At 36.8% G+C, this 137968-nt stretch overlaps 18 protein-coding genes, 3 long non-coding RNA genes, 1 other non-coding gene and 2 pseudogenes across 32 annotated transcripts in view; 14 read left to right on the top strand and 10 right to left on the bottom strand.

The window, feature by feature from the left end:
* LOC103414261 (uncharacterized) overlaps nucleotides 1–1805 on the bottom strand; it is a 2722-nt gene extending 917 nt beyond the window's left edge. Inside the window, exons 1-2 of the mRNA XM_008352658.4 lie at nucleotides 1227–1805; nucleotides 8–65 (exon numbers count right to left, since the gene is read on the bottom strand). Of these exons, the coding sequence (XP_008350880.2) occupies nucleotides 8–65; nucleotides 1227–1605 (437 nt within the window). The 5' untranslated portion in view covers nucleotides 1606–1805. The remainder of the gene's footprint in view (nucleotides 1–7; nucleotides 66–1226) is intronic.
* A 3408-nt stretch (nucleotides 1806–5213) lies between these two features.
* On the top strand, nucleotides 5214–9889 carry LOC103452305 (putative pentatricopeptide repeat-containing protein At1g13630; annotated as a pseudogene).
* A 949-nt stretch (nucleotides 9890–10838) lies between these two features.
* On the bottom strand, nucleotides 10839–11750 carry LOC108172070 (uncharacterized). Its single transcript, XM_017329130.3, has 3 exons — nucleotides 11582–11750; nucleotides 11413–11453; nucleotides 10839–11250 (listed from the first exon to the last, which is right to left on the bottom strand). Exons 1-3 carry the CDS (start codon nucleotides 11664–11666, stop codon nucleotides 10927–10929), a joined length of 450 nt encoding a protein of 149 aa, XP_017184619.2. The 5' UTR covers nucleotides 11667–11750; the 3' UTR covers nucleotides 10839–10926.
* A 3656-nt stretch (nucleotides 11751–15406) lies between these two features.
* On the top strand, nucleotides 15407–18122 carry LOC103451727 (uncharacterized). Of its 2 annotated transcripts, XM_070810507.1 has the most exons (6): nucleotides 15407–15901; nucleotides 16091–16127; nucleotides 16518–16754; nucleotides 16856–16903; nucleotides 17236–17681; nucleotides 17770–18122. In XM_070810507.1, the coding sequence occupies exons 1-6, from the start codon at nucleotides 15600–15602 to the stop codon at nucleotides 17840–17842; spliced, it is 1143 nt and encodes a 380-aa protein (XP_070666608.1). In that variant the 5' UTR covers nucleotides 15407–15599; the 3' UTR covers nucleotides 17843–18122. The 2 variants fall into 2 exon arrangements, with proteins under 2 accessions (XP_070666608.1, XP_070666609.1); XM_070810508.1 differs by lacking the exon at nucleotides 17770–18122 and having other exon boundaries at nucleotides 17246–17591.
* A 697-nt stretch (nucleotides 18123–18819) lies between these two features.
* LOC103423775 (heat shock protein 90-5, chloroplastic-like) lies at nucleotides 18820–23012 on the top strand (annotated as a pseudogene).
* A 129-nt stretch (nucleotides 23013–23141) lies between these two features.
* On the bottom strand, nucleotides 23142–29716 carry LOC103423777 (DNA-directed RNA polymerase 1, mitochondrial). Its single transcript, XM_029091134.2, has 18 exons — nucleotides 28613–29716; nucleotides 27976–28233; nucleotides 27760–27893; nucleotides 27584–27650; nucleotides 27373–27431; nucleotides 27149–27266; nucleotides 26855–26968; nucleotides 26559–26690; nucleotides 26060–26476; nucleotides 25895–25945; nucleotides 25686–25756; nucleotides 25375–25459; nucleotides 24979–25131; nucleotides 24827–24901; nucleotides 24546–24635; nucleotides 24218–24380; nucleotides 24031–24134; nucleotides 23142–23901 (listed from the first exon to the last, which is right to left on the bottom strand). Exons 1-18 carry the CDS (start codon nucleotides 29432–29434, stop codon nucleotides 23791–23793), a joined length of 3024 nt encoding a protein of 1007 aa, XP_028946967.2. The 5' UTR covers nucleotides 29435–29716; the 3' UTR covers nucleotides 23142–23790.
* A 2744-nt stretch (nucleotides 29717–32460) lies between these two features.
* On the top strand, nucleotides 32461–36463 carry LOC103452303 (putative U-box domain-containing protein 42). Its single transcript, XM_029091474.2, has 4 exons — nucleotides 32461–32599; nucleotides 32933–34090; nucleotides 34191–34500; nucleotides 34602–36463. The coding sequence occupies exons 1-4, from the start codon at nucleotides 32594–32596 to the stop codon at nucleotides 36185–36187; spliced, it is 3060 nt and encodes a 1019-aa protein (XP_028947307.1). The 5' UTR covers nucleotides 32461–32593; the 3' UTR covers nucleotides 36188–36463.
* A 534-nt stretch (nucleotides 36464–36997) lies between these two features.
* On the bottom strand, nucleotides 36998–42434 carry LOC103451721 (putative pentatricopeptide repeat-containing protein At1g68930). Of its 3 annotated transcripts, XM_029091477.2 has the most exons (5): nucleotides 39891–42434; nucleotides 39139–39477; nucleotides 38856–38976; nucleotides 37701–38379; nucleotides 36998–37471 (listed from the first exon to the last, which is right to left on the bottom strand). In XM_029091477.2, exon 1 carries the CDS (start codon nucleotides 42366–42368, stop codon nucleotides 40137–40139), a length of 2232 nt encoding a protein of 743 aa, XP_028947310.1. In that variant the 5' UTR covers nucleotides 42369–42434; the 3' UTR covers nucleotides 36998–37471; nucleotides 37701–38379; nucleotides 38856–38976; nucleotides 39139–39477; nucleotides 39891–40136. The 3 variants fall into 3 exon arrangements, with proteins under 3 accessions (XP_028947310.1, XP_070667012.1, XP_028947312.1); XM_070810911.1 differs by having other exon boundaries at nucleotides 36998–38379; XM_029091479.2 differs by lacking the exon at nucleotides 36998–37471 and having other exon boundaries at nucleotides 37976–38345.
* Nucleotides 37360–39696, top strand: LOC103451722 (uncharacterized). The gene is made up of 5 exons (XM_008391139.4): nucleotides 37360–37512; nucleotides 37677–38299; nucleotides 38717–38825; nucleotides 38890–39210; nucleotides 39452–39696. The coding sequence occupies exons 1-5, from the start codon at nucleotides 37360–37362 to the stop codon at nucleotides 39503–39505; spliced, it is 1260 nt and encodes a 419-aa protein (XP_008389361.2). The 3' UTR covers nucleotides 39506–39696.
* Nucleotides 42435–42839: 405 nt separating the features above from the next.
* On the bottom strand, nucleotides 42840–46772 carry LOC103451720 (transcription factor bHLH49-like). The gene is made up of 8 exons (XM_008391138.4): nucleotides 44968–46772; nucleotides 44665–44889; nucleotides 44531–44596; nucleotides 44357–44425; nucleotides 44025–44096; nucleotides 43727–43927; nucleotides 43477–43564; nucleotides 42840–43393 (listed from the first exon to the last, which is right to left on the bottom strand). Exons 1-8 carry the CDS (start codon nucleotides 45847–45849, stop codon nucleotides 43356–43358), a joined length of 1641 nt encoding a protein of 546 aa, XP_008389360.3. The 5' UTR covers nucleotides 45850–46772; the 3' UTR covers nucleotides 42840–43355.
* Nucleotides 46773–57186: 10414 nt separating this feature from the next.
* Nucleotides 57187–61299, top strand: LOC103451719 (WPP domain-interacting tail-anchored protein 2). 2 transcript variants are annotated; one of them, XM_008391137.4, is made up of 5 exons: nucleotides 57187–57515; nucleotides 58409–58947; nucleotides 59051–60186; nucleotides 60379–60574; nucleotides 60837–61299. In XM_008391137.4, the coding sequence occupies exons 2-5, from the start codon at nucleotides 58452–58454 to the stop codon at nucleotides 60842–60844; spliced, it is 1836 nt and encodes a 611-aa protein (XP_008389359.2). In that variant the 5' UTR covers nucleotides 57187–57515; nucleotides 58409–58451; the 3' UTR covers nucleotides 60845–61299. The 2 variants fall into 2 exon arrangements, with proteins under 2 accessions (XP_008389359.2, XP_008389358.2); XM_008391136.4 differs by having other exon boundaries at nucleotides 57190–57515; nucleotides 60379–60570.
* A 153-nt stretch (nucleotides 61300–61452) lies between these two features.
* On the bottom strand, nucleotides 61453–64241 carry LOC139190496 (uncharacterized). Its single transcript, XR_011574737.1, has 4 exons — nucleotides 63572–64241; nucleotides 63328–63394; nucleotides 61871–62014; nucleotides 61453–61780 (listed from the first exon to the last, which is right to left on the bottom strand). It is a non-coding gene; the product is annotated as an uncharacterized lncRNA (long non-coding RNA).
* An 8872-nt stretch (nucleotides 64242–73113) lies between these two features.
* Nucleotides 73114–78994, top strand: LOC103423774 (serine/threonine-protein phosphatase 7 long form homolog). 2 transcript variants are annotated; one of them, XM_008361852.4, is made up of 8 exons: nucleotides 73114–73296; nucleotides 74071–74902; nucleotides 74993–75284; nucleotides 75391–75468; nucleotides 75583–76763; nucleotides 77649–77801; nucleotides 78433–78540; nucleotides 78646–78994. In XM_008361852.4, the coding sequence occupies exons 2-8, from the start codon at nucleotides 74072–74074 to the stop codon at nucleotides 78724–78726; spliced, it is 2724 nt and encodes a 907-aa protein (XP_008360074.2). In that variant the 5' UTR covers nucleotides 73114–73296; nucleotide 74071; the 3' UTR covers nucleotides 78727–78994. The 2 variants fall into 2 exon arrangements, with proteins under 2 accessions (XP_008360074.2, XP_008360075.2); XM_008361853.4 differs by lacking the exon at nucleotides 75391–75468.
* Nucleotides 78995–80617: 1623 nt separating this feature from the next.
* On the bottom strand, nucleotides 80618–82723 carry LOC103452302 (uncharacterized). Of its 3 annotated transcripts, none has more exons than XR_011574606.1 (5): nucleotides 82200–82723; nucleotides 81935–82119; nucleotides 81560–81694; nucleotides 81234–81353; nucleotides 80618–81106 (listed from the first exon to the last, which is right to left on the bottom strand). It is a non-coding gene; the product is annotated as an uncharacterized protein (transcript). The 3 variants fall into 3 exon arrangements; XR_011574608.1 differs by having other exon boundaries at nucleotides 82207–82680; XR_011574607.1 differs by having other exon boundaries at nucleotides 81560–81863; nucleotides 82200–82672.
* Nucleotides 82724–83929: 1206 nt separating this feature from the next.
* Nucleotides 83930–85775, top strand: LOC103452301 (fe(2+) transport protein 1-like). The gene is made up of 3 exons (XM_008391808.3): nucleotides 83930–84533; nucleotides 84703–84852; nucleotides 85367–85775. Exons 1-3 carry the CDS (start codon nucleotides 83934–83936, stop codon nucleotides 85670–85672), a joined length of 1056 nt encoding a protein of 351 aa, XP_008390030.2. The 5' UTR covers nucleotides 83930–83933; the 3' UTR covers nucleotides 85673–85775.
* A 13264-nt stretch (nucleotides 85776–99039) lies between these two features.
* Nucleotides 99040–100098, top strand: LOC103451718 (basic leucine zipper 43-like). The gene is given in 1 exon segment (NM_001329018.1): nucleotides 99040–100098. A coding segment is annotated over 1 exon segment (615 nt). The 5' UTR covers nucleotides 99040–99144; the 3' UTR covers nucleotides 99760–100098.
* Nucleotides 100099–107596: 7498 nt separating this feature from the next.
* Nucleotides 107597–112395, top strand: LOC103451716 (chaperonin 60 subunit beta 4, chloroplastic). 3 transcript variants are annotated; one of them, XR_003768103.2, is made up of 14 exons: nucleotides 107597–108035; nucleotides 108285–108410; nucleotides 109183–109320; nucleotides 109576–109671; nucleotides 109853–110095; nucleotides 110173–110407; nucleotides 110482–110651; nucleotides 110764–110841; nucleotides 110943–111014; nucleotides 111096–111200; nucleotides 111311–111438; nucleotides 111526–111618; nucleotides 111737–111956; nucleotides 112071–112395. XR_003768103.2 is itself a non-coding variant. In XM_008391132.4 (14 exons), exons 1-14 carry the CDS (start codon nucleotides 107883–107885, stop codon nucleotides 112091–112093), a joined length of 1845 nt encoding a protein of 614 aa, XP_008389354.2. In that variant the 5' UTR covers nucleotides 107597–107882; the 3' UTR covers nucleotides 112094–112395. The 3 variants fall into 3 exon arrangements, 2 of the variants coding, with proteins under 2 accessions (XP_008389354.2, XP_070667110.1); XM_008391132.4 differs by having other exon boundaries at nucleotides 111311–111403; XM_070811009.1 differs by having other exon boundaries at nucleotides 107790–108199; nucleotides 111311–111403.
* Nucleotides 112396–113925: 1530 nt separating this feature from the next.
* Nucleotides 113926–114473, bottom strand: LOC139190626 (uncharacterized). The gene is made up of 2 exons (XR_011574954.1): nucleotides 114333–114473; nucleotides 113926–114230 (listed from the first exon to the last, which is right to left on the bottom strand). It is a non-coding gene; the product is annotated as an uncharacterized lncRNA (long non-coding RNA).
* Nucleotides 114333–114820, top strand: LOC103451715 (uncharacterized). Its single transcript, XR_531711.4, has 2 exons — nucleotides 114333–114473; nucleotides 114656–114820. It is a non-coding gene; the product is annotated as an uncharacterized lncRNA (long non-coding RNA).
* A 222-nt stretch (nucleotides 114821–115042) lies between these two features.
* On the bottom strand, nucleotides 115043–115900 carry LOC103451714 (GCN5-related N-acetyltransferase 1, chloroplastic). The gene has a single exon (XM_008391131.3). It carries the CDS (start codon nucleotides 115662–115664, stop codon nucleotides 115086–115088), a length of 579 nt encoding a protein of 192 aa, XP_008389353.2. The 5' UTR covers nucleotides 115665–115900; the 3' UTR covers nucleotides 115043–115085.
* Nucleotides 115901–120424: 4524 nt separating this feature from the next.
* LOC103452298 (protein SOB FIVE-LIKE 3-like) lies at nucleotides 120425–120865 on the bottom strand. Its single transcript, XM_008391805.1, has one exon. It carries the CDS (start codon nucleotides 120863–120865, stop codon nucleotides 120425–120427), a length of 441 nt encoding a protein of 146 aa, XP_008390027.1.
* A 3528-nt stretch (nucleotides 120866–124393) lies between these two features.
* LOC103451706 (ceramide synthase 1 LOH3-like) lies at nucleotides 124394–127731 on the top strand. 2 transcript variants are annotated; one of them, XM_008391122.4, is made up of 7 exons: nucleotides 124394–124738; nucleotides 125711–125940; nucleotides 126045–126200; nucleotides 126426–126611; nucleotides 126762–126946; nucleotides 127201–127279; nucleotides 127401–127731. In XM_008391122.4, exons 1-6 carry the CDS (start codon nucleotides 124601–124603, stop codon nucleotides 127233–127235), a joined length of 930 nt encoding a protein of 309 aa, XP_008389344.2. In that variant the 5' UTR covers nucleotides 124394–124600; the 3' UTR covers nucleotides 127236–127279; nucleotides 127401–127731. The 2 variants fall into 2 exon arrangements, with proteins under 2 accessions (XP_008389344.2, XP_008389343.2); XM_008391121.4 differs by having other exon boundaries at nucleotides 124449–124738; nucleotides 127201–127731.
* Nucleotides 127732–128129: 398 nt separating this feature from the next.
* On the top strand, nucleotides 128130–129291 carry LOC103451707 (uncharacterized). The gene has a single exon (XM_008391123.4). The coding sequence runs from the start codon at nucleotides 128364–128366 to the stop codon at nucleotides 129165–129167; it is 804 nt and encodes a 267-aa protein (XP_008389345.2). The 5' UTR covers nucleotides 128130–128363; the 3' UTR covers nucleotides 129168–129291.
* Nucleotides 129292–130760: 1469 nt separating this feature from the next.
* On the top strand, nucleotides 130761–132510 carry LOC103451708 (peroxidase 11-like). Its single transcript, XM_008391124.4, has 4 exons — nucleotides 130761–131045; nucleotides 131131–131322; nucleotides 131588–131753; nucleotides 131931–132510. The coding sequence occupies exons 1-4, from the start codon at nucleotides 130812–130814 to the stop codon at nucleotides 132353–132355; spliced, it is 1017 nt and encodes a 338-aa protein (XP_008389346.2). The 5' UTR covers nucleotides 130761–130811; the 3' UTR covers nucleotides 132356–132510.
* Nucleotides 132511–137968: the final 5458 nt, after the last annotated feature.

Here is a 137968-nt window from a genome sequence, read left to right as displayed (position 1 = left end):
GACTTACTTGTCATCGTATGCTGGAACTCCCCAGCATTCGTCGTGAAACACTAGATAAACTTTATCTGTTGTAATGAAATAATAGGATCAATGCATGTCTTCATTAAAATTCTTTATTTACTCCAGCAAAACAATTTATTTTATTTTATGCGTACATATTTTATGATAGTTTTATCTTGTGGAGAGTGGACAAGTTCAAACATGACACAATTACACAACTTGATACTCACACGAATAAAAGACTCGACGAGTCGACGTGTATATGTTCCGTGTTGCAGGGTGAGCCAAGAAAAAAACGAATATATTTTTATTAAACCTTTTGAACACGATCCATTGCCAAACGCTATGCAGTAGATAATAAAAAACTTAATTGTAGCATGCAAAGAATGATTTTTTAGTCAAAATGGTTCATGAAAGTGACATAATTCCTCATTTTAATCTATGACAATGAAAATTTATAGAAGTGGTTTCTGAATTTGTCCACCGTAAATCATTTTGGTCTTTTCGTTAAAAATCTGTTAATCTTCTTGTTTAATTGGTCACGTGAACGACTATGTGACCACCTTTTCAACAATACTTTTTTCAAACTAACCCTCCAACTTAATGAGGATATTGATAAATTTTTAATGGAATGACCAAAATGATTTACGATGGACAAACTGAGGGACCACTTATATCAATTTTTAATGTCAGAGATCAAAACAAAGTGAATAATTATGTCAATTTCAATGACCATTTTAACTATAAAACCTTAAAAGAATTTTCTAATATGTTCTATAGTCAACAAAATGTTAATTGCCTCATAATCGTTGTCATCTGTATTATTATCTTTCAGAATATACTTGCATATATCATTAGCCATGACTTTTAAGTATTCATATACGTACGACACCTTGTTGTAACGTCAACTACTTTGTAGGGTTATGGAATCCTCGATGACTTTGTTGTTTAATATGTTTACTATCATTTTCTATAGATTCCACGTACCAACTCCCACAACCATTTTCCTTTTCCATTTTTCTCCAGAGCAAGTCATAAAATATTTTTTCGAAGGATGGAATATAGGAAATAGGAGTCCCATCGTGGTCTCCGATGAAATTGAAACGATACGATAAAGGTTAGCATGGCTTATGTGCAAAAATGACACGCATATATACTTCGAGAAAGCATGAAAATATATAGAAAGCAAAGTTTTCTGCATTATTTGATGAAACAATAAAACTCACCACTATTCTTTGTTATCCAATTGCATCTCCTCAACTCCCCATCATTAGCATCCTGAGCCAGACTAATCTGCTGCTGGGCAAGTTTAGCCACTGGAGAATTATACTCTCTTCTTGGAGGTGGTTGTGCAAAGAAGCGGAAAGCCGCGGAAATCTTCTGATCCAGTGGGAAGTTAGAATCAGTGAGAAAAGAATCATACGAGGTCTCCGACAAGGAGAATGACAAAGAAGAGGACAGGGATAGAGATGAAGTGCTCTTATGAAGGCCAATTGGGTAAATTCTCTTGAGGAGTTTAGAGCTACTGTTCGTCTTCTCTCTCTCTTTTACAACTTTGTTCTCCTCCAGAAGTACATGTCTTCTTACAATATTTGCTTCAGACATTGTTAATTACTTGCAGAAGACGTAAGGAGATAAATAGAAACAAATAACTTGAATGGAGTAGCTATGTTGTAATGGGCTTAGATTTTATAAGAGTTTTATGCTTTGAGTTGGTTTGGTGAAATGTGAGTTTCATGCATAAATGTCTATTGCCATTTTTTCTCCTTGGTTTACAAGAAAAATTGGAGAGGCAAAACATTAATTTTTCTTTAAAAGGGCTTCGAAATTATTGATCCCCTGTGATTTATATAGATCACCTGAAATATTGAAATAAGAACAGAAAGAAAGAAAAAAGCACACCTGTGAATGAATGAAACTGTTAACCTAATGGAGCTATTCCCTAATATGTACTTAGAGATATTAATTAATTGGTACTTCTCTCCTTTTTCTCATGGGATTACTTAATGTTTCTAAGGATGTAGGGGCTTTGTTGCTTAGCCAATAAGTAGGGGAATAATAGAACCGACTAAAAATTGGTAATTAAAAATAGAGAGATACTACACGAACAATATACCGTATGTAAACCACAAGTCAAGTCCATTTTTATCGTTTGTTTGGTATCCTCTTGTACCGTTTTCGATTCAAAATTTGCTAAGTGATTCAATTTGTGCACTATTCCTATAATTACAAATGTTCTAAAAATCTCCTTTTGCCACCTAGACCCTGCCTAGAGGCTAGGCAGCTGGCCACTACCTCGATTAATTCCTAAGCATTTGAATATTAAGAAATGATGCCTAGACCCGTTTAAGCGTTCGCCTAGCCCGCCTAGGTCACGACTTCCACTTAGACAGAAAATCGATAACTTTCATTTTGTATTTTATTTTTTTAATAAAATGTAATAGACTTGCTGAATACTTGAATGAACACTCAGTATATGCTTGTTCCCTATGGTTTCACTATATTCTAAAACTTTATAATCTATATGTTATTTTGTGCAATTTATGTACCCAACACAATTATGTGTCTTTTAAGTATAAATAGGTACTTATTGGTACAATATATAATAGATTTACTTAAATCCGCCTAGTCATTGCCTAACCGCTAAGTCCTAACCTACCTCCCAACTAGCACCTAGCATCATTTAGAACATTGTCACTCATTTAGCAAACCATGAACCTATCTTGTCCTCACATTACTTTCTGCAAATAAATCTCTCTTTTTTTTTCTTTTTTTTTTCTGAAAAGGTGAAGATTGAAAAGAGCAGTTTCTAATAAAAGAGGATTGTCTTCATCATCAAAATGCAGTGAAAATGCTTTGTAGTTGTGGTGTGTGTTTCTGGGAGGCAGATTGTCTGCCCTTCTGTTATGGTGCTCTTTTCATCTCCTTATATTTATGCGGTCACCGTTAAGTCATGTCAACATTTTATATTTCTATTACTTTTTGTCTTATTATCTCTATAAAAAAAATTCAATATAAAATGTTTACGTGGCTTAACTGTGACCGCACAAATAAAAGTGGATGGGAACGGGGCAGACAATCTGCCTCCTTGTTTCAGAGAGCAAGCAAGTAATGGGATTAGGGATGGGCAAATAAATACCCATTGGTTATGGGTAACCGCGGTTACCCACCCATTTAAATTAAACGGTTACGGTTATGGGTAACCGTTTAGATAAATAAACGGTTATGGGTATAACCGTTTACCTGTGAAATTTAAATGAGCGGTTATGGGTATTAACCACGGTTATAAATAGGTAACCGTTTACCCATTTATTTTATATATGTAAAACTAACACAAACCATGTTCTCGATCCAATAATACTTAGAACCCAATAAATTAGCAAGGAATTCATCGGTCATTCTCTCAATAATACTATTACAGGAATGATGATTCTCATCATCAAGGAATTGGCCAAATTAATTTAAATTCCTTGCGGATAACCGTGAAATTGACATAAATGTCTTCTAAACAATTTTTGTAACCCAATAATACGTAGCAAATATTATATTTACCTTCATTGTTAATAGTTAAAAATATTGTCTGTAAACTATTATTTCAATTATTGGAATGGTATAAGGACTTAAAAAATTAAAATATGGAAATGTATGATGAATGTACCTATAACGGTATTTAATTGTCAAAAAAAAAAATTATGACAATTTTTTTTTTAATTTTCAAGTTGTTAAAAAACATGTAGACGGGTGAAAAAAGGGTAATGATAAAAAAAAAAAGATAAACGGGTTAAAAAGGATAAATGGGTAAACGGCTATTAAACGGTTACGGTTAAATGAGTATGGTTAACCGTTTATAAACGGTTATGGATATGTGTATAACCGTTTAGGCAATTAACCAATGGGTAAACGGTTATGCGGGTATGAGCATAAACGGTTATGGGTAAATTAACCGCGGTTACTTGCCCGCATAACCATTGCCCATCCCTACATGGATGATGTGATGTAGGACGTCCATGCCATTCTTTACTCCTAAATTCTTTTTAGTTGTGGTGTTTGTTTCAGAAAGCAAGCAAGTCATGGGATGATGGGCCATTCTGTACTAAATTCTTTGTAGTTGTGGTGTTTGTTTCAGAGAGCAAGCACGTCATGGGATGATGCGTCCCTCCCGATCTCTCTCTCTCTCTCTCTCTCTCTCTCTCTCTCTCTCTCTCTCTCTCTCTCTCTCTCTCTCTCTCTCTATGTACCTGTTGTGTTAGCCCTAAAGGACTTGGATTGTCTGCCCTCTAATTTTGGTGCTCTCCCCGTGCCCTTCTGTTTTTGTGGTCACGGTTAAGACACGTCAACATTTTATATTACTATTTCTTTTTGTTTTATTATTTTTATAAAAAAATAATATAAAATATTAAAATGGCTTAACCGTGACCACACAAAACAAGAGGGCACGGGGAGGGCACCGAAATGGGAGGGCAGACAATCCAAGTCCAGCCCTAAAATCTAAATTTTGGGACCAAACAGTAGCTGGAGTTTCAAATAGGGTTTGAGACGTACTTGTTGCCTGCACAGAAAAAAGATATACCATCATCATCCATCAAAAGCTTCCTACTCTCTCTCACTCTCTCCCTTTTTACTTCGTCAAATTTTCTTCATCTTGGGGTTGGGGGTTGCTTGGGACACAGTGGTATCATTATCCATGGAGCAAACTGGGGAAGTGATGGGCCAGCTTGCCATTATTTCTGGAGTCTTGGAGGCATTGGATCATAGACAAAGTTATTCAGGTGGTGGGATTTTGTGATCATTTGTCAATTTTGATATATGTAGTGTTAGATTTTTAATTTTAAGTATTTTTATTCAACGATATATTTATATTAAAAATAAAAATTTAGTTCCAATCACTTCTCATAAAATACTATTTGGTCAGAAGTATATTAATGTCAACAAAAAACTTCTCTAGCTAAAAAATAATAATAAATCAATCTTTGGTCAGCAAAAGCTTACAACCTCGACGACGCCGTTTCGTAGTGTTGGTTACCATCCTTCAAAATTGCCGGGAAGCCAACGGCTTCCTTAAACCCTAGCGCCTCCCTCCGCCGCCGTTCCATCATTAAAGCTTGGATTCTGATCCAACATCGAACCAATCTCTGGTCTCTGTCATTTCTATTAGCTTTCCAATTTTCCCAGGAACCAAACAGGGCTCTTGCCTTTTCATGCTTAAACCCTAATCCCCAATTCATCATCACATCCACAAATGGAAGCCCTCACATTTCCTACAAAAATCTCAAATTCTCGCTCCCCTCTCTTGCCTCATCTTCACTAAACCCTCGGCATCCGCTGCAAAGTTCGACGACGAGCTTGCCGCCGCCGCCGTCCCAAATCCTACAAGCACCGTCTCCGAAGTCATTGCCGGCTTGGGAATCTTTGGTTTGAGAAAATTTTTGGGTAATCGTTATTTTAGAACCTGCATCTCGAAGCTGAATCAGTCAGAGGTGGATTTGATTATTGAAAGTTTGAGTCTTGAGAGCCCGGATTTGGCTTTCGGGTTCTTCAATTTTTTGAGGAATGAGTGTGACTTACGGCATTCGAGGATTGCGGAGTTTATCGTGCTCATGTATTAGCGGCGAATAGGCAGTTTCAGGAGTTGCGTTCGGTTGTAAAGCAAATGGTGGATGAAGAAGGTACGGTTTGTAAGTGCTTCTTCTATCATATAGCTTGCAGCTTGGTAAGATTATGTAAGGCAGATAGATTTTCAGGCCGAAATGAGTTATGAGGTTTTGTTGAAGTTATTGAATAGCTCAATTTTTTTATTTTGTTACTTACTTTCTGTGAGCTAGAAGAAAAATGATGGTAGTTGTTTATGCTTGGATTGGTGTTTTAGGCCACATTACCCTATGCATTTAGTCGGTTTTTTCGGTGGGCAATATTTTTCGCATTTTGGGATTTATATATTTGCTGTGATTTGTGAAAGGCCCTGGTTTTGCACCTTCACTTTGTGAGCTGCTCTTGCGTAGATTCAGGGACTGGGACTCAATTAGTGTGGTGTGGGATACGTTGGCGTTTGCTTATTCGAGATCTGAGATGGTTCATGATGCCCTGTCTGTTCTTGCTAAGATGAGAGATTTGAATTTGAAGGTTTCGACATCTACCTATAACTGCCTGTTGCATAATTTGAGGCATACAGATAACATGTGGAATGTTTATAATGAAATAGAAGATACTGGAACTCTGGAGAGTGACTACACTACTTCCATACTTATAGATGGACTGTGCCAGCAATCCGGTCTGCAAGATGCAGTTTCTTTCCTCATGGATGCTGAAAGAACGGAGACTGGGCCTTCTGTTGTTTCTTTCAATACCATCATGTCTTGGTCCTGTAAATTGGGTTTTGTGGATGTTGCGAAGTCGTTTTTTTTGTATGATGTTCAAGTATGGACTTGTTCCTGATTTGTACAGTTATAATATTCTGATTCATGGGTTATGTGTAGCAGGTTCATTGGAAGAAGCATTGGAGTTCACCAAAGACATGGAGAGGCATGGGGTACAGCCTGACACGGTAACTTACAACATTCTCTGTAAGGGGTTTCATCTACTTGGTTTGATGAGTGGAGCTCGCAAGGTCATTCAGCAAATGTTGGTTAAGGGGTTGAATCCGGATCATGTTACATATACAATTATGATATGTGGCCACTGCCATGTTGGCAACATTGACGAAGCCCTTAAGTTGCGGAAAGAGATGATTTCAAGAGATTTTCAGTTGAGTGTCATTGTTTACAGTGTACCACTCAGCTGTATGTGTAAAAGTGGACGGGTAGAAGAAGCATTGGGATTGTTGTATGAGATGGAAGCTGTTGGCTTGGAACCAGATCTGACAACATATTCAATCCTCATTCATGGTCTATGCAAGCAAGGAGATGTACAAAGGGCTTGGGAAATATATAGAGAAATGTACAGGAAGAGAATCATTCCTAATTACTCTGCACACCGCGCTATTCTGTTAGGTCTGTGTCAGAAAGGGGATATTTATGAGGCAAGGAAGTATTTTGATCATCTGACGACAAGGGCTGTGACAGAGGATATTGTGCTGTATAATATTATGATGGATGGGTATGTAAAACTAGGTAATGTTGCAGAAGCCATACAATTATATAAACAAATAATTGAGAAGGGAATAAATCCTAGTACTGTCACTTTCAATACTCTTATTCATGGTTTCTGCAAAACTGGGAAACTAGTCGAGGCTCGAAGGATGTTGGATAGCATCGAGCTGCATGGATTGCTACCAAGTCCAGTTAGTTATACTACTCTTATGAATGCTAACTGTGAACAGGGAAACATCAAGGTTATGCTTGAATTACTTCGAGAGATGGAAGCAAAAGCTGTAGAACCAACTCATGTATCTTACACGGTAGGTATTAAAGGACTTTGCAAACAGGGGAAGCTGTGGGATGCTGTTCACTTAGTCGAGAAAATGTATGCTCAGGGCCTAACCCCGGATCAAATCACATATAATACTATCGTCAAATGTTTCTGCAAAGCTCAAGACTTCGAGAAAGCTTTTCAGTTGCACAACGAGATGCTGATGCATAATCTTGAGCCAACTCCTGTTACATATAATTTCCTTATCAATGGTCTTTGTGTATATGGTGGCCTAGAGGATGCTGACAGGCTACTGGTTTCTCTCGATGACGGCAATATCAATTTGACAAAGTTTGCTTATAGCACGTTAATAAAAGCACATTGTGCAAAGGGTGATGTATATAGGGCTGTGGGACTCTTTCTTCTAATGATGGAGAAAGGATTTGAGATCTCCATCAGAGATTATAGTGCTGTAATTAATAGATTGTGCAAAAGGTGTAGGATAACTGAAGCAAAGTACTTTTTCTGTATGATGTTATCTGATGGGATTTTTCCTGATCAAGAACTCTGTGAGGTGATGCTTAATGTTTTCGATCAAGGTGGTGATTTTGATTCAGCAGCGGAACTCCTTGCTGAGATGATCAAATTTGGCTTTCATCCTGATTAATTCCTTGGGAAAGTTATATCTTTTAGCATCGGGCGATTTGACCATTGGGAAAAGCTGTTTACTGGCTCATAAAGAAAGTTCCGTTCACAAGGTATAACATTCTATTAATCTCTCTCCAGTTTCTCACAAAAAGAAAGATAAATTATTTCATATCCATCCAGAAACGAAAATTAAGTCAGAAGATCTTAGGACCCCTTTCCTAGTTCTTGTAAGCATAAACTCTAACAGTTCATCAATCTAAAGAACATGGATACAACCAATTAAATCACAACTCCACTAAACCAATAAATGAACAAAAACACGAGAAAAGCTCGAGAACTTACCTGCAGAATTGGAACCAGATGAAGAAGCCATTGCGACTTCACAGCTTACTGCCTTCTCCTCTTTTACAAATCTCAATGGTTCTTCCAGACAATAGGACTTGGAACTCGATATAATCGTATATTGCAAGAGCAGTGGCATAAGCTTTTATAGCACTCCTTTTGTCATTCCCTATTAGAATAGACTTAGGATTCAGACATCACAATTGATACAACATATCAATCCCAAACATGTTCTATTACCGAGTTCTAATCCCACAAGGATTATTCAGAATCTCACAAAACTTATTCCACAAGGAAACCAAATAAGTTAAGGCTTTTGACCAAGACTTTTCCATATCAATCTTAAACAAAGAACTGATTCCTTCCATAACTCATACTCATAAACTTACAGTTCTTTCATATAACACTAGGTTATTGTTGATTAGCCGTACGAGCCCAATTATAATTCTTATTCATTTCATCATTTTTGTGGGTATTCTAATTGTAAATTGCCAACCAAACCAATTTTATTTTTTTCCAGAGGGCAGCTGAGATTCAATTGCTAAAACAATTTGAGGAGCGGGAAAAGCGTCTCAAACCTTTGCTTTCTTCCTCTTAAACGAACACTCATCCGATTTTCAGGTAATGTTATTGTTCACCCTTCCTTGAGTTATATCCATTATTTTCATTTTCTTGGCACAAACAAATGCAAAGTACATTCAAGAACAATACTGATCAATGACGTTCATTAACTAGATTCTTTTCTACATGGTTATGATTTTTATGACTTAAGCAGAAATCTTAAATTAATTGTTTACTCTCGTTGCAGGTTTACAACTTAGGAGCTAGGATGTTCTTGGTGAAGATAAGGCTTACATAGCTGAAAGTTGAAACCAAGAGTTCTTATACAAGAGTGCCGGCTAACCAGGATGCTTCTACGCATGCAGTCCTGCATTTCAGGTGCGCCCAAGAGTTACTTTAAGATCCTTGTGGAGTCTCGGGAAAATGCTGAAAGAAATGATCCCATCGCTGAAACCAAGAGTTGTCCTAAAAGTAGAAAACTATCTACTGGAGGATTTGTGTGACAATCTTCTCGTTAGTATTTGAAAGATGAATGGGAATCATGTTGCCCCGGTGACAATGAGGGCGGTTGCCTTTCTTTGCATGTAGTAACCCATGTGCGTCTCAGTCTTTCGCCTCATTAACAACCAGCAAGGGGAGGCTAGTTCCCTGAGTTCTTATGGAGGTTAGTTTCTTGAAGAGAGTTTCAAAGAATGCACCACTCCATTTGCTTCTGCTTCTCTTTAAGTCTTACTTTCCCATGTTTTCAGGACAATCGAAAGAGACGCGGCTAAGGTGAATTTATCATCGGGCTCTTCTGCCTCATAGGCAAGAACAAAATACCATTCAATGTGATCTGAATAATAATTATTTACTGAAAAGTTAAAGAGTCTCTTGGACTTTGATACGAAATGTATGAAACGGTAATATAAATAATGGTATTCTTTATTGAATAACCATTTTTTATTGGGAACTTTAATGAAAAGCTTCCGGTACTGTTTACTTTAACGAAAAATCACATTTTTACACTAAAAAGTCAATCATGATATTATTCACTTTGCCTTTTATTTTTGTCCTTATCGTTAAAACTCAAAATTTTTAAGTCATTTTCATTAGTTTTTCTTTATTTATTCCCCAAATTCCTATTTATTCTCGAAGCTGCCATTAGCACTCCTCATCGATCTTTTGTGTACTAGTCTATTTTCACCCCATTTTAATTTGGCCTAACTTTTATAATCTTTAAAATTTTTAAATTTTTTAAATTTGACTGCACAATTAATCTCACTTCAGTATTGCTACATCAAAAGTGATTACAAGGAGAATTTATTAATAAAAAAAATACAACATGTTAAGGTGGATATGAAGTCAAACCTTGACCGTTAAAAAGTCATAAAAAAATATGAGATTAATTGTTGTTGTCAACACAGGTTTGATAAACATTTTAATGGAGCAGTCCTGTAAGCCAGATGATTTGGTAAATGTAACAATGCGGTTCATAATGTTGATTACCAATACAACATTGAGTGTGAAACGGGAGAGAGTGTTAGATTATCAATGCCTCCTTTTTTCGAATCTGGTTCTTTTGGGGTTATAGTTGATGGTTGTTTAGCAATTCCATCCATCTCTACTACAGAACCAGACACAAAAGTTTATTCTGTTCCAACTCCTTGCGAATTAAACAATTAAAAAAAATACACAGTTAATAATATGTGGAATCATGGAATTCTTTAAAATTTAATCTAATCGATTATAAATTAGACTTTTTTGTGTTTTAATATATAATTTAACACGTATTCTATTTATAGATAATGTCGTTCCAAACTTTATTTTAGTATTTCTATTAAATAAGGGCATTTTAAGGAATTTTTAACACACATTTATCGTTGTGTTTGGCAACCACGTATACACATTTAAGAAATTTCAAATTTGCAAGAAAGTGAGGTGGGGAAATAAAAAAAAAACAATTAAGAAAGAGTGCAGAGTAGAATTAGAAAGTTGATAATTAATTAGTACATTATTGAAATTAGTATATAATTCTCAATTCATTAATCATCAGTTATTCTTAGGAGGGTGGTGCCTTGGTGAATTGTAGTCCTGACTAAAAGCTACAAAACCTGCATGTTCATGATCATGATCGACTATTTTCTCAGAAAATCGACTTGCAGTAGTACTTTGTCTGCATTCCACATTGCCACATGAAGATTGTCCTTCAAGGTCGGAGCTGTTGGACCTCCGAGTTCCACTTATACCGCCTTCTGCCACTACTTTAACGTCCTTCTCTAACCTCGCTGCTGCCATTTTCCTTCCTCCTATCCTCTTATCCTCCTTAGTTGCAGTAGGAGGACTAACCACTTGATGATGATCAATATCTTCACCCTGTACATATAATATATAAGTTATAATCAATAAATGTATACGACTCTAGGTATTGTTGAGGATAAATTGCAAATCATACAACTAGTATGGCAAATAATACAGTTTGGAGTGCTATTTAATTACATCAAAATGCAAGTCTCAAAAAATACATGTTGTATGTACCTTCAGAATCGAAACATCATTTGGCACAACAGCATTTTCGCCTTCAAATTGTAGAAAATCGAAATGTTATTTCCAATAGTAAGCTAAAACATTCTGTAATGTAATTCAATAATATTACGGAAAAAATGAATGACAATACAGAAGAAGAAGAAGAAAGAAAAGCAGGTACCTAGTTGATGACGGGAATTTGCAGAGATATTCCATATGCTTGCAGCAGAAACAAGCACAAACACCAAGCAATAAGAAAATTCCATAGGACCCAAATCTCAGTCTAAGCAAGAAGAATAAATGGAATGATCTTATGTATTGGCACTTCAGTGAGTCAGTGAATGTGTTAAATCGGCAGGATTTCAAAGAGAGTCAAATGTGTAAACCCAAGTCAAATATATATATAGGTGGCAGCAACACACACACACACACACACATACATACCCTAAGTCAAGTCAAACTAGCTAGAGGACCTAACTTGGGTTTCCAAAAACGTACCTATTTTATGAATATTTTAATTAGTAATGCTGTGGCCAAGAACACCTATTACAAATAGTACATGAAACATCGTGTCAACCCATGTGTATTTTGATCTGGGAACGAAGATATCGAAGCATTTGAGAAGAATTTGATGCGTGTTTTCGAAATTTCAGAAGAAAAAACTAACTGATCGCATATATATATTTTTAATTTCAAGGGGAAATGCATAGTTAGAGGAGAAACGTAGTAACATAACGTGGAACGGAAGCTTCGGACGTTAAAGTGTTTTGTGCTTGTCTGGTGTCTGCCGCCATATACACGTACATCGAAGAACTAGCTTGACCTAATATTTTGCATGCCGAGGTTGGCAAAAGCTAAACCCTAATTCCTCAATTCCATGTCTACATTAATACATGACTTTTGGTAGGCTACTATTCCTAATACCTAGTAACGACTAACAATGAATATATGTTATCAGTTATAATCCAAATCCTTATGTGTTTGGTTGGTGAGAAAATAACTAGGATTGAAAATGATAAATCATTTATTTTCTCATATTTGAAAGTTTAGACTCTAAAATTTGTATGGAAAGGTGTAACAAATGCCAAAACGAAGATGCTTATCAAATTATAACTCTAATTTTCTGCACCAATTTTATCTCTAGTCTCAGTGGTGGAGCTTCATGGAGGGATAGACAAATTTCGGCTCATACTATTTTTTAGTTTTATATTTCTAATATTTCCAATGGGCATTACCTATTTCAATCCCAATGTTAATCAAAACCTCCAGCCTTACATCCAACGTCCTAGCTAGTGGTGTAATAACTGATCACCATGGTCTCACAAAATCATGAGTTTGCATATTCTAAATATTTTAACCATAATTATTGTTTTTTTTTGTTATTTAAATAATGTAACATATGCAGAAAAAAAAAACCCAAAAACACTGCATTGGATCAAATTAAGAGAATAAGAAACATCCATATATATATATATGCGCTGCATTTAGTAGTTTTTTGAATCACTACTCTCTTTGCATATAATTAAGTGCTCGCAAATATGTTCAGAACATATGGACTTGTGTTAGGGTTTAAGAACTAATTAATTAGAATATAATTAAGGTGTTTCATCGATCCAACGAAGTCTTTCACTGGGTGTCCCTCGTCTAAAGTGCAACTCTCATTTGTTTTTAACTTTTACCCTAGGGATAGCAACTCATCAAACAACCTCTAAATATGTAAATTTCTCCAGGGTCGGAATTTGTGCAAAATGTTAAGTGGGTGCATGGTATTTTGCGTATAGCCAGCCACAATCATGTGCTGCATGCCACCAAATTCTATAGCTTTATTCAATGAAACAATATAATTTTTGCATGAATGATATAATTCTCAAACAGTAAAAATTGAAAATTGAAATATAGAATTATAGAACCTTACCGGTTATCAGTTGTTTTTGCTAATGCTATTTACACATCTTTTTTTATCATTTACACATCTTTGTAATTTTTGTCTATTAATCTTCTTCAATTCATTCGATCGGATGACTAGAAATTAAGAGAGATATGTAAAAGTAAAACTGAGTATGCGGATAGAACCACCGTTGCAAGATGCATGGTACAAGCCAGTAGAAAAGGAATTGATGATTTCAACGTTAATTAGGTCTACATTGGTTGAAGAATCATTAAATATTAGATCAAATAATTAGGTACCATGTATCATTGAAATTCATGAATTAAATTTTCGCTTTTCTGTTTATGTGAATCCATGCATTTATGTATTTGCTAATCTTCTAGTCAAGTAAAAAGTTGATTATTGCTAAGGGAGGGAAGAGGGTTCAAAACTATTACAATAATTTAGAGGGTGGAAAGTTTGGAACCCGAGACGCATGAGTGGAAATCCAACACTCTATCTACTAGAATATTGGACCGCATGCAAAATAAAAGTAAATTAAACAAGTGAAAATAGTTTAATTCCTTGCATTTGAAATATTATAACACATATTCTTATGAAGGTGATTTAGTCTTTAAAAGGGTAGGGATTTCACAATTCCGTTTTCTTTTGCACCCTTCTTCTTATTTTTATTTCGTAATTTTCTTTTGATTTATCTAATTTCAAATTTCAAATGCTAGAAAACAGAGAGGTGATTGCATGATGAGAAAAAGAGAATGTAAAAATTACTTTTATTTATCTCGTCAGAAATAAATTATAGCTCAAATAGTTAAAATCATTTACACTTATTCTAATGGGGTGTGCTATCCACACACCCCTTTTTATTTCTCACACACCCCTTTTTAATTTCTATCCATTGATCTCCTTCACTTCATTCGATCCAACGGCCAAAAATTAAAAGGGTGTGTGAGAAGTAAAAAGGAGTGTGTGGATATCACATCCCATTCTAATATCGCTTGTATCGGTGATATCCTCATCTTGTTTGTGTTTGGGCTGATGGGCCTCGTTATGCATAGTAGTATTTGGGCCTTGATAGGTGTAAAAGTGAGTTGTGGTAAAAGTAAATAATAGTCCAATATGCAATCATTTGATGTTCCCTCGGCCATCCCCCACCCAGCCACCCACTCATTTTCTTTTGCTTATTTTTCATCAATTACCCCAGAAATTCATCATTCATTTCACTTTTGCATTTTGGCTCTCTCAAATTTTAAGTCGGCTGGGTTGGTCTGCAATGGAAGTCATAAGTTCATAATTAACTGGAATTCTGTGGATTTTTTTAAGAGCAAACATTCAAAATAAATTTTTATTCAAATTAAATATTTCTACCTAAAACATCTCACTCACAAATAATTTTTTATTTTTTTAAAGAACATATTTGCCAACAATTCATTCATTTCCCATTGCACAATGCTTGATTACTCCAGGATGAGTAGGAACTCCTACTCGAAACTCTACTTGTTTGAATAATAGAGCTTTGTGTTTATAATTAGAACCGTTTATAATATGAATCATTATGTAAAGATCACCACTACAAAAAAATAAATTAAAACTATGGCTGTTTAGTCAATCTATTGTAGCAAATACATAGACGATTCGTAATGCTTTTACTAATTTCGTTATTCTATTTGTATATAGTTCGATGACCAAACGACCTTAGTTTTAATTAATTTTTTGGAGAGACAATCTTTATAAAGTGATTTATAATATGAACGATTATGATTATAAATACGAAATTTTATAAATCGGCAACAAACAATTTTGAGTATAAACTCCTATTCATCCTTTCAGTAGCCAAATATTATTCTTTCCCATTTATTTCAAAGAAATCAACGTATCACAATCCATTTATTAGTTGTAAAATGGCCTCGTTGATTTTAGTTTTACGAAAATAAATTCAATGGATGATTTTGAGGCAATTGATTTGCAAAAGTTTTGCTCTTTCTTTTTTTTTTTTTTTTTTTTCCCTTTGATTTTCTTTTTTTGTTGTCCCGTACGATTATCCGACAAGAATTCCTTGCTCTATATCTCTTTGTCGTGCCCTTAAAAACTTTCTCTCTTAAAACAGGAATTAATTCAAACACTTTTATCTCTAAAAACCCAAATGGAAAACCTTTTTTTCCTTTTCAAGAGAATTCAAACACAAATCTTTTAAAGCTGCATGCTTTAAACTCCTATATGATTCAAATATTCTCATAAACTTTACCATGCACTACAATTCTCTCCAGACCGCTTAAATAACACCCTCTGTCAAAAAAATTCAACGGATCAAAAAATGGGGTCTGCAACATCGTCTATGGCTGCAAAGTTTGCATTTTTCCCACCGGACCCTCCGTCATACGACACGTACGTCGACGAACCAACGGGGAAAATGAGGATCTCCGATGTTCTTCCCCGAGACGACGTTGACGTGCTGAGGCTGAGCACAAAAAAAGGGAATGAGATTGTGGCCATGTATGTCAAAAATCCATGTGCTTCACTCACTGTTCTTTACTCCCATGGAAATGCTGCTGATCTTGGTCAGATGTACCACATTTTCACTGAGCTTAGCCTTCATCTGGGTGTCAATCTCATGGGGTCAGTCTATATATATTATATCAGTTTTCATATATTTTTTTCTTCTAATATTTTCCGGAAGAGATTTATATGCAGAATTATTCATTTTTGACATTTAAATTAAATAAATCAATCGAAAATCATCTCGTTGTTTCTATGTTGCTTATCCAGATTAGTTTTGATTTTTTTTTACTTGTGCTATATTTGCAGGTACGATTATTCTGGCTATGGACAATCTTCTGGAAAGGTATAATCTGCCTATAGCTAGCTAGTTCCTATATAAATTTCTGTAACTAAATCAATTGTGTCAAATCCAGTGTTTAACTGAACACGTGTCACTATTTGACATGACCTAATTTGGCATGTTCTGAATCCCGATTATTTCGTAAAAAACTGTTTGTTTACTTCTTTGTTTTGGATTGGGAAAAACAACAGTACCATTAGCAATTTGATGGTCCCAAGTTTATGGATAGATTACTTCCATATCCCGGGGGTGAATCCCCTCTTTTTTTCGCTCGTCAGTTAGGTAGGACTAGTGAGAAAGTGAAAGAGAAGAGGGCACATATCCGGGACACGAGAGGTTATTTCTCCGATTTTGTACCATGTTGATGATAATGTGCCTTTTACTATCAACTAGCCAAGTGAGCAGGACACATATGCAGACATAGAGGCAGCATACAAATGCCTTGAAGAGAAGTACGGTATAAAGGAGGAAGATGTCATTCTGTACGGACAGTCAGTTGGAAGCGGACCTGCTTTGGATTTGGCCGTTCGTTTGCCTAACTTGAGGGCTGTTGTTCTTCACAGTCCAATATTGTCGGGCCTCCGAGTAATGTACCATGTCAAGAAAACATTCTGGTTTGACATTTATAAGGTTTAAACCTCGTACTTTTCCACTTTCATTGAACAAGACCAGATTTTTCGTGGACTGGATTATTGAATTCTGTTATTGAATGTGCTTTGCTTCTGGTGTAGAATATCGATAAGATCCCACTTGTCAGTTGCCCAGTTTTGGTGATTCATGTAAGTCTTCATCTTTATTTCTATGTGGTGATTTTAAATTACTTACAAAGTTACAATATGCATGGATTCCGACTATGGAACAATCGTCTTTTCAATAAAGAACTAATGGAAACTTTTGCTCTAATCCTACCACATCTTTTAGCACTTGAATAGTTGCAGTTTTGGTAATTCATGCGTGTCTTCATCCACTAATTCCTTATAGAACATGCGTTAATCTTTTAATAAAGAACGGACATCCTGCACAAGAGAATTTATGTTTCGACCTTGGAGTTCTCTAACCTAACACATTTCTTGGAATTGAATCCCAAACTCTTTTTGTTAAAATGTTTTAGGGAACTGAAGATGAAGTTGTGGATTCTTCCCATGGAAAACAGTTGTGGGAGCTTTGCAAAGAGAAGTATGAACCTTTGTGGCTCAAAGGAGGCAACCATTGTAACTTGGAACTCTATCCGGAATACTTGAGGCATCTCAGGAAGTTCATATCTGCCATAGAGAAATTACCCCGTCTTCGAAATTCAACAGAACAAAGTGCAGACCAATCAGAGTCTCCTCTGAAGATTGAAGACATCAGGGACAAGGCAAGATCAAGCACTGACTTAAGGGACAAGTCTAGGTCCAGCACCGGGAAGCGAGACAAGTCTAGGCTAAGCACAGACAGTAGAGAGAGATCAAGTACAAGCACTGAAAAGAGAGAAAAGTCAAGAAAGAGCACCGATCGGTCTGGAAAGTTGAGGAGCAGCACAGATCAGTCGGAGAGAGCTAGAAATAGCTTCGACCGGTGAGTTGATTATCGATGAATCTATGTTTTCTTTTCCATTTCGTTTACAGTTTTTGTTAATGCTGACTATTGAAATCCATGGTGGTAGATTGGGAGATATGGTGAGGTCAGTTGGATTGTGTAACGTTGATTGTCTGAAGCAGGCGGCTTTGGAGGCTTGAGTGCTCTCATCCTTCGGATTGCAACTAGTTTATAGAATGCTACATGTTTGGTTGATGGGATGTTTGGCTCAAGGGAACTTGCAACAGCTAATTGAAGCGCCGCTCCTCGTGGGGTTTATCTTTCTAATCCAATCCGATCCTAAGCACCAAACGTTTGACCCTCGAGACTATCCTTGTCTCTTGTGATTTGTTTTCTTCTGAAACGTTGAATGTTTTAACTGCAGAAGTTAAATTATACATTGACCATGTTGGAATCGTTATGTCACTTCACTTGTAGCTATGTTTCAGATTGTCTTGGTTGAAAGAGTTGAGTTGACAAAAGGTGGGGGAGAGTTGCCACAAGACAGTAGAAGCAAAGCATATAATGATAAGCATTGAACTTTGTGGTCATTGTCTGACCAAAAATTAATTAGACCATAGAGTTTTTACTTCTCAGCTCTTTAACTTAAATTGGTATTTAATTGCTAATACAATCAAACAAGCGACTAATAGCTCAATTTATTAAAAATATTCACTTCCGCATTCCCGTTTGATTCTCCTCTTCCCTAAAATTACTTGTATCAAAAGAACAAAATTGCAAGTACGTATACAAGACAAGGCCGATTGGCGACTATTTTTGGATTTTGGTCATGCTATAGAAATTAGTGGTCCTTGAAAAGGTTTTACTTGGTAAACTCTGGTCTTATATTGGGATTCGACATTGGAATTTTGACCTAGCGCTGGTGAATTGCATGATGACGGCTAAAGAAGGTTGAAATAGCTCTGTGAGTATTTTCCGTCTCTAGAAGAATGGACTGCCGTGGCGAAATCACCATCGAGCCCTTTTTCAAAGTGAAAGAAAAATGGAAAATGCAGAAGATAAAGTTGAAGGTGAAATGGCGGATAATATCTAGGCCTCACAAACTCCACAGAAGAAAACTCGGAGTCCAAACAAAACGTAAAAGTAAAACCTCCAAAGTGTTGTACTTTCTAGAACACTCCACTCTCCCTACTTAAGACCTGATAAACCCTCGCAACTCACAAAAGGGTTTTGCCACTTGAAGACAGTGTTTGGCACAACGGAATTATCGACCCCACCCCCAACCCAACTACTTCCGTGAGGTTTAGGGTTCAATGGCTCCAGTTATGAGCAGAAGCTTGGCCACTGCTTCTCTGGCTTCGCTTCCTTCTTCGTCTCCCTTCGCACTCAGAAACCCCAGCAGGGCCTTGAACCTCAGATTCTCAGAAGCGCTTTTTTGCCGCAGAATGGACTCCGAAAGGCCTTCTCTTGCATCGGATTGAAGTGGAAGGTTGAGAGCAGGAACAGACGAGTGTCCTTCCGCTGCGGCGCGGCGGTTGCCGAGAAGGAGGAGGCCACCGATGCCCCCGGTGAGAAATTTGAGTACCAGGCCGAGGTGGGTTTCTCTTTGTTTCTATAAATTTTCGGTCTTTTTGTGTTGTTTCGCCATTGAGCTCTGCAATTTCCAATTTTTGTAGAATTTTATGTATTTTTCTGTTTATTCACGATGAAAACGGATTCCTGTGCTTTAAATTATGGGTATTTGGCATTGCTTTCGACAGAAAATGAGTATAATGATTGCTTATTGTTTCCATATTCGTTATGGCGAGGTTTCGGTTTTTGGTGTATGAGTTTTGGAATTGAAAGTTGAAGAGTTTGAAATTATTTGCAGGTATCTCGGCTTATGGATTTGATAGTTCATAGTCTATACAGCGACACGGAGGTGTTCCTTAGGGAGCTTGTGAGGTGAGCTTGCATTTCCCTAAACTTCAATCAAACTTCTTTTGGTGACTCATGGCCTATAGGGTATGCTCGTTCTTCTTGTATACTTTGCTCACTAGTTTGTTCTTTGAACTTTTCGATAGCAGAAAAATTAGATTAGGATTTGATTTGATTGAGTAATATGCTCGTTATGATTTGTTTTATATGTACATGTTTATTTGACGAATTTGTTGACCCTATTTTGTTTTCCTGTTCCAGTAATGCTAGTGATGTTTTGGACAAGTTGAGATTTTTGAGTGTGACAGAGCCCTCTCTCTGCTTGGAGATGCTGCTGAGCTACAGATTCGCATCAAACCTGATCCAGACAATGGGACTATCACTATATTGTATGTTGTTTCTAAATCTTTGCTTCATTTCTGTCCCTGGATGGATTAGTTGAGTTATTGAAATCTGATTCTCCGACTTTTAGGGATACTGGTATTGGAATTACAAAAGAGGAACTCATTGACTGCCTTGGAACCATTGCCCAGAGTGGTACTTCAAAGTTTTTGAAGGCTCTGAAGGTTTCTCTCTCTCTCTCTCTTGAATGCAGTAATTTTCATCTTTTTATTTCTATGTGAACATTTTTGAGTTCTTTGATCTTTTTGAATCTTAGTTTTTCAGCCTTGTATTTTTGTAGGAAAACAAGGATCTTGGTGCAGACAATGGCTTGATTGGTCAATTTGGTGTTGGTTTCTATTCTGCTTTTCTTGTTGCTGAGAAGGTGCATTATGATTTAACACTTATTTTATACCTTGTTTCAGCTCTCTGCTTGTAGCTACGCTTTTAATATGGGCTGCTGTGTTGCTAATTTTCTTGTATATATTATGTAAAATCAGGTTGTTGTCTCTACAAAAAGCCCAAGGTCAGATAAGCAGTATGTTTGGGAAGCAGCAGCTGACAGTAGCTCTTATGTTATTAAGGAAGAAACTAATCCGGAAAATCTCATACAGCGGGGAACACAGATAACCCTCTATTTAAGGGTAGGTACCACTTACCCTTCACTTTATTTATCATTTCATGGCATTTGTTTGTTTGCATGGGACTCTCCTCATTTTTCTGGTCATTGAAGTTATTGTAGCTATTGCTGGTGTTGACAGATTATAGTCATTATTATTTGCTACTTGCTAGTTACTTATATTCTGATTTCTTTTTGAGAAGTTAAATAAATTTGGAGAGCTATCTTTATTTCAAATTTCTCCTTGCAGCCGGATGACAAGTATGAATTCTCAGAGCCAGCCCGGATCGAGGGTTTAGTGAAGAATTACTCACAGTTTGTTTCCTTTCCCATCTATACATGGCAAGAAAAATCAAGGACAGTGGAGGTGAGGATTTCATTTTCTGCTTTTACAAACCATTTTCCCTCTAGATGGCTGGTTTTGGAGGGATTGATAGAATTCAATTTCTTCATGTGATTGGTCTTTTCCTTAATGGTTGCACTGTTACTTTTACCAGTCTAAGGTGCACGCGAAGTGGTAACCAGAAAATATCGTTACCATAATGTTACTATCTGAATAAGTAGTCTTCTGTCTATATGCTATTCTAAAGCTTATGGTTCTAAGCTTAAAAGTATCTGTTCTAATAATGATGAAGCAGTTATCACTTTTACCAGTCCTCATTGTGTGGGAACTTTGGCAGGTGGAAGAGGAGGAAGAACCAAAAGAAGGAGGAGAACCAAAACCAGAGGTAACTTCTACATAGGATTCGTAATTCTGTGAAATGTTGTTCATGCTTGTTACCAGGGTGAGAAGAAAAAGAAGACAAAAACTGAGAAGTATTGGGATTGGGAATTAGCCAATGAAACAAAGCCTATATGGGTGAGTACCATGCGTTAAAGCTGTAATGTATTAATGTCATGGTATATGTATTTAGCTTCAGTGCGATCTATTTGTTTAATGTGCATATATTTTCCTGTTATATCCTCTCTTAAAAAAAGAAAATTGTTTCGTTTTTCTGCAGATGCGGTGTGCAAAGGAAGTTCAAAAAGAGGAGTATCAAGAATTTTACAAGAAAACTTTTAATGAGTTCCTGGATCCACTTGGATACACTCACTTCACCACTGAGGTACTGAAATGACTCCCCCTCCGCTGTCTTATTCTAATTTGGTTGAAGTAGAAAATATATCGGTTTTGGAGTTTAACTTGACTCTGAAATCTGCGCAGGATGAGGTGGAGTTCAGGAGTGTTCTTTATATTCCTGGAATGGGGCCTCTTAACAATGAGGATGTTGTAAATCCAAAAACAAAGAATATACGTTTGTGTGTGAAGCGGGTATTTATCTCAGATGATTTTGATGGCGAACTGGTAAGTTCGACATGTTGGAATCCATGGGCTCCATCTGCTCTCGAGGTAAGTACCTTCGACTCATTCAATGGTTACTCGAGCCAGTAGATCTAATCCGAAATATGCTTTTGCTACTACTGTTGATCACGACTTCGTTGAGCCTACATGTTTTAGTCAGGCTAATAAGGTTTCAGAATGGCGCACAGCAATGGCTGACGAGTTCAATGCTCTTCAAAGGAATGGCACGTGGTCTTTGGTGCTGTTACAACCCAATATGAATATTCTTCCCAACAAATGGGTTTACAAAATCAAGCGCCGTTTTGATGTTTAAATAGAGGGTTACAAGGCACGGTTAGTGACTTTGTTGGCTTTGTTCTATTATCTTTCAAACCCTTGATGACGTGCTAGCCAATTTCGACACCAGCCTTGGTATCCCTTACAGCTTTTTGCTCAGTGATATCGTTCGCATCAGCTATGCCCTCCACCTCATGCTTGTTTTTCCCGGTATTTTCCATCCACTGCGACTCAACTTGAATGACCTCCTCTCTCCTTCGTCTAGGCCTCTGGTTTCCCATTTTTGTAGGATTACATTAAGCACCATCGGACTAATTTCTCTCGTCTTCTTGGGCGCAAATTTTATTCCCAGCATCTGTGATGTTTTCCAGTTCTCTGGAGCGACCGCTACAGTCTGCATTGGATTCATCTTTCCTGCTGCCATTGCTCTAAGGTGAGTTATGTGACATTCAATTGTTTTCATTTTCAAGTTCAGCAAGCACGTGTGCGTGCGTGCAAACTAATGTACATTCGATATCAAAATTCTGTGATTCAGGGATGGCATAGCAACGATGAAGGACAAGATCTTATCTGTTTTCATGATCGCTCTTGCTGTGTTTTCGAATTTGATAGAGATATACATCGATGCTACTGCCCTTTTCAAACAGAAGGTGTCCATTAATGCATGGTTTTATATTGTTCAGAGGCTATTGTTAGATGAATATCCTATACTATACCTGTAGAGCATTGTCATTTGAAAACACCAGTAAACACTCAAGTTTTCCGGGGAGATATATATATGTAAAACAGAGCGAATTCTATATCGTCTGTGATAAAAATGAAAATTAAGGGACAATATCGGTGTGATAAGAAATGAGTCGCCAGCCCGTCGCTCTGCTTTGAACTTACGTTGCTTTAATGCATAATGTTGAAGATCTCAAACAAAAACAAAACAGTATTTGTATATCCAGTACAACCTATGTAATTTCCTGTGTAAATTTCAAATAAAATCATATGAATTCTGCTTCAAAATTCAGCGAGCAAGAATCAACAATCATTACATGAACTTATTTTACATTTCCTGTTGAAATGAATCGTAACGAAACAAAAATTTACAAACACAAGTGACGTCCACAATGTTCGTCTATCGTTGTTTTCCTATCAACTTTTGGTGATTTAATTTTTCTTTGATGTACTTTCATGGGGATAAGGCTAGCCGACATTCACCTCTCCCAGACCCTGCATAAAGCAGGAGCCTTGTGCACTGGGTACGACCTTTACTTCCATGGGGATGTCTTAATTTTCTCGAATGCTGCTTGGTGACCATCATATTTCCCCAATCCTTTCAAAACAGTGGATGCAGAAGACGGCCAAGCCCGGTGGGATATCTCCAACTAATTGGTGAAGATAGCCTTTCTCGACATATGTACACGTACGGGCAGCAAATTGATAGCAGCAGCCGAACATGAAGTTTTTTTTTTTTTTTTTGTTCTCATCGGAGCTCGCTCTCCTTGACCATCTCACGCCCTTGAATGAGAGAAAATAAATAAAATTTCATCACCTTGTGATTGAATGAATTGGGGAACTCAAGCAACCAAGAAGGGCACCTCCGCCTAACAATCATCTCGATCAGACTAGTTGAAGAAATAGGGAGATTCGAGAACATCTCTGAGATCGAAGTCTCCACGATCCGGTAATGGCGGAAAAGTCAAGTTGGGGAAAGACTCTTGAAAACTCTCCAACAACTGTAGACATAGAAGTAACAAATTAAATAGGCAACAGAACATGGGAATCCAGTCAGAAAACGCCAACGATGTGTATTTTTACGTATTTTCACCAGGCAAACAAATATCGGCATCATCAAAGATACTCACATTCTCCAGTATAGGTGCCTCGTAGAGTTCAACAAACTTCTCCCTTAGTATCCTATTCATTTCGTCAACATCACATGCATGCGTCCAATATGAATCATGCACTCCTGCAATCATTAGCAGCACATGTAAATGTACTACCCTATACAAGAGAGCAAAAGACAATAGGAAATAAAAATCCAGTAGAAACCTGCAAAATTTAAGCCTGCTTTCTTGCAGGCAACAGCAGTCATCATCATGTGGGAACCGTCAAGGGAGTGAACAAAATTTGGGGGAAAGGCTGTCCTCTGCCGTTTAACCATGACCTTGTCAGTTTCTCTTTGTAACGTCAACACCTGAAGGGAAGTCTTAATCTGCATTTTCAAAGCAGCACCTTATTTACATGCTTGCCTTAAAACGAACAACTCTTTTGAGTCTTTATTTTTATTTTTAGAAGAGATGATAACTCTGAGTCTTTTTGTTATTAAGTAAAATATATAGCCATATTGGAAGTTGTAAGAGGTTGTTAAGAATATTACAAGATGCCTTCCTAATTGTCGGTAGGGTTGTACAACGGGAAGTCCAAGGGGAGTGGTCCACCGAACTGGATGATTCTCCGAAGCTATCACCTATTTTTGTTCAAATATCGCTGTCAGGACTAGTATGAGAACAATACGGACTTAGTTAAAGGCGTGATATTATCAAACATAGAATCCACATCTATCCCTTGTGCAAGTGCTTAGCTTTTGAAGCAATTAACAGTTACACCATTCACACATCTTATGAAGAACAAATAGACAACAAAGTAGATGAAACAGACCTTTGCACATTCACCGAGCCAGCTCATAATACTTCTTGCAGCTTCAAACATCTCTCCTAGTGCAGTCAAGGTGGTCTGCTCAGAGAGTAAAATAATCAATAGACTTACACAGACACATTGGACACAGAAACACAATAGTTTTATCCACTTACCCTTGCAGCATAGCAAGCTGCAGCAAACAGCGCCGAGTCATCAGCTATGTTACCACGCTCTTTTAATCTCCTCTTAATTTGATCACGTGCACCAACATAAGTAACGCCATATACAGACGTCATAACTGTCTGCTTCACCAATTTACGATCCACCTAAAATTTCCCATCACAAAAGCCAAACATTAGAAACATCATATTAAGCAGCAGCAAAGAGCAGAGCTCAAGTAAATTCTTTTCTTTACAAAGCAAGCCAAATAATTTGTTTGCAACCTTATTGTGCTGCCAAGTCATAAATACTGGGAAAATTCTACAAAATTTGTAACGTTTTTGCAAACTATTTCAGCTTCATTATCCAATGAAAAGGTTCGCACAGATCCACTTTTGCAAGATATTAACCTGATTGACTAAAAGCCTAGCATGCAATGCATTTGGATTAGTGGCAGGATCTTTTTCTGCATCGCTCCGCATTATATCGAGTACCCTGCATAGGCACAAAAATTTCACTGAGACGAATTAATAAGAATGATATCAATTATCAGTGGTAAATTTCAAGGGAAATAACCAAATTGTAATCCTTTTCTGAGAACAGATATTTTTAGGGAATGAATCAGGTTGCTTACTCCTCTAGGTTTTTCATCTTTAAAAATGCAACAACACCCAAAAAATGTATGTTTGGCCTCCAATTCATCTCAGAGAGTAATAGTTACCTGGCAGCAATTCCTGAGTAAACATCTGCAGGTTTTTCTCCCCCCACAAGATTAACAGCAGCAGCTCCGAGCTAAAAAAAACAAAGAAAGAGATGAGCAGTTTGATCAACAAAACAAGAACTCACACAAGCAGTTGAGGTATAAAGTATAATTGCTCTGTAAAGAATATTGAACCTTATTTAACATTTAAAATTAAAAAGGCTCATTACCTTGTCCCTTCCAAGAGCAGCATAATGTTGTAAACCATTACATGAACCATCCTTGCAACGCAAAAAGAGAACTGAGATCAATATTGGTTACAAAACCATCTGTACCAAATCACTAAATATTGTTTGTAAGTTTTTATGATATTAAAATTCCGAGAGAAAAATTACCTGGTGGACAGGCATATATGAAACAGTAGTCTCTGGAGAGGGGCTTCTCAATGCTTCAGCGAGATTAATGCATGCTGCCAAGCATTGGAAAGGATCCTCCGCACCCAACCACCAGCGCCTCCCTTCAAGAGATCTGTCTGCCGAATCAAAAATTTCGTCCACATGATTCTCAGTAAATGCTACTCGTCCATCAAAGGAGAGTTTGTCCACACCACCAGCATATAAATTTGCCAAATGTATCTTCAACCACCGTAAGCCTGACTTTCCAAGACGCCGTCCCTCTGAAAACTCCAGGATGCCTCGGCACATATCGGAACCAAGATGGTTTAGATATGGGTGCATGGGGTAAGCACGACCACGAAAATCGAGGTTGTGTGGGTAGTAGAAGCCTTCCTCATCCTTCATTTTTCGAGATACCTGTTCCCATTCAGTGAAACTTACTTAATATCAGAGTATCCAAGAGCACTGCATTATTTAACTTAACGAGAATGATTCTTACAGCAAGTTTGAGTTCTATATCACACCGCTGTGAGTGTCTCTCACTATTCTCCTTCTTTGCATCTTTAACTTTCCACTTCCATTTTTTGATTTCTGTCTCATCCTCTGTGTCCGGTTCTTCAGGCAATGGAACCTTTTTAAAGCAGGAAGAAAAATGAAGATTATTTATTGATAAAACCAGTAGTACCAACTACCAAGATGCTGAATTAAATGTTAATGCCACATTGCAGCAAAGCTATATAGTTTCAGTCAAAACATGGACGTACGAAAAACCAAATCCAGTTAAGAGTAACCCACATCTTCACGGTCAACCAAGTCAGCAAGATGGCCTCCGTTAGCCCATATCCTATCTATTACACCAAGTACCCGTTTGTTCACCCTCCATTTGGTACTTCCAAGAGTATCCAGGGCCTAAATACAGAGAACAATCAAGAGATTAGGGGAAGAACTAATAAGTACAAGTGAGAACCCTCACACTGGAGGAAACATTTAAGGGATGTTTCTGATGAATTAAAGCTTGTGCATGAATTCTAAAGGCAGGTGCAGATACAGTGCACAAACTAAAAGTAACAGTTCCTGCGGATTTCAAACCTCAAATACAGGTTCTAATTGCGTCCTAGGTGTCCTTTTAACAACTTGACGTTGTTGTTTCGCTCCATGAGTTCGCATAACATAGGATGGTAAGAATAAATATGCGCCTCTGTCGTACCTGCCAAAGTATACGAACAGGCAATAAGAGTCGGCTAAAAACCCGCAAAGTGCTTAATCTAGCTAATTTGAAACTACGAAGTCCAACTAATCTAAACACTACATACCCTGTCCAGTTGATAGGGGGTACCAACATAGGCATATAAGGAATGACCATGTGCCTTGCCTGCTCGGACAGAACAGAAATCAGTAGAGTTTCACTCAGGTATAAATACATTTGTAAAAATACTCTTGTAAGTTGCAAGAACAAAAACGGATAAAAAAGCAAACTAGAATCATGAGCATGAGCCAAATCAGCTTTAAATTTGTTCTACTTACAGTTTTCTCCATGCCTTTGTGAACTAATGGGTCGCATTCTATCATACCATATCTCCTACTAGTCTTCCTATTACAAGAAACCCACAGAAGTATAAGAATATAGACACTGGTGGAGAGCTAGATAGACACAAGACAAAGAGAGGGTTTAAGTAAAACAAAGATCCAACATTTCTTACTGTGTGTCTTTAGTGACAGTCTTAAGAACATGTACAAATGCAGGGCGTATATCGAGTGAAGCATCTCCTGATTGATCAACCGGAGGTTGTATATAAGCTGTGTCCATCAACAACTGTATCAATCGACAGCCAACCTGGCAAGTACAAGGACCAAGATAATATAGCAACAACAATAACAAGACAGTTTGCATATTTAAATCTATAAGCATCACAAACCTTAACATGGGCTTCCTGACCCCATGGCTTCAAGTCTTCTTGTTCCTTCACAATCTCCCTTACTTGCTTCATTTTCTGCTTTTTTATCAGTTTGTTAACCTTTTTCCTAAGTCTCTCTTTTTCTTTGGTCAATTTCTCTTGCTCGCTGATCGTTAGTTTCTCTTGTTCAATGGCCACAGGATCAGATTCATCTTCAGGCTTCTTATCAGTAAGGTTCTTCTTCTTCTTTGTCTTCTCCAAAAACCTGTGTATCCTAACCTGATACACATGATTACTATATTTAACTCCTAAGATGTTCAAAGCCAACGATAAATGGAAAATGGAATGTCAACATTATTTCACTGGATGCTGAAAGAAGCATTACTACCTCATGAGAAAAGCCTTCAACTAGTCATGAAGGCATGAGACATCAAGGGACTCAGTTTTATACATTACAAATATACTCCTAGAAACCGAAGTTCACGTTTGTGTGAACACAGGGAGTTTAAGTTTCTACCAAACCGAACAAACTGATAGTTGATCACTAACTAAAATCTGAGCCAAAATGAATGTTCAAAGTACCGGCAGCTTAGGAACCAAAATCAAATTCAGCACAGCTATAAAATTTACCAAATAAGAAAATAGTGAGCTCGCATACCTCATTCTCAATGGCTTCACCTATCGCACAAGCAGCTTGGACTACCCTGACACTCCCTACTCCGCCATTATTTGTCATCAACAGCCCCATCAACTTGTGCATTGTGATAACCGCCATCTTATCAGCCGGTAAGTGATCAAAATACGGAGCATGACTCGCTCGACTGTTCGGTTGTCTGCAGGCCTCTTGGTCCTCTGCAATGGCGTTTCGTAAAGGCTCAAACCAGCCAAGAAACAATGACTTAATGTATGGCAAATTGGGTGCAAGCTTCTGCTCACACATGTCCACTAAAAGCTCTTGGTACTCATTGGCCGCCTCCTCCCACGCCTCGGTCTCCAGCTTTATTTGCCTCTTCCGGAGGAGATTGTACTTCCCTACTCCCATACCACCCACCACTTTCTTCGTCTGCTTGAAATGGGACTCCACCTTGTTGTTCTCTCTGATCAAATCCTCCAACAATTCCTGAATTTCTTCAGACCCTGACGAGTCTTCCTCCCCATCCGTCGAAGCAATGGCCTCGGCGGCACTGGCATAGCCTCTGGCATAGCTACAAAACCCAGAAACGGCATGAGAGTAACTCGGATTCATCAAACTGCATCTACCCAATTCGTCCTTCTGGGAAGCTTTATCGCCAATTTGTGGAAAACCCATCACCAAAAACCTATTGTTTGCGCAGTTCCGGGCCTCGAAATGCCTGGTTTTCTCGAGAAAGCTCGATTCTTGATAAAATTTCACCGAAGAAGAAGTAGCAGAACCCAAATGAAACTGTGAGGAAAGATTTTCCTTTCTGGAAGCAACCTTTTTGGCGAAGTTTCTCCACATAATTCCCAGTGAATACTGCAAACTAATCAATCAAAGTTGCAGGAGATGAAAGATTACGGGACATCACATGAAAAATCTTCAACTATCGGAGTAGCAGAAAATTGGGAGCTTAAAAAAAAAATACAAAATTTAGTGATAAAAATAAAAGTTATATAAATGAACCGGAAAACTGGGATCTCTAGGAGGTGGGTGGCGGGAGGAAGGAGGAGTGACTGGGTGAGTGGCCGCCTTTAAAACCCTGCTTAAACCTACGTTCTCTCTGCGTTTGATAAAGCCGTTGGACCGTCGGCTTCGGCTAGAAGTTTTCCCGAGTCGACCCGTTTTACAACTCAAAACTAATTGGGCTGACCCAATTGGTTGATTTGTTTATACGGTGGTGGGCTTCGTTCTAATTTGGTGGGAAATTCTGTTTACTCTTAAATTTTTTCTTTTGGACACCCACTTCTTTTACCATTCTCTCACACCCAAAACAATTTAATATTTTTCCAAGAAAGCCCTGTTTTTACTTACGAGGAAATTATAGCAATGATTTCTCAACTAAAAATTCATGACTATTGGTCCTTTAACTCGTCAAAACTTGCAGCTATAGTCATTTTCATTAACTACGTCAAAACTTTCGTTTTGCTTATTTGCCCCTTCATTCAGCCTCTTGTGCCACAAACGTGACTCATTTTTTACGGAAGTTTTGACAGAGTTAACGAAAATGATCATATATGTACGTATTGACAAGTTAAGGGACCAGTGATCACATATTTTTTGTTGAGAAACCATTATTCTAATTGAGTTAAAGTTGAAGAACTATTGCTACAATTTTCTATTTATTTAATCAAATTGTTTCTCTTTGTACACCCATTGTCTTCACTGCTATATTTAATCTATACTAAAACTGAAAACACAGTGACTCAAATAATATGATTGTTTGCCATCAGCTGCATAATGGTAATTCAATAGGAATAGAGGTGTTGTTTGTTAAAATTTCAAAATCTCATTACCGTGCATTATACGAAAAAGAAAGGCATTAATCCAAAATTGACAGATTTGTAGTCACTCATTACTCAATGAATGTCTATGATAGTTCTGATGTAATAAAATTTGGGTGGAAGATGCTCAGATAAAGGTAGATCCATGAGTTTGATTGGCTTTAGGTTTTATAATTCTTATTTTTTGCATTCCCCATGTTTATGCAGTATAGTGCACCTTTTCAAGTGCTTGATGGACATCACCTTTGTTACATATTCAAGGAGCCACTTTGGCATTATCAACCCCCTTCAATGCTGATCAGAGATATTATCGTTTGCAGCGTGATAGTTTGGTCTTTAACGATTCACAATCATGCAAGCCCTCTTTGCATCGTAGTATATGTGTACATACAGTAGGATAGTTTCAACTGTAATAATGATGATATGAAGTAAACACTCATACTGATTTGAATTGGCCCTAGTAGCTTTATATGCATTATATGTCATTGCCAATACATTAGTTTATAAAGCAGCAAAATGATTACGAACATTGGAAAATCTCAAGTAACTGAAACTATCATGCTAGATCCTAAACTTTTCTATTCTTGGCTTACAAAGAGTTGATGACTAGGCAGTGATTTCTATTGAGCACTGGTTATTTGCACCCATTTTCCCTCCTTCCATAATTGAAGTGTTTTTAGTTGAATATCAGAGTGCGCTACGAAACAAGACTACAAAATAATAAGAATATTATTAAATTAACGAGAATGCCGAAACGGCTATAAAACCCTAAGAGGCTACATTGTAAATAACTTACAATTATATAGAGTTACAAAGTACCATATATATATATATAAACTAATATAACCCTAATAGGCAAGGAAATGAAACACTAATACTAAAGGGCTAAGTCCAAAATACCAAACATTAAAATAAATTTAAATAATAATATTTTCCAACATTTTTTACTCTCTGTAGTAATGATTTACAAGACAAAATTGTTGAATTTTTTCTTCCATTTGTGTTTCCTTTTTTTTTTTTTAAATTACGATAGAAAGGGAATGCTATGATAATTTGAGGTTTTCGTTTGATATTCATATGTGTACTTTTAGTGGGTACAAAAAAGGAGATTTGGTTTTGAATGGTTTAACTTGGTAGTTATATTAAAACCATTCAACTATTTTATTTGTTGTAGGCGTGTGAAATTAGGTAGACAAAGAAAAGTACATGTTAAGAACTCGATTCAGTGTTGCATTGGTCAATTCTCATCTGTTTGAAATTTATCGATTTTCGATTGACAATAAAATTAGCTTATCTTAAATCAAATGTGTAGACGATAGACACTAAAATGGATACATACATTGGTATGGCAGATGATTGGAAGTTATACGAATACAAGGAGATGGTGCTTGCTCTTTTGAACGAGTCTGATATCTGGCACTTCCATATGACCTTGACCTGACTCTTTCATATGATACTGTTGAAATGATTGGGGACAACTTCATTACTTTATTATAATATACAGATTATTGATTTCAATTTTGCGTGTTGGTATGAACACCCTTTGACAATCTTGGTCCCACTATAAAACCAAATCATTTAAATTTTCATATTAAACATTTTTAGAAGCGTTTTTAGTTATTTTAGTTATGTGATAACATTTTATAATTATTCTAAATAACTTCGGAATAATACACTGATAGTGATAATTTTGACATTTTCGTGATTACGTATATAGTGTTACAACTTGCACAGCAAGAAAGTCAAATAACCTACAGTGCTCGAATACTATATTGAAGTTCTGAAGAAAACCCTACCTTGTTAGAGCGAATCATCACCCATTCAAAGCCTTCGTCATAAAACGTAAGGAAACTACTTGCCAACGCAATCCGAAGCGCGTAATGGAGAACAAAAGAATCATATAATAACAACGTAACGCAATCGAAACCCTATCATGTTGGAAGACCAGATGCAAAATTGACCAATACCAGCCGCTTTTTAGTCCATCTGAAGGAAATTTTTTAACCAAACCAGAAGTGACTGCTAGCTGACCAAGTCTTGTGCACACCTGCTCCTAAGAATCCAAGTAAACGATGAGTACTTTCTGCGCTGAGATTGCTGAAACGTTCAAGCGATTGTCAGTGACTGGTAATCGAAAGTTTCGCCTTTCCAAAGTCTTCTGCCGAGCAACTTCAATTTGATGTCGGTAGGAGCCTTCTGATGAACTCGTTTTTTTTTAGAGTCTTTTACACTTCTTATGTGTCTGAGAATTATGAGTCTGCAGGGAAAAAAAAAATTCACAAGCCAGTTTTCCGAGGTGCTAGAACGCGATAGAAACGTGATATTTCATTTTTTTAGTACACATCATAAACTAATCAGCAGCAAAGCATAGCAGATATGTTACTGACTAGGATTAAGTATAAGATAGCATGAAAAAATTGAAGTGATTAACCTTCATTAACTTCTTTAGTTGCAAATCATTTTTCAGTTAAGGCTACCACAAGCGGTACAAATTAACCTGTCTCGTTCTTCTTTTCAGCTCAAGGAAGATGGAAATCCGATCGAGAATCTTGCAGAGACCATATTGGCATCCATTTCAGAGATCGCAGTATCGGTATCAAGCCTAGAGGTGGGATGGGAATTTTTTATCGAAACTGCATGCTACCTATATCGAGCTTCCATGGCGATTATGGTGTTGAAGACGGCTGAAAACTGCCCAGAAAATGCAATGGAAATTCTGCAGTCGATATCCAAGAGTGTTTGTTTGGCCAAAGATCTTGTGGAGAGATGCCAAATTGGCGTCCAACCATTTTCAGATGCTGAACTGAGGCTCATTATAGCACAACTGGAGGAGGTCATTAAAAACGTAGGAGAATGCTTGAGCATGATACCGCCATTTACATTTGGAGACCAAGAATACGCAGAAGTTGCAGTTCGGTCCCTTTCAAATGAGATGCAGAATGCTCGCCTTAGAACTCAAGCGTCTCAGATCAATGAGCTCAATACAAAGGTGTGGTCCCTGGAGGAGCAACTACAGGAAGAACCGACAGCGACAGAAATGGATTTCTACTCCCTAAATTTTGAGGTTTCCACAGAGAATCCTCACGTTTTGGATACACCTCAACTGGTTGAAATCCTTAAAAGCACTAGCTGGGTAAGCAAAAGAAATGATGCGAACATGAGTGGATCTATAACGACATTGCCACAGGTGGGTGAATACATGGAGCCTCTGTATGAGAGTTTTTTCTGCCCACTGACAAAGAAGATCATGGATGACCCAGTAACCATAAGAAGCGGAGTGACATACGAGAGGAAAGCAATTGTTGAGTGGTTTGAGAAGTTCAATTGCTCGGAAGAAATCTTCTGCCCAACCACTGGCCAGAAGTTGGCAAGTAAAGATTTGAATTCCAATAAAGCTCTAAAATCCACAATAGCGGAGTGGAAGGACAGGAACGAAGCAGAGAGGATTAAGGTTGCCCGAGCAGCATTGTCCTTGGCTAGTTCAGAGCATATGGTGCTTGAAGCAGTAAAAGATGTGCACAGTATCTGCCAAAGGAACCCATACAATAAGATACAAGTTCGTAGTGTCGGAATATTGCCCTTGCTTGTTCAGTGCCTGGAGTACGAAGACAAAGATGTTAAATGTGCAGCGCTGGAACTTTTGCAGCAACTGGCGGAAGATGATAACAACAGCAAGGTCGAATTTTAATTTCTTAATTTTTCATGAGAAACAACTAAATAAGACTAGAACAAACACTTGTTGGGTCCAACTTCTGACAGAGTGGTTTCTTGTGCAGGAAGAGATTGCGCAAACGATAAATATTTCAACAACAATCAAAATGCTTTCTAGTACTCACCAGTCCCTAAGGCATGCATCATTGCTGTTCTTACTTGAGCTTTCAAGATCACAATCATTATGTGAGAAAATCGGATCAGTTACTGGAGCAATCTTTATGCTGGTCACAATTAAATACAGAAGGTATACCGATGTCTTTGCTTCGGAAAAAGCAGAAGAAATCTTGAGTAATTTAGAGCATTTTCCAAATAACATCAAACACATGGCAGAAAATGGACTCATGGAACCCCTCCTAAAGAATCTTAATGAAGGTAATTTTTGGAACTGCACAATCCAGCCAAGCATAAATAACTAAAGAACTTTTTACTAGAATCTAAAGAACTTTGTTTTGATTTAAACATTGAAATATCAGGTTGTGAAGAGATAAAGATAGAGATGGCAAGTTACCTCGGGGAAATTGTTGTTGGGCAAGACCAAAAAACATACGTTGCTGAGAAGGCCTCTCCTGCTCTCATCGAAATGGTACATAACGGAAATACGATGGCCAGAAGGGCAGCATTCAATGCTCTGGGGCAACTCTCATTGTACCACCCAAATGGAAAAATACTTCAAGAAGCTGGAATTATACAAGTCATGGTTGAAGAGATGTTCATTCGGAAAATTCAAAACGAACCAATGGACTCAACAAGTGAAGCAGCTGCAATCCTTGCAAACATATTTGAGTCCGGGCTTGAGCTTGAGAACCTCCCAGCTAATTCTCATGGTCACACTTTGACTTCCGACTATGTTGTGTGCAACATCATCTACATGCTCAAGAACGCAACCGCAGATGAACTAAGTAACAACCTTATCAGAATTCTTCTGTTGATTGCCGAGATCCCCAGATCAGCAGCGGCCATTGTCTCGATGGTAAAAGAGACTGAAGCAAGCTACACCCTCATTGAACTCATCAACAACCCACACGAAAAACTTTCCATCACAGCAATCAAGCTACTAACTGTTCTTTCACCCCATATGGGCCACCTACTATCGGAAAGACTCTGCAAAACCAGAGGCCAGCCTGAGAACCTTATCCATAAACCAACTGAAACAACCCTCATCTCCGAGAAGCACGCAGTTTCAGCAAAATTTCTAGCGCAACTTCCCCACGACAACCTGACACTAAACCTAGCTCTTCTATACAATAACACAGTGCCTACAATCCTGCAAGCAATCAGTCAAATCCAAGGAGATGTCACATCAAGCAGGTTCATAAGCGCATACTTAGAAGGCCTAGTGGGAATTCTAGTCAGATTCACAACAACACTATACGAACCCCAAATACTGTTTCTAGCAAGAACCCACAACTTCACTTCAGTATTCACAGAGCTGCTCATGAAAACATCAAGTGATGAAGTTCAGAGGTTATCAGCAATCGGGTTGAAGAATCTTTCCACAGAGTCGATAAAACTATCAAAACTGCCACAAAGCAAGAAAACCAAGTTGTTGTACCTGCCCAAGTACCTACCTTGTGGATCACCGAGGAGGAGGAAAACACCGCTGTGCCCGGTTCACAGAGGGGTATGTTCTTCACAAAACTCATTCTGCATTGTTGATGCGAAGGCGGTTGAGAGGCTGTTAGTGTGTTTGGGGCATGAGAATGCAGAAGTTGTCGAAGCTGCATTGTCGGCAATATGTACATTGTTGGATGACAAAGTTGACGTCGAGAAGGGTGTGATCATGCTGAGTGAGGCTAATGCTGTGCAGCATGTTTTGAATGTGGTGAAAGAGCACAGGAAAGAGGGGCTGTGGCAGAAGTCGCTTTGGGTGATCGAGAAGTTTTTGAATAAAGGCGGGGATAGTAAGTCGGCTTCGGACATATCAAACGACAGGGTTTTGCCTGCCGTACTGGTGAGCGCTTTCCATCATGGAGCTGGAGATACCAGGCAGATCGCTGAGAAAATTTTAAAGCATTTGAATAAGATGCCCGATCCCTGTGCTTCCAACCGTACCATGTAAAACGTCCATGCTCACATGCACACATGCCATGTAGGGAATCTATTTTTCGACACAAGCGATACTCGGAGAGGGGAGATTCGAACTTGGGACCTCGAGTGCAAGGTAGAATATTTTTAACATACAAGCTTCTTACGGCATCTTGTAAATTGAAAATGAACTTTGATTGTTTTGCTTTGCCTAATATTTTTCTCTTTTTCTTTTTTAATATTTGATTGTGTATTGATGTATAGGTTCAATCCAAATCCAAATAGATTAAATCACACTCATTCAGAAGCAGTTAAGTGCACTCGCGTTTTCGTTATTTTTTTGTTATTTTTTCCTCAGATTTGTTTAATAAGCCATAAGCAAAAGTTGTTTTTCAAAGGAAGAACCAAAATTTGTTTGGACAATAAATTATTGGATTGGGATCAAGTTTTCTTTTTGTATTTTGGATGAAAGTTTCAAAGTATTTTTCTGAATAAACAATTTTCCAGAAAAATAAAATAAATTTAAGAGGTATCGTTGTTTTAGCATGTCACATCAAAAAATCGAACAAATAAGACTGACATGATAAGATTCACCGAAACAACAACAAACAAGGCACAAGGGAGGAATTTTGACTCCATTGTTTTACATGTAACAAACACTTTCGTGAAGAAGTTTTTAACTCAATTGTTTAAGAGCATACGCCAGGACACTTGAATTCCCGGATTTGATCCGGTTTTCATACGTATCAAAATATAAAAATAAGTAAATAAACACTTTCCTCGGCAAGTTGGCCAAAGCAAATCCTCCCTAGTCCTTAGACATGGAGCAGGTCTTGGCCGGCACTTTAAAATTGACAATATAATTCCAGCTGATTATCCAAATATCAAATGTTGTCCTTTGACCAATACTTTGATGTCCAATAATATTGTTTCTAGCTTTTGTAATTAGCCTCCATCTTACAACCTAATACAACATTTATACACGCATCTTTGTCTCCAACATAATAATATGAACTAAACTTTTACATCACTTGCATTGCCGGCATGAGATGCTTTTGAAAAACTCAACATTTTTTATGATCTCAGGCCTCTATATATGCCTTGATCTTGAGTAGCTGAGCCTAACACCAATAGGGTTTCATTTCTACATACAGACTCGATCGAGTAAGAACTGATTTGTTGGAACATTCTCTGATTTCTTCGGAAATGGCTTCTTTTTCGATAGAGGAGTTTGTTGGGGATGGGGTTCTGAAAGGAATGATTCCGAAGCTGTTAGACGAAGGCTGGGATGATGTACCGACCTTGAAGATCATGAATACTGATGATATGGATGCATTAAACATGACACAACTGGAGAAGGTTAGTAATTTAGACGCTTATTCAAAATTAAGTTTTAAATTCGGTTTTTCAGTAATCATCTCCTTAACCTATGAACATCTGAGTATGAATCTAAAAGGCATGTCTTGTAATCACTATATCAATCTGCTTCTAAGGCATTTATTTTATTATTATTATTTCTCCAGGATGCATTGGAAATTAGGTCATACCTGCACGACCGTGCTTTGATGCAATATGGAGATAGGCTCGAGACCAGTGGGAAATGTCTGTCCGAGCTAATTAGCTTAAGCACTGTAGATCTTTCTTCTCAGTTTGGCATGAAGCGTGGTCATATTGCCCGTTTCATGGACAGAACTAGTGCTTGTGCAGATCACCTACCAAAGTCTCATCCTACCCCTGCTGCAACAGAAAGAATGGGCTTACCGTCGAAAAATACTAGCATTCAAAGGAGTTTTCAATCTGTTAACTCTCAAAAGATCCAGAGTAAATTAACAACAAGAACTAGTTCAATTAACAGCAAATCTCTAGAACAATCACTGGCAAGTTTTAAGATCAAAGATGGATACATCTTCAAAGGGATCGTTGCTATGGAGCCAGCCGATCCTAGATTATGTGGTTGTATACAACCTGCTCCTGTAGTTGACAAAGTTGCACCATACTCTACCATTGAAAACATCTCGGTTCAGAAGTTGACACCAGAGTATAAGATTGGAATGGAGCATTTGGTGAAAACCAAAACACCTCCGATGAAGGCTTCAGAACTGTGGAGAAACAAACCAGCAGTGATTCTCTGCATTCGACGTCCAGGGTAAATCTTTTCCTCTTCGTTACAACATTTCTTCATTTAACAGATCCTGGTATTGTCCACTATGTTAAGTGCTAAATTTTCTGTCATGAACTCAGACAAGTAGGAGGTATCATTGATCATAACCTTCATATAGGGGTGTATTAAGTAAATATAAGACACTTTAAAGACAGAGATTCATAAATTAAAATGAAGAGACACATGATGCAAGTATATTGCTATAGGATGTTATCCTTGCCTTACGATCCAAAAGGAAGTACATGAAACAGACAAAAATAATGTATGACCGTGAAAAGTTGGCTCGACTCTACCGTGAAAAATAGAGTTTTCCAAAAGCTATATCTAATTCAGTAATTCTACGTCAAAGTATGAGCACTTTCTTGAAACTAAGTTCTTTTGTATATATTGAACTTGAAACAGGTGCATCATGTGTAGGGCAGAAGCTCACCAGCTATATGCCAAAAAACCCATATTTGATTCACTGGGAGTTCAACTATTTGCAGTTCTTCATGAGCATTTGGAGTCAGAGGTATAACTACATTTAATTTCCAGCTCTTACCATTAACTTTGGATGACGTATTGTTTTGATGCAGATAAAAGACTTCTGGCCTCGATATTGGGGTGGTGTTGTATTGTATGATCGGGGAATGGAATTCTTCAAAGCACTTGGTGGAGGGAAACTGCTCAAGGAAAAATTCCTGTCAGGTTTTGTTTTCAACCCTCGAGCAAGAGCAAATTACAAGCGTGCAAAAGCTATGGGGATACAGCAAAACTTCAAAGGAGAAGGTGAAATTAAGGGGGGGCTTTTTGTAGTTGGCGGTGGAAGGAGTGGCATTGCATACCAGTTTATTGAGAGGAACTTCGGTGATTGGGCACCTCCAGCTGAAGTTATTGAGATCTGTGGTCAGTTGCAGGTAATTCTTCTTGGACTTTGAATTCTTCCCGAATCTGCATCAATGATAAATTTAGGGATATGATATCCACACACCCCTTTTTACTTCTCTCACACCCTTTTAATTTTCGGCCGTCGGATTGGATGAATTGAAGAAGATCAAAGGACAAAAATTAACAAGGGGTGTGGGAGAAGTAAAAAGGGGTGTGTGGATAGCACACCCCTAAATTTATATTTAACAGCTCATCTTTAACGTAATGCAGAACCAACAAGAAGCTCAAGATGACTCCTACAAGAGATCACAGCAGTCCGAATGAAAGTTAGATGACTATTTTCTGCTCACGCCTGAGATTCACAATGAATAAAAACATATATCTTGTAATTCCAGCAGAGACAACGTATTGCTTCTTATGATTCGTATCATTCGTTTATTACAGATGTTGCTTGTACTATTTGTATGGAGTGTATAGACATGAGTTTATTGGAAATGCAATTCATTTAACAAACAGTTCAGAAAACCCTTAAGAACCTTCTTTTAAACTTGCAGCAATCAATTTATCAGAGTAAACATTGCATCGATCGAGTTAGCAAAGGGTCCGCAGAGATAGTCCTCCAAAACATAATCCAATAAGTCACCAAGTGATGTTTAATGACTTGCCCTCTCAACCTGAAACAAGTAGAACATGTTTAATCATAACTTACATCTTCAAGTGATGAGATCCTCCTTCTTTGGAGCTTGAGCACAGCTGTTGGAATCTTGAGATAAAAACATTTCCAGTTCATAACCTTGCAAGGATTCAGAAGCTCAGATAAAAAGAAAGTTCCAACAGGATAGTCGCTTCATGCACAACAGCTCTCAATTGCATTTGTGTAACAAATATCTTCTCAAATCAAGGAAATGATATGGTTTACAATCCTCTCCAGCAGCTTTTGACACTCACAATCTCATCACCAGAAATCTCCGCATGAACAAGTTCCGTCTTTAAATAGATGGTACCGGACAGCATCTCTTACAAGAATCTCTCTCTTGGTGATCTTGGAAATGTATTTAGTGGCATTGTGGCAATCCCCACACACTCGAAGGTTTTTAACTACTCGTATGGTAAGGGCAGGAGGAAGAAATATCAATCCAAACGCAATTGCAAGCTTCTCACTGTGGTAATTAAGCATCTTCATCTTTTCTGATTCCTCAACATCATGAAGAACAGAACTCATATCTGGCGCATACCCCTCTTCTATCATTTTTCTATTCAGTTCCTCCAGCTTAGCATATATCTGATCCGAAAATGGACTTGATTGGTCATCTGCTGAAAAGATGTGCACTCTGTTCTTATATTTGATCCAACTGCACCCTGGTTCCTTTCTAGCCCCCTTATCCCTCATTCCTCTCCTCAATTTGGCCACCTCATCCCATTCCCCTTTGGCAGCATAGATGCTTGAGAGCAAGATATAGCTTGCAGCATTCTGGGGCTCTAATTCTAGAAGAGATTCAGCTGCCCATTTACCAATTTCCATATTATGATGAAGTCTACACGAGCTCAACAAGGTGGCCCAACCAATTGCATCAGGACGGAATGGCATCTTATTTATGAAGCTTTTTGCTTCTTCTAATCTTCCAGCTCGGCTGAGAAGATCAATAATGCAAGTGTAGTGATCCATAATTGGTGAAATTCCATGTTCTTTTACCATTGATTCAAAATACTGATGCCCTTTCTCCACTAGTCCTGCTCTACTGCAAGCTGAAAGAACCCCTATGAAAGTAACTCCATCGGGTTTCAAACCATGGGCTAACATCCTTTCAAACAACTCAATTGTCTCATAAGCTTTTCCAAACTGGGCATACCCTGAAACCAAGGCCGTCCACGAGACTTCGTCCCTGATTTTCATCTCATCAAACAGCCTATGGGAGTCTTCGATGCTCCCACATTTACCATATAATGTGACCAGTGCATTTGAAACTGTAACAAAAGACATCAAACCTGAAGCTAGAGCTTGGCCATGGAACTGGGCACCTTCTTCTAAGCTTGCTAGGTTGGCACATGAGCTAATTACGCTTCCCAGGGTAAAATCATCTGGTTCAACCCCGCTTCTCTGCATATCACAAAAAATTCTTACAGCTTCTTCACCGTACCCATTTTGTCCATAACCCACAAGCAATGCAGTCCACGATACTACATTCTTGCGGCTCATTCTCTTGAAAACTGTTTCCGCAGATTTTATGATTCTACATTTGCAATACATGTCAACAAGAGCACTACCAACAAAGATGTTATCTATAAAATCAGTCCTAATGATATACGCATGAACTTGCTTGCCCTCTTCCAAGGCAGATAGGCTTCCACACGCGGTCAGTACACTACCAAATGTATATTGATCCATGCTTAAGCCTTGCAATCTCATTTCTCTAAACTTAGCAAGTGCTTTTCCGCCTGCACCATTTTGGTTAAGCCCGCTAATCATTGTGGTCCACGAAATTGAATCTTTTTCAGGCATTTCACAAAACAAACATTCAGATTCTTCGATCAATCCACTCCGTAAAAGCCCGGTGATAAGCGTATTATACATAACCACATTTCTCTCTGATATTGAATCAAAAACCCGCTTTGCATCCAAAATTAACCCCGCTTTCGAGTACATGTCCACCAAAGGACTACCAACAAATACATACGATTCAAACCCAAATTTCACTATCTGCCCATGAAGCTGTCGACCCAAGTTCACACATCCCTGAGTCGACGAAAGCACAAGCATCGTGGAGAAAGTAATCCGGTTCAAATTATCCGGCCCGTCCCTTAACATCAAGCTATAAACTTTGACACCCTCAGCAACGAAGCCACATGACGCATGCCCCGAAATAACTGAATTCCAAGACACCCCATCTCGGCTCGGCATCCGATTGAAGATATCTTGCATCTCAGAAATGTGACCCGATTTCGAGTAAACGGAGAGAATGGCATTCCATGAGAAAAGGGTTCGGTGAGGGATTTGGTCGAACACATGGCGGGCATAGCTTAAGTTGCCCAATCTGCCGTAAGTAGTAACGAGATTGTTGAGAAGAAAGGTTTCGGGATTAGTCACGGTTTTGATAATGTAGCAATGGAGCTTCTTGGCTTGCGCATGGCTTCCCGCTTGGCTGCAGAGCTTGAGTAAGTTGCAGTAGTAGTTTGAGGAAAAAGACATCACCGAAAGGCCTTTGGCGGCAAACAGAAGCTAACTGTAATTTACAGTAGTTTGTGATCTCATGTGTTCGTGCTTATAGTATGCTAGAGGAGGTCATATATATATATATATATATATATATATATATATATATATATATATATATATTTTTTTTTTTTTTTTCTTCTTATTTTTATATAAAATATTTGTGGAAGTAAATATTCAAATCATAGTCCAAAATATGTTTTCAAATTTTATTATCTAATTATTGTTTATGAGGCATGAATTAGGTCAGTCGACTGATATTTCTCTTGCATCTTAGTATGTCCCTCAAACCGTAAGTTATAGCAATTCAATATGTCGTCCCGCCATATTGAGAGTATGTGAAGAAATGCGCTAACATTGGATAAAAAGTTCGATTCCCCTCCATTGTAACCGAAAAATATACAAGCCGCAGAAATAAAATAAATATATGTTAAAAATGTAACAAGATGAGAGAAGAAATCATTTTAAACTACACTTTAGTAGGAAATTCTGAGCCTAGTGACATTTTAAGATTCATACAGCCAACCCCACTTAGTAGGATAATACTTGACTCTTGTTGTATGTGGACTTGAATGATATAACATAAAACAGCTTGTTAATCTAAAATTAACAAAAACATTACCAACATTCTCATTGAAAATTTCTTGTTACCGCCCATCTCTATTTCTGTACATTCTCTGATCCACTGCCTTGAACACAAACAAATTCACCTTTTCTGCCTATATACCATCATATAATGCTTCTTATAATATCAAACATGTCACCTACTTCTGCATTATATTTCTACAGACCGCCGGAAGCTTCGAATTTGACGGCCTGAGCTTCCGGCAAATATTGCGATGGCATCTTCGTCATCACAGGTGATGGGAAAAGAGAATATCATGATCATTGTTATTTCTTCAAGGTAGTATTGTGCAGATATGGGGGCGGAACAGTGTCGTGGCATTAATATGAATCGTATAATCAAAGTTCAACTTTCATCTGGCCCGGTGGCGTTGATCCTGCAATTTTTGGAAGAGAAATTAGCCGAAGACACAGGGGAGATATCGGAGAAATGTTGTCCGTAAAACCTAATGATGCATACCATCCACATCTTGGCTACTGGGGGGAGTACCGGCCCCATAGCTCATCTGGACAACGTTGTGGAGCTCATCCTCCCACACATTCGGTAGCTGTAGCCAAACGTAGGATTATGAATTTCAGTCGTAACATTATATAGACACACTGAAAGCTGAGCAGACGAATAACATTCAGGTGTACATGGTTTATGGGATGTTATCCGGTTAAACATGGAAATTCGTCTAACACGATTTTAGCCATCGTTTGAAAGATACCTGAGAAGGCTCCTTGAACCCTCCAGTGATAGGTGTCATTTGGGGACCCATGGCTCTCCGAAGTAGATCAGAGGAGCTCCCCATCCCACGAAGGCCAGCTTGGATAAGTCCTGGTTGAGATGGATGTAGTTGTGGATAAGCCATAGGCATATCGGGAGAAAACCCCAGCGTTGATGAAGGTCCAACCCGTGACTGAAGGATCTGTGTGGAAATTAATGTACAAGGGTGAATCAGATGGCGAACATACATGCAGAAGATTTCTTCTGCACTCTCATGGAATGTAGGTAAAATGACTTACGTCTTTTGCAAGGAGGCCTTCAATGTCAAAATCGAGTCGCGGATTCACTGTTGCCAGCTTCATTGACAAAAACTACAAGACGAAGAAGAAGTCACTGTGAGATGTGATTGAGTACCTTTTTACTGACGTTTTAGCTCCTCATACATTATTTGCAACCTTTTTCTTAGAAGCAAGACCTTACCAACATAAAAAGCTACGGATAGGTCTTATCCATAAACAAAATTTGCAGAAAGTTAAGCACCCACATCTAGCAACGAAAACTTAATAAGATCAATTCCGATCCAACATGCAGGACAGATCAATTACCAGATATACCGAGGAAGTTTTCATACCTCAACCTGCCGTTGTAATGATTGTACGTAGTTAATGATTTCGTCCAGCATCACTGCCTTCCCAGTTACCTGCAATAACCAGTTGATTTTCATAAACGGAAGGTAGGCGACTCTCGGGTGAGAATATGACACAAATTAGTTATTTAAGTATTAATTCCAGCAAGAGAAGACAACCTTGCTGCATCCGGGCACAAGATCTTGAAGAAACTTCATCCTCTCACTGATTTTCTCCCTTCTGACCTGTTGCAAAAACCGATCAACTCCCACCCTAGTTTAATGATGAAACAAATTTCGACATGATATCTTACTCTTTCTGCGAGACTGTGACTATTTGTTGCCTGGCCTCTTCGAGCTCTAACATGAATATAATCTTCTTTTGGCGGATCGGATGCCTGAGACCCTTGTTTTCCCTGTTTTGCGGTAGTCTTGTTGGGAGTTGAAGCTGGTTGTTGCTCTCCCTTCTTTTGAAATTCAGTAGTATCCATTGCCGATTCACAGGGTGGTTGTGCATTGGCTTGATCAAGCTCATTAGCCTGCCATCAAAGATAAATTAACCAACATGCATACTGAATAACGAAAAAAATAAGGCACTTTTCAAGATGATGGTTTACCTGCCCACTCCTTTTCCTTTTCTTAGAGCCCTTAGAAGATGGTTCTGCACCCTCCAGCATAGATGCTTCCTCTTGACCAGCACCGCCACCACTGCTGTAATCAGCTTCATCGGACTCGTTACCAGACCCGCCAATAGCGTGTTTTGCTTCATCACCAGATTTAGCAAGACTCTGACTTTTTTTTTCATTCTTCAGTGGGCTCCCTTCAGGTGTCCCTTGCTCCATAGGCAAAGAAACATCTCCATTTAGCTCAGTCCTTTGAGATTGAACACCGGAAACTCCTTTCGACCCGTTACCTTCTTGCGTCCATGGCATCATTCCCCCACCCCTAGAATACATACTCATGCTTTCAGGAACACCAAAAGGCTTCACCATGTCACTAACATTCCCACCATTGAAGCACGAGAACCTCGCAGCACGCTCGATGAATGCAGAATCGGCTGGAAACTGAGACAAGCTCTGTGGGAGCACTCCAGGCCCATTTGGCAAGAAAATTCCCCCTTTCAACATCGAATTCGGCGGATTCCAACACATATCAAGTGCTCCATCAATGCTACTTCTCAAAGAGGCAGGAATACCTTTCCTAATTCCTATTGAGTCTGAAGTGCTTGCACTGTTCTGAACATTCATGTCACAAAACCCCAAGTCCTGTGAACTGGTTGGGTGATCCCAGAGTGTCGGGTTAAACGATTCCGCCATTGAAGCCGAGGGCCGAGAAGACGAACCAACTGCCAAACAATTTCCAGTGGGAACCAATCCCATGGATGTATTTGTGAGATTGGAGCCACCAAATCTCCAGTCTGGTGTAACCCCAGGTGAAAAATTCATAGGATCATCATTCCTATTCTCTAATTCAAATTTATCTTGGTCAACCATATCCATATTTTCTCTAACAGAACACCAAAAGTAGCCAAAATCTCCCAATTTTGATCACCCCCAATTAAAACCCTAGAACCCTAATTTCAATTTGACTAAAACAGCAGAGAAAAAAGCAAATTAAAAACAGGGGAAGTAAGGGAAAGTATAATTTAACTCGAATAATCTCAAAAGACGTGAACTTTAAATTTGCAATTGAAGAAACTTCAAGCAGCTCTGAGAAAAATTACCTCAGGAAACCCCAAAAGTAAAGAAATCATGTGCTATGTGAAGATAACTACACAAAGAAAAGGGCTTTGGGAGAAAGATCCATACTTGAATTCAATTAACGAGCAGGAGAATTCCAAAACAGTGAAACAAAACCCATGTAACTAAAAAAAAACTGTATCAAATATCACTCCAAAGTAGCAGCTACCATTTTCAATGACCACTCAAATTTGCAATACCAAATTTGATCAGACGAAGCAGTCCCAAGGCAGAAGGCTAAAAAAACAGTTCAAAGAAAGGGCAGGTAAAAATCTAGGGGAGGAGGCAGTCAATTAAATAAAGAACATTGATTTCAGCATGATAAATGCCCCATTCAAAACCCTAGTAAGAGTTGCAAGAAACCTTCAGCTGTGAAACAGAGAGAGAGATAGAGACCCAACTCAAAAGTGGTAATAGAAAGAAACCCATTTGGGATTCTGTGCTACTTTTGGCTCTCTGTCCTCCATTCCAGCTTTCTACTTGAAGCAATCTTTCATTCAATTTGGGTTTTGGGTTGGCTTTGTTCAAAACCCCTTCCTGTTTTTAAGCTCAGCAGCTCTGGCTACACTCACCGTCACACAACCAAAAAACATGAGAGAGAGAGAGAGAGAGAGCTGCTTATAAAAGCAAAGGCTTTAATTTTGTAGAGAGAGAACAAGAAACTAGGTTCCCTTTTATGGGAGATCGATTGGAGCAGATAAATTTGTAGTTTAAGCCATTTTGACGAGTTACTTAGGCAAAAATATGTTCAATACAGTAGCTAATTTAGTAGTTAAATTTTGCCAACACCCTAATTTTGAAATTGCCATGGAGTCTCACATCATATAGGACATGGATCCTCTCCGGATCCATGCATCCTAATTCTAGGGATCCATCAATCCGAACTATTGAAATTTGATTCAACAGTTACAAACAGATGCCCACTTTAAAAGTTATAATAACTTTAACCGTTTGATCAAATTTCAATTACCCGAATTGGTGGATCACTAGGATTATACTGTATGGATCTGGAAAGGATCCATGTCCCTATTTATAATAAAGTATTTAATGTGAAGGAAGAAGACAAAAGTAAAAGATAAAAGTAGATGTTAAAGATGAAAATAAAATAATAATAAAATTTCCCTACTTTGTTTTCCTATTCATTGAAGTGACACACTTTTTATAAGGTAATTGAGTACGCAACTTGTCACACTACATTTTTGCATATGCCCTTTGCACACTATTGGAGATGTAGAGGAGTAGGCAAATGAGTAACAAACTCTTTTTTATGGGAGTATGATTCTTTCTCTGTCCTTCTCCCCTTCAATCTCCCCTCACTCTTTTTTTTTCTCTCTTTATAAAAAAAGTCAACACCAAGTATTGACGTTGTTTAATCATGATTCATGACATTCAAATAGAAGGGGTTGGAGGGTAGGAAAATTTGAATGAGAGAGAATTCTACTTTCTTTTGAGTTTTGACGAGTCACATAGGCAAAACCAAGCACCAATGAAGTAATCAATTGAGTAGGCAAACTTTGCTTACTCCCTCAAAGTAAACAGCGTTGCTGCTACTATTACACGGGTAGGCAAAACTAGTTTTTTTATTTTAATAAAGTATTCCATGCAACGAGAACAAGACAAAGTTAAAAGATAAGTAAATATCAAATGTGAAAAAAAACCGAACTAACACAAAATCAAACCAAACGGAATCAAACAATAATTTCAATTTGATTTTTAGTTTTAACAAAAAATCAAACCGATGGGAACCAAATCCACCCCTAAATAGTTTTAGATTTGCATAGAGAATTAGAAATGATGGTTTTAGATGAGAGATTATTTAGTGTAACCGCACTGCCACGCTTAATGCTTTTAGAGAAGAGTATTGACAATTGGCAATGGTCTTGCCTTTATACCCACGCCTACATAAAAAAGAGAGCTCTTGATGATTCACCGCCGCACACTGCCACGGTAAAATATAAAGAACACTCTCCCTTCGCCTCCCCAAAACCCAAATCTTTACTTTTACTTAGTCACTTTAACCAATAACTCTTTATTTTACTTGAGTTTTCTTTATAAATAACACTCTCCCTTCTCCTCCCCAAAACCCAAATCTTTACTTTTACTTACTCACTTTAACCAATAACTCTTTATTTTACTTGAGTTTTCTTTATCATAAGTGATATTAATACTATTCTAAGTTACACAAAAAAGCGAGAGAGTTAAACTTGAAACGCGATGAATTTTTCCACAAAAATCTTAACTTATTGAGACAATCCACCACTTGTTTATTTATATATTTATTTTAATTACTTGGGTTTTTTTTTTAACTCTGTTGTATTCGATTAAGTTGAATAATTGCGTTAGTTTAAGCAGATGATTTATTCCAGTTGAGCTGAGCTAGCAACTGACATTGCCAACTTTTGCTTGGGGGGGGGGGGCTTATCTTATCTCATTGCATTGTTCTTCATTGCACCTTGGGACATGAGCTTAATAACATCTTTAATCTGGTTTGTTTGGTCAATGGCCTAAAATCTAACTCATTTTTCACACTGCACTTTTTAATGGAATAATTAATAATCAATTAAGAAACTAATTAAGCCATCTGGTTTATGCACCCTGCATTATTGTTTGGGAAGATCTGATTCTATGCTATCTTCATCTTGATAGCTTGACCATCTTATCTTAGCAGAGTAACACATTTTGCTGTATCTGTATGTTTTACAGTGCATCCTATTACATACATTTAGCGGAAAGTGATTTCTAAACTCTTATTTTTTTCGTTCGTAAACTATCCTTTTTTGTCTTTTTTTTTTAATAACAAAAAAATCAATGAACAGACAAAGAAAGGGATGCAGAAAGAGATATACACCTCATGATCTAATCATCCAAAAAAGTAATAAAATCTTTACTTTTGAACAAGTTGTACTAGAGATTTTTTAGTGTGTTAGAACACAGGACAATGTACCATATATTATTACAATTTGTAAAAATTATTTTTTTAAGTGTTCTTTTAATTATATAATCAAATGTAATGTATGAATTTGTATTTCAAACACCCTAAAAAATCTGTCCTACCAAGAAATCATGCAAGAACTATTGAAAAAATATAAGTAATAGGATAGTAGCTATGGCTTACCATTGATGGACTGTCCCTTTCTCTCTCTCTCTCTCCCTCTTGTCATTATTAGTTGGCATTGGGACTTACAATCAAAGTGATCCAAGCCTTAAAATAATGGAATCTCCCCTCCACTTTTTAAAAAAAATGGAATTTTATCAAAAAGTTTTAGGTAATGTTAATTTTAAAGAAAAATTACATTTTAATATTAAAAAATCAATCATAGAATTATTTATTTTATCTTTTATTTTATTATTTTCGTTAAAATTCAAAGTTTTTAACCCATTATTATTAGTTTTTCTTTAAAAAATCTTAATCTCTTTAAACCTTCAAGCTATAAACAATACAAATTTGACTAACTTAGGGAAGCGCATGATTAATTTGTGTTCATTTGGTTTTTTAACTAGTTCAGTGTGAGGGAAATTCTTTGGTCTGTACTTCGAATTATCATAGAATTTTTACACTATAAGTTGCTTGAATAGAAGTATTTTTGCACATAAAATTTAATCAAAATTTCGAATGCTCGTGTGAGCATCAAACAACACCGTTAGGATTTTTAAACACCTCTAATTATTTATGTATGACATTAATAAAAGTACTTTTGATTATTTAAAAGCGATTTAAACTTTTCTAAAAGCATTTCTACTCTTAGAGAAGGGAAAAACAAGACTGAAAATAAACTAAACACACACATGTATAAGTTAGTCTATATATTATGATTAAATACTACATAAAAAATGAATAATCAACTCGATGTGCAGTGTAAGAGAAAGAATGAATAAACTGGGTTAGTGGGGGGATAGTCCAATGGAGAAGACAACGAAAACAAAACCCACAGGCTCAGGCTAAGGCTGCTACTGCCTTGTTAAGGAAACAAAAATTTTATTTTTTAAGTTATTAATTTTTTAATATATATATCACATCATTTGCATAGTGAAACATGATATATCATATCGTGTGCCGATCACATTGAAAAATCTCTTGTTAAGGAAACAGAGATTAAGATTCCTCTATATCAATTTCTCCAATTAGATTATGAGGAAGCCAAGAACAAGGCAAATGGGTTATTGACACGTGTAATTGTGTGCTCTTCTATATAGGAGGCCAATTGACTAGTGTCGTTATCTAAAATGTACACAAAAAAAGTTAGAAATAAATATATTTATAATTTATAGTATAGTAGTGAGGGTAGGTTCGTGGTATTGGTTGGCAATGGATGGCTCTCCCCTTGGGAAGAAAAAACAAAGCAAGCAACCAAATCCCGTCCATCATGCAATGGTAGATTCAGGAAATAATATTATGAAGGTCAGTAAAAAAAAATTATACCAGAAATAGCATGCATATCGTCATTTCATCGAGTCTTGATAGACCTAAAGTCATTTGAAAATGCATACTACAGACATGTTAATATATGCAAGGGGCAGCACCCAAGGTATTCATGGACATTCATTGAGTTTTGGTAGACCTAAAGTCAGTTGGAGGGCAAATATGAAGCCAACTCTAATCTTCAAAAGGGCATCACCCAAGGTATCCATGAACATTTACCGAAGTTCGAATGATCAGCACCTAAAGTATCTATAGACATTCATCGAAGTTGGGGGGCAGCTGACCCCCTTGCCCCTTAATGGATCCGTCAGTGCGTCCATGGAATGGCAACATGGGATAATAGGAGAGTTGGGGATTCGAGATCTCTTAACCAGAGCTTTAGAATTATTTAACCTCGATCAAAGACTAATTAAGTATGTTCATCATGACTTTTAATCAATTGGAGAAGCACGTTTCAGACTTCTTTAAATTATGTAATTCCATTATTGTACTTACAAACAGTGTCATGCAAGTTTAAATTTACGCATGTACAATAATTTTTAATTATTAAACTTAATGCTTGTCAAAACAATAAGCTATATAGTTTCTAGACGAGAACATACTCACAACAAAATTATGTAATAACAAATCATATGTAATTAAGTATCAAACTCATTACACACTCTTGCTTATATATGTTAATCGAACTTGATACTTTTTTCAGTCAAATGAGCTAGACAATTATCACCAAAACAAATGCTAGTTGATCTTTAACATTCTTATGTACATTTCAATTAAAACATGTGTGCATAATTAAAATTTTATAACTAGAAAACCCATGAATTATAATTCAAGTTAAACAAATTGTCCAAGTGAGACAGCTATTCAATATATGTCCTTCCTAAGTTGCAAATCTATTTCTTCCTTTCTCTCACCAAATTGTTTAAAAATTAATTAAAGTTACTCTCAAGGAATTAATCAATTAATTAAAGAAGTACGTGCATGATGGAATATGTAGCTTGAATTGCACAGAGCATTTTGATTGACTTGGCTATATTCCTATGAACGCATATTTAGTTAAGTTAAACCTTAACTAATTAATAATTAGGATGCAAATTAAGATCTTGAAGAGTAGAGGAAAGGAAGAATGTTAGCTGGGCTGGGTATACAATGGACGCAACGGATAATACTATGATCTCCTCCAAAAAAAAAAAATTGATGATGAATTTCATGCAAACATCATTACATAGAATCATTATAAGATGCTGGTCGAAATTGAATGATCGTTTTCAAGCTTTTTTGGCTTCTTTTGGCTCGCTTTTCTGAAACCCTAATTCCATAAGATCCACCTTTTTTTATTTTTCAAGCTTTCTAAGTAGAATATGCTTCTTTAAACTATGGGGGGTCTTTCCTGTTCTTTTTCCCCTGGATTTTTACGTTTTGATCTCTCCTGCAAAAGTTGCAAAATGTAAGAGAAATAATGGACCTTTGTGTGGTATAGCGTTGTGATAAAAGAGTGTCTGCTATTCCACCTTTCTCTCCGTGCATGCATATGAATGGAGAGATTAAGGGTTGGTTTGGTATTGCTATACTTTGAAAAAAAGTTGCTTCTGTTGTGCTGTGAGAATAAGCGGCTGTGAAATAAAGCTGTAGAGTGTTTGGTAAACTTTTTTGTAAAAATGCTTTTGAAAAAAAAAAGTAGTATTATAGTATTTGGTAAACTTTTATGTAAAACAGATGTGAAGAAAAAAAAAAGCCTATTTTTCAAAGCTGGGTTTTGCAGCTTCTTGTTTTTGGCTTTTTTTCACCCAAAACTATGAAAAAAAGTTGAAGCTGAATGTTTACCAAACACAAAAAAGCTCCCAACTTTTTTTTATACCAGCTTTTTTCAGAATCACCTCAATACCAAATCAGGCCTAAAGACTCGTAGCTAATAGGACTCTTTAAGCATATAGTAGGTATCAGATCTTGTAAGGTAAAGTGTCGATTCAGATCACAATTTCTTGTTGTAATAGCAGTACTGATCATATATATTGGTAACACACCTATTTTTACCTCCCATACATCCTTGTTAATTTTTTTATCATTGATCTTCTTTAATTAATCCGATTCGACGAACGAAAATTAAGAAGACTGTGTGAAAAATGAAAATGAATGTGTGGATAGCACTATGCATGTTTAAATTATTAACGGCTCAAAATAATTTGTGATTTGGTATTGTAGAATGTCGACATTAATCCTTTTTGAGTGTGTAGCGGTCACACTTACTACAATAATTTGTAATTGATATTTCATGAACGTCTAATTAATATAAAATATGAGTCGATAAATCATGCAGCAGTGAGGGCCAACTATACCGTTAAGAGTTTATCCTTACTCTTTTCCATGTGAATTCACTAGCTACCTATATTGATTGAACCTAGCACTTTATCATTTATCATTATCTTCGTAATTTATCTTGTAATCACTAGCTCCTTATTATGCTATGCCCTAAATCCCCTCTTCTTCCCTCCTCTCTCACTTTTATTTTTATCTTTCTCTTCCTATAAAGAAGTCAATACAAAATGTTGACGTAACTTAATTGTGACTGTTCAAATAGAAGGGAACTGGCGAGGAGGAGAATTTGGAAGGAAGAGAATCTTACTCCTATGCTAAAACCTTACTAGTGAAATCTAATGCTCAAACCCTTTTCCTCCACGTTGCTTATTTCGGATAATGCTCTATCAATGGTTTTTCTTAGTACTTGACACTACGTATCCACCATTTAAACAAAATTTGCAGTCACATTACAAATATTTGTTCCGAGTACAACCTCACGAGCAAGGTTTCTTGTTTGGTAAAGATAATGTCATTATCTAATCCAAAACCCTAATTTGACCAAGACATTGCAAAAAGTAGACGAAAGAGTACATGCAGATGCATGGAAAGCTATCGCTAGCAAGTAGTGAAACATCACACCCTAATTTAATAACATGTGGCTTCTGCAGTGTTTGGTGACGCAGACACAGTGGGAGATTTGTTTCAATCCTTTTGTGTTATTTTTACCTTAGTTAATGATACGTGGCTAACAAAAGATAGATCAAAAGACTAAGTGGAGTGATGGGTCCAAAAAGATGGAAAATCATTTTGCTTGGATGGGATATGTGTACAAGACTCCTTATAAAGGTAATACGGAGGTTTTTGGATTGGAAGAGAGTGTCTCTCTTTGTAGGGCAACGGATAAGAGTACTGTTGTTTGAGCATGTTTTTTCCCTACTTGTACAGTTGTATGGTATCCTCTGCTTGCCGCTTGGAAATTAAAGTGAGTGTTTGGGATATCGAATGTTTTGTAATTTAGATTTAGGTGGGTCTGGCATGCAAATGTTTCAGTATTTAGGTATCGTTTGGTATATATGATTGAACTGGATAAGAGAAGAATGACTTTTAATTTGAATAAATTAGAAGAAGATTAGACATGAAGATAATTTCTCTCTTTTTATTCTCTTGTTTTGGGGAGGATTATAATGGCTAATTATTATTATTTTTTTCTTCTGAGTAATCTCTCTCCCACCTTCAAGTTGGCCACAACCTTTTCATTTCTTCTTTCAACGTGCTTTGTAAATAGCGATTTATCCATTGCATTCAGTCCAATTCTTTATACCAAAAGATGATTTAGGAGGCTTTCTTCACACGGATTAAGAGAGAGACGTATATCATTTGCAACTTTTAGTAGCGTTTCCATTAAGAAAAGTACTCCACCGCTGCGTCGAGGTTCTTAAAGAAGTTAATTCACATCTTCGACCTATGCTGCTACGCATAACTCCATTGAAAAGGGGGAGTTTCTTTTGTATTGGCTGCAAACGAAGTGCTACATCAAACTATTGTCTCAACCGTACAAATTCTTAGGACCGAACCACTGGATCACGTGAATGTCTAGCTGAAGATACATTAGGCCATCTCCAATCGAAAGAGAGTCAAATGACTTCGTTTAGTCTTATAGTCCTATAAGAAATTATATTTTAATGAACAGTGTCAGATCATATTTTGTACAATCTCCAACTGAGGGGGCCAAAGGGCCATATGCCAAACATAATTTATTATTTTAATTGAATTAATATGGTTATTTAAATTAAACTACCATATTAAAATAAGGTTTTCATACATATTTTGAGTGTCATTTGTTGCCAAATGAATAAGGCTCCGGATTTCTTATCTTTTTATAATCTCAATAATATTTAGGATTTCAAGTGACACGTGTCGCTAACGTGAGTAACTCTCCAGATTTCTTATCTTTATGTAATCTCAAGAATTCTTCGGATAGGATTTTAAGTGACACGTGTCACTAAAGTGAGTAACTCTCTAGATTTCTTATCTTTATGTAATCTTAATAATTTTTCGGATATGATTTCGAGTGCCACGTGGCGAGATGTAATTGGTTGTGCAAATTTTACATAGGATTCTTATCTTCAGCTTCCAATATTAATAAATTGGCTGGATATTGGGGTGGAATTCACACACCTCCAAACACCTTCGCTTGTTCGAGAACTACCCTTGACACTATATTCCGAGACCCATCTATAAGCCCTACAAAGGGCTTCATCTTCTTTTTGGGTCCAAGCCCTTCATTTCATTGCAGATGTGGCCATTTGAAAATTATTGAAAAATTAAAGGAAAGATTATTGGAAGATGTAAGAGAATAGATTGTGAAGAATTGAAATAAAATGAGATAAGATAGTATGAAATGGTGAAAAGTATGTGAGAAATGGTGTAGAAATGACTTAGGTATTTATAGGAAAAAAAATTAGAATTTTTTTTATTTGTAATAAATAAATAAAATATCAAATTCCAACAGTAACCTGAAGGGTTGCTAGTTGGCGTCACGTTGATGCTAGGTAGTCGTTGACATTCAAATGGGCTGAGTTGAAGGGGTGGCAAAATGTCAAGCTTGATATTCTAACACTGAATGGCTAGGCTATAGGGCTGGCAGGCTGGCTGCTCTTGGCCAGCCGTTGGCCGGTTCTCCCATTTTTGGTCGAGTGGGGACCACGAGCCCTTTGGGGTATCAAAATAGGCTATTTTTAGCCCTATGGCCATTTGGCCAGATCAATTGGAGATGGCCTTAGGTGCTACTAGAAAGGGGCAAGTGGGCATGATTGGGGTGTTTTTGTGTCTTAAGTCGGTGAGCTACGTAATGGTTGTCCAAACATAAGAATTTCAATGAGACATAGAGAAAGCATAATATTTCATTTTTATCAAACTTACAATCGAGATGTCAAAGATGTGTGATTTTACAAACTTTAAGCCCAACCCAAAAGTCCAAATTGGGAAGGTGGCCAAAAGAAGATTTTGCCAACTCTGAAAAACTCATTTCCTACATATTTATTTTCGTTTGTCACTCTTAAAATATGAAAGACATGGCATCCATGATCCATGTAATAATGATTGGAATTTGGAATTGGCTTCCTTGAATGTCATAATTGACTCAACTGATCAAGTCGTTTGTCATGGTTTGGCGTTTTGGTTTGGCTCAACACCTTCGGATGTGAATGGTGCGGTTTTTGGTGTCTTGGTTTGACTCTACACTTTTGGATCTTTTTTTTGGCTCGAGTGATTTTTCAATTTTGGGGTTGGTGTGGTGCTGCGATGCTATCTCTGGCCTCAACATCAATTATCTCCTCGTTGGAGGCCGCTGACTTAGCAAATGTGGCCACGGCGGACTGCATCTTACTTTGGGAATTAGGTTTATTTTGTAACGGTTTGTTGTCTTTAATTTTTTTTTGCGTCTAAACTTGTGTGAGACTTTCTCTTATTTTGGATTGTAACTCTCATTTTACTTGAATCTTTTTACGTTTTTATGTCTGTTTTATTTATGTAGGGGTAGGGCTACAATATTCTCTATTATTGCTCAAATATTTAAACAAAACTTTAATAATTTGATTCTTGAGTTCTTATTAGTCTTATCAGCTCCTCCAAAAGAAAAATACAAAAAAAATAAAAATAAAGTAAACAAAAGAAATGTCTAGATAGGGGAAATTTTTAGGTTTGACTGTTCAAACAAGGTCATATCCACGGAAAATGATCTTCTCAGGATTCCTTCCATCTAATCCATCAAGTAACAAATACATGAATGCATATTATACCTATACGTGAGATATGAAACCTAAATAAAAGGTAGAAAAAAGATAACATACATACAAGTAAGACACATTAATCTGTGACAGGTTGATTGTTAAAAAAAAAATCTCTCATATAGATAGATAAATATAATTAACCTGTTATATAGGTTGATTATAAAAATTAAAAATAAAATCTATAAATAGGGTTTAAAGCAGAAGGAAGAATGAGAAATAACAAAAAGATAAATAAAAAGAAATAAACAAAGAGATAATTGGGAAGAAATTTGATTTTAACAATAAATCTTATCATTGAACAGATAACTATTGATAATTATATAATTAAATATAACAAATTGGACTTATTTTAATAAATTAGACTATTCCTATTATTGGTTCACAAAATTGAACTTATATCAAGTTTCCCCTTAATTTAATTGACCTTAAGGTGGCCTTATTTGATTGTGTCCGTTATTGTACACGACGGTTGGACACAAGAACTTCTCCTCGATCAATGGGCTACAATAGAATAGAATATGATAAGATTCATAAATAATCGCAGGTGGACACGATCGTCTGAATACTGCGTACGTTGTAATGTTGTCGTAGTTAATTTACTACCCAATTATTGGAGAGAAGGAGCTGCTGCCTACGTGGAGCAGGTGCCACCGTGCACCGCACAACACACAAACATTCGAAGTACGGCAGCTGTTTACTTTCGTTTTGGTTTTTTTTTGACCAATTGGTGCCCGCGCCTCTTCCCTCATCACCTTCACAGATCCCACAGCCCCGCAAACCACCACACCCAGCAAACCCCAAAAAGTCCACCTTGGTCTGACGGTTACCGTTAAACCTAACGGCAGGTAGTTATACCTACTGTTTAGCTCCCTGCTGTGCTCTGAGAAGACCCAGGAAAGCTTTCTTCCCGCTCCCAGGTATTTTTCTGAGGACCCAGGCAGAAGTTCATACTTCCCAGAAAGCTTCTTTTTTCTTTTTTTTTTTGGTATAATTTTGTATTGCTTTTTCTATATATTTAAATTTTGCATGCATTTTTTATTCCTCAATTCTGCAAATTTGTTTGTTTAATCTGCTTAATCATTGGAACTTTATGGTATTTAGTGAAAGTCTTTAGCTTCAAAGCTTTTATGCAGAGCTGTCATGTCACAAATCTGGATGTTCTTCATCTTGTTGCGGATTTTGTTGACAAGGCGATATTTTAAACTAATCTAATTTATGAGGAGGCGAATTCGAACTTGGGTGCAAAGGGGCGCACTGCCCGGCTGGCCTAAGCTGTTGTTTAAGAGAGAGGAATGTGTATGAATGGTCATACACATTACTTTCTCCTACAGTTTAGATCTATAATCCTGGAAGAATATCTCTAATCCATCAATTTTAGCGGATAGATTTAGCTTAAAGCTTTTGTATCCTTACCAATTAGGAGTTGGGATTCTGAAGGGAATGGTTAATCTAATTTGGTGCTTGTATCACTGAAGTGATAATTTTGGAGAGTAACCTAGTAGCGGCTTTCGCTGCTAATTAGGCAGATGCAATGCCATTCTGAATGTGTTTTCCCACCTAACGCGGGGACATCAATGTCGACAGAATTTGATTGAGTTGTGAAGTTTCACTTTCATTTTTAGCTTACAGTGAATTTCAGACGTTCGCTTGTTATTTTTGTTACTTAATCTCGATTAGTCTCTTCGAGTGGTGATAATATGGATGTTAATTATCTGTACCAATGACTATATTTTGGGGCTTATTCATATCATTTCTTGCTCTAAAATGTTTGCCTTGCTCCCTTCTCTTTTGGAACTTTTTCAATACTCAGAGAGAAGAGATCAGGTTGCGAAAGCACGAACTGAGCATATGGTATGGAAGACCACGCTGTCTGTGATATCAATGTTGTGCCATCTAATGAGTCTGGCGTGCAAGAGTTAGAGAGTTCCATGAAAGTTTTAACAAAGGTGGACTTGGACTTGGCATATTCTTCTGAGAAGTTAGCAAATCTCCATGTACCTCTGGTGTACCTTTTGGCTCAGCAAAGTGATCTCGAGGCAATGGCCACCGCGAATAACTATATTCTGGCAGACTTTATTGAAAAAGTATTGGCATTCAATCTCCTGTCTAGCATTTTAGATTCTGAGGTAAGAGAGCTGGACAGTTACATGGATAATCTCCGAGTGGATATTGTTGATGCGCGTCAGAAAATATCTTCGTGCAGACACTTGGGAGAACTGTACTCTATAATGAAAGGAAAACTAAATGATTCTGAAGAATCACTAAAGCAATCTCGACAGCAGATTTCAGAGGTCAAGATGCAGTCAGAAAGGTTTCAGAGAACTGTTCTGGCCTTCGCGCATGAGAATTGTAAGTCCAAATTTTTCCGTCTAGCTTGGAGATTCTTTAAATTCAAATAGAGACGCTGCATTTTTACATGGTTATTATTTACATGAGGCACATATGTCAACAGGGAAAACTGACATTGCCATGGATTTATCTGAGAATGCACAACTGTCAAATAAAAATGCAATGTCAAATTTAAGGATGCCTAGACAACAAAGACATAATCTATGGATGCTGGAGAAGTCTCTTACAAGGGAGCTATATCTTGAGAAGAAATTAGCTGAGTCAAGACAAAATGAAGAAGAACTTAAAGTGAAGCTACATCATACTGAACAGGTATCATTTCGCATGGAAGAAGCTGCAGAAGTTGTTTGGGGAAGATTTTTAGAGGCAGAGAATGGTGCTGAGGTTCTCCAGGGAATTTCGAAGGAGTTATTAGGTAGACTGCAGCTTGTTCATTTTAATCTGAACGGTTCAATTCAACGAGAAAGTGAGTTAAAATCCCAACTTCAAGCTAGTCTGGAAGAGCTTAGAGCGAAAGATACTGCTTTGCTGAAGCTCCACAATATCCTTGCCGAGAACATTAAGAAAGATGTTGAACTGTCTGCTTTGAGAGAAAAGGTGATGCTCCTCGAGAAACAGCTGAAAGAATCACAGCGCCAGTTGAAGAATGTAAATGCCACGAATGAATCAAGTGAAGAGAAACTTGGGGAAATGGAAAGTTTAGTTGCCTCTTTGAAAGAAAGCATCTATGTAGCAGAAGTTAAGGCTGAGAATGCAGAACTTAAGGTCGCAGAATTAACAGGAACAAATATGGAACTCAACGAAGAGATGAGTTTTCTCAAAGGAAGCGCTACTGGCACAGAAAAAAAGGTTGGAAGTCTCGAGAAGCAGCTGAGGGAAGTAGAGATACAATTACAGCATGCCAAAGCATCCTCCGAAGCAAGTCAAGAGCAGCAGAATATGTTATATGCTGCAATTTGGGATATGGAAACTTTAATTGAAGATCTGAAATCAAAGGTTTCCAAAGCGGATATTAAGATAGAAAGTACCGAGGAGCAATGTATAATGTTATCTGAAACTAATGCAGAACTAAATGCGGAAATAACTGTTCTAAGGGATAGAGTGGAATACTTGGAATCGTGTTTGGATCAAGCTAACAATGCAAAACTTGCAAGTGCAGAAGAACTCAATTCCAGGATCAAGCTCATTATGGATATGGCAATGCAATTGGCCGTAGAAAGGGAGCGCATCCAAAATCAGGTATGTCTTGTATAACCAATTCGCTCTCTTGCTTAAGTCCCTGTTTCAAATGAGAAATCTGTTGCTTTGAATACGTATAGGAAAATAGAAGTCGCTGAATTGACACCGAAGAAAAAATGCAAGGTGTCCGAGTAAAGAAAAATTATGAGCATATTCATATTATTTCTGTTAACTATAGTTTCTTCTGTGCAGATGCATGTCTTAACAATGGAGAAAAAACTTCTGGTGGAGAAGATATGGAACACCAAAAAAGATGCAACTGAGTGCAACAATAAAGACATTGACAACAAAGAGCTTCCGTCTTTCAAGTGTAATCCTCCAAGTGCTACTTCTATAAAAACACCCGTGGAAGATGTGACATATTCTTTAGATAAAAGTTTCCAGGCAGGTATTCTTTTGGATCTTCATGCATAACCAGGACTGCCTGCCACTTGTATAACTGTCAATTATTAAGGGGTGACAATATAGTTTTAAGTCGCAGTGGTTGCAACGAAATTTTTAGTTGTCTTTGTTTTCCTTTCAAAATCATAGAACTACATAATGAACTCGAAGACAGAGTTTGAGATTGACCTTTTCTGTTTTTTTTTCCTGATTTGTTTGTTCATTCTGGATCATTCTTCTCACAATTTCTTCAATATTCACTGAATCAGGTGGATGAAGCGTCAGCAGAGGCACCTGACTGTGATAATGATGCGGGGGCTTCCAGTTCTGCAAATAGTCCCACTGGCTCGGATACAGAACTTGACAATGTCGAAGTGGTAGAGGCCAAACGCCTGAGCCTCAAGTCTGTTTTCATGGTAATTGTTCTCATATCAGCCATATATTTGCTTAACCAGGAACCTTTCCTCGTTGACGAATTGTGACGAATAAGCTTTCTCACGCCTCTAACATCACGATAAACCTTTCATACCGGTGACACATTGTTCCATGATATTTTCTTCTGAAGCACTCTACATCTCTACACTGAGCGAGGTGTCTTGTTACTAGGTTTTCTAGGTTCTGCAGAATAAAACGTTGTTTAAGCAGGACGTATTGTATTGTTTGAAGATTCGTTTACTGTACATATAGACTGTCTAATAGTATGATCTATCGGCCTTTCGATGGAATTGGAAATGAGCAGTGTTTTCCACGGGGTGATTGAAATTTGAAGCCAAATGTAATGATTCAACAGATGATTAAGGCCCTAAGATGCACACATTTGAACAGATGATTAAAATTTCAAAAGGTAAAACTAGCTGCCTTCGGCGTAACGTGAATTACGAGTGGTTGCCACTTGGTAATCAGATTATTTGACGTTTAATCTTCTTATGATCACTAAGATTAGAAGCAAAGCAATAATGCCAATGAAATAATAAAGGTAGACAATGTCATGATGCTATGGCCTTTTTCCCCTTATTCACATTTCACGGCAATTGGTTTGGTAGAAAATTGGCTTCATGTTGGAGTTGGGGAGGAGCGTTGCCACCATCACATATGCATTCGCCGTTAACGCAGCGCCAGGGAAATCCTTCGCACACACTGCTGCAGTCTATCATCCCCGGACACCGGAGTTTTCCCCTTGCTTCAGCTCCCGGCACGTTCCCCATTGCCATGCCTGTATAAATTACAAACTAATTTAAACCAATGTGTCACAAAGTGAAATTGCGTGTGTGTGAGAGAGAGAGAGAGGGAGGGAGGGACTAACAAGCAATTATGGCAAAAAGAAGGACCAAAGAAGCAAACTTGAAAGATGGTTTCTTCTCCATATTGTTCTTGATATTGTTGTGGTTGAGGAACTTGTAGAGTTGCTGGTTTCAGTGCTTGGTATACAGAAGCGGATCATTTTGCACTTCATTTTATAGGAGACGAAATCAAATGAAACGGAAGGTCAATTCTACGTTTAGATTTCAAAAAATCCTCCATATTAAATTACATCACGAGAGAATGAATCATTCTCCATAACGAGATATTTGTGAAAAATATTGATGACATTCAAAACCCAATTTTAACGCTTGAAATTTTAGGGTGTGTTGACACACTTCGGGCGAAGTTGAGGTGTGCTGGGCAACACCCGAATGTGACGTAACTATAAAGGAAAGTGATGCATAAAAATATGGATAAATTTAAATCGAAACTAGGATTTATTTAAGCTAATAAAGTGTGTGCGCAGTAGTGGGAAGAACCCATAAAACACAAATGTTTAGAGCATAGATGACATAGGTAATGCAGTCAAAACTAGTTAAGTACTTAATACATAACCGAGAAATGCTCCCTACATTTATTTAGGTAAGTTAGAATCCAATAGAGTTTCCTCGTATGCCACATAGAATTCAGCTATTTATGGCCTGGAGGGGCGAAAGACAAAAGGGTGAGTGGACAAAAACAAAGGTTTATAAAACACATTTATTTTTTGAACATACTAACCCCTCGCTGTAAAATATGTATAGTTTCCAGAAAATCATACTACGTATAAGTATGATAGTATGAAATCAAATGCAAATCAACAATAATTCCAGAACTATGCCAATCACAATATCTCAACAGTAGCATAATAAAATCAGATGTTCATCGATCTATGCTAGCACACAAATTGGAGTTGCCTAATACAACCTGTACAACTGAACTAATGCTCATGAATCTATGCTAGCACACAAGTCAGAGTTGCCTAATGCAACCTGTATGATAGGACTGAGTGTAATCATAATATACGCTTTAGTGCTACAATTACGTGAAGACTAGCGCTATTCATAGTCACATACGAGTCGGAGTTGCCTATTGCAACTTGTACGACAAGATGTCGGAGTTGCCTGTTGCAACCTGTACGACATGACTGGCACATACTTGGATCCAAGGCGAGCGTGTTGTGCAGATGTGAACATACACGTGAAAGGCTGACCCTAGCCCTGTGCGAGCACTAATACCAGGTGCAGCAATGATGAGCAGACTACATAAATATAAGAATGCCATAACGATTCAATAATTGTAGTCAACATAATAAACTTACTTGCGCATCCTGTAGTAATATTTTATCATTTCACAACAGTACAACATTTCTTATAACATTATTTAATCATGGCATAATATGCATGAATCAATTCAAAAGCATTTGTGGAAACTATAAAACTTTATATATCACATATATAAAAACAAATGCCCACTCACTGATATGTGGTCGGATCGTAGCCTCCTTGCCATGCTTGACCTCGTACTTCTTCAGGATAATTTTCTCCTATATGTGAAATAACTAAAATAATTAATTAATTAACACATACACAAAGAGGCTAGGAAAAACCCCCATAGTTTGCTCAAATGGAGGGTTTAAATATATGAAAATGTTCTACTCGACGTCACAGACTTGTACACGTCAAGCACACGCCGAGTAGTTATACGCATCAAAACAACATACCTAGAGAATATTCCGTTAAATAGTAACGGAACCTAGCGGCGTCAGAATATTTCGTCAACTTTAATGGAATATTCTCCTTCTTCTTTGGTGACTTCCACCGTTCGTCGCCGTCTGGTTTCGCCGGACACTAGAAAAAGTCATCGGTTTCTGGAAATTTTTCCAAAACTTCATGACTTGCTCATTTCTCAACCATTTTCAATGCACTTTATATGGAATTGAAACTCTTGAGGAGTAGAACAAGAGGCCTGAAGGTGGACGGAAATGGCCTGAAAAAGCCTCGAAAGGTTCGAACTTATCTTATTCGCCTCAAAACCGTGTGTTTCCACGTCAACTCGACTGCAAACTTAGGCTATTGACTCGAAGGAGTTGTGTGGAGGCTTCCAAACGTCCCAAAAGCTTGTAACTTGGCCGGGAACATGTTGGGGAAAACTTGTCCGAGTCGGAGCTTCCGAGTTGGGTGTTTAAAACTCAACCATTTCACGATTGGTTTGTACGGTTGGGTTCGTGAGGATGAGAGGAGTGTGATGGTGGGAATTTTAGTTGTTCTTAGTGGTTGCAGAGAAGAGAGAGTCTCGGGATAGAAAGAGTCTCGAAGAAGAGAGAAAGAGAGAAAATGAGTTCTGATTGGCTGAGAAGAAGAAAAATCTGATTGGGTGCAATAGTGTGGGAAAGTAATTGATTGGTGGTAAGGAAAAAGGGCACGGGTCCAATTTTTAAAAGAAGAAGGGGATAAAATTTTCAGATTTTGTACAGTAAGTCGTACATCAAATATCCATCTCCTTATCAATAACAGTGTCTCCCACACTGAGAAATTAACACACGCATGCACCAAATTTTCCCGTTGTTAACGTACTTTAACTGTGCGTAACGTTTTCATTACAGCTCCGATTCGGGTATAACTCGGGCTCACGCATTTGTAATAACGAGTATTATTTAATTATGATAACAAGAAAAATAATTTAAGAGTCGAATAACTACATCCATGTCATGTTCCACTTTTGCCAAAAAGGCCATAAACGTCAATTTACACACTCAGAGAAAAAGTTACATGAAAAATTAGGGACGAGTCGTCACATATATTCAATTGATATTTTAAGGGTTTTTAGAAGAGTTATAAATCCGTGATGTTGATGAATAATTAATAAAAAGCAAAAAAAATAAAAAAAATCATTTAGATGCATATATTTTTCATTCAAACGGTCATGTCCAAATTTACTTATTATATATGTCGTGTTCATGTTATTTTCACGAGTTGATCAACATATAAAATGGTATATAATAATACAATAACTCTTATTACAATTTATTCTTTTTTTATTCTTGATTAATATTAGCGATATTAGAAGAGAAGAGAATTCGAGTACAAGAATAAAAGATCTTAAGCAACTAAGTTAGAAGATCCCTCCGAGTACACATCAAGCAATACTAGTTAAACAATATTAATCAAATCCTATAATCATGCGAATAGATTGTCAACCTGACCAACAATCACGAACGACATGTCGTTTATCCTGCCTAGTAGAAACCCTAACCTCAAAACCCTATAAAAATCTCTCTTCCGGCTGCAACCCTTTCGCAAGTACGAGTGATAGATTTCTCACGTCAGGTACTTCGCCGTGACGTATTTATATCCTTTTGTTCCTTTTTGTGTTTCCTAATTATGTATGGATTTTACTGGGATTTTGAAATCATCAAGTTTTAATCTTGTAATTATTGCATTCTAATGCACCAGATAGCCCCTTGCTACTTGGAAACATAGTAGCAGGGAAATTTCGAGCAAAGGGTTGGGTGCAAGATTCAAACTTTGAGATTTTTATCTGAATTAATGGTTTACTTCTTGTGTTTTTCTGTTGCATTTGATGCATGTCTATGGATTTTATGAAACAAAATTTATATTGCTGAATTTGATATGGAACCACCTCAGACCAAATTCGTCTTCAAAGTTTTATGATTGCTCATGTTGGTATGTTATGTCGAGCTTCGATGAATTTACTAGTGTTACTTGTGATTCTGTTTTTCTGGATTAATAAATCTGTGAATGCGGTTATGAAAAGGTTTATTTACTACTTGCATGGATTAGTTGAAGCTGTTTAAACTTGGCTTATTTCTACCGTTAAATTTTGATTTTGGTCAACGAGTTGAAGCGAATGCGAGCACCAAAAATTTGCGGTCTGTTATGCATTTGTATTTCAGACTGTACGAGCATGGTGCGATACTGAAGATATCATTGCAAATTTCTCTTGCATTTTTCAAATGACAGCTGAAGCAAAGCTAGGGATACAACATGTGTTGGCATTATGTCCAAACATGGCATGGTTACAGACCGTTAGTTATATGCATCAAAACAACATTGCAAACTGGAGCAAAGTAAGCGAACAATTTGCCGGCGGTTTGGGAAAATGGTAGGTACTATATATCAGCATATATATGGATTTATAAATGTATAGAAGGTGAAATTTCTCTAAAATATTTTCATGATATGTAAATAAAGTTTTATTTATTTTCATATAACCTTTGTAGGAGGTTAAATGTATTTTAACAAACTATGATATACGTATCATATATGATGACATATAAATTTATTTATTTTCATGCTTTCATGATATCCATCATCTTAGCTTTCTCATGTGCGTTTAGTGCAATGGCAATGACCGCCACCAGCCCATTTTTGCAAGGTTGATCGGATACGGTTCCGTGTTTTTCATGGCTTCAGCTACGGCTCTGCTGATTTGCGCCATCTATTTGTGAAGCAACACCTAGCTATCTCTTGAACTAAGATTTAAGAGGGTTATTTGTTTTAATACTTTCGAATATAATAAAAATGGATTTATGCTCCTTACATTGAAAACCAGTTGTATATAAATTCAAGGGCCAATAAAGCAAATTGGTCTGTTTTTGCTCAACTTTCCTTAACCTTCAAACATGTCAGTAAAAAAAAAGTCAGTAAACTAGTATCTAATTGCTAAATTATTAATATAATATTTTTTTAAAGAAAACAGATTGCCAACACTAAAATGGTGGGAGAGTGGTTAAGTCCAATGATCTAGCAATTATGTGATGAAGTTGAATGTCTTTTTAATTAGTTTTGTTGTTTTTAATATTTAACGTAGAAGTTAACCAGGTTAGATGAAAATACATGTGACGAATTTTAAGATGTATTGGAAACATACACCATATTTTATGATGGTGAGCAAAAATGCACCAACTTTTTAAGGATTCGGAACAAGAAAATTGTTATGTGAATTCTTTCACTCCCAAATTTAGATTCTTTTTTCTTCTCTATATTCAGTTCTTTTCCATATAATTTTATTTGAAATGCAACGATAATTTATTGATAATATTAATAACTCGTCAAGAAGTCAAATCTTGGCGGAGAACATTTAGGATGAAAACAGGATTTCCTTAAACCACACCATTGACTCAGTACTATATAAGATCTCGTTTGGATGTGCTTTTAAAATAACTAAAGTGCTTTTGGTGAAAATGTTTTTGAAACCAATTCTTAATAAAAATGCAAGTAAATCCTATAAAAGCACTTAAAAGTGCTTCCTGGAAGAAGCACATAATTGGTGCTTCTTGCAAAAAACATTTAAAGTGTTTTTGGAATCTAAAAATATTTTCTCTAAAAGCGCATTCAGCAATTTTAAAAGCGCATTCAGCAATTTTAAAAGCACATCCAAACGAGCCCTAAATGTGATATCACACATCGCCCAGGGGAGTGATCCTTAAATGTATATTCCCATCTCTACATAGCACGATGTTTTTTGGGAGCTCACTGGCTTCGGGTTTCGTAGGAACTCCGAAGTTAAGCGAGAAGGGGGCCAGAAACTCCCAGGATGGGTGACCCACTGGGAAGTTGCTCGTGAGTTCTTAGAAACAAAACCGTGAGGGCGTGGTTAGGGTCCAAAGCGGACAATATCGTGCTACGGTGGTGGAGCAGGCCCAAAAAATGATCCGCCCCGGGGCGGGATGTGACACTAAATCTTTTCCATATTGAATTCAAGACTTCTTTTTTGTGGATTCGGTGTAAGAAAATTGCGAATTCTCAATTCTTGCATTTCCAAATTCAGATTTTTCTTCTATATATATTCAGTTTAATATCCTTATCAGTAAACATAGTGAAGGAATTACTGCTACTTGGGGAAATCAGTTACACGACTAGTTATTTCTGGATTTCTCTAACTTTCACCTTTCATAAATTCATGTAAAAAAAATACTACCATAAATATACCAACGCCTCTAGTATAAATATAGCCCAAGGGTCTCACTATCTATTCTGCAGAACAAGCCTTGAAATTGATCATTACATCTATCCAAGGGTGACGCAATAAACAAAATGTTGTGATTGGCTCATATTTTGAGCTGTTAACAATTAAGTGACTTTGTGTGTTATGCTTTCGGAATAGTGACCAAATGTGTCCGTATCTCATTTTGGCTAATAGTGGAAGACAATGATGATGTTTCATGGGATTCTTTTGTTTTGGCTTTTTTTTATTGATTTCCCATTTGCATGCCACGAAAGTGGCTTTGGGTTTTGAGTAAAAGGCAAAGGGAGCATGATGCATCATCATTATGTCTGTGCAAAAAAGGAGAGGTTGATTCATTTTCTTTCCATTTAACTGCAAAGAGACGAAGTGGAGAAAGAGAGAGAGAGCATTTGGCTCTCTCCTGAGAAGGCATCAGAGAGCATCCAAAGGGGGAGAGCATTCGGCTCTCCCATGGGAAAGCATGGGCATGGGTGAGAGAAAAATCAAGAGAGCTAGAGTGAAAAGTATTCTAGTGAAAGAACTCTTGGGGTAGAGTGAGTCTCTTAGTAAAATTCTGTGAGGGTACAAGGGATTTGAGATTGGGTTATGTTGATTTAACTCATGTGTACTTGTACTGTTATTCTCATAGTGAAGAGCAATATCTCTATGGGGACGTAGGCAGGTTTTTGCCGAACCTCGTAAATTTCTCGGTGTCTTTATTTCTTGTATTTTATTTTGTTTAACTAGTGTGATTTTGGTAAGGTTGTAATCTGAATCTCGTTTCCGCACTAATGAACGGACCAAGGCACAACAATTGGTATCAGAGCATCGTTGGAGGCTTTGGTTCGTTGGAGGTCCAGATTTGTTGTTCACCATGAATTTTTCAGTTGAACAGTTTAATGGGAGAGGCAGTTTTGCTCTTGGTAAAGGAGAGTAATGGAAGCCTGAAGAAATGGAAGTCGTGTTCAGGGATGCTTGGATCAACTGCGAAAGTTGATGTTGAGGAAGAAGAAAAAGGCATCTTTCTTCTTACCTTACTTTCAGATTCGCACGAGAACCTTGTGAAACTTTACTGCATGGAAAGTTACAGTAAGTTTGGAGCATGTGCAAGCTTCTTTGGTGTGGAATGATACACAAAGGAGACCATGGATGATGGTGGGCACAAGACTGCTTAAGTTATTAAAGGTTGGAATCGTGGAAGAAAATTGGAAAGAGGATCTGAGAGAGATAGCAGGTTCAGATCCGGTTCCGGAGGCAAGGGTCCACAGTGCTACGAGTGCAAGGCCGGGTTGTAGCAAGTTTGTGGCGGAAGACTTTGAGTATGTCCTCTAGGTACTCGAAGCAACACTTCTCCTGGTGATGTTTAGTCTCGAGTGTTGCAGGGGTTTTGCAGCAGGTGGAGCTATGGGATTCACAGGTGATGAGATGGTCCTGAGGTAGGAGGAAGTGTGGGAATTTTGTCTGGCTCGATGGGTTGTTGCTGGAAACGGGCGCGCTGACAAGTTTCCAGGTTGCAGACAATGAAGATGAGGAAAACCTGCTGGAGGAGACGAGGATGTGTCGAGATCCTGTCTGAAGCTAAATGGTGATTTTTAGCTTGCAGCAGCTGCACATGCATTGGCAGTGACTGAATTGAAACAGGACCAAAGAGGTTGATTCAGGGTGTGTATGCTGGTACGTAAGGCCAATGGACTTTGGTGATGGGTGCAAGGATTTTTGCACAGTATATTCGCCAAGGTGGAGATTGTTGTGATTGGCTCATATTTTGAGCTGTTAACAATTAAGTGACTTTGTGTGTTATGCTTTCGGAATAGTGACCAAATGTGTCCGTATTTCATTTTGGCTAATAGTGGAAGACAATGATGATGTTTCATGGGATTCTTTTGTTTTGGCTTTTTTTTATTGATTTCCCATTTGCATGCCACGAAAATGGCTTTGGGTTTTGAGTAAAAGGCAAAGGGAGCATGATGCATCATCATTATGTCTGTGCAAAAAAGGAGAGGTTGATTCATTTTCTTTCCATTTAACTGCAAAGAGCCGAAGTGGAGAAAGAGAGAGAGAGCATTCGGCTCTCTTCTGAGAAGGCATCAGAGAGCATCCAAAGGGGGAGAGCATTCGGCTCTCCCATGGGAAAGCATGGGCATGGGTGAGAGAAAAATCAAGAGAGCTAGAGTGAAAAGTATTATAGTGAAAGAACTCTTGGAGTAGAGTGAGGCTCTTGGGAAAATTCTATGAGTGGGTGTGCAAGGGATTTGAGATTGGGTTATATTGATTTAACTCATGTATACTTGTACTGTTATTCTCATAGTGAAGAGCAATATCTCTCCGGGGACGTAGGCAGGTTTTTGCCGAACCTCGTAAATTTCTCGGTGTCTTTATTTCTTGTATTTTATTCTGTTCAACTGGTGTGATTTTGGTAAGGTTGTAATCTGAATCTCGTTTCCGTACTAATGAACGGACCAAGGCACAACACAAAAACATGGACAACTTTACATCTAAGGCAGCTATCATCTTCGTGTTCTTAGTTATTGCATCTTGTGAGTTTTTCTTTCACTAGGTTTAGTGTATCATCCTACATAAATACAAAATTATCACACAATTTATATTAAAAATATTATATGAAATGGTGTCAATTTTGTGTGTTTAAATATTATTTTTATTTACATAATTAACGTCTCTAAATGAAGTGGGGTTTTTTATTTGCATGTCTACCATTATTCTCAAAAGCCGAACCAATTCCAAATATTGATCAATTATCTGGCTTGCCAAAGCAAATCGGTAGATGCTCGAATCAGACTGACTGCGACAATATTAATTATTTATGTACATCTGGAAATCTTCACTGTGTTGATGGTCAATGCAAATGCGTTACCGCCTTCTAAATCAAATTGGTAAATGTTCTAAACAGAAAGACTGCGACAAGATTAATTATCAATGTTCATCGGGGAAGCTTTACTGTGTTGATGGGCAATGCTAATGCGTTGGCTATCTGCTGCCAAATCAAATTGGTAAATGTTCTAAACAGAATGACTGCAACTCAAATGTTCGACTAGTATGCATTAATCTTCTTTCTACAGAAAGATATTTGGAAAAAAAAAAGTTTTAATAATATATGGCTTTGTCCATCAATCTCTAAAGAATAATTTAAACAGAAATAGTCCCAATATATTCGAACAAGATTACATAAGCTTGATGCCCAAGGCAACACAAGTTGCTTGGTATCAGTCATGATCCAATTAGAAAAATTATTTTACTTAATATTACGAACAGTGTTATTCATTTTCAATTGCAAATATGAAGTTTTAATTTTTTGTGAATAGAGAGTTTAATACCAACTTATTATCTTACTGTTATTGTAAGACCAAACCCAACCTGGACTAAATGCTATTTTTTAGGTTTTATTCCCTTCCAAACCCAACCCAACCAAACTTATGCTAAATGTGTGGGCTAAAAGCTAAAAGCCAAACAAAGCCAAATTCCCCCCATGATTTATCCCAGAAAATGGTGTGGGCATCACCAGCGAGACCCCACCAACATGAGCATGTCTCCCATGATTTATTGAATTCAACGACTGAGATCGAATATAATTAAATCTAACGGTAAAAAAAGATCTAACGGTTCAAATTTAAATATAACGGTTAAAATAATTAAAAAATTATTTAACTCAAAATTTACCCAAATTTAGTAATTTTTTAATATTTATCAGAAATTAAATATTTTTAGGTTAAAATATTCATAAAATTAAATTATGATACTTTAACAGAAAAAATTAGCCTAAATTTATTATTTAATAACCTCAAGCTAAAAAATTTAGGCCATAAGGGTTGAAGAAGAAAAATTGTTTCTGGGCTAAAACCTAAATTTTATGGACTAAAAATTTTAGGTTTTAGCCTAAAGGTTGGAAATGATCTAAATATGGTTGCGTAAGAAAATAAAAATAGATAAACTTTATGTTAAGAAATCGCTCATTGTGTTGAGATTTTGAAGTGAGTATATTTAGACAGGAAATGAATCTTCTCCAGATCCCTTTCCACCAAATCCACTAAGTTCGCGATTCGGGTCGTTGAAACTTGATCAAACGGCTACAGTTGTTATAACTTTTAAAAGGGCCCATGTTTGTAGTCAATTGATCAAATTTCAACAGTCTGGATCCCAAACTTTGTAGAAAGGGGTCCGTCCATTTAGATAAAATTTAAAGTCAAACTTATTACCCCGAAATTTCATATTCTTTTCCATTAGGAAAACTAATGAAAAATAGTTTGAAAATTTTGAGTTTGAATTAAAAGGATAAAAATGTGTTGTAAGTAAATAGTACTAAAAGTGAATTTTTAGAGTAAAAATATTTAAAATGAACGTAGCAGGAGCGTTTCATAGAGACTCCATTTTTTAGGGTAAACTGTCGGTTTACCCCCTGAACTTTCACCTCACTTTCGATTTCCCCCCTGAACTTTTCTATTGGAAAATTAAGGACTCAAACTAATTTTTTTAGCCAATTTGCCTCCTACCGTTAGTTTTTCATATATTTCATCCATATTTCCGTTAAGTGAGACCATGTGCATAACATGTGAGAATAGTTAAGTCATTTCAATTTAAAAATGATTAAAAACTAAAATAAATAATAATAATAATTTTTCCTCTATTTTTTCCCGCTAATTCCTATCCTCAATTTTAATTTTCCCTCTCATTCCTATGCATGAGAAATAACATATGGTGTTATTGTCTTCATAAGTAGCTAAGTTAATCTTTTTTTTTGAAGCATGTACTACCATTTTTAATTTCTCTAACAAATTAATAATTTGACAAATGCTCATAGTGTTATTGTCTCAAAAGCAATGCATTAATATAAGAAACATGTCCATAAAAAAGACTAGGGTTTCTTATATTAATGCACTGCTTTGGAGACAATAGCACGATTAGCATTTGTCAAATTATTAATTTGTTAGAGAAAATAAAAATGGTAGACAATAACACCATATGTCATTTATCATGCATAGGAATAAGAGGGAAAAATAAAATCGAGGATAGGAATTAGCGGGAAAAAATAGAGGGAAAGTTTTGCTTTTTTTATTATTTTCAATTTTTTAATCATTTTTAAGAGTGAAATAACTTAACTACCCTCGCATGTTGTGCACATGGTTTCACTTAACGGAAATATGGATGGAATATATGAAAAACTAACGGTAGGGGGCAAATTGGCTAAAAAAATTAGTTTGAGTCCTTAATTTTCCAATGGAAAAGTTTAAGGGGAAAATTGAAAGTAAGGTGAAAGTTTCATGGGTAAACCGACAGTTTACACCATTTTTTATTCCAAAGTTTCCTTGTGGTTGATACGAAAGTGAAACTAGTAAATTAAGAATTATCATTCCTTTGAGTCTTTCAGAATTTGAGTTCCCCCTCCCACTCCCCTGATGGCGCTTCTTCCTGTTGGGCTGTTTTTCATCCGTCTTCTTCTAAACCATCATCCTGCCCAATCCCAAGGTAATTTATGAATTAGGGTTTATGTGGGTTTCTTTGTTATTTAGGAATTCGGGGTTTTTAGTTTGCTCAATTTTGGGGCTGCTTTAATAGTAATTCGAATGTAGGGTTTCTTAGTTCTTACTGATTTAGGAATCTAGGGTTTTTTAGCATGCTCAATTTTGTGGCTGCCCAAATTTGGGATTGCTTCAATAGTAATTCCTATGTTTGTAATGCAGAAGCTTTGAATTTAGGGTTTCTGATTGCAGAAGCTTAATTTGATCTGTTTGTAATGCATATCTGTATTTGTTAAATTTATTTCAGAGTCACTTGTTTTGACAATTTGAATTCCAGAAATGTCTCAGTGGCCAAAAAGTTTCTGTTTGTAAGGCATATTGAACTGGAATATATGTGCATTTGAGGATATATGTGAATATAGAAACCTGCATGTTGCTGGGAAGAGATTTGAGGATATATGTGAAGATATATGTGAATATAGAAATCCGCATCTTGCTGGGAAGAGATTTGAGGATATATGTGAATATAGAAACCTGCATGTCTCAGTGGCCAAAAATTTCTGTTTGTAAGGCATAATTTTCGTATGTGCAGTTTATGGTTTGCAATGTTGCTGCATCTACATTTCAAATGCTTACTTTAATTAGACTAGTTTAGTTAGGAAAGTACAATAATGAATGTGAAATGAACTTTTGAATGAGGTCTGTTATTGACATAGTTATTGTTATTGCACATTCAAGCTTCGGCAATTTATTGGCATATGTTTTAATTGTTTTTTTGCAGGATGATTGGGTCTCGAGAAAAGTTGTGTAAATTGTCCCAATGGAAAGTGGACCAAAGGGTTCTTGGGGCATTAGAGGGCACAGGGTTAGATAATCTATATACTTTAGCAACTATTGTTGGTAGAAATGCCCATGACAATAGCATGATAGATGCTCTTGTTAGGCATTATGATGTTAGAGATAGGTGTTTTAAGATTAATAATCAAAATTTATTTTTCGGATTAGAAGATGTGCTTTTAATCACTGGGCTTCCAGTAGAAGGGACCCCGGTGATAAAGTCAACAACAAACATTCATGCCCTTGAAAACTTGTTAGGGGGAGTGCCTGAAAGTGAGTTGAAGGATAAATCAAATGCGGTGAACCTTAGTTGGTTACAAAAAGAGTTTGAGCATGTACCTGAAAATGTAGATGCCGATAGATTTTCCTGTCATGTTAGAGGATTTGTCCTCTACATATTAGGCACGGTAATGGTTCCCAGTTTAGACCATGTGCACGTGAATCTGGGCTACTTGGGCTGCATGTCCGAGATAGGTGAGATAAAGAAGTATGCATGGGGTGTTGCACTGCTTTCCCATGTGCACTATAGTCTAGAGAGTCATCATAAAAGAAGGAAAAATGCTATTGGCAGCCACTTGTTCTTCCTAATGGTGTGGGCATTGGAGCATATCCCTGCCTTTGTGACGGAATTTTTCGGGAATGAGTTAGACACCTATCCCAGCGAGTTCCCGCTGTCTTGTGCTTGGGGAAAATTGTTTCATAATGTGCTTTCTAATAGGCACAAAGTGAGGGACTTTAATCGGCACTTGGAGAACCTTTGGGAAAATGAAAATTCGGTACACCTTTTTTACCTTTAGCCTGTAACTTACGTAGCTTTCATGGTTTTATTTTAATAATGGTTTTATTTTAATATACATGTTTTGTAGGTTACTTGGCAGCCTTATATGAGGCTTGCTGACAATTTCCTCCCCGAAGAGATTAGGGGGCAGCGGCGGATGGGAAGCTGCCGGGTGATTTTGATTCACCCGATCCACAGGTGCCCCCTCATATTCCATCGTCCTGATCTTTGCCCAAGGAAACTTGGGTTTAGAGAGGCCGATGTGACTGCCTGTTCCCCAATGCTTTCTGATCGCACAAGATTTCGAAGTTGGAAACTTCATCTAGAAGAGTGGGAGAAGTTGGAGACATGCTTTGTGAGGAACCGGTTAGATCAACAAGGTATGAATATTGAACCATTAGTACTGAAATAAAATATGCTTTTGTTTTTCCAAATGCTCGAACATTTTTTTTTAATTGGTATTCGATGGCGGGGGCTCGGTGCCAGAAACGAACCTGAGAGAAGGCGGAACCAAATCTGGAGGATTCGAAAACATAGAAAGAATCCATATTACAGTACAAGAATGTAAGAGCAAGGCTCCTAATCCTTATCATCCTTGGAGTCATGGACTATATGGGTGGCAATGAGATTTAGTGTATCAATATTCATAAAATTCACATTTAATTTGTGTTTGGTTAGGGTCTGAGGCAGAAATTACAGCAACAGCAGCAGCTGCTCTATCTGCATCTGCAACTCAGGTCATTGAACGAGCAGCAAATCTAGATGTTCCATCTGCATCTATACCTGTTCCGTCTGCATCTATACCTGTTCCATCTACATCAGCACCTCAAGATGTTCCAGAACCAGGAGCACATGTTCCATTTGCATCTGCAACTCAAGACGTTGCAGAACAAGTAGCACCGCCGCCGGTCGTCGATTCATCGTCTTCCTTCATCAAAAACTCTGAATCCAAAGACAACCCATTGTTATCGCCGTCACCACCCAAAATCCCAATTGTATGGCCGCCCGACGGAAAGCTCAGCCTTGAATGGGTTCGAAACCTCATGTCCACTATGGATTGGGCTTCTAGAAATCTTGACCCGATGAAATTTCCGGACATGTTTCCTATGGAGGTTTTCGATAGCTTGGTCATCAGCGCCTCCAATATCCTCCACAAAGAGGCAAATTGCGTTTTAATCGACCGCTTAGGCTCGGAATCCACTGTTGTCGTTGTTGGAGACATTCATGGTCAGCTGCATGATCTCCTTTTCCTTCTAAATGATGCTGGATTTCCTTCAGAAAATCGATTATTCGTCTTCAATGGCGATTATGTTGATAGAGGGGCTTGGGGGCTCGAAACCTTCTTGATTTTATTGGCATGGAAAGTGTTTTTGCCCAAGAGCGTTTATCTTCTTAGAGGAAATCATGAATCCAAATATTGCACTTCCGTTTATGGATTTGAGAAGGAAGTGTTGACAAAGTATGGAGACAAAGGGAAAGATGTATACCGACAATGTCTCTGGTGCTTTAAGCGTCTCCCTTTGACATCCATTATCGGGAAGTATGTATATACTGCTCATGGTGGGCTGTTTCGCAGCATGGCGGCATACCCCAAGAGATCAAAAGGAAAGAAGAGAAGGAGAATAGCTTTCGATCCTGAACTGAGCAGTCCATTGTCTCTTGGCACATTTGAAGAATTAAAGAAGGCTCAAAGATCGGTTTTGGATCCTTCGTGTGAAGGTTCGAACTTGATTCCTGGTGACGTGCTATGGTCAGATCCCTCCATGGATCCCGGTCTTTCTTTGAACACAGAGAGAGGCATTGGTTTGCTTTGGGGCCCTGACTGCACTGAGGATTTTCTCAAGAAGTCTCAACTCAAGGTTATATACAACATGGAATCTGCATTTCTTGGTTTTAGGCAACTGAATGTTAGTTTACTTGCACGGTTACAACTTACATGTTGGAAACCAATATGTTGTGGGATATTTTGTCGATGCTATGATCTTTAACATTATGCCTTTTGTTGTCTAATTTCTGGTGACTTGCTTGTGTTTGTTGTTAAGTGATGCATTCAATTAATAGCATATTGTGACTTCGAAACATGGCATGCTTTAACTGTAATCTAGAGATGATGCACATTTCTTTTCTAGAACTATACCTTTGATTGATTTTGGTTACTGGTGTTCCTAAGTGCTGTGAATTTAAATTTAGGTAACTTTTAAAAACAAATGCGGACAAGTCCTTCAATATAATTTTGAATGATCGTACGAAGTTAATTAGTCGAAAACAATATCTGCCGGATGATCAGTTGTTAACCCTAATATAATGTTGACAACGAATAGGTTCTTACAATGGCGTATTTTAGGTTCAGAGTTACATGATGATTGTTAAAGCTTGTTATGAAAGCATGTATAAGAGATGCAGGTGCTTATGGTTTTGTTATTGCTTTGATAGTTTTTAACCACCTTGACCTTGGCTCAATAGGTAGATGGTGGGTGGGGTTTGGCTATGTCTTCCGTTAAAATTTTACTATTAAAGGAAACAAAATGTATACTTTTAATCCTTTTAAAAACGACTAGCAGCTGTAATGTTTCTAAACTGCACAAAGGCTGTTGCACTTATGTTTCTCTCACACACTAAGCATGAGATGATTTCTTTCTACTCTCTTGTTACGTTTACTTCCTTGTGTTGTATTTGCACAACTGGTAATCATAATAGAGGTGCAATACTAAGATTTGGGTTATTCTATATTGTCAAAACCACAGTTGATTATTAGAACGCATGAAGGCCCTGATGCGCGGGACAAGAGGCAAAGGCCAGGTCTTGAGGGAATGGATAACGGGTTCACCATAGATCACATTGTGGAGTCTGGAAAGCTCATTACTTTGTTTAGTGCTCCAGACTACCCACAATTTCAGGTTTGTTTAGGATCTTTTGAGATTGGTATTTGTTGTGTTCATAGTTATGCCAAATTGCGATGCAAAGTTTGCTTGATGCATGTATGGTTATGCTGATGTGGTTTTGCCTGTTTCCTTCTAAGATCCTAAACTCAATTATCTTTATTATTAACATTGGTAAGTTCTATAGGTTTGGGAGGTTTGTGATATCAAGATAGTAATATAAGTAAACCAGAATGAATACTTTCTTTTAGCCTTGTAACAGGAAATATCAAAGATAGTAATTGGATATCAAGATAGTAAGATAGTGATTGGATGATACCACCCATGAAAACATCTGTATAGAAATCGTTTGCGTAATAGGAAAAGAGCATAGATAAAGTAAGGTACTTGAACCCAGTGAAGAAAGAACCAATATAAAACTAAAATCTATAGATGCAGCACATGAAATGTGTTTCTGTGTGTCTAAATGTATAGCTATTGACTATTTGTAACTAGTCCGTCTCCCGACTCATGCTGTGATGCTTTCTTAACTCTTGATTGAGCCTTCAAGTTCATCTACGTTTGGTTTTACTTACGGATTTTATGAAATAGTTTATGTGCCTGTTTTCGCATTCTGTAAATTGACACTAATCTCTTCATGCACATGCAGGGGACAGGAGATAGGTGCAGAAATAAAGGAGCTTACATCGTTCTGGAACCCCCAAATTTTGATAATCCTGTTTTTCATAGCTTTGAAGCAGTCACTCCAAGACCTCAGGTATTTGTGTTTACATTTCATAAATTCCTGATAAGTATTTCGTTTTGTGTTGGAGCCAAATGTATGTGTTAAAAATATTTCCATGCTTTTTGGCTTCCATTGCAGGCGAATCCCTTCTATGATTTTGAAGAAGTGGCCGATTCTGATCAAGAGTTGGACTTCGCATCGATGCAGACTAGCCCGTGAGGTCCTCGGTCACCTGAACAATTTACCGAGTCGGAGACGTTGGAGCTTGATAGTACTGCTCCATGCGTATGGTCCCCCATTGTGGACAAACCAAGCAGAACCATAAGCATAGTCTAATCGTGCAAGCGGTGATCATCTCTGAAATGCGTATGGTCCCATATCACGGATATACCAAGCAGGACCATCTGTATGCCACTGCTACATGGTGCAGTTAGATCAACATACAACCTCCTTATCCCTATCTCAACGCCTATGATTTACAACGTAATCGCCTGCACTATCAATTTCTCATGATCACTAACTAACATGTCACACAAGCATAGAGTTCCACGGAATACTTCTAATAGGATTTTAGGCTCATAATAGTTACCATACATGTCATTCATATTATCAAAAAGATAAATACGCATCTATATCACAATAAGGCCTCCTATACATGTAAACTAAGGTATATATTAGCTGGGATAGCTCACTAACCGCTATAAGCTCACTAAGCCCTACTTTGTCTCTAGTAATACTAGTTTTAGTATTCAAGAACAATTAAGAACATTTTGCTAAAAATTGATCCTATTAGATCGTTAAAAATGATCCACCCACCGGATTTCCAATCCATAAGTTCCTAAGGTCCTCAAATATTACGTATAATAACATATCAAAATTTGGTAATGATTTAACGGTTGGATCGTCGATTGTTATAATGATTAAGTAGCGGTCTCTAACGAAAATATGTTCAAACGATTGGATTTCGTCAATCGGATGTCACATATGGATTCGGGGAATTAAATTTAGCTTAGAAAGATAGAGTTGGCCCATTGGCCATGCATTGCCACATGCAGCTGTTTCCGGCGAACTGAAACCTAATTTTCCAACGCAACGAAACTGAATGCTCATCTTCAGGCACAGTTATTTGCCTCGACAACAAATGCACGTGCTTAGAGTTTCTGGGCGGCTCTGCACCGCCACCTGAAATCGCCCAGTCACCAGAAACAGGCCGATGTTCAACTAGCCGTGAGTGCGAAGGAAAATTCAAGTGCGTTGGCGACAAGGTCATTTGTAGCGACGGAAAATGCAGTTGCTTAGACAGACAGCAAGCTGGCAATATTCGTTGCCAAGTTCTGAATGACTGCCGAGATTTATACTGATGGACGTCCCAAATGTGTTCGTCACAAATGCAAATGCGTCGAGTAATCAAAATTAACTCTTGAGTAACAAGGTTGAGAGTGATTTTAATTTTCCTTACTAAAGAAAATTTCATTAGAAGGTGATTTTGAATTTGTGATGGGTATGCAAAACCATTGATGTCGGGCTGATAAACCATTGATCTCAACATTCCACAATGGACTACACTTAACGCACATCTCGCATCGATTGTCGCAATCATCGTTCGTATACTCCGTGGTGGATGCACATTGAGATCTCATAACCCCTCGAAGTTCGAGAAATGTATATGTGAAAGTCTTCTGAGGACTTTTTGTGCAGACTAAATGTTCGACAAAATACCTTTCGCAGGTTGCATGGATAATACGTGATAAGCTCTCTCAATAGCACTCGTTATATTGCTTTGGTATATGTCAATATCTTTTGACTTGTACACAATTTCGTTCGGCTGACGACAATAAGTTCACCAAATGTTCAACAAAATGTTTTCAGCGAATAAACTGAATTTTTTTGCACGTTTTACACTGTTTCTATCTAAATAACTTGAACCTTTAAATCTAAAACTTCTCAAGGTTCGAATTTTAGATTTGTCACTGGTATACGAACGTAAGAGCAAGTGATCCAATTATTTACTATCTCATAGTCCACGTCTAGCATCAATGAAGACTTCATCAAGCTTTCACGATCGAGTATGAATTGAGGCTGACACAGGAAACCAATGCAACTTGAGAGAGAGAGAGAGAGAGTCTCAAGTATATGAAATTTTAACTAACATCGTATCTTTGTCCAATCTCGTGGACTTTGATGGGAGAAGAGAATCTACAGTGAGCTACAATACGCTGACTTGCACTCCAGTAAAATTTCTATGAACTACGTTGCCATTTATTTGAAATTTTCAAGAACTTGATCTGCAACGATGCTTCTACGAAGCCACTATATGGATTACAGCCTATCTTGAGAGGAGTGGTCGTTAGTCGTTACATCTTCTTTTAGCCAGTGGTAAGTTCCTAATCCATGAGCTATTGACGGGGCAAATGAATAATTCATCATTTCACAGATTTCTGAATTCTTCTGGTTGAGATAACAGCAAAACTGAATATGCTGACAAACCTAGGCCACTTTCAAACGCAGCACTAACAACAGCCATTTTTTGGTGCTGCTGTGCCCACCGGGTAATGATTGCTGTATTTTCGAAGCCGCCAACAACGCTAGGTTTAATAACCTGAAAGAACCAACATGAACAACCTAAATCAGGAACACGCCCTCGAATGGTCATGAATTTCAGTAACAAAGACACCAAATTGCAAGAGATTAAGATACTAATGAGCAATGTATAAACTGCCACTCACAGTTTCATCCAGCTTATCAAGTGGATGTTCTCTAATACTGTCAATAGTTTCATCCAGTGCCACAAGTAACCCACTTTCTTCACAGAATCTGATAATATCGCCTTCATTTTGAACAGGTTCCTGCAACAAAAAGATAGTCTCAGGGTCAACGATGGCATTAAGATACATTGACAAGTATCACTAATCCTAACAAATAAAGATGAGGAGAAAATTTAAATCGTTAAAGTATGCCAACCACATAAAATTTGATCTGAAAGAGATTCCATCCCTCGGGAGGGAGTGGTAATGTAGAGTAGAAATGTTAACCAATTTTGCAGAGTGAATACCTCTAAATACTGCAGATCGCAATCCTTTACCGAGGATCCAAACTGGATAGCTTCTTCATATGTCCAGTTCCGATTGGCGTCAGCGCGAACTTGAATTTGGTATCCGACTTTCTTTCTCACTGCCTGTATAGCTACCTGCTGCAAAAATCATTGGAAAGCCGCAAACCAAAGCCTTCGCTTTCTTTGATGCGTAATAACAAAGTCGTATTGACAAGAATCTTTGTAATGGTAACAATATGAGTTCAGAGAGATGAGAATAGTGCCCTCAGCTTTACTGCAGTAAATCCTTCTTCCACAAGTGATGCTACAACATGAGCTACTTGTGTGGGTGTCCCGTCAAAATCAACGAGGGCAAAAAGAAAGACAAGAACTAACCTTTTGAACGAAGAAGAAGATGATGAAGGTGCAAAGTGAACCGCGGCACCAATTCCGAAAACTCCTCGGGTTTCATTCACGTACAGCGATTTATAACTCGGGTTTTCGACATCCTTGCCCATGAAAAACAGAGGATAACTGCATGCAAAACCAGTTCAGGCTTTGGCACTCAGCGGCACAGCCATCTGTGAAATTCGCCATCAAAATCCACAATTCAACGCACATTGTGTGATAAACCAGTATGAAACCGGAGATTTTTAATTACTTGAAACCTATGAATTCCGGTACAAGTGGAAGGAGGATTGAGCTTCAACTCCTCAACGGCCTCTCTGATCTTTTCAAGTCCTTGAGGAAGAGTCAACGCCGGAGTCAGCGTCCACGTGACGCCGGTCTCGATCACCAAGTCACCGTCCTCCGTTTCCGACACCTCGCCGACTTCGATCTCCGGGCCGTCGAATCTTACTCCTCCAACGGCCTTAAAAACAAAAATAATACGAAAAAGAAAATAAAAGTGACATAATTTAAGTGGAAATAAATGAGAGTGGAGAAAAAAAAAAGACTTTTGAGGGAGTCGAAAACGGCGGGAGTCTGGGTTGAGGAATAAGAAGGGCGGCGGCGGTGGCCTCGTTGTGCGCGGGAAAGACAGGGACCTCTTGCCATGCAGGAAAGAGAGAGAATTTGTGAGCAATAGCATCGAATGTGAGGAAGAGAGAAGAAAAAGGAGGGAGGGAAGTTTCAGAGAGAGAGAAGTGAAAGAAGATGCAGGTGGAGAGAAGGGGATAAGGAAACAGTGTCGTCTCTGCCGCTTGAGAGATATTTCAGTATGATCGGCACACGAAGTAGTATATTATTATACAAATTGTGGGATTTGTGCGTTAAAAAGTTAACAATTTAAAAAATAAATTTTTTTATTATTTACATAAAAATACATATCACCTGTATTTCTGTCGCAATTAAAAATTTCTACTGCTGCTGTTGCTGTTGATGTTTCTGTTCTGGTGACCGTTATAAAAATGCATTCCTGTGGGCTAATTGGGTCTATTGGGCCTACTGGTCCTATTGGGCCCAGTTTAATTTCGGATCTTTTTTATGAGGATCCTATAAAGCAGTTCATCCTATTCGTTCATCAGTCATTTTATGGTCATAAATTATTTTAAATTTTTTATTTAAAATTGAACACAAAAGGTACCTATCAAAAGTTGACCGCAAGATGTATGATGAATGACTAAGATAAATTAATCCCTAGAATCCTCACAAAGAGAATCTAGAAATGATCTCTTTAAATGGGCGAATTTTGTTAGATCATCTTATCAAAAGGGGGATTTGAAAACAGGCTGGATAAAAGAGGTTGGAGTTTATCTTTGATAGGAGTCTTTTTCAAAAAATTATCCAACAACAAAAAAAGCATAAATATTTCTAAAAAAGAATTATAAATACAATTAAAAAGAATTTCTGTAAGCATTTAAAAAAATGGCTAATTCCCAATTTGAATTAGGCTAAACAAGTATATATTTATTTTTTCTGAGAGATTTTGAATTAAGCTAAACAAGTATATATTTTTATTCCTTTTTAATCATTTAACTTTAATAAAAACATTAATTAACTTCGTTAATTAATTTTACTAAAATTCATTAAAGTTAATTAAGTCTCTTTTTGCTTCAAAAAAAAAAAAATTAAGTCTCTTTCAGCAATATGCCACGACATCCAAGCAGCTGACTAGGACGAGTCCAACTGATGACGTAGCACAGAACTCTCAGTTAAACTCCGCGCATGCCAAAAGCTCACCACACGCCCGTCACAATTTTTCTTCGTCCCCAGTCCATGCTCTCCAAACTACCCTTCTTCATCTCAAAATTCACCACTCCAAACCATCTAAAACAAATCTCGCATCAAGGGTACTCCTGGCATTTGACCTAGGTTTGAATCTATAAAACCCTAATTCCAACAAACTCAGCTTCACACACCAACATAGATATCCCATTACTAAGCAAGTACTTCAATGGCTGCCAAACTCCACGCCCTCGCCGTCATCCTCCTCCTCATCAGCATTGCCGTCAATGCAGCCGCCGAGGAACCACAACAATGCGGGTCCAAATCCAAAGGACAATGCCACGACAAATCCAAGGCCTTGATCCTGAAGATCATTGCTTTATTTGCCATTTTGGTCACGAGCATGATTGGTGTCTGCTTGCCGATGTTTTCACGCAAGGTTTCGGCTCTCCAACCCGGCAAAAACATGTTCGTCATTGTCAAAGCGTTCGCCTCTGGTGTCATACTTGCCACCGGGTTCATGCACGTTTTGCCCGACTCGTTCGATTGCTTGACATCCGAGTGCTTGCCCGAACATCCGTGGAGCAAGTTTCCGTTCACAACGTTCGTGGCAATGCTTTCAGCCGTTCTTACTCTCATGGTGGACTCGTTTTCGATGAGTCACTATAGGAAATATTTAGTTCGCGGTGCAGCTCGCGGCGAAGATGAGGAGAACGCCAAAAATAGCTCTTCTCAAATAGAGCCTTTTGGGCATGGTCATGACATTAAGACTGAAGAGGGACTCGACGATAAGGATTCACAGTTGTTGAGATATCGTGTTGTGGCACAGGTATTAATCTTATGATTTTGTGTAGTTTGTTACGCGTGCTCGAATACTCTTAACCATTTAAACTTGCTTAGCGTATTCAACTAAATTAAAGCTATTAATCGAGCATTACCTTGAAACTAAGTTAGGGTTTGAATCATTTTTAACTGAGTTGGAGTGTTGATGCATGCAGGTATTGGAACTAGGAATTGTAGTGCACTCGGTAGTGATTGGATTATCAATGGGGGCATCTGATAATCCATGCACAATCAGACCACTCATTGCTGCCCTTTGCTTCCATCAACTATTTGAAGGGATGGGTCTTGGCGGATGCATACTACAGGTGATTATTAATTCATTATTCACCAACTAATCTACCAGCCTTGTATTTATTAATGAACAATATTTGACTACTCAAAGATGAATAGGAATTTCCATTCAAAACTCTTAGTGTTTTAATCACAGAGCTTTGTGTTTATGATCAAAATCATTGATACTATGAATCATATTGTAAAGATCATCTATCCAAAAAATAAATTTAATCTAAGGTCGTTTAGTTAATGTATTGTAGCAAATACATAGACAGTTTGTAATGCTTTTACCAATACCGTTCATTTGTTTTTAAATAGTTTGATTACTAAACGACCTTAGTTTTAATTGATTTCTTGCAGAGGCGATCTTTATAGGGTAATTTATAATATAAACGTTTCTAATTATAAACACGAAATTCTATAAATAGACAACGAACAATTTTGAGAAATTTTGATTAGTAGTTCCTACTCATCTTTAAGTAGCCAATTAAAGTATAAATTGTATAATTAATCCTAAAACATGCTTCAAATTAACGTGGCTTGCAGGCTGAATATGGTATGAAGATGAAAGCAACAATGGTGTTCTTCTTCTCAGCCACGACACCATTTGGGATAGCACTAGGGATTGCACTGTCACATATATACAGTGACAACAGTCCGACGGCTCTGATTGTGGTCGGGTTGCTAAATGCTGCATCTGCAGGGCTGCTCAACTATATGGCGCTGGTGGATCTCCTAGCAGCTGATTTCATGGGGACTAAATTGCAAGCAAATGTGAAGCTCCAAATGTTGTCTTATATTGCAGTTCTTTTTGGGGCAGGAGGCATGTCAGTAATGGCCATATGGGCTTAGCCTAACAGATCAACAATTATGTCAGATGGATTAATAAGATAGAATAGGATTGTGCTAGCTAGCTGCTTAATTATGTATTAATTAGCTGTGATCTGCAGGTACAGTAGGGTTAAACTTTTTGAGAATTTTAATTTATTCAGTTTTCAATCCTTAATTGGCAACTAGTTTGTATCCATCCATAGCATTCTCCTGAAATCTCTTAACCAATGAAAGGGACGTGAAAGTTGTCACTCGCAAGTGTTTAAAAGCTTTTACTCCAGCAACCGGATGCAAATGAAGTTGTGTGTTCAAATTTTAAATCCCCTCTCTCCAGTGTCGTTCTAATCATTTCTAGGACTACTGACCAATCTTATTTAATATTTATAAGTTTGCCAAACCTAAATGCTAATTAACTAGTACAAGGTTACTCAACTAAGCTCAGCCACTCGTTTCCAGCTCTAGAGAAACTTCTATCGCCATTTCCATGAGTCCATCACTGGTTGAATTAATAATATTATTAATTTTGATCCCTTTGCTGTCTTGTTATTATTGTTGGCCTGATTTCTCAATTTTCCATACAATACATCATCATCAGCCTTTTCTTTTATGGAACAAAAGGGTTATTAATTGACTAGCACTAGCACCTAAAGTTAATGGATCCGAAATAAATTAGTTAGAACTCTTGTTATAGTGAGTCTGATACCTAATTGTTAATTACATGTTATAAAAATCGTTTTGTGAAGAATTCTTTGTGAGGATATAAAGGTACAAAGAGTCAAACATTGAAAAATGAAAAACCATGCAACAATTTGTAAGAAGTTGAGTCATCACTACCCATATCGTCAATTGGTTTAAAATGAAACTTCAACTTCTTTCACTCTGGTTGTAGTGAGTCTAGTATCTAATTGTTACACGTGAGTCTACATGTTGTAAATATAGCTTTGTGAATATCATATTGTTAGTTAAAAAAAGGAAGTTAGTTGGAATTCGAAGGTTTTGCAGAAATTAGGTACATTGACTCTGTGAGAAGAGTACTCCAACTTATGGTTTCCAATGATGAAGATGACTCATGTAGTGCTACTATTAACATTAGTGACTTGTAAGTTAAAAAATGAAAAAAGCTATTCGCTAGAATCATAAACAAATCTGAAATCGTGGCTATAAATTGTCCCATGCTCATGGGTCAGACGTCGCAAATAGTGAAAGATGGAGAGGTCTCGTTCCAAAAATAAAATTGGAGAAGACAATAATAGGGCCTCAAGAGTGTCCCTCGATGCAGTCAAAGAGACACTCATTCCACTCAAGACCTTTTTAAAAGCCTTGCCTTTAATAAGTGGCTTTTGTTTGCCTTATGAATACATACCACTTTCTTCTCAAATGATACTTTTCTAGATATGCTAAAAACAGTTGTTCACATTTTATACTCTCAAAATGATTTTTAGTTGTTAATATATGTCGACAAAATTTTTGCATTTTTTTTAGGAGTTTTAACAAAACACTTTTGATACTGTTTACTTTTAACAAAAAATCACATTTATACATTTTTCTAGTACTATTCACTATACCTTTAAAAATGATTTTTCATCAAAAGAGAAGTTTGTTTGGACTTTTCGTTAGTTTTCTTTTTTTTTTCTTTGTACATTCTGGTTTTTTTTTTATTTTTTTGGTGTATTAATTTTTCTTTTAATTTCAATCTAAATATCATAAATAAACAAGGGTGTGTATGCAAAAAAATAGGTGTACAGAGAAAGAATATTATAAGTGTGCGTAAATCACTTCCTTATCACGCTTATGTTCTCTTTTTTTTCACATCTCAGCTTATTTCTAGTGTAATGGTACAATTTTAATCACTCTAAGTACCAAATTGTTGTCGTATTATCTATGGGTAATTAATTAACACAATCGGTGGCTTTTATCCACATGAAATTAAGTGGGGCAATTAATCTAGGTAATGGAGACACCCAGCTTTGAAGTTGACAAGCTTACGCATGCACTTTTTGTGGAGTTAGGTTCAAAGATGACGATCTAAGGTCACAAACAACAGTTAATTGCGCATTTTCTACATAATGCAAGTGCATTTGCGGTCATTAGTAAATTAGCTGCCAGTTTTTGGTGGATCAAGGACAACATGATTGTGGCTCTCGATGCTTAGAGAATCCTCTTAATCATTCTTATAATTAAGAATTCAAATTCATTTATCAATGTTCTATGGCTTTTTAGCTAACATGATCCCTGAGATTTCCATAACACATCATTTTGGTCCTTGAGATTGAAAATCAATAGAAATTGTTCCTGAGATTGTCCACCATCCATTATTTTGGTCATTCATTTAAAAACTCCGTTAAGTGTCCCGGAGCTCTTGGCCGAAAGTTTGGGCAATTTTCAAAGCTTCGTAACTTAATTGTTTCTTAACCAAATTCGACACATAATATATCAAAATGAAGATAAGGAACATGTAGAACAAGATTATACCTATTTGGAAGCCCAATGGTTGCCAGAGATGGTCGGAAAATAGCCTGAAAGGTGACTGGTCCGCAGGAAAACTGGAAAACTCGTCGGAAACTGGGTAAAATTTAAACATTCATAACTTCTTCAATACTCAATGAAATCGAGTGATTCAAAAATGAAAATCATATTTCTCAATGAGACGAAGAGAATGGTACCTTTATAGATGGCTAATTCACCGTGGTTTTTCCTGAAAATGGTTCAAAAGTGGCTAACTTGAGACCAAGACAGCCACTTTCGATCCATTTTCCAGCCAAACCATGGTGATTTAGCTATCAAGAAATGTACCATTCTCTTCGTCTCATCGAAAAGTATGATTTTTATTTTTGAATCACTTGATTTCATTGAGTATTGAAGAAGTTATGAACGTTTAAAGTTTACCCAGTTTCCGGTGAGTTTTCCTGTGGACCAGTCACCTTTCAAGCTATTTTCAGGCCATCTCCGGCAACCATTGGGCTTCCAAATAGGTATAATCTGGTTCTACACTTTTCTATCTTCATTTTGATATATTAGGGGTCGAATTTGGTTAAGAAACGATTGAGCTACGAAGTTTTGAAAATTGCTCAAACTTTCGGCCAAGAGTTCTGGGACAATTAACGGAGTTTTTAACGGAATGACCAAAATAATTGATGGTGGACAATTTTCAATCTCAGGGACCAAAGTGATGTATTATGCAAATCTCATGGACCATTTTGGCTAAAAAACCATGTTCTATAGATGATTTGCTTAGATAAACATGTTAATCTCCATATAATCATGGTTAAGTTAAAAGGAACTTGGGGCCTTTAGCTAGCTAGGGAGAAACCAATCAAATGTCAATATTCGAGAATTAATTGGCTAGCTTAGGCTAAGTTGCACCAAAGATTTGGACGTTCATGATTAGTAAATATACCAAAGGGGATTGAGATGGTTCATGTACGTCTTTTGGTTGCAAATTTGGCAACAGTAATACTGCATGTGACATTAGGATTGTACTAGGACGATACTCAAAATTCTGGGGTGTATGTGTTCATGGAATCAAGCCTAATGTTATAAACCCGTGTTTACTACATAATTAGTTTAGATTTGCACTGTAGAGAAATAGACATTGGCCACGGTATAATCGTGGCTTACAAATGGACACAGATGCATGTTACAGCATTCTGGCTATTGCCTAAAAACGCCACTGTTTCGTGAGTTGGACGTGGCCCCAAAATAAGTGGCCTGTACTCAAATTTCTAGTAGTGTGACTTTTCCACGGACGTCCAAAACTCTTACAATGAAAATAATTCATACAGTGAAAGCTTATTTTCAAGTGATTCCATAATTCTTTTAGCTACATTAGAAGGAATTGGAATCACAGAGTATCATAACATCGTATTTTTTGAAAGTAATGATGGTGGTGCCACTAAAACACCTTTTTCAAACAAGACAATCAGACTCAATGAATTTTCTCACACACAAAAAAAATAATAATAATAAAAAAAAAACCTTATTTCACATTGAAATTCATATGGCACGACACTTGGCACTATAATTACCTTTTTAAAACTGATAATTACACAAAAACCCTTCGTTCTAAAACACAGAGAAATTTTTCAGTGTGTCGGAAATATGATCTGGTACATCAATTGTCATAATACAAGTGGTTAGAAATTTTATTTTAGAGTTTTTTTAAATACGGGTCCAATTTTATACAAATCTGTTTGGAATAGAATTCACTAGTATGACACCCACGTCAACAATTAAAGCGTGTGTGACTTATTTAAACCGAATTACATCAATCGCTATCTGACTCCCTATGGTTTGAATAACAAATCTTTTTTATCCCTGCATACAATGAAAACAAATTGAACGAACAGTTGGTTTGGGATGGATTTTTTATATGAAAGTTAATTACGATTGCATCTGTTTCGGGTTAAATATGTTTGAACCAGAGTCAATTGAGTTTTTAGCCATCATAATTTGAATAAGGGTGAATGAGGTAACGGGGTTCTGTACAGGTAATTTATGTTCAAATTGAATTTATGTTCGTTGTCAACATGTATAATTTATGCTTACTGGGTCCATTGGGTTTGCTGGGGTGGGGTTTATTGGCTTAAGTACGAAGGTATAAAATAGCGTTGTTAGTTGTTTCTTAGTTGCTGATTTCATGGCTTGTTTATTTACAAAACATGAAAGAAGGGAAGAGATTATGCAGTGGTGAGTCTTAGGTATGTAGAAAGTTTGGAAGATCAGAAATTTGAAGGACGTTCGGTTCTGAATGCTAAATTCTAGAAAAGTCAACCTGGAATTAAGGAGTAGATAAAATCCACAAAAAGTGCAAGCTAAATTTTAGGAAGCCAAAATCATAATATTCAAGCAATTAAGGGTAAAGCTTGGTATTTTGATATTGTGGTATTCTTCTTCACTTGTAAATGAGAGGTTTTAGGTTCGAATCTCGTGGATGACAAGAGATCTTAGGTTCGAATCTAGTAGATGATGAATTCAATACCAAATTAGATTGTCTATTTTGTGGCTTAGCCGAACTCCCCATCCCCCCTCTTTAGTGTATAATATAGCGTTGTATTAAAAAAATTAGTTAAGGGTAAACCACCACGGGGTGGCCCAATGGTTAGGACGAATTCTATACCCATATTTCACATTGCCGTCCTAGTTTCGATTCCTGGTGTTGGTGAAATGCACGATGGTGGCCAATGAGATATTGAAATACCTCTGTGCTTAGAGACTCTTGAAAATAGAGTTATATCAAATTTTCTCATTTTTTTAAATATCCAATCACATGTATTATGACACTTGTTGTATGGACCGTATTCCCATCACTAAAAAATCACACGTAAACAACTTTTGGTTTTCACATTGTAAGTGGATTATGACCTTAATTAAGTTGCTTAATTAAGCACACAAAGACAATCACGCATGGATGTTAGGATTATTTTAGAATAATATGGGTCCATTTTCCACTATAAATAATACACGACAAATGATACTCCATAAACAACAAGGCCACAAGAAAAGATTTGGAGAATATATATTGAACAACATATCTAGCCTAGCAAGCTGCTAATTATACTATAGATTATGGAATAAAATAATGGAATCATATATTAATTAGATATAATCTAGCAAGAAGAGAAAATTGTTGATGAGCTTATCCTATATGAACCAATCACTACGGAGTGTGAATGGTGATGACTTCATGTAGGGCATTGGAGGGAGGAAGAAAGAAAAGTTGTAGTTGCTTGAGTGGGGGGAAGTGGAAAGTGAAGACAGTGCAACTATGATACAAGTGTCGGTTCTGAGTACTGTTCTAAAAATTCCCGCTTAGCGCCGTCTAAGCCCTGTCTAGGCGCTAGGCGATTGGTTACCATCCCGATTAATGTTTAGGCGTTTGAAAATTAAGAAATTGCGCCTAGACCGCCTAGCATGCCCAGACCCACCTAGGTTGCGACTCACTTAGATAGAAAATATATAACTTTCATTTTGCATTTTATTTTTTTCTTCAATAAATTGTAACAGACTTGTTGAATACTTAAATGAACACACATTATATGCTTGTTCCCCATGTTTTCATTATGTTCCAATACTTCATAATATATATGTCATTCTATTTTGTAGTTTGTAATGAAATTATATACATTTTAAATATAAATAAATACTTATTTACATGAAATATAATAGATTTACTTAAATTCGCCTAGTCCACCTAGGCGCCTGCCTAGGCGCTAGGCCCCATCCCCTCGCCCGACTAGCGCCTAGCATCTTTTAGAATCTTGGTTATGAGAAATTAATTAAATTTGAAAGATTGTATATTTGTGATGGGAAAACCCTAAAAATGCATGAAAATATAAAAATATCGATGTTCATTTGCAGTGGTCTCATGGATATTCCAAGAGCTTCATGGCAGGCAATGACATTGGAAGAAGAAGATCCAGTAAGTACTGAGTGGTGAGTACTCTATCTTACATGTTTTGGATAAAAAATAGGGGTTTTTAACTTTAATCATTTAAGAATATTGAAATTTAAAATAAATCTGGTGTTAGATTACATATTAATTATAATCTCTTGATGTGCCCTTAATTCAAAATAATTAATGTGCATTTTATTTAATATCTCCCATTAATATTTAAATTTATTAATATACAAATTTTAATTTATTTTTTGACCAAAAAAGAGTTTTTTTATTTATTAATTTTATTTAACATTCTTCAAACTTAAAAGACTCAATTAATGTACCTAAATGTTAGTACTGAAATGTATTATATTGAATTAATGTATTTAAATGTTAGTATCGAAATGTATGTACCGAAATATATGCACTAAAATGTATTATATTAAATTAAAGGATACTTTGGATGTGGTCCTTAGTTATGAATATTCTTTGATTAAAACCTTGTTGGTTTTTAATTTTTGATCGAGGTCCCTGAAATTAATGTGATAATTTATTTCTATGTACGTTACTATATTTTTTAAATTAAAAATTAGAAATTTTAGTTGTTTATATAAATGAGATTTTAAATAAAAAATCATAATTTGTGGGATTAAAAATATTAAAATATAATATACTATTGTGTGTGTGTGTGTGTGTGTGTGTGTAAACATGGGTACTGTAACATCCCACATTGCCCAGGGGAGTGGATCATGTAAGCCTTATATGTATATTATCATCTCTACCTAGCACGAGGCCTTTTGGGAGCTCACTGGCTTCGGGTTCCATCATAACTCCGAAGTTAAGCGAGTTCGCGTGAGAGCAATCCCATGATGGGTGACCCACTGTGAAGTTCTCGTGTGAGTTCCCAGAAACAAAACCGTGAAGGCATGGTCGGGGCCCAATGTGGACAATATCGTGCTACAGTGGAGTCGAGCCCAGGATGTGGTGGGGGCCCGAGCCGGAATGTGACAATTTGTTGCCCGGGCCGGGATGTGACAATTTGGTATTAGAACCAATCCCTGGTCGGATATGTGCCAACAAGGACGTCGGGCCCCTAAGGATGGTGGATTGTAACATCCCACATCGCCCAGAAAGAGTGGATTCTATAAGCCTTATATGTATATTCTCATCTCTACCTAACACGAGACATTTTGGGAGCTTACTGGTTTCGGGTTCCATCGGAACTCCAAAGTTAAACGAGTTCGTGCGAGAGCAATCCCATGATGGGTGACCCACTGGGAAGTTCTCGTGTGAGTTTCCAAAAACAAAATCATGAGGGCGTGGTCGGAGCCCAAAGCGGATAATATCGTGCTACAGTGGAGTCGAGCCCGGGATGTGGTGGGGGCCTGGACTGGGATGTGACAGGTACATTCATCAAAATTAACCAAAAAAATTATTGTATCAAAACATGGGTACATTCTTCAAAATCACAACAAAAAAAAAAAATTAGGCTTAATAACATTAGTAAATTTCTTTGATTAAACTTGACATGGATACAATTTAAAATCAAAGAAAAAAGAATGTACCCATATAAGTTTAAAAACGGATTAGAAAAAAATTGAGTAGATTTTATATAAAAAAAAATGGTACATTTTACATATAACAAATTGTTATATTTAAGAATGAGTACATTTTAAGATTAAAAAGTTTTACATGAATGGGTACATATAATTAGCATGGGTACATTTAGCAAAATAAAAAGTACAAATAAAAAAATATATGGGTACAAATACAAATAAACTTTAAAAAATATGGGCACAAAAAGAAATTAATATATGGGTACAAATTAAAACTGAAAAAAAAAATTGGTACAAATTAAAAAAGAATTACAAATTAAAAATGGGTACTAACTAAAACTAAAAATATATGATAAAAAGTTTAGTCATAAATATAAATATACAAATTGTAACATTTTTAACATTAAATGAATATATTTAGAAATAAAAAATATTTTATTATTGAAATAATTAATGATGTTATTAATACCCAAAGACCTTAATAAAAAATTGAAAAGAAATATGATTTTAATCAATGGAGTAGGAAAATGTACCTAAATGTGTGTACCAAAATGTATGCACTGAAATGTTAGTAACAAAATGTATTATGTTGAATTAATGTACCTAAATGTTTGTATCGAAATGTATGTATGGAAATGTGTATACCTAAATGTATGTACCAAAATGTATTATAATGAATTTAATGTACCCAAATGAAGAAGACAAAGTACATCAAAATAGATTGTATCACAAAAATTAATTTATCTAAATATTTACAACAAAATATATTACGATAAATGAAGTGAAAATGAAAATTATAATGAAATAAAATTAATACATTAAAAATTAGGAAGAAAAAGATAAAAAATTAAAAATATATAAATTAATAAATGAGGTTATTAATGTATTAAGGGATTAAAATTAGACTTTGATCTTATTCATTGTTTTAATCTAAAAATTATCTTTGCCAAAGATTCAAATGAAGTTTTCTATAAAAAAATATTGAGCAAAACGTCTTCGTTTTTCAAGTTTATGAACAATTATTGTAGTGTACACAACATGGTAATAATTTTCTACAATTTTGTTCAATATCTTAGTGGATAAGGTATCGAGTTTGTACTCATGCATCCGCAGGTTTGAAACTTTTTCACCCTCTAAATTATTGTAATTGTTTCGAATTATTTCTCCTCCCCAATTTATTGTAACATTTTCGAACCTTCTCTTAATAATACTAATTTTATTAAATAATAATAATAATAATAATAATATTGTACAATGTCCTTCTCGAATCCACACTATTATAAGGGGCGGAATGTTAAGGGACTCTCTCAAAAGTAGGGCTTTTCATTGACTCTCTGTCACCTCACAGTTTGACGTCAATTCCCGTCCTAACATTATAAAACATTGTGTAAAAAATATGAGGTGACAAAGAGTTTATGGAGAGTCCCACTTTTGAGAAAGTCTCATTAGCAATTCTCTTAATAAGGGACCAAGTAAAAAAAGTTCACACAGTATTGACTTTTCAATGTGCCCGGAACACGGGGTTGTACATCACATGTCATTATATAATTGGAGGAAAATTTTTTCAAGTGTCCTTCCAATTGTATAACGACACGTACTGTATGTATATGTGCCCATGTTCCAGGCATGTTGAAGAATCTATCCACACAACAAGTGGCAGATTCAAGAACTTTTCTTCTCGGAAACAAGATGAAGCAAGTACATCATCTTGTGCAATTTCCCTTGGCTTCCCAATCTATATCGGCCTTTTTAGGCATTTTGTTGAACATCGGACTGCATGCAATCGTGCTTTGGATTGCATTAGGACTGCATGCAATCATCTTATTGTAAGTCCTATTTAATTAATGTTGCGAGTATATATATAGAGAAGCATCGATCTGTTATCCTTAATGTGAAGTAGAGTTTAAGATCTTTATTTTATATTCTAACTGAGGAAAGTTAGTAATCTTCTTAATTGGTATTGTTCTTTATCTTCTTCCATTTCGTTCTTATTATGCAATTTGATCCAATGAAGAATATTTTTTTTATCTTTTTAGGTAACTTTTAAATTAAAGATTATATCTTCAAAAAAATCAACTAACTGGGAATCATAAGTTCAAGAAGAAACTAAAAGGGAAGGTAACAGCTAACAAGACATATGCCACATTTATAATGCCTCAAAAAGGATTCTCATCATGTCCCATGATCAGTCCAATATTAATTGGAGTAGAATTCTCTATCTTCCTATTTCCATCTTTTTCCCTTCCTTTTTTTCACATTTTATTTTTTGTCTTTTTGTTCCTATAAAAAATCAATATAAGATGTTGACATGGTTTAATCATAACCGTTCAAATAAGAGAAAAAAAAATGAGAGAGATTTGAAGGGGAGAAAATCATCTTCCATGTTAATTAGCTTTGTGTGTGCATACAAGAGAGAGAGGGAGTGAGGTGGGTTGGTGGCTTCATACTTTGCTCGGGCTTGCTGAGTTGACGGGCCAAGCAAATGGCCGAGAGTGGCCCTAGTGGGTTGGTCCACCGTGCACCCACGCGAGAGAGCTTGCAGAAAAAAATAAACAAATTAGACCCCACTGTGCACGATAATCATATTGTTTCACCTTGGTTGCCCTCTAAATTCCCAGATGATGTAATTTTTGGCACCAGAAATAGGCAGCTGTTAAATCCAGTCCCCTCTCTGTAGGCAACACCTTGCTCACTTTTGTGGTGCTCCCTCTCTCTTCTGTGTCTGCATATTTTATCTATATATACCTATCCGTCAGCCATTACAAAACCCTAGCTACTATTGGTTACTGCATGTATAGATATAGACTAGGCAAAAACACAAAAACTTTGGAAAAAAAAAGTAAGAAAAACCATTGTAGCAGCCATGGAGGCATGTTCATGTGAATCATGTCTTTTGCTTTCTCTCTTTATTCTTTTGTTGTCTTCTTTTAATGGGTAGGACCCGAAGTTTTCAAGTTGTATTTGTTGTCTGTGGGATTTATATTTTGATTTATCATGAGGTTGTGACTCTTGTGATAAAAAAAAAGTATGTTTGGTCATGGATAGGAGCTATACATAGGGCCTATTTATGGGAAATTATTTCGTACATTTTTGGTGATTCTTTTGTCTTTGTTCATTAACATTTTTGCTAGGGTATCGCAGTGTCACTTCTTATTAGCGAAAGAATTTTGGGTCGTGATGCATAATCATGTATAATGTTTGACTACTTAATATCGACAAACATATGAACACATTATTGATTATCAACATATCATTTATGTTCTTGATATTTCAATTACATCATATCATTATGTTTGTTAGTAGAAGTTCAATTAGATGGAAAGTAAATCGCGATATAACATCTTATTGGGTGGTCGGATAAAAAACTTGGTGAGGCCACATGAAGATATGCAAAAGCACATATTGCTCATCTTGAAAAACACTTCAAACTAATGTCATTACCACTAATTGTACAAAGTTTTGAATCTACACACAATGGATTGTGCTATTTCCATCTTCCTAATGAAAAGTTAGAACACGAGGTTAGGTTCATGTTTAGCAGATGCTTTTATTGGAACATTCCTTAATCACACTCGCTGGTCTTATCCAGTTAGCTTTGGAATTTAGGAGCAGAATGGAAGTTTGATGTAGTGGGGAAGCACCTAAACCATGCATAGTTAAATAATTGTGATTAATAAAGGTAAGGATAAAATCACAGGGTGCTAAACTCTGTTTTTAAATGCAAATCATTCAGAAGATTTGTCTGCAAGTTGCTGTCTGGCTCTGAGATTTGGCAACACCACTTTTTTAATTGATCTAATCTTCTTTTAGCATTCATCTTCTCTATAAAAAAAAATTGACAAGTAGGTCTGGGGAAGGAGAAAATTTTCAAGAAATACAACTCGGTACACTAAGTATCATAATATAAATTGTTAAAATGTATTTTCAAGTATCAAAAAACTTATATATTATAACATTTGGCATATTAGTTGTGTTACTGACCTCTCCTGAAGTGGCATTACCTAATACGTCGTGAAAGAATAATGATGAACTTGTAAACTTGGTTGGACGAGGAACACTGAACCTTCAAATCATATATAATATGTGGTGGAAGTTAGATCATATAAGTGGTTTTGAATCGTATCAAAAATTCACAGCAGGTGTCATCTCTATGAATTATAAAACATCAGTAGTTGTCTATGTGGTACAAGTGCCATCTTTGGTTAAGTGCCATTTAGTTCCCTTCCAATCACCATAAAGTCTGCACTTTCTTGCTTAAGAAACAAAAAGTTTGACCTAATAAGTAGAATTAATGTGAATCTGTTTTTCGTTATACTTTTATCCAAGAGTACCAGCTTTTGGTTATGGAAATTTGTTTAGTTAATAATTCTGTTTGGTTTAAGTGATTAAAAGCATTTATGTCTGCAGAGATTTCACGTCTTTCATATGATATGAGAAGAAAATCATCATACAAGAGCATAAAAGTTTGCCATAACATGCAAATAACATAAACAAAGGAAAGAGGGTTCAAAAGCCAAGCACTATTCAGTACTATGTTGCCAAAGCTCACTCAGGAATCTGCAAAAGATGTGTCCTTGGCCAGACAATAGTAATCTAATATTTCAAGAAAATGGATGGGAGGATATTTAGGTATTTGATGCGAACAATTTAGATAATTTAGTAATAATTCACCTTGATGGGGTCTTCAATCCAAAGGTTGGAGTGCTCAGTGAGTCATCCAAATTAAACAAATAAAACACACAAATTAATTTAGTCATCACAAACTGAGTTTAATTTTAGTCATTTACCTTTTAAGCTGACCTTCATTGCGTCATCACATAAAATTCCACACCATAATTATTACTCCCCCACATCATAAACTTTTTTTCTCTTCTAATAACCATCATATATATATATATATATGACGCCAAATCATTATCCAAATTTACAAACGCATGCTCATGCACATGAATCTCATATATATAAACACATACGAGAAATGTTAAGGAGACTTTTAAAGTTAGACTTTTCATAAATTTTATGTTATCTAACAATTAAACGTCAATTCATGTAACAACATTATAAAATATTATGCTAAAAATATGAGATGACAGAAAGTTCATAGAAAGTTTTCCTTTTGAAAGAGTCTTATTGGCATTTCTCAACACATAAACATCTTGATTCGAATCTCTCTTTTTATATATCCGACTGCTTACTTGAATCTCCCTCCCTCAGTTACGCTCGAATTATTAATTCACAGTAACATTGTCTTCTAATACCACGACCAATAACCATGGTGAAATATGATCCATGTTAAGATGAATATATATCTCTTCCTCCACATACATTAGACACATTTTCCTGTCCCGTTTCAATAATTGTCCACGCTTGCTTATGTAAGCCCCTGAAACTGTTGCTCTTTTATTTGTTGTTAAACCTGGTCCAATTCCCTTCCCTTTATAAAACCCCTCCCACTCTTCATGCTGTCATCCCCTGCCTTGCCCTCCAAAGCACAGGTCACAACCCCTTCAACTGCAAGTCCATAAAAACCTTAAGCAAAATAACTCCGAGCTTTGAGAACCATGCTTCCAGGTGAGATCATTTCAGGACTCCACTACTTTGAACCTGAAATCCCACTTCCAAATCCCTCTGACTTTGCCTTCATGCAGAACCAAATTCCCTCCCTCCATTTCAACACTTCGTTCAACAACTTATCCCGTCAAATCGCTCCTCCTATAGGCCATGACTTCACTCAACAATCCTCCAGCCTCAGCAACAACTCCAGCACCTCTGACGACGCCGAAGAACACCACCACCTCAGAGTCATCGACGAGAGGAAGCATAGGAGAATGATATCCAACAGAGAATCAGCCCGTAGATCGCGGATGAGGAAGCAGAAGCACCTCGACGAGCTCTGGTCGCAGGTGGTCCGGCTGAGGAATGAGAACCACAGCCTGATAGACAGGTTGAACAACCTTTCGGAGTCCCACGACATGGTTGTGGAGGAGAATGCTCGGCTCAAGGAAGAAGCTTGTGACCTTCGCCAAATGCTCACAAACCTGCAGATTGGCAGCCCTTACAATATAAATGCTTCTACCTTCAGAGAGCTGGAGGGAGAGGTGCCCTGCAACACGGCTCATCTCAGAGCCGAGTCATCGAACCAATCCATCGCTGCATCGGCCGATTTGCTCCATTAAGATAGATGAGGATCACTGTTATCCTGCCATTGTAACTTAGCCTACTTTATGTCCCTTTTGTTTACTCTAAAAGCTTTCAGTGTTTTTTATCCTTCAAAGCACTTAGCCACCATCTTATCTCAACTTGGCTAATAGAGTAGTTTTTATCATATTAAAGTCGATGCACGCGAACTTGACGAGAGAGATAGAGAGAAGAGGATGTATTATATATCGCTGGTTACAAGCAAGAGTTTGCGCTTCTCGCCGCGTACACATCTGTAAAACGTACTTGCAGGTCGTAATTATTGAAATGATTTTTCTTTGTAGCCCATCAAAGAATTATCAAACACTGAATCATTCATATCATCACTTTATCTTTTTTTTTTTTTTTCTAGTTAGACAACTGAGAACCCCACCAACCACCTGAAAAATGAAATACACAAGACATTGCAGCATTTAGAAAGATCAGAACAAAAGGGTTACTATTTGGTACTTACTAATCTACAAAATTGAAAATCTCCCATCACCACTATAAGCGAAAAATGGATACTATCCAAGGTACTAAACTCGGGAAAAAAAGCGTACAAGGATCAATTCGGGGAGAACAGTCAGTAACTTTGTGGGAACAATCTGAGTGAGTCGGAGACTAGCAGCGGGAACAGGAGAAAGACAAGAAATGGTGGAGGTGGTGGAGGTGGAGGTGGTGGTGGTGGCTCATCATACAAAAATGCCTGACTACTGTGCGAAAACTAAACATTTGAAAAGGTTTATCCACTAGCTAGCAAATTTACACCCCTCTCAGTAATGTTTTTGTTTTTAACTTTTTATTGTGATCTATCTCTGTTGTCTGGCTTTTTTCAGCTAAACCAAGCTTCCATCATTGCTTTCGTGAACGAATTCGAAGGTCCCGCCAAGAAAGCCGACGCAGAGGGTAATGGTGGAGAGATCATCTATTTAAATCATATTTTGTACCCATATAATGTGATTGTTGATGATTAAATTATTACTTAAGTATTGATTAACGTGCTTATTTCTTATTGGTGAATATGACGTGATTGTTGATGATTGGATTATTACTAAGTGTTGATTAACGTGTTTATTTCTTATTGATGACACGTCACATAATTTATAAATTTAGTATGAAAAGTTTGTATACCTAGCATTACACTGAGGCTTTAGGTGCTGCTTCAACAGTAGATGTACCTTTTTCTTCTGGTACTGTTGGAAGCACACACACATGCATTTGTCATATATAATGCAGCATTACCAAGTCCCACCATAAGTTATGCCTCACATTCTAGCCAGGCCCCTTCCTTCAAAGTATGTGTGATCACATTTCCATAATATCGTCAGAAAATAAGCACCCATACATACATATATAGTCATGATGCAAATCCTAGTATTAATTTAAGCAACTTGACCTACGTCTTAGTCTCGCTCAATTTCATTTGTACTAATTGTATACAACAATATGTCATGTGATGATGCAAAAGAAAACACATGAGTTTATATATACAATTGGTGACACCTAAGAATATTCCGCTGGTCTATATTGTTTTATGACTTTGATGATGTTTCCAACATATAATTTTTATAAATCACAATTAAGACTACAAAAATATGTCAAACCAAATCTCTCCACAAAACCCTAACTTAAACGTCAACAGGGCTACCTCATATTCCTAGTAAGAGTTGGACCGTCTTCTCTTATGGATGAAAGAAACGGCAGAGACCCCCTTTGTGGTCATCATTTGGATGGGTCATTCTGTCAAATATCTGCTGTGGAGATTTTTGACCTTCACACAGAGATATGGAACTATGGAAGTGAGTAGAAAAAGCAGTGAGATAAAACCAATGATCAAGTGCAAAGATAATAATTAAGGTTGACAAATCAAATAAATTTTTCAAAGTGTTGGTAACACGATCCAATACATTAAATGTCATGATATAATACATTAGAATATTATTTTTAAGGAAAAATTAGTATCCGGTCCCTAGTTCTTACTGTTCATTGACTAAAACCTTATTAGTTCTCAAATTTTGATTCAAGTCCCTAGCATTAATGTGATAATGAATTTACATGTTTATTATATAATTTTTTAATATAAAAATTAGTAATTAATTTAGGTTTTAATACTCGCACCTATATTAAACTTCTAATTAATTTTCAATTCAAACATTTCCAAAATAATAAAAAATTAAATTAAATTAAGTTTGTACCTATTAGTTTTTTTTTATATATAAAAAGATTCTCAATTTTTTAATCTTAAATGTACCCATTCATATAATTTTTCAATTTTTTTAATCTTAAATGTACCCATTCTCAAGTATATCAATTTGTTATATGTAAAATGTACCCTTTTTTTAATATAAAATCCTTTCAAATTTTTTAATCCATGTTTAAACTTATATGGGTACATTCTTTTTCGTTGATTTGAGAATGTATCCATGTTTTGGTACAATAATTTTTTTTGTTAATTTTGGTTAATGTACCCATACATATATACACACACACACACACACACAATATAATAGAGAGTATAATTTATATTTTATTATTTTTAATCCCATAAATTATGGGTTTTATTTAAAATTTCATTAATATAAACAATTACAAATTTCAATTTTTAATTTTTAATTTAAAAAACAGACATGCATGTACACAAATTATAAAAATGATATTTTCCCCTCCTAAATTTAGGCTTCATTACATATAAAATAAAACAATTAGGATGATGATAAGTTATAGATAATAACTAATAATCATGATTATTTATATATTTATCCTAAAAAAGATTAGTTGCAGACTTAGACATAAACAAATTGGCTAAAACAGTTTGATTCTTCTCTACACTTAAATTTGAATCTCTTCTTTCGTAATATCTGTCAGATTAAGATATTGCTAAAATAAAAAGATAAATAGGTGATAGCCAAGAAAACAAGATCACTAACAATTTATCAAATGTGATTTTTGCATGAGCACTTAGGATTATTAGTGTAGAAATTGCTTTCATCAAAAAGGAGGAATGAACTCCACTTAAATATGTAATCAAACTTATCCTATTCTGTACATGCAAACAAGTACTTAAGTTGAATATGTTATCAGTATTGTCATCCTTTTATTTATGGCAAATGTTTAACCATATTTGGACCAGCTGCATTGCATGACCTTAGTTTAATCACCTTTTTTTTTAGGGTTTATCTAATTTCGGTTCCAAACAAAGAGCCAAGTGTATTTACTCCACTAATATTGCACTTTAGTACTTTTTCTTTGGTAATAGCTTAGGGCTCGTTTGCCAAGTACTTTTAGATGACTGAAAGTGTTTTTTTGTGAAAAATATTTTTTGAACCAATCTTATAGCACTAAAGTGCAATATTAGTGGAGTAAACACTTGGAAACCAAAAATATTTCTCTAAAAGCGTTTTTAGTCATTTAAAAGTATTTCTCAAATTAAGCCTTCTTTTATGCAAGCAATATAATCTAATTCAAGACCTAGCATATTGGGACTAGAATAAATTTTCTTAACCACCTGAAATATAAATTTCATCGATACTAGAATTAACAAGTGTAGTTCTTCCATTGACAGCTTTTCTTTTTAACGACTGTTATAAGCTACTTCTTTAGCTCTTTAACAAGATCCCGCTCAATTGTATATAGTTGGAGTGAGATTCATATCAATAACATATCAACCACAACATTAACAACACATACATATATAGAATTGATACGTTGTTAATAACATTGTCGATATGTTATCAATATGGATCCCATCTAGCTACACTTGTGGGAGAGGCCTGTTTTAGTGGCGTCAAGTGAAAAGAGCCCATTCTTTAACAAGGCCCTTTGGCAAACGCAAACGGTCATTTCACTTTGGTTTTTTCATTGAACAAGCTTGAAGTCGTCATTAATTGAAATGTGAGAACATATTTGATCAACTGAAAACACAAAACCTATAATTTAATTGGTTACATGATCTAGCAAAATTTACTAAATTAACAGAGTAGCTAGGGAAAACAGATGAATGAAATCATGGTCCAGTGGGACTTATGTCTTGTGTGTAGATATAGTCTGTGTGAGCAACCATGGACCTTCTCATCAAACACTCTTCACTGTTTAATCCCTTGCAATCAGCCTCACCATCCAGGCTTCCTTCCTCCTACAAATTAAAACAAAAACATAAATTTTAATTAATTGAAATCAACATGCACCAGGATTAAGATTAACATGAGATAAAAAAAATTAAAGGGTAATTAACGTAGGGAAGTGATTTCTGCTATCTCATTTTCTCCTCTACACTCTTTTCTTTCTTTCTTATCTTTTTTGTTGAATCAAAGGAGAATCGAGAGACGGAAAGAAAGAAAAGAGTGCAGAAGGAGAAAATGAAAATGTGTAAATCACCATCCTTAACTTACAAGTGATGAAGATCTGATGGCCATATAAGAAGGAGAAGCAGCAGCAGAAGATGATAATGATTCATTTGGACCAGATACAGGCAACGTGGAGGCAGCTGGGATCTCTCTGGCTTCCGCTCTTGAAATATACAATAGAGAAAAGGCCAAAAGGAAGAACAAAATCTGGGCATTCGCCATTGTTTTGGTCGCAAAAGCTTCACAATTTCAGCACAGGTTAATGAAAAAGCTTCCTCCTTTATATGTAAATAATTATGGAGAACAACTGAACCCTAGAAATTTAAATTGGGTTTTGACTTTTGAATTTTGAGAGAGTAAATGGGCAATGATGGAGCGATGATTTTGTGAGCTGCTGCCATGAACGAGATATTATTGTGCACTGCTGCCTGCCTGCCTACTGTATCAGAGCGCAGAAAGTCAAGACGTTGGCCTTACCAATTAGTACAGGTCAATGCTGAGCCTCTTTAATTTCTTCTTCCTCCTAGGAAAAATCACCATTTAAAGACATCATTGAAAAGCGTTTCTTCTTTTTTATCTCCATCTGATTTGTTTAGTGTGAGTTTGTTTGGGTGACGGGGAGCTAGCTGTACTGTTTACCATGCAGCTGCAAGTGTACTTGTGTAAGATCAAGTCACATGCCTTGGCATGCATGTGATGGACACCTGTTCATGTTGGGAACATCTTGGTCACCCCTTCAAATAATCATTATACACGACTAGACAGAAAAACTTTGATAAGACTGTCTAACTTGAAAACCATCGAAATTAGTAGCCTGAGATAAAGTCTCATATTTCGTTGAGAGATGTCTTTAGAATGAAGTGATTAAATTTCTGATCAAAATTCATCTTGTAAAAATAAAATATCGTCACATACTATTACTAATTCACATAATATAATAAATATCTAGATTAATAATGAATTTCAAATTAAAATATATTATTAGTAAATATATATGGATCCAATAACATTAGTGAATTAGTTACATTACATTACACCTAATTCATAAACTAAACCCTTGGAGCTTAATCCTGTACCTAATGTGATTATCCTAATGGTCAAAGATTACTGCCTAAAGCCCCACAATTCCCTAAGCAGCATGCAGTGATGAGTGAGCCCTTCCACATTACCAGAGCTGGTAATTTAATAATCATACGGATAATGGTGTTCTTCAAAACATAATTAGTAATATATAATGTGATTATCGGGAGGGACGTCACAAAACTGTCGACCACGTTTGTAATCTATCGATCCCAGACCAAGCAAATACAAATTTGTGATTTCCTTCACTACTCACTAGTTTTGTCCCCTTGGGGCCAAATATTATTTTAGTGTACAATATTTATTTAGTTCCGATTAAAAGAAATTATAATCACACACATTTTGTCCACACACTTCAATTCAATTTTGTTTGTTGTTCAATCTAATAATAGAAAATGATCATTTTGGTTCCGGTCTCTAATCAACTTAATTGTTAGACAGAAACCTTATTTGTTTAAATATTTTGATCTAGGTCCTTAACATTATTTAAGATATTTAACTCATGCATTTATGTGTTTAATGCCCCACATATTATGAAATTTAAACAAATTCAAATAATATTTTTAAAATATAATAAATGCTTGAAAATAAAAAATAAAATAATATTGTTCTTCACAAAATTATAGCAAAGAAAATAATGTACCCACATAATTATTAACATATTTAAAAAAAAAACTATTGATATATTTTAAAACATATAATTAGCATGGGTACATTTAGTAAAATTAAAAATAGGTACAAATAAATAAAAAAATATGGGTACAAATACAAATAAAACTTAAAAAACATGGACACAAATATAAATTAATATATTTGTAGGAATTAAAAGTGAAAAGAAAATTGGTACAAATAAAAAAAAAGGTTGCAAATTAAAAATGGGTACAAAAAATATATGATAAAAAATTTAGCCATAAATATAAATATACCAAATGATATTATCAAATGTAACATTTCTAACACTAAATGAACATATTTAGAAATAACAAATAGTTTATTATTGAAATAATTAATGATGTTTATTAATACCTAAAGACCTTGATAAAAAATTGAAAAGAAATAAAGTTCTAATTAATGGAATAGCAAAAAAAGGGATGTGAACCTAATTAATAAATATGTATAAGAAAAATAATTATGGGTGGTTATCATTTCTCCCGCTTAATTGTCATCTTTTTAATAATTAAGAAATGATTAGTACTTGCATCCACTACATCCATGAATATTAAGGTGGATGCAAGTATTTTCCTTAAAGTGATTAAGGGTGTTATTTAGCAATTGGTAGATAACCCTAATGAGGAAAGCATTCTTCTCCACTCCCATTTCTTTTAGAATTCGAACACTTTCTCTTTCCTTAGTGTAATTTAGATTATAAACATGGTTTATATTAAAAAAAATTAATATTAATTTCGCCATTTCTTACCGCGAACATTGCAGGGCTAAACTGATGGAAAACTATTATTAGCAAAAACATGGTGGATGTATCTTATATGAAGCATTCAAAAGACATATATAAGAGAGCTCCTTCGGGAAACATGATTCCCATCTCAAAATCATGATTAAAATAAAAAAAGATAAAAGATGGTGCGTCATTTTGTTACTTGTTTAGACAGATTATGCAATCGAGGCCCGTTGACTGTGTAATATATGGCTTTGATCTGACAACTCTCTTATTTGGATTCGATTCTTTTCACCCACTAATCAGTAATTTAATCAAGTGATATTTTTGCTTTTCATTTATTCAAATTGACATGATATGAGGTCGAGAATGAAACTTGTAACTCAAATTGTTCAAAGTGTTTGTTTACGTTAACGCTCAAAAGTGGGATGTCAACAAATACTAGTTTGGTTAGTTATTGATGAATTAATTGATAATAAAGTTTAAGTGATTCACTTTCAAAATTAGATTATGTTTACTGTAGTGATCTATATATATTTGATGTGTGATTACAAATGCGCTATACAACAGTGTAATATTTCTCTCCTTTTGTGTGTCTAGCCATCTATAAGGGGTACTTGACCCTATGAGCCCCAAATGTCTTGGCTCTCAAATACTCCACCACCCTAGCATTAAATGAAGTGACATTTGTTTAGGGACATGTGGAGATAAAGTGACATTTGTTTAAGGACCGCTAGCAAACACATATCGAGCACTTCACTTGGCCCTAAGCAACCGAGAAAGAACTTTCCTGAGCACTAAGTCCGACAACCCTTGCGTCCCTTCATAGACTTCTTCTTTTGTTGATGGCCAAAGAGTGGGTTAGAGTCGACATCTGAGTAGGCCTGTCTATGGGGCTTTGTGTCGTAAAATTGTCAGTTTTGCCAACTTGCTTGAGTGGTTGAAAGTACTTTCTGGTAAAGCGCTCGTCTTCTTTATCAATACTTGATCCAAACTGGCATGTGATCATTTCTAGCAATCGTTATTCAGTCCTTGTGATAGTGCTCTGTCATCTAATTCCATTGGGAGTGGGCTCACTGGGCTTGGGTTTACTTTGACTGTGGGCCGACCGAGTCTAGCCCAATAAGTTCTAAGATTTTTTTTTTTTTTTTTTTTTTTGTCCTCATTTTTTTTCCCGTTAGAATTATTCTGTAGTCTTCTCTTATCCTCCAAACAAAAACTTCATCAACTCTCTGTTGAAAGTTATCTCCAAAATTCCAAACTCTAATGATATTTTTGTAATTCCAGGCTCAATTGGGGAACCATGGCATTTTCTCCAACTCCCATCTCTGCTTTTTCCTTCACCAACATTCAGAAACTGCCCAAAAGGCTCTCTCCATCTTCTGCTGCCAACTCAAAAGGCATACCCAAAGACCTCATCTTTAACCATGATGGTTTAGCCACAAAGAAGCTTCTGGTACCTGTCACAACACTCGTCAATTGGTGCCCCAATTTCGGATGGAAACGTACCTACACTTGGAATGTCACTGTAGCGGTTTCTCAAGCCATACCACGTGTCTTAAGTCCTTAACTTTCTAGTGTGAGTGTGCGTAATTGGCTTAAGATACCGACACAGCGTGGGTAATTTCTCTCCGGGATTGGGGCTTTGTTTGGGTTGATATGAAGTGGGTTAATTTAATGGTTGAATTGGTGGTGGTGATGGCAGGCAGGGGTGGACATGGTGGCAGAGCTGGTTGGAGTGACATTGGGTCCAAAGGGAAGGAATGTGGTGCTGCAGAATAAATATGGACCTCCCAAGATTGTCAATGATGGTGAAACTGTACTCAAACAGGTATTGCACGCATAACCCACAAGTTTGTCATCCCTGGCTTTTTCATTAGCCAATGGTGGGTTTTAGAGACTAATTACTTGGTATTCACAATTAATCAGATTTAACGCAAGTATTTGATCAAGAAAGGAGCTTTCTTGTTAGTTGAAATTTGTAGAACCAAAATGTACCGTAGCTTTCATCAAAATTATGATTTCACTCATCAGCTGCTTATCAATCACCGATTTATCTGAATTCCATTGTCTTTACATTTTGCTCCTAGTTCACTACACCTTCATTTACAGCTACAGTCTGAATAGAAATTGTTGCTACATAATGTGTTGATGCACAAAATCGGAGGGGTCTTGGAACAACGTAAATCCGACCATGAATTTGTAAGAAAGTAAATAATACAAGATGTATCGTGGTTCACCCCAATGTTTGGGCTACGTCCACACTGATATTGTATTTCTCTGTTTGTGAGAGGATGAGAGGGTGAGAGCTTCTGAGCTCTTCCCATGGCCTGAGAATTGGCCTCCTTTAATGAGGAGAGTGAGAGGTCCTTTTATAGAATAAGGGCTCCTTACTTATTACATATTTGCCCCTTCATTTATTACATAATTACATTTGAGTCTCTCGAGTATTTATACGAGATCTAAATACGGAGGCCTTAAGTATGGTACAAACACAATAAATACGTTGTTAAGTTTTTTGTGAGTTACTAATACGAGTGCGAAGGTATGAATCTGATTCGGTTTCTTTTCATAACCGGCTTCATTTTCCGTTCTTTCTTAAGATTGAGTTGGAGGATGCTGTGGAGAATGTTGGTGTTAAACTGGTGAGGCAAGCTGGTGCGAAAACAAATGACCTCGCAGGAGACGGTTCCACCACAGCTGTAGTTCTTGCTCATGGTTTAATTACTGAAGGTGTGAAGGTATGAATCTGATGCCATCCATTGCTTTGTTTCTTGGACTAGAAGAAAGAAAGTACTTATTGTGATGGTTAAGGATCCTACATTGTTATAGAAAGGCTAGGTTGTTCTTAGATGTCTGTGACAACTGAGCTAAGCCGCATCGTATCCAAATACTATGTTTAATACCGCTATTAAACATGTCGTTTAATGGAATGCAAGTCGGCATTCAATTAAACTTTGGCAACTTTTTTGTATTGTACATAAACTTTCTTCTAGGTTACTGCAGCTGGCATGAATCCCATTCAAATTGCTCGTGGGATTGAAAAAACTGCTGTGGCCCTCGTTGCTGAACTCAAATTGATGTCCAGAGAGGTAACCAGATTTGTTTTCCTTCTTCTAATTGAAAGATTGAAAACCCCTATCGATCCAAGCATTATTGAAAATCATGAAAAAAGTATAGCGAAATGAAGACATTGTATTAGGCTGTACAAAAACATTTGAAGAAACATTTTTTAGTTAATTCAGTTACCATCCTACATATATTGCTATGCAGATTGAAGATCACGAGCTAGCAGATGTTGCTGCAGTTAGTGCAGGCAATGATTATACAGTTGGGAATATGATTTATGACGCTCTTCGTCAAGTAGGAAAGAAGGGTGTGGTTACCATTGAATCAGGGAAAAGTACAGAGAACGACCTACAAATTGTGGAAGGAATGCAGTTCGATCGTGGATACTTATCGCCTTATTTTGTCACTGATCGAAAAAAAATGATAGTGGAGTTTCAGGACTGTAAGGTAAGAAGTTCACGTTACTTATGGACTGGCATGCTCCCCGATGAAGTAATTAGACGTCATGAATTCTTTGTTTGCAGTTACTTTTGGTTGACAAGAAAATTACACACCCAAAGGAGCTGTTCAAAGTATTGGACAATGCAGTACAAGAAAAGTATCCTGTCGTGATAGTTGCAGAGGGCATTGAGCAGGAAGCTTTGACTCCAGTGATCAGAAACAAACTCAGGGGTGCGCTGAAGGCAGCTGCTATTAAGGCTCCTGCCTTTGGCGAGCGCAAAAGCCATTACTTAGATGACATTGCCATTTTGACTGGAGGTAGTAGGTTAAACATCGAAACTCAGATATTAAATGAGCTCCGGCACAGTTCTTCACATGCATGTATTTTGCAGCAACGGTCGTGAGAGATGAGATGGGGATTGTCCTATATGATGTTGGGAAGGAGGTTTTGGGCACTGCTACTAAGGTTGTGATAACAAAGGATTCTACATTGATAGTTACCCATGGCAGCACCCGGGAGGCTGTAGAAAAGAGGGTTTCACAGATACAAAAGCTTGTTGAGGTACATCCGACATCTCTTGGCACTCTTCTTTGTTGCTGAAGTGTAGAAGGAACTCTACACATCGTTATTTCCTCTGTCAAATACAACACAACTAATTTTTTTCTTTTTTCAGAATACTGAAGAAGAATTTCAAAAGAAGATACTAAATGAAAGAATAGCAAGATTATCAGGGGGAATTGCTATTCTGCAGGTAATGAAAAGCTTAATGCACTTAGGCATCTTTATAATCTGAATGCCGGGGGCCTGACTTTCTTTCAAGATGACATATTGGTTCTCATAATTGATTCATAGGTAGGAGCACAAACACAAATTGAGTTGAAAGATAAGCAACTTAGAATTGAAGATGCTTTGAATGCAACCAAGGTAGTTTCCCGCTGTTCTTATTTTCGTAAGAAGTTGAATGCCAGTCGATAATGGTTGTTTTCTAACTGGATCACAATATAGGCAGCTATTGAGGAAGGTGTGGTAGTCGGTGGTGGCTGTAGCCTTCTGAGGCTCTCTAAAAAGGTGGATGCTATTAAAGAACTTTTGGATAATAAAGAACAGAAGGTACCTCCCTGCCACTCCATTTTTAATCATTTCGTGCTCGATTCATGCTGTTCAACCTGTTTTTACTAAGTTTTCATAGCCATTGTGGTCGTTTATCTGTGTTTGCGCAGATTGGAGCGGAGATCTTCAAGAGAGCTCTAAGTTATCCTGTAAAACTGATAGCTAAAAATGCAGGTGTAAATGGAAGTGTTGTAGTAGAGAAGGTCTCTGCATGTTAAATGCATTTTCTTCTCAAAACGTAATTTTAGATTTAGTGCACTTGTCATGCTTTCTGGCTGGATATCTTGAATCAAACTGTTCTACTGAGACTAGTTGAATTTTGCAGGTTCTGTCCAACGATGACATGGGGTACGGATACAATGCTGCGAAAGACTGCTATGAGGACCTAATGAAAGCCGGGATCATGGATCCATCAAAGGTTTTGTAACACTCAATGACTTTGGAACAAAATTTCTACACTTGATGACATAACTAAGCTAGAATCCGGCATTTTAAAAGGTTATTCAACATGAAAACGGTTCCTTATTTTTGGACAGGTAGTTAGATGTTGTTTGGAGAATGCAGCATCAGTGGCCAAAACTTTTCTGACATCGGATGCTGTGGTTGTCGAAATTAAGGAAACACAGCCCATCCCAAGAGGAATGCCGCCAAAACTGCCGGATATCCCAAGAATGCCTCCACCACCACCACCAGACCTGGCCAGTATCCCAAGAAGAAGAAGAAGGGCAACACCACCAATGCCCATGCCAACCACAGGTAGTTCCGTGCCTTCCAAACAAGGGTTTTTGGTTTCTATGGTTTTCCTGCTTCTCATTGATTTAATGTGGCTGTTGAAGGACAAGAAACTAATTCAAACGTCTGATGATTCAGGTGCTGGGCCCTTGGGCTTTTAAAGAGGGACTTGTAGCCCTATTGGTGAAGAGCACGCATTCCCACGTGTATGATACACGGTGTATCTAAGGTTCAAAGTTCGATTTTCTCCCGTCCGTCAATAGTGCTTGAATATAAAGAATGACTGTACAATGTAAATAGTTTCATTGTCCATCTAAAAGTCTGCAATGTGGGAAGAATGCCACTCGCTGTTCATATGATACACTTGATTGTTTTTTTGTACAAGATTGACGCGTCATGGGCATTAATCTTTTTGTCCATGATCAAATTTCTCATTAATTATGAGGTAACTAGTTCAATGTAACTTTATTTTTCGTTATCAATATTCAATAACCTCGTACCTTGGAAGTTTTTTTTGAAAATAAAGTTTATTTATGCAAAATCAGAGGGAGAGAGTATTATATATGCCAAATTGCATCAAGTGTGTTTTGATACGTGCCCCAAGAAGATGGAGATGGAGATGGAGACGGAGACGGAGACGGTTGGTGCTAGAAAATGATGGTATGTATACATCTGAGCACAGGCAACCAATTTATTGGTAACAACAGCCAAGTGGGCACCGATGGTAACCCCCTCGGTGAGGTCTCAGACCTCTTCGGTGAGGACTCAGGCCTCCTCGGTCCTCACTCCTCACCGACCAAGTTTGTCATCCTGATACGTGATGACATTTGAGGCTTTTATTGCTTTCGTCGGCCTAAACAAAAATTCTGTACTATTAAATGTGCGTCTGAAAACTTCCAAATAATGTGAGGAGTGAGTCCGATCCATTTATAAGATGCAAGGACCATTAAACCCTCTAAGCAGGAAATTCTTTAAGCAAGTGCCAAATCGCAAAGTGTTTTACCTTTGTATCATGAAGTTCATTTGGCTTTCCAAACTTGAGTTCGGGTGTGATGAATTCAAGACACGAATGTTTTCCTTTGCTTATTTTTGGGCATGTCTCGCCCTTAAATTCACAATTCCGCGCGGTGACAACTAATTTGGTCAACTTAGTGTTTTATGTTTTGTTGAAGTTTTTTTTTTTATTGAGAATATCTAGAATGCCCTTGCTGATGTTTGTATTGTTTTTAGTAAGTAATAAAACCGCTATCGTTGGTCTAAAATAATTGTGACAATATCTGGTACCATTATGAGGTCGGGTGAAATTTAAAGGCATGGTTCCGCTTGTTTGTGAGAGCTATCATGCACGTAACGTAATTAGATGGCCATATTGATGATTTGATAATAACAAGTGATTTTCACACTCTTTTTCTTGGAATATGATTCTCTTCTCTCTCTCTTTTTTCCTCCCCTCCCCTTCCCTCTTATTTGAACGGTCACGGTTAAGTCACGTCAACATCTCATATTAATTTTTTATAAAAAGAGAAAGACAAAATAAAGAATGTGAGAAGAAGGGATGAGAGAGGATGGAAAGAGAAGGAAAGAGAATCATACTCCCTTTTTCTTTCGCTTATCTGTCTTGTTATATTAAAAATTAATTAATCAAATTAGAAGTAATATTACGTTTGGATGAACAAATTTAAGATTATTAAGAAATTTAAAAAGAAGGGAAAAAACCGTTTTACCACACTGACAGTAATTTTTAATATTTATATAGTTTGATGCGAGTATAATTTTTTTTATTAATATTAATAATTTATCTCAATAATACGCTAGTTTGTGAAAAACGAAAATTGAGGTAAAAAATGAAAAGAACGAGAGTAGAAGAAGAAAGTAGTAAAGATCATTAGTGTTTCTCATCTTTGAGAATTTTTTAGTTGTGACGAGAATATGGATTGTACAACATGTGTTTTTATGTAAATGATGAAAAATTTTAATTTTTAACTTATTAACATTTTAACACACATAATCCATTATTTATACAAGGACACGTGGTAGACTACCTCGTGTGACTGTTACACTGAAAAATCTCTCTCTCTCTCTCTCCAGGCAAGAAAATGACACGTGCAACTGCAAGAACATCACAAAGCACACCATCCCAAAAACTGGAAATCCCCTCTCCCAAATTCCCAGAAAATTTCTTTGTATTTTTGCTGCCGTTCTTGCCTTCTTTCTTCTCCTTTATTTTTTCCTTTGCTGCGTCCTCACCTCCTCAGCTTCTGTATAAATGTCGTCGGAGCAACGCGATCCTCTCACCAGCTGAAATTGGAAAAGAAAAAAAAAACCCCAATTCGGATCTTCCCGTTTGCCAATCAGGAAATAGAAAGATGTTGATGATGGGATTGAGCATCCAGAGCTTACTGGATTTGGCCGTGGCCGGAATTTCAATGATGGTCGGGTTGGGGATCTTCGCGTTTATCGCTTCCATTCTTTGCTCTGCCGCGTTCCTGCACACCGCCAGCGCCAAGGACGTCTCCTCTTGATCCCCCCATTACTTGAAAGGTAACCATTCCCAATTTCAAATTGAGATTCAGCTTCGCTTCGGCTGCATAAATCTTGATCTGGGTCTTCATGAATTGATGCGATCCAGGTTTTATCTCCGTCGAGGTGAATTTTTTTGTTTGATTGATGATGTTGAATTGGTAGATTTTGCTATGAACTTTTCTTCGCGATGTGTTTTATAGGTTTACCGTAGCATACAGAAGGAATGACATGGTTGGCAACGAGTATTGATTCAATTCAAATGTAGCTCTGATTAGTGGTTCTGGTTTTGAAGATTTTGTAATTTGTATCCATAACAATTGCAGCGAGGTTGTTCAATAAAAAGTCTCCTCCTCTGTTTGAAAAAATGCAAATACTGTACAAGTGATTTCCGCACATTTTTTTCTCTCGTTACGCAATCGCGTTTAAAATATGCGTACCATTTTTGTCATAAAATACTTCAACATTAGTCACAAAATTGTAGTGAATTATGAGACAAAATACAGTGATTAATGTGAAATTACGAGCTGTCATGTTTTTCTTTGGGGTAAAATTATGCTTTCTAAAAGACGCTAAGCGTTAGCAATGGATTATGAAGCAAAACTCATTGATTAATGTGAAATTACGAGTTTGTCATGTTCTTCTTTTGGGCTTTCTTGAATACACCATTCCCCGGATCCCATCCGGATCCGCCACAAAACCCAACGGCCTGTAAAACCCGAGAACCCTGGGTTCCGAATACAAAGCAATATTACATATCCCTTTCCCTACCAGCTCCTCTATCAACCTCTCCATCACCGCCTTCCCCAGCCCCAGCCCCTGAAACGACGGGTCCACCACCACGTCCCATATGATCGCGTTGAACACGCCGTCTCCCGTCGCCCTCGCGAACGCCACCGGCCGCTTCGTCTTCCTGTACTCCATCCACAGCAGCGAGTCCGTGTGCTCCAGCGCCGTCCGGATCTTGTCCGGGTCCCGCTTCGGAAACCCGACGGCCACGAACACCTTGTTGAGGTGGTCCAGGTTGAGCTCCGCGATCGTGCGGTGGAGGTTGAAGCCCCGGGTGTCGAGGTCTTGGTCGGAGATTGAGTATTGGTTGGTAGTTAGGGAGCGGCGCGACGGGGTGAGGCTTTGCGGGGGAGTGGGAGCGGCGCCGGTGCTTCTGAGGCGGAGACAGGGGAGGGGAGCGGAGATAGTGCCACGTAAGATCATGTTTGGGAAGAGGTGAAGTGATAAGTTGGATAAACGAGGGAGAGAGCAGCATTGGGTTTTGTATGGATGCGCTGTACCGTGGTCAGTTTGTGGTGGTGAGTCGCCCTTCGTGGATACAGAAAGCCTGCCGACAAACGACGTCGTTATGACGAAGTAACTTCAACGGGTAAAACATAAGTGGAAATGATAAAATGAACTGTTTGAATGTGTTTTTAAAATAATAGAAAATGTTTTTGATGAAATTGACTTTAGGTTTCAAAAGCACTTTAATATTTTTTAGAAGAAACATCAGATATGTGATTCCTGTAAGAAGCACTTAAAATATTTTTTCAAAATCTACTTGGATTTCTACTAAAAATTGATTTAAAAAATATTCTCATTAAAAGAACTTTCAGTTATTTGAAAACTCTTAAAAACGAGTCCAAAAGCATTGTACATTGTGTCTAATAACGCTATTACTTCAGTGATCGACAACTATTTATCACCGATATAAATCGACTATTTGCTATAACAAACTAATGAATGAGGCTTAATGGTTGGGTAGATCGGATTAGGGATGAAGCGAAAGATATGTATGGATGTGGGTATCTCTAAATAACAAAGTTATAAATTAAAAGTGAAACAATTTACTACACAAAATCTTATATTTTAATCTATAAAAAATTTCTAGAATCTACAATATCACTCTATGGGTTTTCATGTTTTGAAGCGTTGCACAACAACTTCTTTACTAATACCATCAAATATTTCTCTATCAAATAATCATATTATCATTCATTCATTGATTTTCTATACATTTTTTAAGGAAAATTAATGAAAATGACTTGAAAACTTTGAGTTTTAACGACAAAGACAAAATAAATGGCAAAGTGAATAGTATCATGATTAACATTTTAGTGTAAAAATATAATTTTTTTGTTAAAATGAACATTACCATAAATTTTTCGTTAAAATTCCCTATTTTTTAACCAAAAACCTAAGTGGGAGCATCTGGGGGCAAAGTGGCTCCGTCCTTTGGTGGGATCCACTCGTGTGGCAATCAACACACTAACAAAAATGTTAACGAAAAACAAAAGGAAGGGTCAAAATTTTGGACAAGGATTGTCTGCCCTCCCGTGCCATTCTGTTTTGTGTGGTCACGGTTAAGTCACGTCAACATTTTATATTATTTTTTTTATAAATATAATAAGATAAAAATGAATAGTAATATAAAATGTTGACATGGGCTTAACTGTGATCACACAAACAGAATGGCACAGAAAGGGCACCAGAAGTGGAGGGCAGACAATCCTTGTCCCATAATTTTTCCCTGACCATTATACCGACCTCACAAAGAACCCTATTGTAGTGTATAGCATGTACTCGAAATAGATAGTGAAATATGCAATTAAAGTAGGGACTTGGATTGTATATAGCATGTACTCGAAATAGATAGTGAAATATGCAATTAAAGTAGGGACTTGGATTGTCTGCCCTCAATCATTCTATATTCTTCCCATTTCTTTCTATTTATGTGGTCACAATTAAACCACGTTAATATTTTATATTTCTATTGTTTTTTATCTTATTATTTCTATAAAAAAAATTAATATAAAATGTTTACGTAACTTAACTGTGACCACATAAATAAGAGGAGGTATGAAGGGTATGAGATGAAAATGGCAGACAATCCAGATCCTTAAAGTAGGGGGTTTAGCTTACAAATTAGATATGAATGTGTCATCAACACACTTTTTTTTACTTTACATATTTTTTGTTAATTCATATTGTTTGATGTTCTTCAATTTAATCGATTCGACGATTAAAAATTAAAAAAGTTATAAAAAATAAAAATAAATGTATAGATATTACACCCCATTAGATATTCCCACTTAGTATTCTTGTGCATTCTTGATTCTTCTCCTTCGTTTTCATCTCTCTTTGACGAGATAAATTTAGATATTTTCCCCCCTAGCTTGCGACAAAGCCGAGGCAATTGAGCTACACATGTCGGATGCAATCATGTAAAATTTAAAGCAACGTACATCATATAGATTCATGGTGGTATTTTAACCACGTTTCGAAATTCAGAGACATCTTTAAGGTGGACTGTTGCAAGATAAAAATAAGGGTAAATTATATTTTGGACTTGGATTGTCTGCCCTTCTATTTCGGTGCTTTACCCGTGCCCTCCTGTTTTGTGTGGTCACGGTTAAACCACGTCAACATTTTATATTGTTTTTTTTATAAAAATAATAAAACAAAAAGAAATAGTAATATAAAATGTTGACGTGACTTAACCGTGACCACACAAACAGGAGGGCACAAAGAGGGCACCGAAATGGGAGGGCAGACAATCCAAGTCCTTATATTTTACCCCCTCAGGTTTGGGGTCGATTTTGGGAACTTTAACGAAAATCTTCTGATATTGTTCACTTTAACGAAAAACCACATTTTTACACTAAAAAGTCAATCCTGGTACTATTTACTTTACCCTTTATTTTTTTCTTATCATTAAAACTCAAAGTTTTCAGGTCATTTTCATTGGTTTTCCTGTTGATTTCAATTCCTTATAATATCTTTAAAACATTTCACTTCCATACTTCACATACTATTTTATTTCAATATAGTACCTCCGTTATATTTTTCATTTATTGATTCGTTAAGAGCTGACGTGGCTGCCACATTTGTGCTAACGTGGCTGCCACATTTGTGCTAACGTGGCTGCCAAATTTATGCCACGTGGCAACTTTTTTTTATTCATTTAAAATATTATAATAATTTACTCTATTTATTAAAAAAAAAACAAACCTATCTTCTTCCCCAACCCTTCCCTTTCCCTGCATCCCTAACACCTCATCCCCCCACCCACACCTTCTCCCCCGCAACCCCCCACCCCACCTGTCTCTTACCTAATCACCCTCACCCCTTTTTCTCCCTTCTCTCATATGCAACCCCACCTATAACATCTCACATCACCTACAGGAGTGGATCCTGTAAGCCTTATATGTATATTCTCGTCTCTACCTAGCACGAGGTCTTTTGGGAACTCACTGCTTCAGATTCCATTGAAACTCCGAAATTAAGCGAGTCCGCGCCAGAGCAATCGCATGATGGGTGACCCATTGGAATTTCTCATGTGAGTTTCCAGATAATAAAATCATGAGGGCGTGGTTGTGGCCCAAAACAGACAATATTATTCTACAGCGGAGTCGAGCCGGGGATGTGGTGGGGGACCCGGGTCGGGATGTGACAATTTTGTATCAGAGCCAATCCCTGGTCGGAAGTGTGCCGACGAGGATGTCGAGCCCCTAAGAGGGGTGGATTGTAACATCCCACATCGCCCAAGGGAGTGAATCATGTAAGCCTTATATGTATATTCCCATATCTACCTAGCACGAGACCTTTTAGGAACTCACTGGCTTCAGGTTCCATCGGAACTCCGAAGTTAAGCAAGTCCGCGCGAGAGCAATCCCATGCTGGGTAACCTATTGGGAATTTCTCGTGTGAGTTCCCATAAACAAAATCATGAGGGCGTGGTCGAGGCCAAAAGCGGATAATATCGTGATACGGCGGAGTCGAGCCTTAAATGTGTAGGGGCTTGAGCTGGGATGTGACACCACCCACCTTTATTTCCTCTACAACTCGCACCCACCCTCCCTCATGATTTTAATCTCGTCGCCCCCCGATCCATCACTTCGCTGATCTGGACCATGGTGGTGGACCCTCCGACCCATTTACCCGACTCTAAGTCGATCAATTTCGCAAGCTTCAACGATTCCTTGGTCTTCTCCAATCGTCGTGGAGATCGCCGATTGTGACCAAACAGTCCTATGGGAGGTAATAGGTTTGCAACAGTGGGCACGAGGGCAAGGGATCGTCAGAGCTGTGGTGGGCATCAAGGGCGTTCTGGTGATTTTGAGGGGAGGCGGGAAGTGAATGATTGGGGGTTTGGGGTAAGAGGAAGAGGCTTCCGTTAATGGAGAAGTCGACGAAGGTATCAATGAAAGAGGATAGGAGATTGGGATTATGGGTTATGTTTGTTGCTGAGAAAATGATAGGTTTTTTTAATTATTTTTTACCTTTTCTTTAATTAATTATTTTTTAAATGCATAAATTTTTTTGCCACGTGGCATAAATTTGGCAACTACGTCACCACAAATGTGGATCCTATATTTGCCACGTCATCATTTAACGGTTTACTTAAAATATTTTCTAACAGATGTATGAATTTGAAATAAAATAGTAGGTGATGTATGAAAGTGAAATGTTTTAAAGATGTTGTAAAAAATTGAAATCGACCCCAAACCTGACGAGGTAAAATGTAATTTACCTTAAAAATAACCATCCAAATTCAAAGAGATCTTATGGTTTAACTGTTGAGAGTTAAACTCCTTTTTTCTGTTATGATGCGTTATTCTACTATAAACTAATTTGATCGAACTAAGTTTTAAACTTCCGAATGCATTTAGAGTAAGACCATCCGATGTAGTTTAGTAGGCTAAACTCTTTTTATTGATAAAACGGTAGTCTACAGTAAACTAATATAAGCGGAGTAAGATTTGAACTTGAATCTATTACAAAGACACCACCCTCTTTAGTTCGTGTTTGTGCCAGTTTTCTCAATTACAACACTTTGATTGTTAACCACCGCCAAATATGCATCTTAATTAACCTTAAACTCAATACTAATCACACTAATGGAAAGCTAAATTCTCCTCTAACCCTCCGATTAATCTTTCTTAATTACCTTAATTGGCTGCTCAACTGCAGTCCAAACTTCACACCTGACTTTCAGCACTATCTGCCTTGTGCAGCAATTCCTCCTCCTCCTCCCCCTTTTCTCTGACCCTTAATCTTTCATCCTCTCTCTTCTTCTCCTTTCTGCAAGTTACTTTCTTATCTCTATCTGCATGCCTGAGCCGCCATCCGCCGCTGCGATTTCTGCCGCCGATCCCACGTGGAAGTAGTACTTCTTCACGGTGGCTTGGGCCGGAGGAGGCGTCTGAAACCATGGAGTCATCACTCTCACCATCATGACGATCAACAATACAGTTCTTGCCATTGATTTTTCCACCCCCTTTTTTACGATCACTGATATTGTAGTAAACTTCATTACTTTCGCTACGCATGGTGGGGGAGCCAATATACATTGTCCATCCAGACTCGCTACTCCCACTCCATTTCTTCGCATCGCCTCCAACAACTTGGAAAGACTCCATTCCACAGAGACACAAAGCTCGGAAGCTCACCCCCAACAACTTTTGAGATAAAAACTGAAAACGAAATGATTAACGAAGCGAGCTCGAGTTAGGTAGAAACTTTTGAGACAAGATGTTATGACTCTTATCATAGAATGGGAATGCACTTATATATCAGTTTGTTTATTTGCCTTCAACTCTCACAGAAAGGACAAAGAAATCCATCTCAGGACCCCCTTCCCTCTCTTAATTATTGAATGAATATTGCCAAGGATGCGTCACCACCTGGCAAACCTATCACCATATTTTCCATGGTCACTACAGGACAAGTTCTTGGATAAATGGTGTTTCAATACGTACAGAGATCTTCTTCGGATCTCATTGTCCGGAATTCAATGACAAAATTGAATTCGATGATTCTCATTAATTCATTTTGCTAACTCATTTCATACAAACTAATTAAGAGCTTTAGTTTATCTTTCGCACAAACTAAGAACCTTAATTGTCTAGTTCTTAAGCACCGAATAATGAGGTGGAATATCCAAATTCATTCACAACTTACATGTGAAAAATAAATGGGCAGAGCTAGGTAGCTCACTTGTCGCCGTCATCTGCTCTCTCTCTCTCTCTCTCTCTCTCTCTCTCACACACCCTTTACTTCTCTGTGTTGCTTATAAATAATGACCAGTTTTTGGTTGGGGAACAGGCAGGCCTCTATTTAATTGGAGAGTACATATTCAACTAGCTTTCAATCGTTCGAGGTTTTAAGTTCGACCCACATGAATGTAATGGGCGATATATATTTGTGATAGTTTGAAAACTAGTTGCAGCTGATCCGGTTGTAATGGTGTAACTTCATTTTTCCTTGAATTCTTTGTGCCCTGCCATCATCAAGAAGGAGCAGCTTTTTTCCCTGTGAAAGTTTCAGTCTTGGCATTTTTTACAGTAGACAATTTACACTAAATTGGACGAGGTTATGTGGTTGAGGGAAAACTTGTGAAAAAGGTCATTTAATTTGCTTCTCTTTTGTTCTTGTAATTGCTGTGCTTCCTTTCCTCCCCAACAAGCAAATCCCCTACTGCTTCTCTCTCTTCTGAGAATTTGTCTGCAGATCCAGAGATGCTAGCTTATGCAGCAATCACACAGTTGGGATCACTAATTTTGGGGTTTTATTATGTTAATCATGATTAGGAATTTGATTAGGATGTAATTAAGTCAGTGATTATTTGACTTCTGTCAAATGAAAGGTTGGATTTTTCTTCTTTTGGTTTGTGTTTACAGTATAGTCAAGGGGATTTTATCCAAACCACAATAAATTCAGATGCAGTAATTATATTCATATCATATTTTTATACCACATTTTTATACCATCTTTTGTGGCATCTGATGTGACAACCACATCAATTGAAAAATTTGTAAAATCCAAGGAAATGAAGGAGAAAGACTTCTCGTATACCACAATCAGCATTTAATTAACTAGTTTTTCTTAATTATTAGTTTATTAAATAAATTTAAAATTTTGATTAATTCAAATGACATGGTTGTCCACATCAAATACCATATAAGATGGTATAAAAATGTGATACAAAAATATAATAGGAATAACATTTCTGTTAACAATCCACAAGATTCGCCCAAGTGTTTGCAAGAAGCCTTAAATTGTGTAGTAAGCGTATTGCCACGTGGCGCACAACAAATTGATCCTCACAGCAAGGTTATCTCATAGGGATCCCAGATTCAAAGTCCACTCCTAAGTTACCGTACTTGGGACGGGACGGAACACAGTGGGACGAAATATTTTGTCCCACGTTTGATGTGCCTAAAACGGGTGGAACGTGTTGTTCCACGGGAAAATTTTGGGTGAATTTTCTTTCCACCTCATCCCCCTAGAACGACTCGTTCCACATCTGTGAAACACAAAATTATAACTCTTCGTCTCCTTCTTCTTCTTCCTTGTTTCCATCCGATGACATCTTTGCTCTCTCCGTTCCGTCCTGTCCCGTCCTGTCCCATTCCGTTTTGTTCCATCCCATCTGCATACCAAACAATACCTTAGTCTCCTCCCACAACAAAAAACCCAGAAGGGCCAATTTCGTCGGACCTGGCTTCTCTGCCCTCCCACTTCTTATACACTCTCATCTCTTCTTATTTATGTGGTTACAGTTAACTCAAGTCAACATTTTATATTATTATTGTTTTTTGTCTTATTATTTCTATAAAAAAATCAATATAAAATATTGACGTGACTTAACCGTGATCGCACAAAATAGAAAATGATGAGAATGTATAAACAGTAGGAGGGTAGAGCAGCCAAGTCCAATTTCGTCGACTACTCAAAAAGTTACAGTGGCAACCAACTCAAGAAAATCAAAAGAAAACCGGGAAATTATGAAAAGGCCACCATCCAATTAAATTTTTTAAAATTTCTTGGACTGATCCCAGTCCTTAGACCAACTCTAACTCTTAAGTTAAAACCTAAAATTTTTAGTCCAAAAAGTTTAGGTTTTAATCCAGAAACAGTTTTTTTGCTTCAACCCTTCCATCTCCAACCATTGGGCTAAAATCTAAAATTTTTAGCTCAGAAAATTTAGGTTTTAACCCATAAACAGGTTTTTTACTCATATTATTATGGGTTAAAATTTTAACACCACATCATTAAAAAATGAATTTAGGCTAATTTTTTTTCATCTTAAAGTAACTTTTTTAAAAGAAAAAAATTATGAAAAGTTTCATAAGTTAATTTTAAGAACATTTTAACTTAAAAATATTTAGATTCTAACAAATATTGAAAAATCACTAACCGACACCATGAAACTCGTGAAATATTATGAAACACATAAAAGAAATATTTTTTAATTACTTTAACCGTTAGATTTAAATTTAGACCGTTAGATTTTTTTTTACCGTTGGATTCAATAAATTTATAAATATAAAACTAATATATATATGGTGGACCAGCCCCACTATCCAAAGGGGGAATTCTTGGGTTAAATTTGGCCTATAAATGAGTTTTGAGTTTTAACTTATATTTGCCCCAAGGGTTGGAGCAAGTTGGAGTAAATTTAGAACCTAAAATTTGAGTTTTACTCCAAGAGATGGAATAGATCTTATGGGTTAAAATTTTAGTTCTAGATTATTAAAGAATAAATTTAGACTAATTGTTTTTTTTCTTAAAGTAACTTTTTTTAAAAGAAAAAATTATGTAGATTATCTTAATTTAATTTTATGAACATTTTAACTTTAAAAAATTTAGATTCCTACAAATATTGAAAAATTACTAACCGACACTTTGAAACTCGTGAAACACTATAAAAGAATATGAAACACATAAAATTTAATTGCTTTAGCCTTTGAATTTAAATTTGAATCGTTAGAATTTTTTTTTTTACCGTTAGATTCAATGAATTTATAAATATATATATATGTGGTGGGCCAGCCCCACCAACTCGGAGGGAATACTAGGATAAATTTGGTTTAGAAATGAGTTTTGAGTTTTAACCCATATTTAACCCAAGGTTGGAGCAATTTAAGATAAATTTAGAACTTAATTTTTTAGTTTTAGTCAAAATTAAAATAGGTCTTAGTCCTAAACAGAACCGTACTGACCTTAAAGTTAGTGCCTTTTCAGAATTGCAGATTGAGAGGGAGAGATACCAGAGCCCCTGGATGTCTCTGCTTCTCTATCTGACCCAAAGCCAAAGCTAGCGACTTGTTTGTTTCCTGGTAAAATTTGGATCACGGGAAGTCAAACCCGAGATGGTTTTGACGGAATACTTGAGGACAGTCGCTTGGGAGGAAGAAGGCTACCCAGCATATGAAGATTTCGTAATTCTTCCTCTGTTCGTCCTCTACTTCCCAACTGTCCGATTTTTTCTGGATAGATTCGTCTTTGAGGTACATAACATTGATTGGAGCAGCTCAAGTTTTTATTTTTTGTAGCTTACTGATGTTATCAATGTTGTTTATCCGACATTTTAGATCGTTAATGATGTTTTTTTAGTGTTATGTTGGTTGACCCATGTCGGAAATACCCTTGTATTTGATGGGTTGTGTTTGATTTTGTGTTATTTGATTAGCATGATTGAATGTCAGATTGGTCAGCGCGATATGCGTTATTGTTTTTGAAGTGGCTTGACTGGTTTTCTGGTCTTTGAGATTCAGTGTCTGTTTGCATTGTCTCTCAGTTTCCCTTAGGTCCTGTTTCTGCCGCATCTTGCATTCTCTTTTAATCAATGAAAAGGATTAGAAAGAGAGCAACTTGTTTTACATGGGAAGTTTCGAGTGAAAAGCTCCTCCGATGTCGATTAATGGTTAATGATTGTGTCAAAATTGTACCAGCCCTTTTTTCATCAGTGCCATAAAAGCAATGTAAAACTGAAGTTGTTTGCTTTCTGTATTGGTTTGGTGCTGATGTTTTTATTTCCGACAAGCAACTTAAACCGTTTATAGTAGTCGTCCTGAATATGACCGATTACTTTGTATGGCCAGATCGATAAACTTAAGGGTCTCAGTGTTGATTGTTGGTGTAAGATCATTGTTTAAGAGGATCGGTTACTTTTCTGCATTTCTCTCTCACACTAGCTATGTTGGCGGCGAATGCTTCTGCTTAAAAAAACTGATGTTCTTGATTATGCTCGAATGCTATACTTAGCTATGTAAAATGTACAGCCTAATCTTCACCCGAGCTAAAGTTTTCTAGGGCAGCTTTCGTTTTCCATTACTTTTCAGTTAAACGTTTGATTACTTGTTTCATTCTTATCCCCTAGTGCTCTATATATATTCCTAATCAAGGAGTGTGAACTTGACTACTTTTCTTTCCCTTAAGATCTTTATTTGCTCAGTGTTGATTTATATTTCATACTGCAGAAATTGGGGAGGCGGTTCATTTTTGGAAAGGGCCTTCAGAAACAGGATGTAAAAACTTATGAACAAAGGAAGAAGATTAGAAAATTCAAGGAGTCAGCATGGAAATGCATATATTTTCTTTCAGCAGAGTTTCTAGCCCTTCTTGTAACTTATGATGAGCCTTGGTTTACGAATACAAAATACTTTTGGGTAGGACCGGGAGACCAGGTCTGGCCTGACCAGAAAATGAAGTAAGTCTTAATTAGAATTTATGTCGTGTTCGTGTTTGTTTAAAAAAGGCATTCATAAGAAATCTGAGCTTTATCCTCCATAAAATGCTACATATGAATTTCAGGTTGAAATTGAAGGGGGTTTATATGTATGGTGCTGGATTTTACACATACTCCATATTTGCTTTGATTTTCTGGGAAACAAGGCGTTCCGACTTTGGGGTATCCATGAGCCATCATGTAGCATCTGTCATTCTCATTGTGCTGTCTTACATTTTCAGGTATGTTCTGATGGCGTGAGTTTGTAGCTTTCTCATGTTCTTAGTCACAAAACCAATGAAACAAGAATACTAAAACCTAGCAAAGGTATGAAGGAGGGTTTAAGTATTAGCATTATTACACAAGCACTACAGGTATTCGGGTTAAAACATCTAGGAAAATATAAAGAAATATTGACTATGTATTACAATGTATTTCATTTAATCACTTTCTCCTGTTTCTTGCAGGTTTGCCCGTGTAGGTTCAGTTGTTTTAGCTCTTCATGATGCCAACGATGTGTTTTTGGAGGTAGGGAAGATGTCCAAATACAGTGGTGCTGAAAGGACTGCTAGCGTTGCGTTTATTCTTTTTGTATTGTCTTGGATCATACTGCGACTCGTTTACTATCCATTCTGGATCCTTTGGAGTACAAGGTTTGTCTAACTCGATGCCTAACTTATACTAAGCTATATTAAAGTGACATATCAGATTCAATTTTTTTATGAAAGAACAGACATTAGTAGTTCTACAACGAATCTTCGGTCTATCTTCTATTCATTTTTGCTTGCTTCTTTTTCTGGCAGCTATGAAGTTCTCCTGACATTGGACATGGACAAACACTCTATAGATGGACCAATTTATTACTATGTGTTCAATACTCTCCTATACAGCTTTCTTGTTATTCACATATTCTGGTGGGTCTTGATGTATCGGATGCTTGTTAAACAAATCCAAGCAAGAGGCCAGCTTAGTGACGATGTTCGGTCAGGTGAGTGAATTGTCGTTTTTCCTTCCTGTTTTGTCATATACAAAGTACATAATTTGATTACGGAGGCACCGATGTATTTGCACCTGCATCCCTCTTTATTTATAGTTTAGCATTGTAGAATATTTTCTTTACAATGGTAGCGTAAAGTCAGTCAATAATTTTCACTTATGATTTGGTTCCCTTTTGATTATCCATCGTCTTAGTTTGTTGCCTGATCTTTGCTTTTTGTTTCTTTATCGATTTTCTCTGTTTAGATTCTGAAGGCGAAGAAGATGATCACGAAGATTAACTGAGAAACATAATATACAGCCACACTGTGACCCTCAGGCAAAGGTGCTCTTAAATTTTAGTAGCACATGTCATATACGAAAAGAAACGAGACACCTAAAAACTGCTGTATGCTTTATTTCCGTTGCTAGTTAGACCAAGGTATGTAGTTTCATTTTTCCTGCAGATGAGGAACATCTTACGTTCACACACTCGATGTACTCTTTCGATGGTGAAACTATTTTGGTGGAAGAAGCGCGTCGTGATTGCAGGGATGATAAGTTAACCGAGATACAATACGGAAGCAGGTTGCATGAACAGAGTGGCAAGGGTGCAGAAGTTTGGTTCTGAGTTCTGACTCAGCTCTCCCTTCACTGCCTTCAATTTGAATCTGCTGGCATGATTGATATGCTAATGCAAGGAATTTCATGTGTAATTGCTACTGTAATATTTGTGCACTTTTTCGAGTCAGCTGCAAGGTTTTTGTGAATACAATGGATCATTTCTTTTCTAAAGCATCCGTGATTTGCAAAAAATTTCGTTTTCTTTAAGTAATTAGGTCTCGAAAGCCATCTTTACAGTCTCCTAATCTCCGCTATTAATTGTCTGCGTTGTTTGTGGAACATGTTTTATCTTTGTTTCTCATAATTATATTTAGAAAATGAATCATTTAGGGATGATACGCGTTATTAAATCTGATTAAATATTTAACTCATAAAATTTACTAAAAGAAAATCAATTTTACTAATTAGTGATACTGCAGAAAGAACAATTGCACTTTTCTTGGAGAATAAAAGATTTACATTCATAATTTGTACCAAAACGACATCGTCTTTCTTTTTCAGGAAAATTAATGAAAAAAACTTGAAAACTTTAAATTTTAATGATAAGGACAAAATAAAAGATAAAGTGCATAGTACATGATTGACTTTTTAGTATATAAATGTAATTTTTCATTAAAGTAAACAGTACTGAACATTTTTCGTTAAAGTTTCCTACTTTTTTCCCCAGTATTCCTTTGCCTTCAGGCTTCAGCTACTACACTGGAGTCGCTGGACAAAGCCAGATTTAAAGTTGTGAACTCGTTGCGACGTCGTTTAAACTCGTCTTCATCTCCTAGGGTTTCTGATAATTCCACATTTGATACGCCATGGAAGATGTACTGACTGAGATTCCGCCACCATCGAGGTTCTTCCAGGAAGATCTCAACAGCTTCACACCTCCGTCGCCGCCCCTTCCCTCTCCCTTCCTCCTGTTCTCTCAAAACCCTGACGGAGCGGCTGCAGAGTTCCCTATCCGCCCCTCTCTCCTCATCCTCGCCCTATCCTCCCCATCCCTTCACCTCTTCCACAGCGTCTCCTCCAAATCCCTAATCGGAACCCTAATCCTCCCGGAAACCCCCTTCTCCGGCAACTCAATCGACCCCTCTCTCACAGACAAGTCCTGCAACATCTACTCCCTCCCGAACCCCCAAAACCCTGAATCCCCAACCCTTCTCGTCTCCTTCCAGTGCCCAATCGCCGCCGAGAGATGCCACGCCGTGGCCAAGCTGCTCACTTCTCATCAGATCGTCCCCCAGAGGATCCTGATTCTCGACTCGGTCCAGACCCTGAATTTCCGCGGCAAGCTCTCGAAGGACGAGGCGGCGGCGTTCAAGCTGGAGACCACCGAGGAAAGAAAGGCGCCGTCTTTGAAGCTGGAGTATTTCCCGTCGGGCAGCGTCGTGGATGGGCTGGGCGCGGCGCTGTTGGCGGCGTGCGAAATCAAGAACATCAGGGCGGCGCTCTGCGTGACGTGGCCGCAATTCGGAGCTCCGGTGCTGTCCCTGATCGGGTCCCACATCTTCCGTGCCTTTGATTTGGAACTGAGCATTGATTCTGATTGCAAGGATTATGTGATTCTAGGGCAAGATAAGGATCACCATCATCCTTTTGATTCTGATTTGTATACTTGACATGTTTCTTCGCTCATGTGCTTTTCTGGGCTCATAGAAATTCTGAATTTTCTGCAATGTTGTTGTATTGGTCATTCCAATTTATTTTTTCTGATACATGGATTTCCAAAGATTTTCAAGAGAATTAAGGGATTGAAATTAGTGTGTTGAAATCATTTCAGGGGAGCTCAAATTGCCATCAGCTTCCCCAAATCTTGTCAATGAGATAATCCAACTATTCAAGCCTTGCCTTGTTTGCCTTCTGCATGTTTATTGCTTAAGGCTTAAGGGATTGTTTGGAAGGGTTTTTTCAATGACTGAAACCGCTTTTAGCATAAATAATTTTAGATTCTAAAAGCACTTAAAATTATGTGTTTCTTGCAAAAAGAACTTTGAGAGCTTTTTAGGATTTATTTGTATTTTCATTAAGAATTGGTTCTAACATTATTTTAAGCACTGTCAATCATTTTAAAATCGCTTCCGAACGAGCTCTACTACTAAGATAGATTAACTTAACTTATTGAATGTTGGCATTTGAGTACAATTTTGGAGAGAGCCTTCTCTATAAACTCTGGCATCGCAGACAAATCACACGATATGATGTGGTATGATGTGAGAAACTTTTTGGGTATGACACCCAAAACACGCACAAAAGATTTCATGCATTCGGGTCTACCAAAATGAGCTTGTGTGTGTAAAAGATTTCATACCAATTTGAGCTTGTGTGTGTGTGTGTCTTGGACGAATGGGTGATGTGACAGATAAGCATACACAAGGGTCTCTCCTCCAAAAGGTACTCACTCATGTTGCAAATTGCATGCACGCATCGGTTTGATCGGTTTATTGTATTTGACGCGTGAAAGGTGAAACAAATCATATACTAATCATGTACTTTATCACATAGATTAAGAAATAATCGAGAGAATGCATTCTTGTGCGTCAAGAAACATTGACACGGGTGGCGTGCAACTCGATCACTAGTCCGAGTTCTTTGCCCAAACAAATTGAAATCCGATTTTTCCAACCAAAACTTCACTACAAAAAGATGAATAATTAAGATAAGATTACATTCTTCACCGTTTAACCTAATCCACCGATGAACAAGTCCACTCCATATTCGAACCTTTTGTACAATAGATTTATATGCTGGACCTTTTTTTCTTTCCAGAAGATGGTAAGCAAGAAGCCTCAACCAGTAACAAAACTTTTATGATACGGAAAAGTAGCGTTCCATACTAACGGTATAAAGATATGTGTAATTTTTTTATATAGAATTGTACTATTAGCACAAGATGTAACGATAACAATGAATCGATGTTATGTGAGTTGATCTCCTCAAGCGGTCTGATTTACTGTTAAGTCAAGAGTTCTGTAAAAGGTGAAAGGGTTAAACGTTAGCTGTCATTAGGCATTGTTTGTTGGAAAAAGCGTACGTCTTTTTAACTCTTTTGCTTGGTACTGCTGGTCCGAGAAAAACCCACCAACCGGGCCAAATAGTAGTTGCATCCAAAATTGACTCGTCTTTGTCCCAAATACTCAAACTCCCCATGCAAATTGATATGCAGACATTTTCATGCACTTTTCACTTATATATATATATCTCTCAGTCCCAACCATCTCTCCCACTCTTTCCAATCCTCCAAGAAAACCCTATCGCAACCGAAAATGGCTCCTTCCCTTGGCTCCCGACCCTTCGTTGTGCAACTTTTGCTGCTAGTTTTCTCCGTTTTGAGCACCGGCTTGCGTGCAGGTGACCCTCCGTTAACTTTGGACTACTACAAATCTGCATGTCCGACTGTGTTTGACATTGTGAAGAAAGAAATGGAATGTGCTGTGCTCTCTGATCCTCGTAACGCTGCCTTGGTAGTTCGGTTGCATTTCCACGACTGTTTTGTTCAGGTTCCCATTGTTTATGGTTTCAAGTTTTTGTAGAATTCTTAAAATTTAATAGAATCCCATTTGAGCCCTTGGTTCGTGTAAACAGGGATGTGATGGATCGGTTTTGCTAGAGGACACAATCGACCTGACAGGGGAGAAGAACGCTTTGCCCAACATACACTCTTTAAAAGGTTTCAGAATTGTTGACAGAATCAAGAACCAGCTCGAATCAGAATGCCCAGGAATCGTTTCATGCGCTGATCTTCTCACTATTGCTGCAAGAGATGCTGTGATTTTGGTACAAATTAGAATACATACCTCTCATATATATGTCTGTAAAGTTTTCTTCAAAAGCGGGGTTCTTACCCCTTCATTCATTGTTCTCGTCGGGTAGCCTGGATGATTCAAACTTGTTACAAGGGGTGAACATACTGCCTTGACCGACCGACTCACTTTCTAACCCACATCTGCTTCTTTCATTATTTTTTACTCTGTAAGTTGGCCAACACAGTACCTGCCCTAACGCACACTTGCTTTGTTATTGTTTTATTTTAACTTTGCAGGTTGGTGGACCTTATTGGGATGTTCCTCTAGGAAGAAAAGATTCCGTAACTGCTAGCCCTGAACTTGCAGATGCTAACATTCCTACTCCAAATGAAGGCCTTCTGAAAATCATCTCCAAATTTCTTTACCAAGGCTTATCAGTCACAGATATGGTGGCTCTTTCAGGTACTTGAAAAAAAGACCCAAATTTTATTGTATGTTAACGTCACATGTAACCTTCCTCTCACACATAAGCCGGACTTGAATGCATGTGACCATCACACCCTTAAACAGTTCAAAACACATGTATATGCGCATGAGCGATTGATGCTAGCTAAACTTTTCTCAATATATACATATCAGGAGCTCACACAATCGGCATGGCGCGGTGTGAGAACGTAAGAGAAAGGATTTATAGTGGCGAATTCGAAGCAACTTCAGGATTCAATCCGCCGTCTGAGTCGCACCTCAGCAACCTGAGATCGACGTGCCCACCAGTTGGCGGGGACAATAACGTAACCGCCATGGATTACGTGACTCCCGAACTCTTTGATAATTCTTTCTATCAACTGCTGCTGAAAGGGGAGGGAGTGCTAAACTCAGATCAGGAAATGTACTCTAGTTTGTTGGGGATCGAAACGGGGGAGATTGTGAAGAAGTATGCAGCTGATCCAATTGCTTTCTTCGAGCAGTTTTCGGAGTCGATGGTGAAGTTGGGAAATATTCCTAACGATGAAAGCTTTGAGAATGGAGAAGTGAGAAAAAATTGCAGGTTTGTCAACACTTGAGAGCTGCAAAAAATGCTGCAACCAGTCCTCACGAGAGAAGCTTCATTCGGAAAACCGTATTTGTTATAGTTATACCAAGAAATGATTACAAATTTAAATGTTAATTTACGTTTGAAAGTTAATGATATAAGAATGTTTTATATCCTCGTTCATAATACCTTGTGCAAAGTGAAAGATTGAAAGAGATTAAAAAACAGTACTCCTTGCACGGCTGGCTGAAAATTTTGAGTTTGATTCACTCACACGGTAAGCTGAATGCTTTTGAGTCTTAATATTTGGATCTGATGAGTTTAATTTTTATGTGATCATATGTATTAGGGAAATTTTATTTAAACCTAATTAACCTCTCTCTATACCCAACTTAAACTTTAAATGTGAATTGTCATTTTTACTCTATTGCATAATTACCATAAAGTACAAGTTGAAGTTAACAATAAAACTAAAATTTATGAATAAACCCACACCCTATAATTAAACCCTGTCATCACTCATTGTTTATCCTACATTCATTCCCACAAAACCCCTAATAGCTCTTATAATAAAAACAAAGCTTTAAGAAAAAGATCAAATCAGGAAATCTTTCTATTAGGACCAACCAATTAATAGGTGTATAAAGGTCGTACCCAGTGCACAAGGCTCCCGCTTTACGCAGGGTCTGGGAGAGGTGAATGTAGAGGCTTGCACAGTTTATTTTCAAATGAAAAATTAAACAACAAATACAATATATCAAAATATAATCACTTAATGAAATTGCTTATAGAATCATAAATCATTGACTTATTTTTTGAGGATAGAGGCTTGCAAAAGCAATCTCCTAAGACAGAAATTCACTCCTACACCAGTGCAGTAGATCAATGAACGTCTATCTTGTAGGATACAACTATCTAATCCAAGTTCTTGCACACGAACTTGGATTCTTGGCGAATTGGTTGTGGTGTTTCTCTGTGAAATATGGAAAAAAAAGGAAGCGATGGAATTGATTGATTCGTTTCTGATATTGTCGCCATATATATAATGGCATTCGTGAACAGTTATGACTGTTCAAACTTATCCTTTCAAATATAAATGTTAAAAACTAAATCCTTAAAATCAAAACCGAAAAATATTAAACTTGTAATTTTTGTCCATCCGAGCCCCAAGGCCCAAGGCTAATCTTTGACATTTAATATATACACCCAAACCCTCCAAGTCTAAGGTCCATGGCTTTGGCCCAATTTCTTTCAAACCATAAGTACGATAACACACTTATAAAGAGGACTTGAAGTAGAGAAATGGGCGATGTAGGACTGGGAGTCCCACATAATCACAAGTTCCAACACTTTCTACATCACCTGTCTCTGCTGGGTTGGGTTTTCAAAAATCCATTTGGAAATTTGAAACTTTAGGAAAAAGATCAAATAAAAATTCATTGAAGCAATTGATAGAAAAAAATTAAAAAAAAAAAATAGAAATCTCTATTTTTAAAGAGCTAAAAATTCAAAGAAATTTTAAACCCATAGAACTGTAGATCTTCCAGCTCTCAAAATGACATTAAGTTGTAAGAATTCAAAATTATCAAGGAGGACCTTTTGAAGTTTTTGTTGTGGGTTTGATTTCTGAAATAATTTGGGGTTGCCTTGCCTGTAGATGCAGATATTGGGCATGAGGCAGTGCTACATTGATAGGTTCTACAAAATTGAAGGCAAAGATTTTGGCGATTACATTGTAGATAAATGGGTGTATAGCCAAATTTACAAATTGAATTGGGTTTGTGAGGATAGTTTAGGTAATAAATTTGGGTTTAATGAGATATTGATATCTTAATTAAAAGTAATATGAGTGTAAAAAGTAAGTTAGGTGTAAAAAAAGGTTGTATGAGTTCAAATAAAATTTATCTATCTATTAAACTCGCTTCACAGCACCAACAACATTTTGAGTAAAGCTCTGATAGTTTTGATTTTTAATTGTAATTTTCATTCACCGTTGTTTCTTCGATTCGATAGTTATAAATAAAGAATTGTTTGTAAAAAGTAAAAAATAACGGGAATATCACTTTCTAGCATGGACCACGACTCCACGAGTCACGGCACAGTTAATCCAGCAAGCAAAGCTAGGTCGGCTGCTATCATGGGCCTCTACGAACTTTAACTAAGACTGAACAGGCCGAATTTGGTTCACCAGAAAAGGAAAATAGATAGCACTTTTTAGTGATTAATATTTGATGATTAAAAGCAAATTATATCGATCCCAATTAAGTTAGAATTAAATGCAATATAAGGATCCCAATAAATCAGCCAGAAATCTATGTATTGCCGTTGGAGGAAAATTTAATTAATAATGCAATGAAATGACTATATTAAGTATGTTAGGCCTTTGTTTAAACACATGCTTATATAAGGCTATGCTAGTACGTAATAGTAAGTACAGAAACACGTGGCACATCCTAGGTCCGTATTCTATAGGGTACGTCCTAAGTTTGATTTATGGTGTTAGTGAATCATACGATTATGGCTAAGAGGAGGCTAAAATGCTTTTATAACTTTTTTCGACCGACACAATGCCCTTTCAACTTTCAATTTTGATTGTGGAGAGAGAGTGGGGAAGCTGGGAAGTTGGTGCAGGGATTTAGTTTCTTAATTTGTTCTTGAATTCTTTCAACTTTTTAATTTTCTTTTCTTCTGATCAAGATGGATCAAATTTACTAAACTTTCCTCATATTAGTTCCTGTACTTGGCACCATGACTTGAGTTAATGACAATATGAATTGTAACTGACTGAGGTGATACATTTGCACCAACCATGAAATTATGGTGGTATATTCTCAAAACATAAAGTTTGGGTAGTAGTTGCGCACAGATTTACTAGTTCAGGTGGTACTTGAACACAATGACGGAGCTATGAATTTTTTACCGGATGGGCAAGCTTAAAAATTTAAATCTTTATAAATAAAGAAACTTGATACAATATTTTTTTATAGTATCAGCTAACTTTAAAAAATTCACAAGGTGAGCCAAATTTTTTTGTAATTAAACACATACGTGTTAAAATTAAACAAATCCAAATTTGTACATGTACAAGAAGCGATGAGAAAAATGATGCAAGAAAAAGAGATGGTTTGTAAACTGTATTATATTATTTTATATAGTTAAACCTAGAGAATTCAGATTAGTGAGAAACGGTCACGAATAAGTCATATCAACATTTTATATTAATTTTTTTATAAAAAAAAAATAACATGAGAGAAGGAGAAGAAAAAAATGAGGAAGAGAATCATATTCCGTGCAAAATCCGCTAAACAAAATTATGAATCAGTGTTGAACTGAAAAAAGGACACTGTCGACATGGGCGCAGAAGCAACTTGTCAAAGGAGGAAAACGTCATTTTCTAATTCGATTCACCCCATTTAGGAGAAATTTTTAGTTGTGACGGGAACGTATGTGGTATACCATGTATTTTTATGTAATTGGTGATAAATTTTATTTTTTAAATTATTAACTTTTTAATACACATATCCCACAATTTATATAGCATTTCGTGCCACGGTCATATTGAAACATCTCTTCCCATTTAAGGGGCTTAAGGTTTTATTATACATTAATGCGTATCTAGAAGCTAGACTCGTACAAGGGTTCATTTTTTAATATTTAAACAAAGATAAAATTTGCAAGTGTGCGCTTGTCCTCTTGTATTTAGGTTTGAATATTTTCTCATAAATCAAAATAATTTAGAATATCATTTAACAAAAAGTAATATTTAGTTTTGTAAAATGTTTTTTTTTTCTTTCACATAGTACAAAATGACATTTTTAAAGTACTAATAATAACTTTGTTAAAAAATGCTTGCACTCTTTATAATTTTCAATGAGAAATGCTAAGCAAACTATCTAAAAGTCAGATTCTCTGTGAGCTATCTATCATCTCCTCATATTTTTTGACATAATATTTTATAACATTGACACAAAAATTAAAGTTAAACTATGAATTGCAGAGAATTTACGAATAATCTTATTTTGGAGAAAATTTTCTTTAACATTTCTCAAATTCAATTTCATAACTTGAGCCTTTGATGGTAGGACATTTCAAGTCAATCAAATTATATGGGTTGAATAACAAAACTCCTTTGAATTGGTCAAGGAAGAACAAAAGTGAGGACTTTATAAGGTCATTGGTCATATGTGGTTGACAAAGATTCTTTGTGTATTCATATCCTATGTCATCCTTAATTGCTCCTTCCCAATTAATCCTTTTTATTTTCTTTGTTTTTCTTATGATTTTCTTCACACGATTGAAAATTGTTGCTTTTGATACTTTATCAGGAAAGGGAAAGAAAACATATTGATCGGATGATTTGGTGCGTGCCATTGCCAAAGTGTCCAAAATACCATATGCCCCCATCCATGACGAGCAAGCATCAATTGGTGGCTTCGATCCACCGGGCCCTTTCTGTCCTTTTCAATTTTTTTCATTATCTGCATCTTTTAGTCGGCGACTGAGAAATGAAAATCTCTTTTGTCGATTGGAAATTAAATTTAATTAAAGAGGTTCCACTTTTTCGAATGTGTCTCAATTCTTTGCAACTTGAGTTTTTTCGGTATTTTTAGTTTCAAAAGCACTCGATGAGATTTCTTTAATTATAACGGCAAGAAGCATGACAATATTATAATTGAAATATTTACATTGCATTATATTTCACAACGCGTTATCATTTTCACTTTTCAAAAGTAGAAAAGAAAGAAAACGAATGTGCCGAAATCACTTTTGAATACGTCGAACGAACCGAAACCAATGAATGGTTATGATGGTACCATGTGTGCTAGAGCTAGCCATGTTACGCTAGTACAAAGTTGTTGTTTGATTGATCCATTGATGCACGGAATAGTATAATGCCTTGCGGCGGCTCTTCAGCTTTTGCTAGGGTCATGCCCAATTGCCCATCATCCCACTGACCATTATTGAACAAATGCAAATTCATTGGGTCCCATTTTAACACCTTTTTACAACGTAAATTTGGAGTTATTTTGGTTGATTAGAAACGCAGTCCGAATACATTAAGTATGATAACATAAATTGTTGAATATTCAAAAAATAAATTTTAACTATTTATATTATAATATTTGGTGTATCGAGTTAAGTTCTTGATTCACGAGGAGATTTCTCGTAAATTTGGAGCTGCATATATAAATATAATCACTTAACTAAAATTGGCGTTTACATAATTAGCTGTGGGAATTTGCCAACTAGGGAGAGGAGTTTAGTTAGGAATCAAACCAAATGCGTTGCCTAACCAAACATGCTAAACATGGAACACCAATTGTACACCACACAACCATATGAGCTAAATGAACCTTTGATTAAAATTTGGATAATGTACAGAAACAAACAAAGTGTTAATAGGATTGACGGTCATTGTTTATTCCTAAGTTTTAGTTATTTCTAATTTGGATCAAACATATAAAAAGAAACGGAAAGTAACCGGTACTTCGTGTCAAAATGTAGGTTAAAACTAATAGTTTTGGGTTCTTTTGCATCTAAAGGAAATTTGTGTTGAAGAACATAAATTAAATGTCTGTGTTACTGACCTTTCTCCCTAGATCAAGTGAGCTTAAAAACATAAAAAACTATAGATATATCATGC

This window comes from Malus domestica, chromosome 13, assembly GCF_042453785.1.
Source record: "Malus domestica chromosome 13, GDT2T_hap1".
Lineage (NCBI taxonomy): Eukaryota > Viridiplantae > Streptophyta > Magnoliopsida > Rosales > Rosaceae > Malus > Malus domestica.
The sequence above is the reverse complement of the archived record's forward strand: the minus strand, read 5'-3'. Positions and strand labels throughout refer to the sequence as shown.

What these genes read in the sequence shown, in the direction of transcription:
- LOC108172070 (XM_017329130.3), bottom strand. Translation starts at nt 11,666, where the DNA reads ATGGAATTTTCTTATTGCTTGGTGTTTGTGCTTGTTTCTGCTGCAAGC. An exon ending in AAATTCCCGTCATCAACTAG is followed by an intron (nt 11,454 to 11,581) that starts GTACCTGCTTTT and finishes TACAATTTGAAG; the next exon opens with GCGAAAATGCTGTTGTGCCA. An exon ending in ATGATGTTTCGATTCTGAAG is followed by an intron (nt 11,251 to 11,412) that starts GTACATACAACA and finishes TTATATGTACAG; the next exon opens with GGTGAAGATATTGATCATCA.
- LOC103451727 (XM_070810507.1), top strand. Translation starts at nt 15,600, where the DNA reads ATGGGGTCTGCAACATCGTCTATGGCTGCAAAGTTTGCATTTTTCCCA. An exon ending in GCCCAGTTTTGGTGATTCAT is followed by an intron (nt 16,904 to 17,235) that starts GTAAGTCTTCAT and finishes AAAATGTTTTAG; the next exon opens with GGAACTGAAGATGAAGTTGT. An exon ending in GCTAGAAATAGCTTCGACCG is followed by an intron (nt 17,682 to 17,769) that starts GTGAGTTGATTA and finishes CCATGGTGGTAG; the next exon opens with ATTGGGAGATATGGTGAGGT.
- LOC103423777 (XM_029091134.2), bottom strand. Translation starts at nt 29,434, where the DNA reads ATGTGGAGAAACTTCGCCAAAAAGGTTGCTTCCAGAAAGGAAAATCTT. An exon ending in AATTAGAACCTGTATTTGAG is followed by an intron (nt 26,969 to 27,148) that starts GTTTGAAATCCG and finishes CTCTGTATTTAG; the next exon opens with GCCCTGGATACTCTTGGAAG. An exon ending in ACTTGGTTGACCGTGAAGAT is followed by an intron (nt 26,691 to 26,854) that starts GTGGGTTACTCT and finishes TGCTTTAAAAAG; the next exon opens with GTTCCATTGCCTGAAGAACC.
- LOC103452303 (XM_029091474.2), top strand. An exon ending in AAGATGATAACAACAGCAAG is followed by an intron (nt 34,091 to 34,190) that starts GTCGAATTTTAA and finishes TTTCTTGTGCAG; the next exon opens with GAAGAGATTGCGCAAACGAT. An exon ending in CCTAAAGAATCTTAATGAAG is followed by an intron (nt 34,501 to 34,601) that starts GTAATTTTTGGA and finishes TTGAAATATCAG; the next exon opens with GTTGTGAAGAGATAAAGATA.
- LOC103451722 (XM_008391139.4), top strand. Translation starts at nt 37,360, where the DNA reads ATGGCTTCTTTTTCGATAGAGGAGTTTGTTGGGGATGGGGTTCTGAAA. An exon ending in ACATGACACAACTGGAGAAG is followed by an intron (nt 37,513 to 37,676) that starts GTTAGTAATTTA and finishes TTATTTCTCCAG; the next exon opens with GATGCATTGGAAATTAGGTC. An exon ending in CTCTGCATTCGACGTCCAGG is followed by an intron (nt 38,300 to 38,716) that starts GTAAATCTTTTC and finishes AACTTGAAACAG; the next exon opens with GTGCATCATGTGTAGGGCAG.
- LOC103451721 (XM_070810911.1), bottom strand. Translation starts at nt 42,368, where the DNA reads ATGTCTTTTTCCTCAAACTACTACTGCAACTTACTCAAGCTCTGCAGC.
- LOC103451720 (XM_008391138.4), bottom strand. Translation starts at nt 45,849, where the DNA reads ATGGATATGGTTGACCAAGATAAATTTGAATTAGAGAATAGGAATGAT. An exon ending in TTGTGCCCGGATGCAGCAAG is followed by an intron (nt 44,426 to 44,530) that starts GTTGTCTTCTCT and finishes TGGTTATTGCAG; the next exon opens with GTAACTGGGAAGGCAGTGAT. An exon ending in CAGTAGCCAAGATGTGGATG is followed by an intron (nt 43,394 to 43,476) that starts GTATGCATCATT and finishes CAAAAATTGCAG; the next exon opens with GATCAACGCCACCGGGCCAG.
- LOC103451719 (XM_008391136.4), top strand. Translation starts at nt 58,452, where the DNA reads ATGGAAGACCACGCTGTCTGTGATATCAATGTTGTGCCATCTAATGAG. An exon ending in GGCCTTCGCGCATGAGAATT is followed by an intron (nt 58,948 to 59,050) that starts GTAAGTCCAAAT and finishes ATATGTCAACAG; the next exon opens with GGAAAACTGACATTGCCATG. An exon ending in GGGAGCGCATCCAAAATCAG is followed by an intron (nt 60,187 to 60,378) that starts GTATGTCTTGTA and finishes TCTTCTGTGCAG; the next exon opens with ATGCATGTCTTAACAATGGA.
- LOC103423774 (XM_008361852.4), top strand. Translation starts at nt 74,072, where the DNA reads ATGATTGGGTCTCGAGAAAAGTTGTGTAAATTGTCCCAATGGAAAGTG. An exon ending in CCATATTACAGTACAAGAAT is followed by an intron (nt 75,469 to 75,582) that starts GTAAGAGCAAGG and finishes GTGTTTGGTTAG; the next exon opens with GGTCTGAGGCAGAAATTACA. An exon ending in CAGTCACTCCAAGACCTCAG is followed by an intron (nt 78,541 to 78,645) that starts GTATTTGTGTTT and finishes CTTCCATTGCAG; the next exon opens with GCGAATCCCTTCTATGATTT.
- LOC103452301 (XM_008391808.3), top strand. Translation starts at nt 83,934, where the DNA reads ATGGCTGCCAAACTCCACGCCCTCGCCGTCATCCTCCTCCTCATCAGC. An exon ending in GATATCGTGTTGTGGCACAG is followed by an intron (nt 84,534 to 84,702) that starts GTATTAATCTTA and finishes TGATGCATGCAG; the next exon opens with GTATTGGAACTAGGAATTGT. An exon ending in TTGGCGGATGCATACTACAG is followed by an intron (nt 84,853 to 85,366) that starts GTGATTATTAAT and finishes CGTGGCTTGCAG; the next exon opens with GCTGAATATGGTATGAAGAT.
- LOC103451716 (XM_008391132.4), top strand. Translation starts at nt 107,883, where the DNA reads ATGGCATTTTCTCCAACTCCCATCTCTGCTTTTTCCTTCACCAACATT. An exon ending in GTGAAACTGTACTCAAACAG is followed by an intron (nt 108,411 to 109,182) that starts GTATTGCACGCA and finishes TTCTTTCTTAAG; the next exon opens with ATTGAGTTGGAGGATGCTGT. An exon ending in AATGCCCATGCCAACCACAG is followed by an intron (nt 111,957 to 112,070) that starts GTAGTTCCGTGC and finishes CTGATGATTCAG; the next exon opens with GTGCTGGGCCCTTGGGCTTT.
- LOC103451714 (XM_008391131.3), bottom strand. Translation starts at nt 115,664, where the DNA reads ATGATCTTACGTGGCACTATCTCCGCTCCCCTCCCCTGTCTCCGCCTC.
- LOC103452298 (XM_008391805.1), bottom strand. Translation starts at nt 120,865, where the DNA reads ATGGAGTCTTTCCAAGTTGTTGGAGGCGATGCGAAGAAATGGAGTGGG.
- LOC103451706 (XM_008391122.4), top strand. Translation starts at nt 124,601, where the DNA reads ATGGTTTTGACGGAATACTTGAGGACAGTCGCTTGGGAGGAAGAAGGC. An exon ending in TGGATAGATTCGTCTTTGAG is followed by an intron (nt 124,739 to 125,710) that starts GTACATAACATT and finishes TTCATACTGCAG; the next exon opens with AAATTGGGGAGGCGGTTCAT. An exon ending in GTGCTGTCTTACATTTTCAG is followed by an intron (nt 126,201 to 126,425) that starts GTATGTTCTGAT and finishes TGTTTCTTGCAG; the next exon opens with GTTTGCCCGTGTAGGTTCAG.
- LOC103451707 (XM_008391123.4), top strand. Translation starts at nt 128,364, where the DNA reads ATGGAAGATGTACTGACTGAGATTCCGCCACCATCGAGGTTCTTCCAG.
- LOC103451708 (XM_008391124.4), top strand. Translation starts at nt 130,812, where the DNA reads ATGGCTCCTTCCCTTGGCTCCCGACCCTTCGTTGTGCAACTTTTGCTG. An exon ending in TCCACGACTGTTTTGTTCAG is followed by an intron (nt 131,046 to 131,130) that starts GTTCCCATTGTT and finishes TCGTGTAAACAG; the next exon opens with GGATGTGATGGATCGGTTTT. An exon ending in AGATATGGTGGCTCTTTCAG is followed by an intron (nt 131,754 to 131,930) that starts GTACTTGAAAAA and finishes TATACATATCAG; the next exon opens with GAGCTCACACAATCGGCATG.